Source organism: Thalassophryne amazonica, chromosome 1 (genome assembly GCF_902500255.1).
Source record: "Thalassophryne amazonica chromosome 1, fThaAma1.1, whole genome shotgun sequence".
Classification (NCBI taxonomy): domain Eukaryota; kingdom Metazoa; phylum Chordata; class Actinopteri; order Batrachoidiformes; family Batrachoididae; genus Thalassophryne; species Thalassophryne amazonica.
In genome coordinates, this window is record NC_047103.1 from 172,234,831 (window position 1) to 172,365,783 (window position 130,953).

At 42.1% G+C, this 130,953-nt stretch overlaps 1 long non-coding RNA gene across 1 annotated transcript; it reads left to right on the forward strand.

Moving 5' to 3' along the window:
* Positions 1-36,196: 36,196 nt before the first annotated feature.
* On the forward strand, positions 36,197-119,038 carry LOC117520919. The gene is made up of 5 exons (XR_004563816.1): positions 36,197-36,304; positions 114,791-114,844; positions 115,459-115,539; positions 116,407-116,484; positions 118,623-119,038. It is a non-coding gene; the product is annotated as an uncharacterized LOC117520919 (long non-coding RNA).
* Positions 119,039-130,953: the final 11,915 nt, after the last annotated feature.

The window sequence follows — 130,953 nt, forward strand, 5'->3', positions numbered from 1 at the left end:
TGTGATCTGTCTGTGTTTGTTACAAAACTTCAGAATTAGTGCATTATTCAACATTAAAAGATATATGTTATGTTTTAACTTTGTACAAATGACAGAACTGACAGTTATTCTATCAGTATTCATTTTATTTATACACCAAACCATAACTCAGCATTGCTTTATTTTCCAAGACCTCCTCCGCCTGAGAGCATCATTGTGATTGAGCAGAGAGGTGAGCTTCATAGCACTCCTTAGCTTGCGGCTCTGCTGGAAGCTATGTAGTAAACAGGAGCTCCCAGCAGGCGGCAGGATGCTCAAAGACAGAAGTGCTGACTCATTGTTTGGGGTCTGTTGTCCCTTTTAATGCTTCCAAAAGCGATTGTGGTGTTAAAACTCAAAATCAGCTTGTTAGTAGTTGCAAGTGTACTGGAGACAATACTAGAATTTATCGGTTATCTGTAACTTCCAATACATTTTTGGATGGTTTATCGGTTTATCTTTATCAAAGATAACTTTTCAGTTATCTGATTATCTGTTATTGAAGTTAAGTTTTTGGTTATCTGTGCCCACCACTGCTGCTGAAGATTATCGCCAAGCTGAGCGGTTGGTCCTCCAAAGGGCTCAGATGGATAGTTTCTCACAGAGTACAGCTTACTGAAAACTGGGAAGCCAGTCTCAAGAAGCAGCTGACTTCTCACTCTATCTCCTCAGCTGGATGAGACTGGAGAGGTCATCCGAGATGGAGGACGACTGTGTCGTGCAGAAGACCTAGACCCGACAGCTCTTCATCCAGTCATCCTAGATCCAAGCCATCCAGTGACTAAGCTTCTGATTCAGGACTTTGACAACCGGCTCTGACACCCAGGCCCAGAGCAGGTGTTTAGTAAGCTTCTGCGCTCTTTCTGGATCCTGCGAGGGCATGAGGCGGTTTGGCACCACCAGTATAGCTACACTGACTGTTGGCGCTGGAGGGCAAGACCAGATGTACCAAAGATGGCAGACCTTCCATCAGCCCGGTTGCACCTGTTCAAGCCTGCTTTTTATTCTACTGGGATGCACTGCTTTGGGCCCTGTGAACTCAAGGTGGGTGGCAACTGGAGAAGAGATGGGGGATGATTTTCAAGTGCCTTACTACCAGGGCAGTGCACTTGGATCTCCTGACTGCCATTGATACAGATGCCTTCTTGATGGCACTTTGTTGATTCATTGCCCACAGAGGAACATCTGCAGAGCTGATCTCCGATCAGGGGACAAACTTCAAGGGAGTGAGAAGGAACTCCGTGAGACCGTCGCAGTAATCTCTCCAGAATTGCAACAGCTCCTTTCAACACAGAAGATTGCCTTCCATTTTAACTCCCCAGCAACCTCCCACTGCAGAGGGGTGTGGGAGAGGTAGATATGCTCAGTCAAGAGTGCACTCTGTGCCACTGTGGGGGCTCAACCTGTCACAGAAGAAGTGGCTTTACACAGTGCTTATTGAGGTGGAAGGAATTCTTAACAGTAAGCCCCTGAGATATGTGTCTTCTGATGCCAGTGCCCCGGACCCAGTAACTCCCAATGTTCTTTTGATCAGTCACCGCCGTTGGAAGCACTCTCAAGTTCTGGCTGACCACATCAGGGCTTGTTTCATCCAGCTTTACATGCCAAGTCTTCAAGGACACCAGAAGTGGCAGGCTACAACCAGCTGATATCATCCAAGAATGTGTGGTGATGATTGCTGATCCCCACTTCCTCGAGCCCTATGGCCCATTGAGAAAGTGATCAAGTCTCATCCCAGCCCTGATGGGCATGTCAGGCCTGCTGACGTGGAAGGTGAAGGAGTGAGTTTACACACCCTGCTGATAGCCAGGCTGGTCGTCCTTCCCACACTTCCATCTGGAGAAGACGACGACAATTCGAGTCCTACGACTCCCAGGCCAGCCATAGAACTTTGGTGCCTTTATTGATGAGCAAATGTATTCTATACATTTGGAGGCGGGCTGTAGAAAAGGCTCCAAAGTTAGGACGTAGTATGTTATCATGTGATGTTTATAGATGTAGTGTTGGTTGGCTCATATAGGAGCGCCCTCTCTGCTGGTTATATAGTGTAACTGACGGCATTCTGTCAGATGGAAGCGTGCGCTCCGGTGACTCAGCAGAGTGAGTAATGAAGGAAGAGCAGCTAGTTACCGGCGTGGCAAGCGTGCGTGGATGAAACGTGAGTACACCTGTAAATATTGTTTATATAGTGTATTTATGTTGCTGCAGCTGTAGATTATTTCTGCTGCTCTGATGTGTAATTTACACTCACATGTGCTCACCGTTTAAGCTAGTTGTAGCGTTTAGCTCACCTGCCTCTGAACGGATGTATGTCATGTGTAGTTTTATTGTTATCACTCTGGCTCATTAAGGGCGTGTTTATAAGGAGTGTTATATTGCTGTTCTTATATGATTGTGTTATTTGTGTGTTAATATGCTAATACGTCAGGTGAAGTGTGTTTGGGGTTGAGATAAAGGTGATAACAAGCCAATGGAGATGCAGCAATTTCAGTATATCTTTAATTCTGTTTATTGGAGATTAATAGATTCATCCTTTATTCATTGATGTATTTTGTTCTACAACCCCAATTCTAATGAAGTTGGGATGTTGTGTGGAATGTAAATAAAAACAGAATACAATGATTTGCAAATCCTGTTCACCTGACATTATATGAGTATTTATAATGTCAAGATATTACTTGGTTTTGATTGATTTACATGTTTTACACTTGATGAATTGATATAAACCTTTAGTTTATTGTTGTGACATTTTTTTGTTTTTGTTGGGTTAGGGTCTTTGATAAGCTTCTACCTCTCCCCTGCACAGTATTCTCATATTGTATTTTTTCTTTTTATTCTTACTTTATGTATATATATGTATGTGTATGTATATGTGTATGTATGTATGTGTGTACATATGTTCATATATATACGTATGTATATATATAAATGTATGTAAATTTTTTATTTATTTATTTTTTGTAAATTTTGATTTTCATTGTGTGCGAAATAAATGAAATGAAATGAAATGAACCTATATAAAAGTGAATACACCACAAAGACAAGATATTTAATGTTCAAACTGATAAACTTTATTGTTGTTGTGCAAATATTTGTTTCATTTTGATATGGATGCCTGCAACGCGTTTCAGAAAAGCTGGGACAGTGGCAACAAAAGACTGGGAAAGTTGATGAATGCTCAAAGAACACCTGCTACAGACATAATTACAGAAACCTGTCCACAGGTGAACAGGTTAATTGGAAACTGGTGAGTGTTATGATTGGGTATAAAAGGAGGGCATCCCCAAAAAGCAAAGATGGGGTGAGGATCATCACTTTGTGAACAACTGTGTGAAAAAATAGTCCAACAGTTTAAGAACAATGTTTCTCAATGTTCATTACAAGGAATTTAGGGATTCCATCATCTACAGTCCATATATAATCAGAAAATACAGAGAATCTGAAGAACTTTCTATATATAGGGCGACAAGGGCTGAAAACCAACATTGAAATGCCCGTGACCTTTGATCCTTCAGGTGGCACTTCATTAAAAAACAGACATCATTGTGTGTGTGTGGCATGGACAACTTACACATCTGTGATGGCACCATCAATGCTGAAAGGTACATCCAGGTTTTGGAGCAACACATGCTGCCATCCAAGGAACGTCTTTTTCAGGGACGTCCCTGCTTATTTCAGCAAGACAATGCCAAGACACATTCTGCACGTGTTACAACAGCGTGGCTTCATAGTAAAAGAGTGCGGGTACTAGACTGGCCTGCCTGCAGTCCAGACCTGTCACCCATTGAAAATGTGTGGCACATTATGAAATGTAAAATACAACAACAGAGACCGCGGACTGTTGAACAACTGAAGTCGTACATCAAGCAAGAATGGGAAAGAATTCCACCTACAAAGCTTCAACAGTTAGTGTCCTCAGTTCCCAAACACTTATTGAGTGTTGTTTGAAGGAAAGGTGATGTAACACAGTGGGAAACATACCACTGTCCCAGCTTTTTAGAAACGTGTTGCAGACATCCATTTCAAAATGAGCAAATATTTGCACAAAAACAATAAAGTTTATCAGTTTGAACATTAAATATCTTGTCTTTGTGGTGTATTCAATTGAATATAGGTGGAAGAGGATTTGAAAATCATCGTATTCTATTTTTATTTACATTTTACACAACGTCCCAACTTCATTGGAATTGGGGTTGTACGTAAGATGAAAGCTTGTCACAATAAAAATTTGACCCAGGATAACCAGAAGACTGTCAGAATTTCTCAGTATGAGGGGCTTAAAAACACAATCAGTATCTTAGTGCAGCAGATAACAGAATATTTACAGAGGAATCCTTCAAATCTGGAAAGAAGAATGAAGCACCAACGTTGGCACAAATACTCCTTAGACATTACTCTTTTGAAAAAACTGAGTAGCCACTTGAATTTTCAGTAGGCGGCCAGGTAGGGATCAATTGAAGGATTACACAGGGGTCAAATTTTAAAATGTTTCAATCATATTGAAAGCTATACCACATTATTTGTCTGATCACTACGATACCTAAAAGGTATAGTTTGGACTATCTATGACTGAATGTTATGGAGTTATGGGGTAAAAACAGCAAGAATGGTAACAAAGGTCAGCATTAGTTTGTACAAGGATCAGATGTTAAAGTTGCTCTAAATATTGTAAAATGTGATGCAAATTATCGGTTGAGTTAATAGGGTTTAAAAAGGAATAGTTTGCACTATGTGTCATGCTTAGTTATCATGTTACAGGGTAACATATGTCACATGTCATAGAATCCAATGGATGTCGACATTGCTCTACCTTTACCTTGCAGACCAAACATTCAACACAGTCAAAACTATTTCATTTATTAATCCTATTAGTTCAACCAATAATTTGCACCACTTTTTACCAAAATTGGAGCAACTTTAACTTTTGACCCCTGTACAAACTGAAACTGACCTTTGTCACCATTCTTGCTGTTTTTACCCCAAAACTCCAGAATTCAGTCATAGATAGTCCAAACTATACCTTTTAGGTATTGTTGTGATCAGACAAATAATGTGGTATAGCTTTCAATATGATTGGAACATTTTTAAATTTTGACCCCTGTGTAATCCTTCAATTGACCCCTACCTGACCGTCTACTGAAAATTCAAGTAGCTACTCAGTTTTTTCAAGAGTAATGTCTGAGGAGTATTTGTGCCAACTGGTGGAAATGGGCTTCCTCAGGAGGGTGGCTGGTGTCTCCCTTAAGGTGAGAAGTTCAGTCATGCGTGGGGAGCTCGGAGTAGAGTCGCTGCTCCTTCATGTTGAAAGGGGCCCGCTGAGGTGGTTCAGTCATCTGGTAAGGATGCCCCCTGGGAGGAGACTCCGGGGAAGACCCAGGACTAGGTGGAGAGATTATATCTCCACACTGGCCTGGGAACGCCTCAGGATCCCCCATTCAGAGGTGGTCAGTGTGGCCTGGGAAAGGGAAGGCAAACTTATTTGTATAGCTCAGTTCATACACAGACAACTCAAAGTGCTTTACAGAAAAAAACTACGTCATTAAAATGACAGTAAAAATGCATTTAAAAGACAAAAATAAAATAAAAAAAATAAAACAAAAACTAATAAAAGTCAGAACAATCAGCCTTGACCTTTTCGCTCAGCTACATGTGCTTTTTCTGTATTTTATGTATTTTTCCTTTTTGTTTAATTTTATTTATTTTTCATTTGTTTTTCTGTTATTGCATGAGCATGCCGAGCGAAATAAATGAACCTCAAATCAAATCAACAGTGAAGAGATTACGGATAGTAATTTCTGTTTTTAGCCTTGATTTAAAGAACTGACAGTTTGAAGTGTTCAGGAGGTTCGTTCCACAGGTGGGAAGCATCACGACTCAATGCTGCCTGGGAAAGACAAGTCTGGGGCCCCCTGCTGGAGCTGTTGCCTCCGCGACCTGATCTTGAAGATATACGTATATAATATATATATATCATATTGTGACATGTTTTAATTTTTCCATTTTGTTGTTTGGAAACTAAACATCAAAGGTTGTAGCGATGCTGCTGGCGTTTGGGCGTATGAACAGTTATTGGTGGTTAATCCATCTGTGATGTCAGATACAGATCTGTCTCCAGGCGGTGGATTGGTCATGGGTGGCTGGCAGAGAAGACACCAGTCTGACTAACTGTTGCTGACAGCAAGATGTTGAAAAGACTTAAATTTAGCCTCCCAAAGAGCCACAAAGATAAAAACAGATCTGCAAATTCAAGCGAGTCCTTTGTACTGAAGTGGTTGGAAAGTCTGGAGAACATTAAAGATTGTGGGCAAATTCCTTTAGTGTTTCAGAAGGATTCGGAGGTTGTCATTTGGGTTGAGGACCGTCTCAGTCGTCCAGGTCGCGCTATCTGAGCACGTTGACTCGGATCTGCTGGACGTGTTTGTGTCCTTGAACACGTTTTGCTATTCATCAGTTCTAAGTTACAGGAGTCAGAGGATCTCATATCTGTCCTCTGTGGGGACACTGGTGTCTCTGTCGGCAGGTTTTCATCACTCTCCTAATTTTGCAAAGTGAAATAATTAATTAAAAATACATTTAACAGAAACGTGTGTTTTTTTTGGGGGGAACTTACAAATGTGACAAAAAAACATGTTTGCACTCACATGAGGTGGTTTTTCAGTTGATTTAAAAAATGGCAACGGAAATAGTTTTTCTGTTATTGCACGTCATGTGGCAAACACAAAACATCACGTGACACTTTGTGTTCGTCACGTGATCCACCTTAGATCTGCTGTGGCGACTCCTAATGAAAACAACGGAGCAGCTGAAGGGACTTACTTGCCTTTATTTAGTCCAAACCACAAACATTTTGTGAACGTTTGACCTACCATTCTGGAAACATCTGTGCTAACATTACTGTCAAACATTCTGGGAACCAAAAAGAAACTTTCCTTGAAAATGTTCAGAGAACATCACAGCTAACATTTTGATAACATCTGATAAATGTTCTTATACGAGTAAAACAGTGTGAAGCTCGCTCGTGGTACATTGTGTCCCAAACAGGAAGTGCCAGATTTTGAGTCCACGGTGAAACAGGAAATGTCAAACACTTTCTGGGTCGACACTTCCTGGATTGACAGAGGGAGATGGGAGATGTTCTGAGACATGCTTATGTCAATTGGAACGCGCGATGGAAATGGGCCCTGAAAGATGAAGGGCAAAAACATCATGCCGCAGCCAACAGATTGAAGGTCATTCTACTCTTGACCACCCTGTCTGCACACAATCTTATATTGATTAGTATGGTCTGAAGTACCGGAATCCGTTGAGAAAACCTTGACAGGAAAAAATGGCAGTTTTTACCAGGCTCGGACCTGTCTATTACTAGGATGCAGCAGCAGTTTTTCTAGTTTGGCAGATAGTTCTGGAAGAAATCACTGAAGAAATTAACAATTGAAAAATATGGTTTGACCAAAACAAATTGTCATTAAACAAATAAAACAGGGATAAGGGAGGTGTAAGAGGTCACTAGGTGTTCACAGGAAACATTTATTTATGTTCATTGTTAGATGGTTGTTATATTTCTGTTGTGTTTTGTTTTATCAGGTTCTTTTTTGTCTCTTTTGGTCTGAAAATTGTATTGTATTGTATTAGTTGTTGTGAGTTTTTATTACTATTGTTGTTGTTGCTGCTGCTATTATTATTCATATATGAATAAAAATAAATTAAAAAAAATTACAATTTCACTCTTTTACAACAACATTAATTATTATACAACACATGCAAAAAAAAACAAATGCACACAACTGTGCTGAGATGCGAACAGCTTAATGTTAACTTTAACACTGAAAATGCCATAGACATGCTAACACGTTTTAAGTTTATAAATACATCTATCAACTGTTTCAGAAGACCATAACAGGTCGCTTTAACATGAAAAGGTTAATATTACTTACAGACATATGCTCTTGGGGTTTTAGCGGGGAAAAATTAAGATAAAGTGAAATAAAACAATGAACCAACAAAGCAGCAGATCGAAGCACTGTTTCGATGCAAATCACTGCTTCGATTGGTTCAAGGTTCAAAGCAAAGCCGCGCCACAGAAAAGTTGATTACAGACCTGCTGCAGGGTCTGTAATCAATGTAGAGAAATGATCATTTTCCTGACAAACACCCTAAAAAACAACGGCCGCTCTGAAGGACCGATAAGGGAATCGTTAAGCAAAAAGGTTATTGATGTCGGTGGATCGAATCATTTCTTAACGATACCCGAAAGGAACCAGTTCTCGATACCCAACCCTACTGCTGACACACGCAAAACACGTGAGAGTACAATAAGTAGAGTAACGAACACTACATAGGTGAGACTAAGCAACCTTTACACAAAAGGCTATACCAGCACCGCAGAGAGGGCGCCAGTGGACCTCAGTCTGCAGTTCATCTCCACCTTAAAGACACTAACCACACGTTTGAGGACAAGGAAGTTAAAATCTTAGCCAGAGAGAAGAAATGGTTTGAGAGAGGGGTCAAGGAGGCATTCTTTGTGAAACGTTTGAAACCCAGCCTTAACAGGGGAGGGGGTCTGAGACACGCTTTATCCCCTGTTTACAATGGGGTACTCAGGTCAAAGCAGTTTCAGTCTTTTGTTCATGGTCATTCACGTCATCAGCAGAGTTGTCAAGGGAGCCATCAGGAGAGGCTTCCATCCCATCATTAAGAGGGACAGCAGCCCTGTCATTAGGAGGGTGCTAACTAGAGCACAATAGGTGCTAATTAGAGCTATTGTTTAGTCACTAGCCTATAGCAGTCTGCCTCTCGGTAGGAGGGGTCTGGTTAGGTTTAAAATTCCAGCTTTTGTGACTTCTTGATTATTCTTCTCTACAAGAGTCAGACAGAAGTCAGACCACGTGAGAATGAATTTTAGCTGAGGAAGCTTCTGCGATTTGAAGCGAAACGTCCTCGCGTCAAGCAACCCAGTCCAGTCGAAGATTCAAGCTTCTCTACTATGGAAACCACCTGGACAACTGAGAGCCTACACAGAAACGTGAGAGTACAAGAAGTAATCTAAAAATAAGCTTCATTATCATCATCTGTGAATACATTGAGGAGGGAAAACTAAACCATACAGAGACGTTCAGGGCACAGCTAACAGCTATGTTTCAGCCACAAAGTCCCGTTACTGTTACTCCGAACCAAGGAAGCATTGAGGAATGTTTTGGTTCCTGGTGTAACTCTCAGCTCTTGAGACGAGTTGAGGTGAACTTCAGGAGGTTTTGTCAGATGCTGCACATCGTGCTCTCGATGCATTTTCAGTGTTTTGGGAGAAATTTCCCATCCTCTTTGAAAGTGTTTTTTGAGTCCTCAATCACTCTGTGTTTTTACAGCGAATTTCCCAAAAAGACTTCATCATGCTGTCCCAAGAACAAATACAAGCTTTGTTCTTCAAAATACCAAGATGAATTAGCAGTTAACCATCCAAACACACTAATTTCCTTTCTAACATGGAGCATCAGCAGTGTGTTTGCCCTGGAGGACGGTCTAGTAATCATTGTCTTTGTTTTTGAGATTGCCGTTTAATTGCTAATGGAACGGCTGAGGTTTGAAACCAGGACAAGTCGAGCTGCCGGGCAGAACGTAGCTTATCGAACTGCCCGGCAGCTCAATAAGCTATAAATCATCTTCTGTGTCAGACACAAAGCACAATTACAGCAAAAGATTTACTGACGTCCCCAAGCAGAACTAAAACACCACAACCCTGTGCGACCTTTGACCTCATCTCTGTGGCTTTAGTTGGCGTCATAAATGTGTTGGAGATTTAGGCAGGATGATGGCAGGGTCACAAGTAGTCATAGTGTTTCTTCTTCCTTTCCTCATTTTTCTTCTTTCTCTCATTTCTTTTCAACATGAGGTCAAAGAGTACGCGAGTATGCACAGTGCCCACTTCCACCATGCACGAGTGGCGCACCAACCCTGTGTATTGTGTTGTACTGCAAAGTCACTGTAGGTATATTTCTAGACTGCAGAACTGAGACGCACCTTACAAAACCAGGTTTGCTACAGATGTGCACAGTGATGACCAAAGTATCTGCTGGTAGTCCACAGTTACAAAGCAGAGCAATCTGTGTGTTGGTCCAACACATTACACCCATGACACACTCCAGCCTTATAACAGACAAAGAATAATAATAATAATAATGAGTTGGATTCATAGAGCGCTTTTTCAAGACACCCAAAGTACTTTACAACTTGCATTATTCATTCACTCACACATTCACACACTGGTGGTGGTGAGCTACTGATGTAGCCACAGCTGGCCTGGAGCAAACTGATGGAAGCCTGACCGCGATTCTGCACCTACGTTCCCTCCAACCACCACCTCATTCAAACACAGGCAAGGTGAATTAAGTGTCTTGCCCAAGGACACAACGGCAATATGCAGGGAGCCGGATTCGAACTGCCGACCCTTCAGTCATAAGACAGCTCGCGCTACCAACTGAGCTATTGCCGGCCCTTTCTGAAGTCAGAACTTTGACTCCAGAGAGGAAATGAATCAGGATGCCAAGTGACATTAACACGGACCTAAAAGAAACTGGGAAAGAGAGACTGAACGGAGAGCGCTGAAGTTAAAGACGTGCTCTCCTACACGCACGAACTACAGGAGCAGCTCGGGACTCAACTCACAGATCTCGAGGTGAGTTCACTGAGAAACAACATCCGCATCCACGGGTCACTCCAACTGTGTCAGGGTGCACAGATAAAGACAGATGGACAGCTCTTAAGTTAACCTTCAAAAACTGCTGCAGGTCAACAAGTCTGTCTACATGTGTGAGGTCCATCTCAAACTCCAGCTGCAGCAGCCACACTGCACGCGTGCCTCGTGCACGGTGCTCAGAGGACATGTTTCACACAGTGGAGAAACAGGTGTTAAAGGTGGCCAAACCCCTCACATGACACTATCCCCAAAGCGGGACACACCCAGCGGGACCGGGGGCTTCACACCAGTAGCAAGAGCTGCTCAAATCACCTCCCCACCTCACCGGCTATAGTGACCCCCGCCAAAAAAAAAAAATAATTTTTGCGGTCATAGGGTTTGCGATCAAGATTTCCAGCAGTAATTGATCTGTAAACTGAAATCCATAAACTAATTAAACTGAAAATATATATATAACATGGCTCCAGCCCCCTGCAACCCTTAATTGGACTAAGCGGTTGAAGATGAGTGTTTGAGTGTGTGTGTGAATGATATTCATGTTTTGTGAGATATTTTTTCAGTATTCACATTTTGCAATTAACGGTTTGCAGATAATTCATGATTTGCAGCTGATTCGTGTTTTGGGTGTTAACAAAAAAACATATCGTTGTGCTCAAAAATTTTCTGCACTAATTTCCCCCTAAGCTAATGATTCCACACCCACATTTGTCATAAGCCTTGCAGGGTCTCTAATCACCAGCTCCGTGGCCTGCTGTAGATTTCCCTAATGTTACCCTCCCTGTAGAGCCTCTATCAATGTTTTCAGACAAGATGGCGATGCTCATTCCCCAGTAGGGTGGAGGTTGTCCGGCATCAGCAAGCCACGGCGGCCTCAGAACAAGGCCAGTTATCAATATAGCTAAAGCCGTGCTGTCTACAAAACTGCGCCAGCCACCTATTTAACGATGTCAGCCTGGTAAACGCCTCATCGGTACCCCGAGGGGAGGGGACCAGAGACTATTAATCGATGCCGACACATCTTTCTGGCAAGGTCACAAGTCCTCTCTATGTCCATTTTTTGTGACCTCTGAGTCCTTCATCCTGATATCATTGGTGCCAACGTGAATAACTATGGACTATATCTCATGTCATGTTCCTCGTCTGTCTTCCCTTCTGCAGTGTCAGCAAACTAAGATGAGATGCAATGTGGGAACTCTGGCTCCAGGAATACATTTAACGTCAGCAGGCGTCTGTAACCTGACTTGGCGGGTGATCAAATCCCCTATCACTAAAGTCCGGAGTTTTGGCCTGGAGACAGGAGTGGAAGTCACTTGTGGGCTCAGAGAATTCACATCAGGCAAATCCAAGGGGGAGAACCGATTCACAGTTCGCACTGGCGAGTGTGCTCGGGGTGCCACAAACCGGGCACCAAGCCCTACGGGGCTTCCTCCGCCTAGCCACAGTCCGAAAGCCATCCTCCACAGCCGGCGTTTCTAAGCTGATGGGCTTGCTAGCCAGCCCAACACTAACCTCATCTGGAGTGCCCGTAACATCTAACTCCACTGAGCTAAGAAGCTGCTCTTACCTACGGACACGGCTCTCTAAGAGAGCCACCCTATCTTCCAACATCACGCAGGATTTACGGAGGGTGTAAAGTAGAATTAGTAGTGTACTTTGTGCACTAAGAAATTCAAGAATGTAGCCAAGCAAACACAAGCTAACCAATAATGGATAAGCTAACCACTCCTAAGGCCTCACACAGATGCAAATAAATGAATTAAAATTCACAACAGTTACACTGAAAAACTAACAGAAGTATTAAACAGGTAAAAAAAAAAACAGCAGCTATAAAAATAACGATGGGGGAGGGGAGGAGTCAACTTAGCTAGCAAGAAAAAAAAACTACTAAATTAACACAAGAGTAAAGTACTAAGCTAAAATTCACAAGTTACTCTAAACAGTTTAATTAACCAAACAGAAGTATAAAAAAAAATGAAAAAATGATGCTAGCCGCTCCTAAGATTTTACACAGGAGTAAAATAATTATTTAAAATTCACAGCCAGTCGACTGAAAAAACTAACAGAAGTATTAAACGGGTAAAAAAGAAACAGCTATAAAAAGTAACGAAAGGGGGAGGGGAGGAGTTGACCTAGCTAGCGAAAGCTAACTGCTAGCGAACGCTAACTGCTAGTGAATTCACAACAGGACTGTTTTTAAATAGCGTTCAGAGTAGATACAATTAATAACCAGGAGAGTGCTAACAGAAATAAAAGAAGCGTATACAACCGTGTGAAGTTCAGAGTAGCGTCACAGCAACAAACAATCTGTCAGAAGCAAGTTGCCAGATTGCGCCTCCTGTGTTAAAACCACACTCCCCCAAAACACAGTCAGCTTGGTTCAGTGATTACTTGCGTGACCTCAAGCATAAGGCAAGAGGTCTAGAACGGAAATGGCGTAGTTCAAAATTTGAAGTATTCAGTGGTGAGCACAGATAACCAAAAGTTAGCTTTGATAACTGGTAATCAGCTAACTGAAAAGTTATCATTTTTAACACTAATGGAAGCTACAGATAACTTTTCATTTTGCCTCCCATATGCTTTCAGCGACTAAGAAGCTAATTTGAGTTTAAACACCACCAAAGCTTCTAACAGAACTAACAGCGATCACAAACCCAAACAGCCAATGAGCCAGCACTTCTGTCTTTGTGCGCTCTGCCCCCTGCTGTAGAAAAGCATCATTTACCCTGACAGGATACCAGTGGTCCGGTGACGAGGGCAGAGGTATTGAAATGGAAAGCAGGTTTGAATTATGGTTTTACTTTATAAATAACATTTTCCGGATAGAATAACTACATTAATGTAAACTCTTAAAATGTACAAAGTGATATATAACACATATCTGTTAATTTTAAAATAATGCACTAATTCTGAAGATTTGAAACATTAACCACACAGATCCCCAAAGGGATTATGAGTAACTAAGCCTCCGCTCATACTGATTGGTTGATTTATTCATTCTATGGAAAAAACCCAACACAAGTGAATCAATGTAACATGTTGTGTGTTTACAAATAAATGTGCTTTTGGTAAAATATGTCTTTTTTTTTCATTTGTATGAAAAAAGAAAGAAATTTTTCAAGATCCTGCTAGACAGCGCCTAAGCGCACACGTGATGACATCACAACTCTATCCGGTTAGGGAGACAGGTTTCCTTCAATAACAAGAACTGTCAAAAAACTTTCTCGTGTGTAGTTGGAGTTGTGTGGCGATAGGAATCGCCTTTTGAATGTTTGAATAATGATGTCAGTCGCACAAAGAAATTAAATAACAGTGAAAACATGATCATGCGGTGTCATAACGCATCAATCAGTTGCTCTGTGAGGTGTCATAACATCAAGCCTGTTTCACATGGCAAGATAATTAGGCCGATATTGGACCCGATCTTCCCCTTCGGACAATCTTAAGGACTATAACTATATGGATTTGAATGACATGCGATTACACCATCATGCTTGAACCCTCGTGCGCATGCGTGAGTTTTTTCACGCGTGTCGGTGACTCATTTCCCTGTGGGCAGCCTTGAGTGAGATGTGGTCCCGCCCTCTCGGCTGAATTCCTTTGTTTCACACGCTGCTCGAGACGGCGCGCGTTGCTTTATCAACTTTTTCTGGACCTGTGAGGAATATCCGAGTGGACACTATTCAAGAATTTAGCTGGTTTCGGTGAAAGGTTAACGGCTGATGAGAGATTATGGGGTGTTTCTGTCGCTGTATAAGGACTTCCACGGAGCGGATGTCGCGCAGCGCTTCCAGGCGCCGTCGTCGCCTGTTTGACCTGAAAACATCCTAATTTAAGGCTTAATTTCACCCAGGATGTCGTGAGGAACAGAGAAGATTCAGAAGAGGCCGGCATGAGGACTTTATGCGGACATTCCACTGTTTAAGGACATTTTGTAATGAAAGACGTGCGCGCAAATTCGCTGAGTCGTTTCCGTGACGACTCGGCGAATCTGTGTGTGCCGCGGACAGGAAAAACACCTCCGTGTTGAAAACCATTTGTAAAATTCAGGCGGCTTTTGATGGCTTTCAACAAGTGAGTAACTGAGAAATTGTTTAACAGCTTGGGCATGTTCCAACTTGCCCGTTAAGTTCAAAGTTCAAAGTTTCAAAAAGGTTTATTGTCATATGTACAGTAAGAAACGTATTTCCCTGTGCAATGAAATTCTCTTCTTTGCTCCTCTCACCGGGTGTCTATAATAATAGTCAAAATAGGCATTAAAAAAAAAAAAAGAAAAGAAAATAATGTGCAAATAGCAAGATTCAAGTGTTAACAGTTAACAGTAAGGTAACAGTAAGGTGCAGTAACAGTGTAAAGTGCTCAGTCCTTAGCAGCATTCAGCAGTCTGATGGCAGTGGGGTAGAAAGAGTTTTGAAGCGGGTGGTTTTGCATTTCACACTCCTGAACCTCCGTCCTGAAGGCAGCAGTGTGAACAGTCCGTGTTGGGGATGTGTAGGGTCTTTTATGATGGCGGCAGCTCTATTGTGGACTCTCCGATGGTAGATGCTCTGCAGAGATGGTAGTGGCGTCCTCGTGATCTTTAATGCGGTCTTCACTACTCTCTGCAGGCGTTTGCGGTCATTCACCGTTGAGCTGCCATACCACGCAGTAATCGAGGTGGTTGAGAATGGACTCAATAATGCAGCTGTAGAAGTTGCTGAGAATCTTGGGTGACATGCCAAATTTCCTCAGCATCCTCAGGAAGTACAGCCGCTGCTGAGCCTTCTTTACCACCTGTGTGGTGTTGAGTGTGCAAGTGAGGTCACTACTGATGTGGACCCCCAGATATTTAAAGCTGCTCACTCTCTCCACCTCGCGGCCTTGGATAGACAGTGGCTGATGAGGTTCCCTCTCCCTCCTCATGTCCCATATCATTTCCTTGGTTTTATCTGTGTTCAGGGTGAGGTTGTTGACTCCACACCATGTCACCAGGCCTTCCACCTCCCTCCTGTAAGCTGCTTCGTCTCCGCCGGTGATGCGTCCAATCACAGCAGTGTCGTCAGCAAACTTTATGATGGTGTTATCGGGGTGAGAGGCGGCACAGTCGTAGGTGAAGAGGGTGTAGAGAATAGGGCTGAGGACGCAGCCCTGCGGGGGTACCAATGTTGGTGTGATGCTGGCTGAGGTCCTATTCCCAATCTTGACAGACTGTGGTTTGCCAGTCAGAAAGTCCAGGAGCCAGTCACAGAGGGTGGGATGGAGTCCAAGGGCAGACCGTTTGTAGGTGAGTTTGTGAGGGATGACCGTGTGTGAAAGCAGAGCTGTAGTCAATGAAAAGTACTCTGATGTAAGAGTCTTTATTTTCCAGGGGGAGAGGGAGGCGTGCAGAGCAGGCGGCAATGGCATCCGAGGTTGACCTGTTGTGCCTGTAAGCGTACTGCAGGGGGTCTGTGATGTCCGGTATGCAGCCCTGAATGTATGACAGTACCACTCTCTCGAAACACTCATAATGATTGGAGTGAGTGCTACTGGCCTATAGTCATTCAGGCAAGATGGGGGTTCTTCTTGGGGAGGGGGATAATGGTGGTGGTCTTGTAGCAGGTGGGAACAGTGCATTGACTGAGGGAAAGGTTGAAGATGGAGGTAAGACGTCAGTCAGCTCGTTGGCACACGCTCTGAGGGCACGACCAGGTATGTTATCGGGCCAACAGCTTTCCGGAGCCGAATACTCCTCAGTGCTCTGTGTACCTGGGCTGGTGTGATAACGAGAGGGGAGGAGGGAGGTTGGGCAGCCGAGGTGTGTGTATGAATCTATGGATGTGGTTACAGGTGGAGGTGGAGCTCTCAAAGCGTGAGTAGAACACATTGAGGTCTTCCAGGAGGCTGTCTGAAGAGCTGATGGTGGTGGTCCTGGAACCGGTTCTGAAGTCTGAGATGTGGTTCAGACCTTGCCACATCCTCCTGGGGTCAGCATTGGAGTAGAAGTTCTCTGTCTTCTCTCTATGCTGCCTCTTGGCTGCTCTTATGGCCTTCTCAGTCTATATTGTGCGGCTTTGCGCTCAGCCTCGTTGCCAGATTTAAATGCAGCAGTGCGAGCACGCAGTAAGCGCAGTACCTCGGTATTAATCCAGGGCTTCTGGTTGGGGAACTTCTTGACTTGTATGGTGGGTATGATGTTCTCAACACAGGTGCTGATATACCCAGATACATACTCAGCATATTCTACTACGCTAACAGAAGAATCCTCCTGGATGGCCGCGGTTCTAAACACATCCCAGTCTGTTTTAGCAAAACAGTCCTGCAGAGTGCTCTCAACCTCTGGTGACCATAGCTGCACCTGTCTGGTGACAGGATTCGATTGTTTAAGTCTCTGTCTGTAAGCTGGGTACAGGAACAAAGAGATGTGGTCGGAGCTGCCAAATGAGGGCGTGGTGCTGCCCTCAGAGCGCCACAGATATTACTGTATGCGTGGTCCAATATATTTTTACCCCTGGTGGGAATGTCCACATGCTGGTAGTATTTGGGGAGTACAGTCTTTAGGTTGCCCTTGTTAAAATCTCAGACGATTATGCAAACGGCGTCTGGGTGAGCGGTCTCTGTCGCGCTGATGACGTCATGCAGTTTACTGAGTGCTGTTGTGTAGTTAGCGCCCGGGTGGATATAAACAGCGGCTAAAAATACACTGGTAAACTCCCTCAGTAGATAAAGGGGCGACATTCCAGTAATAGAAACTCCAGATCAGGTGAGCAGTATTTCTGTACAGTCCAAGCATTTCTACACCAAGAGTTATTTATATAAACACACACACCTCCTCCTGCGCTCTTACCGGAATCCGCTGTCCTGTCCCCTCGGAACAATGAATGTGTTTCCAGCTGAACGGCAGAGTCCGGGACGGTCTCTGTGAGCCAAGTCTCGGTGAAAATCAAAGCACAACACTGTCTAGTCTCTCTCTGTGCTGTAATCCTCGCCCGCAACTCGTCCAGTTTGTTTTCCAGCGACCGTACACAAGCCAGCAGCAGGCTGGGGAGCGGTGGCTTACTCGGACGTGCCTTTAGCCGAACATGAAGCCCGTCTCTCTTACCCCGCTTCCGACGCCGCCGGCGGAGGACTTTCCTCGGGTCTGCGCCCTCACTTGGGGTCGAGGCTTTGGGGCCTTCCTGGGTGTTACGATGCTGGCGTTCCTCACGGACAATGAGCTGCAGTTCCGGTGGAATATATCCAGTAAAGACAGAGCTATGCAGAGCAATGTCCAATAATGCCTGTCTGTCATAGGTCTGTAGTGCATGAGATTTGGAAACGAAAGAAAACAAGCAAGAAAAAAGTATAAAAAGACTCAAAACGTGACATCCAGTGACGGAGCTAGCAACGACGGCTGTAGCCACGGTGGGCGCCATCTTTCTTGAAGCGTGTGCTGTCCACAGCTCCAACGGTTCCCAACAGAGGTGTTTTTCCTGTCACAACCCCCCGCGGTCGGGTCCGGCCCGACATGCGACTCTGCCCGCACGTTCTTTCATTACAAAATGTCTGTTAACAATGGAATGTCCGAATAAACTCCTCATGCCGACTTCTTCTGAAAGTTCTCTGTTCTCTGACGACTTACTGGGTCAACAGAGCCTGAAATGTGGAAGTTTTCAACTTGAAACGGTGAGACGTTGCCGCCTCGAAGCGCAGATCGCCGTCAGGCACCGTGGGCCGTCCTTAAAGCGACACTACCAGACCAAAATCTCTCATCAGCCGTTACAATTTTTACCGAAAACCAGCTGAATTTATCGAATGGTGTCCACTCAGTTGTGCCTTACAGCTTTGAAAAAATTTTTGATCAAACAAAGCAGCAGTCTCTGAGCCATTCCTAAACAATGAAAAAACGACGAGAGGGTGGGCGACTCCTCACTCAAAGACTGCGCACAGGTGAATGACGTAACCGACAGGCGTGAAAAACTCTCGCATGCCCACGAGGGTTCAAGCATGTCTGATGTAATCACACGTGATTCAAATCCATATGGTTTTTGAAAAAAATAATAAGGTCAGATACTTTTCTAATAGACCTCGTATATCTGATATTTTCACTTTATAAAACTTCAGATGTGACATTAAATAACTTGTCCGAAATTAGTTTGGTTAAATTTGAACCATAAGTTAAAACTGTATGCCTCTGGATGACTTGGGTGCTATTGTCAGCATATTAGTATGGGCTCAAAAGAAATGATATTTTTTCTTTTTGATGGCCAGTTCTCATTTGTCTGCAGAGGATAGTGTGGTTTCTTCTGGAACCAGCTCTTCTCTGTTTGTAGAGGATAGAATTGTGCATCTACTACAAAAAGCTACATCTGCAAAAATGTTAGCAGGTCTAAAAAGTATGGACCAAACCTTATCGGAAGATAATTGGTGCGATGACGGTTTTCAAACTTATCTGAAAAGCTAATCTGATAATGAAAACATTATCTTTGATAATTAGCGGAACTGTGCCCACCACTGGTTAGTGAGGTCTTCTGAGAACATTTGTGGGGCTTCTAGTGTTGAGAAGGTATTGTAGTTTTAAGATTGTCTTGAGCACATTTAAGAAGTTCTTGGAAAATGTTTTAGAAGTTCTCAGAGAGGCTCCAGTTCAGAACATGGAGTGTTCTGATGCAGGCCCAGATCTGCACAACGTGGAGTAAATGGCCGTGAGAAAATATTGTTGGTGCTGCTTTGACCTGCATGAGCAAACAGCCTGAATAAATAAAGATTTAAAAGCATTTATTCTCATGCACAGGTAAAGTGTGCACGACACACATGGAAGCTGGCAGCGTACCAGCACACATTCCTGAGGAACACTGATCTTGATGTACAGTAACTGTGGACACACAAACACAATCTGATAGATCAAATAAGGGTGGAGCACATCATCACTCACAGGAGGCGTGGCCACAGTCTGAACTTTGACCATTTGGGCTGCTTCCCAATCCTGATGTCTTTGTACTGTTTTCTTCTGTTGCTGTGAGTTTCTGACTTTGAGTCTTCAGACAGTGTTGTCGCAGGCTGCTGTTTTATTTTTATTTATTTATTTATTTATTTATTTATTTATTTTTGAATATGTGCTGAAAGTTTGGTTGAAAATCTCCAACCGGTTTGGCCACAACAGCATTTTAATTTGGAAAGTGCAGTTTATGTGCCAGGGAGGGAAATTCATCAAGTTGAGACTGTGGTCTGTTTTTGTAGATGCTTTGCAAACTTAATATCCATTACTACATTGGATGATGTTGAAATTGAGGATGGCCCAGTGGTTGTTCCAACAATATCAAAGATTTTGTGTCTGCTACCTACAACTCACGTGGAATATCTCAAACCTAAACCTACTTCTAGGCATCTTATATATGCTACTCTGGAACCACCCCTAAACCCAAACAGTTCAACTGTCAACCCCACTGAGGTCCTTAGTCTGGGTCTCATTAACATAAGATCACTGTCCTCAAAATCACTGTTGATTAATGATCTAATTATTGATCATCACTTAGATATGATTGGGTTATGTGAAACCTGGCTTAAACCTACAGCTGTCCTCCCCTTAAATGAGGCCTGCCCACCAGTGTACACATTTAGTCACATCCCTCGTGATGCGAAGCAAGGCGGGGGTGTTCCTCATATTTATAAATCTAGGTTTAGCTTATTAGCTGTTGGGGGTCACAAATATAACTCATTTGGGCATCTGATTCTCTGCTCTGTCCACGATGCTACATATTGCCAAGGTCAGAAGAATAAAAATCAGCCGTATTACTTTGTCACTGTATATAAGCCTCCTGGCCCATATTCTGAATTCTTAGATGAATTTGGTGCATTCATCTCTAACTTATCAACTAGTGCAGATAACATTGTGATTATTGGTGACTTTAATGTTCATATAAATAAGCCTTCTGATCCCCTCTGCAATCATTTATGGTAATTCTGGATGCATTAGGATTTTGGCAATGCATTCAGGACTTGACGCACATTAGTGGAAATACCCAGGATTGGTTCTCGCACGTGGTATTGCTGTCATGAATATTGACATCATGCCTCTTACATCAGTGGTCTCTTATCACTCACTTATTAGGTTTACAATTTCACTGCCGTGTTTAGTGGAACAGCAACCTTATTTATCACCACAGCAATGCATCAACTCCTCAACTACGACTGAACTTGGCCTGCACCACCACCCATGTCCAGATCCAATGATAACAGGGCTGTTACCTGTTGACCTACCACCCCCACCACCAACACATAACAGTTGTAGGCAACAGTCAAGCCTCAATATGTTAAGGATGAGGCTGTCTCAACATCTATTACTCAAGCATTTAGAAGCCTGCCACAGGCTCAACGGTCAATATATGGTGTCACTTCTGTTACAAGACCATCTGATGACACTGCTCATTATCCACATCCCTGATTTAAGCCAGTTCATCCCCCAGTGCTATCTAGTTTGCCTATGGCTTTTTAAAATTTATTTTCATTTTCATTTATGTAGCGCCAAATCACAACAGAGTTGCCTCAAAGCGCTTCACACAGGTAAGGTCTAACTTTACCAACCCCCAGAGCAACATGGTAAGGAAAAACTCCCTCTGTGGAAGAAACCTCAAGCAGACCAGACTCAAAGAGGTGACCTCTGCTTGGGCCATGATACAGACATAAATTACAGAACAATTCACAGAACAATTCACAGAACAATTCACAGACGAATATACAAGAAATGCTATTGGCGCACAGGACAGGAGGATCAAATCAAATCAATTTTATTTATATAGCGCCAAATCACAACAAACAGTTGCCCCAAGGCGCTTTATATTGTAAGGCAAAAGCCATACAATAATTACAGAAAAACCCCAACGGTCAAACGACCCCCTATGAGCAAGCACTTGGCAACAGTGGGAAGGAAAAACTCCCTTTTAACAGGAAGGAACCTCCGGCAGAACCAGGCTCAGGGAGGGGCAGTCTTCTGCTGGGACTGGTCGCCAACAAGAATACAACTCCCATCTCTGGATGGAGCTGCACCTTAAACAGAGAGAAAAAACAGAATCAGGTATCAGAAAGACAAAAATACTGTATAATTTGCCAGCATTAAACAACAAGAAAAACAGAGAAGTACTAAGGTGATCGCCGGCCACTAGCCCTAAACGTCACTAAAAACCCAGAATTTAGGTCAAGTTCAGGCCGCAACCCGCTCCAATTACTAATAAATGAATTAAAAGAGTAAAAAGCATAAAACAAAACTGTACCAGTATGCTAGCCATATGGAAGCAAAAATAAGTGCGTCTTAAGTCTGGACTTGAAAATCTCCACAGAATCTGACTGTTTTATTGACGCAGGGAGATCATTCCACAGAACAGGGGCACGATAAGAGAAAGCTCTGTGACCCGCAGACTTCTTATTCACCTTAGGGACACAATGTAGTCCTGCACCATGAGAACGTAAAGCCCGGGCTGGTACGTAAGGTTTAATTAGGTCAGCTAGGTAGGGAGGTGCCAGTCCATGAATAATTTTCTAGGTTAGTAGCAGAACCTTAAAATCTGGTCTCACTGGGACAGGAAGCCAGTGAAGAGATGCCAAAATGGGTGTAATGTGGTCGAACGTTCTGCTTCGTGTCAAAAGTCTGGCTGCAGCATTTTGAACCAATTGGAGACCCCTAATGCTAGATTGCGGTAAACCAGAAAATAGAACATTGCAGTAGTCTAATCTAGAAGAGATAAATGCATGGATCAGGGTCTCAGCATCAGCTATAGACAGTAGGGGACAAATCTTCGCTATATTTCGCAGGTGGAAGAAAGCAGTCCTAGTAATATTTCTAATGTGGAGGCCAAAGGACAACGAAGGATCAAAAATTACCCCAAGGTTCCTCACTTTGTCAGTGTGATGTATGACACACGAGCCGAGGCTGAGCGTTAACTGCTCAAATTGATGCTGATGTTTCACTGGACCAAGAACCATCATTTCAGTCTTATCAGAGTTTAAAAGTAGGAAGTGTCGAGACACCCAACTTCTCACTGCTGCAAGGCAATCTTCTAAGGATTTTATGTGAACGAGATTACCAGCAGTTATCGGCATGTACAACTGAGTATCATCTGCATAGCAGTGAAAGGTAATCCCAAAATGCCACAATATGTGCCCAAGGGGTGCTATATAAAGGGAGAAAAGTAGGGGGCCTAAGACAGACCCCTGTGGAACCCCAAATTTCATGTCACTAAGGTTAGAGGTAGTGTTACTGTACAAAACACAGTGAGAACGACTGGTCAAGTATGACGTCAGCCATGCAAGGGCACTCCCAGTAATCCCAAAATGATTTTCCAGCCTATCAAGTAGAATATGATGATCCACGGTATCAAATGCAGCAATGAGATCTAACAGCAACAGAACAGTAGTACTGTCTGAATCCATTGTAAGCAGAAGATCATTCACCACTTTAGTGAGAGCCGTCTCTGTGGAATGATATTTTCTAAAAGCAGACTGCAGTGGCTCAAAGAGATTATTCTCAGTAAGATAGTCTACGAGCTGCCGTGACACCACTTTTTCCAGAATTTTAGAGAAAAATGATAGATTTGATATCGGCCGATAATTTGTCAATACACTAGGGTCAAGATTAGGTTTCTTAAGTAATGGTTTAATCACTGCAGATTTGAAACATTTAGGAACAGATCCAGAAATTAAAGAAAGATTAATAATTTCCAGCACAGTCGGCCCAAGAGTGGACCACAGGTCCTTAAACAGTTTTGTTGGTATAGGATCAAATAAACAGGTTGTGCTTTTTGTTGATGTTACGAGTTTCGTCAGCATGCCTAGTGAGATACTATCAAATTCTGTAAATCTAGGTAATACCTCAGTGGTGGCGCCCACCTCAATAGCAGGGTGTAGTGGCTGGGTTAAGGCATGCTGGGATATGTTTAACCTGATGTCTTCTATTTTCTTCCCAAAGTAATCCAGGAAATCTTGTGCTGTAAAAGGAGAGCGAACTACAGGTGGTTGTCCATGCAGAAGTGTTGCCACTGTGTTGAACAAGAACTTTGAGTTATGCTTGTGTTTGGTGATCAAATCAGAGTAGTAAGTCCGCTTTGTAGCCAGTAGTGCATGCTTATAGTCTAAGATAGCATCACACCACACAAGGTGAAATACTTCTAATTTTGAACGACGCCATTTCCGTTCTAGACCACTTGCTTTATGCTTGAGGTCACGCAGATAATCATTGAACCAAGGTGACTGTGATTTGGGGGAGCGTGGTTTTAACACAGGTAGTGCAATCATGTCGAGTGTAATTTTGAGCACTGAGTTTAAACTATCCACAAGTCTGTCTACTGACTGAGTATTTGTCAAATGTGAAGCTAAGACATCAGGCAGTCTAGCTTCGAGTTCAGTCTTAGTTGAGGAGTTGATGCATCGCCGTAATGATATATAAGGTTGTTGTTCCACTAAACACGGCAGCAAAACTGTAAAAATAAGTGAGTGATCAGACACCACTGATGTAAGAGGCATGATGTCAATATTCATGACAGCAATACCACGTGCGAGAACCAGATTCAGGGTATTTCCACTAATGTGCGTCGAATCCCGAATGCATTGCCAAATCCTAATGCATCCACAATTACCATAAATGATTTGCAAAGGGAGTCAGAAGACTTATTTATATGAATGTTAAAGTCACCAATGATCAAAATGTTATCTACACTAGTTGACAAGTTAGAGATGAATGCACCAAATTCATCTAAGAATTCAGAATATGGGCCAGGAGGCCTATATACAGTGACAAAGTAATACGACTGATTTTTATTCTTCTGACCTTGGCAATGTGTAATATCCTGAGCAGAGTGAAGAATCAGATGCTCAAACGAGTGATATTTGTAACCCCCAACAGCTAACAGGCTAAACCTAGATTTATAAATAAGAGCAACACCCCCACCTTGCTTCGCATCACGAGGGATGTGACTAAATGTATATGCTGGTGGGCAGGCCTCATTTAAGGGGAGGACAGCTGTAGGTTTTAAGCCAGGTTTCACATAGCCCAATCATATCTAAGTGATGATCAATAATTAGATCATTGATCAACAATGATTATGAGGACAGTGATCTTATGTTAATGAGAACCAGTCTAAGGACCTCAGTGGGGTTGACAGTTGAACTGTTTGGGTTTAGGGGTGGTTCCAGAGTAGCATATATAAGATGCCTAGAAATAGGTTTAAGTTTGAGACATTCCATGCGTGTTGTAGGTAGCAGACACAAAATCTTTGCTATCGCTGGAACAACCACTGGGCCATCCTCAATTTCAACATCATCCAATATAGTAATGGGTATTAAGTTTGGAAAGCATATCCCTCTATGATTTTTATGGACATGACTAGGGAAGCAGGCCACAGTCTCACTGGCAAATAAACTGCACTATCACCATAGTCGATTTTCTGCACTAAATTCCCCACTAAGCTAATGGATTCCACACCCACATTTGTCATAGGCCTTGCAGGGTCTCTAATCACCTGCTCATGGCCTGCTGTAGATTCCTAATGTTACCCTCCCTGTAGAGCTCTATCTATGTTTACAGACAAGCTGGCGGCGCCTTCCCCAGTAGGGTGGAGGCCATCCGGCATCAGCAAGCCACTGCGGCCCCAGAACGAAGGCCAGTTATCAATAAAGCTAAAGCCTTGCTGCCTACAAAACTGCGCCAGCCACCTATTTAACGATGTCAGCCTGCTAAATGCCTCATCAGTACCCCGGGAGGGGAGGGGACCAGAAACTATTAATCGATGCCGACACATCTTTCTGGCAAGGTCACAAGTCCTCTCTATGTCCATTTTTGTGATCTCTGAGTGCTTCATCCTGATATCATTGGTGCCAACGTGAATAACTATGTGACTATATCTCATGTCATGTTCCTTTGTCTGTCTTCCCTTCTGCAGCGTCAGCACCCTAAGATGATCCCAAGTCTTCTGCAGCATATGGTGGTCCAAAGAGTGAGCCAGGATGCAATTCCCAGCAGCCTCTTGTCACGTCATGGATGCAGCCAAAACCATCTCGACTGCTTCCGGACAGGAACTTCAATGTTGCTGAGTCAAGTTACTATGGACCACACCCAACCATCTGCAACTTCTCTCATCATGACCCAAGTGGGTTTCCTTGTCTTAAGCTGTCATTGGAGAACCTATTACCACCACACGTCCCAGAACTGTTTAAGTATCAAGTGTTGGTCAATCACCTGTAACTAGAAGAGGCCCGGTTGATAGCAGATGCTCTCCAACACCCTTCTCTGACATAATGGCCACCTTGAATGATAAGTTTGGTCAACCACATCAGATTGCATTGAGGCACATTACTGCTGTGCTGGAATCATCGGTTATCAGGTGGGGAGATGTTGCTGCGTTTGAGAAGTTTGCTCTCCAAGTACAGTCCCTGGTGGGAATGTTGTGGACATTACAGTTACAGTTACAATGTGGCTCACCGTGTTGCTCGTCTGCTGAGCAAGTTACCACTTGAACAGAGAGCAGAGTTCTGCCGCTGCATGTTCTATCGAGGCACAAGAACTCACACCTTACCTGATCTGTCAGAGTGGCTGAGATATGAGAGGGGCTAGGCAGAGGCCAGTGCCCTGACCTGATGGTCACCAGAGAAATCGGCCTGCTACCGTGCTCCGTGGTGGGATGCAGATAAGAGGCCAGAGGTTCGAACTTTGGGTATCTCTTTGAAGGGGAACAAGAGCAAGCCCTACTGTCCATTCTGCAATAATGAGGAGCATTATCTCAGTCAGTGTGCAGCAGTCTCCATGTTGACCAAGGAACAGCTGGCAGAATGGATAAGGTGCAACAAGAGATGCTGGCGCTGTGCACGGTCACACCTTCAGGTGCTGCATGAAGTCAATGTGAGGCCACTTAAAGCTCTGCCAACAACACCAGAGGTGAGCTATGACATGGCAGCTACAACAGAGGTGCTGTATCTAGACCGACCCACAGAAAGTAGCCGGGTCCTGCTGAAAGTCGTTAAAGTCTGCATTCACTATGGTGATCCAACACTCCACACTTACACTATATTGGATGACGGTTCAGAGAGAACTATGCTGCTGCCAGAGACAGCAGAGAAGTTGGGAGTGCAATGACCCTCAGAGGGTTTACCACTACACACCATCAGACAGGAAGTTCAGACACTCTGGTGTGCATCAGTGTCATTCTTCCTTTCTTCCTCTGCTAAGCCAAAGATCAGGTTCGAGATTACAGGTGCATTCACCGCTGCTCGCATTGGACTGGTTAGTCATACCTACCCCACAAAGCAGCTCAGGAAGAATTACAATCATCCCCACCTCATCACCCCCATTGAACCTGTTAGGTTGAAACCTCCAGGATGACCTGCTGCCATCCACACGAGGCTGGGTTGGACTCTGCAGGGCCCAGCTAGTGTAATATGTCACCTTGCTCAGCCGCAGCAATGCGCAGCTCTTGATGACAGTAGCACCCCAGGTGAGCGAGCTGATGAGGCATGTTGAGAGATTATGGCAGGTTGATATGGTCCTATTCAGGAGTGAAAAACTCACTCATTCAAAGCAAGACCAGGAGGCCATCAGTATCCTTGAGATGAAGACCACCAGAGTAGAGCTCAATGGCATACTCCATTATGTCACCCCACTGCTGCACCGGAGAGACATGCTGCTCCTCCAGGCTACCAAAGCAGCAGTTATGCCCACCTTGCGAGGTGTGGAACACTGATTGGCCAGAGACCCTGCACAGGCTGCAGCCTACAAAGTGCAGATGGAGAAACTGATCAAGGCAGGCTCTATCATAAAGTGTGGCCCTGAAGCACCAGCTAAGGATGTCCATGAGGCCTGGTACATCCCACACCATATGGTAAGACATAATGGTAAGAATAGACTGGTCTTCAACTGTGTCTACCAGTACAGAGGACAGAGCCTCAATGATTACTTGCTGCCTGGACCGACTTTAGGAGTATCACTTCTGGGAGTCCTGCTATACTTCCAAGAACATGCAGTGGCCATCAGTGGAGACATCATGGGCATGTTCAACCAGGTTCGCCTCCTCCCAAAAGATTGTGCCCTCCTCCACTTTGGTGTGATGTCAGTCAAGGGGAACTTCCTGCGGTGTATGAGTGGCAGGTATTACCATTCGGAACAACATGTAGTCCATGTTTTGCCACATTTGCCTTCTAGCACCACGTCAACTATAACAGTCAGTCAGATAAAGATGTGTGGATCTCAGTTAAATTGTGTTTTTATGTGGATGGGTTTTTTTTTTATGTTTATAGGCTTCTGGTTGACAAATTACAAGTCCTCCTAGTGTCTGCTGGCTTTGAGCTGCATCGGTGGGCCAGCAACCAACCAGAGGTTATCAACCACCTACCTGAAGAGAGCCGTTCTGCTAGTATAGAGCTATGGCTAGCTCAGAACAAGACAGATGCTCCGGAGTCCACACTAGGGCTGAGCTGGCTTTTCTACACTGACGTCCTTGGCTATAAACACCACCAAGTGGATTATGGTGTCAGGGAGTCAGGGACCCTCCTTTGTCTTGCAGAGCTCAGTTTTATGGCCAGAGGATCCTATTTTGGATCAAGCACAAGACGCATCAGAGCTGGACAAGTCTGTCTTTTGTGGGGTCACAGCGGTTGCATCAAGTCAGCCTACTCCAGACCTTAACCAGTGGAACTCCTGGAGGGAGCTGCTAGGAGTGACTGTGCGGGAGTTGCATGGGGCAGCTGATGCTAATAGTCACTCTACTGCTGAACAGTGGTGGACACAGTTCTGATAACTGATAATTATCAAAAATAATGTTTTCATTATCAGATTATCTTTTTAGATAACTTTAAAAACCATTATTGGACTAATTATCTTCCGATAAATTTTTGTCCGATAATTTTTAGACCATTAACGTAGTAAACAAAGCTGAACAGCTACAAACATTTTTAAAATTTAAAATCAGTTGAGCACCTACGTGTTAAACGTTTTATAGCAGATGTATAGTGCCGCCTTCTGCAAACAGAAAAGAGGTAGTTCTAGAAGAAACCACTCTATCCTCTGCAGGCCAAAAAAAAAAAAATCTTTATTTTAATCCCATACTGATATGCTGGCAATATCACCCAAGTCATCCAGAGGCATACATTTTTAACTTATGGTTCAAATTTTAACCAAGTTATTTAAAATTACTGTCACGTCTGAATTTTTATAAAGTGAAAATATCAGATATATGTTTTAGTTTTAAAGTAATGTGCTAATTTTTAAGGTTTTAGTGTGGACATGCTGTGCCCAGTGCATTATGGGTAGGATAGGGTAATCTCAGTACGTTCACAACAGGACAAATGCATTTAGACACTCTGTTCAGGCTCCATTATCTGGAATTTTGTTTTGGCAAGTTTTCACGGTCTCTACTGCCATCTACTGGCCAGTAGTGTTAATGGCAGTATTCAAACTGAAGCTGAGCTGATATTTTCAATCACTGTACTTGGTTCCAGCTCACCTGTACCACAGAACTGCACGGTGTAAAAGTTCAGAGTGCACGATTTATGTTCTCACACACATTGTACGCTCAAAAACCACATGTCGGACTCGTGTTTCCAGAAGCAAAACGTAAACAGAAGCTTTTTTTTCAAACTTAATTTACAAAAACTCTTGATGGGAGACATCAAAGTTTAAAAACAAAAACAAACAAACAAACAAAAAACATTACAACACAGCTCTGCGGTGTTTGCACAGGCACAGTGATAGAGGTTGGATGCTTGTAGCTCTTCAGCAGCAGGATACCCTCACGACGGCAGACCAGAATATGAAACAGGTTTGATTCTCATCTGACCATACGATTGTCAATCAGGAGGTGGTCGTGAGATGTTAAATGCAGCTCGTTATTCCATGTATACTAAACGATGCAGGAGGCACGATTAAACCTGAAACTCGGTGCGATCCAAAAAAATTCTCACACTCTCTGAACCGTCTCGCACAATCATCTGAAAAAAGGCCAAAACTCGCACAGTGTAAACCCAGCTTAAGCACTGAACGTCTGACACCAGTAGATCATAGCAGTGTTCTATTATTTATTTTTGACACACATTATATCAGACAGTTATCTAATTACAACTTGGCTTTTTTTTTTTTTTTTTTTTTTTTTAAATGCCTTTTTTTTTTACAAATAAAAAATGGAATGTTTTACAAAAGCACATTTATCTGTAAACACCAACACACCACACATGTCACATTAACGTGTTGGTTTACATAATGTATGAGTCAAACCAATCAGTGTTAGCCGAGGCACATTTTACCCAGAATCCTTTGTGATCTGTCTGTGTTTGTTACAAAACTTCAGAATTAGTGCATTATTCAACATTAAAAGATATATGTTATGTTTTAACTTTGTACAAATGACAGAACTGACAGTTATTCTATCAGTATTCATTTTATTTATACACCAAACCATAACTCAGCATTGCTTTATTTTCCAAGACCTCCTCCGCCTGAGAGCATCATTGTGATTGAGCAGAGAGGTGAGCTTCATAGCACTCCTTAGCTTGCGGCTCTGCTGGAAGCTATGTAGTAAACAGGAGCTCCCAGCAGGGGACAGGATGCTCAAAGACAGAAGTGCTGACTCATTGTTTGGGGTCTGTTGTCCCTTTTAATGCTTCCAAAAGCGATTGTGGTGTTAAAACTCAAAATCAGCTTGTTAGTAGTTGCAAGTGTACTGGAGACAATACTAGAATTTATCGGTTATCTGTAACTTCCAATACATTTTTGGATGGTTTATCGGTTTATCTTTATCAAAGATAACTTTTCAGTTATCTGATTATCTGTTATTGAAGTTAAGTTTTTGGTTATCTGTGCCCACCACTGCTGCTGAAGATTATCGCCAAGCTGAGCGGTTGGTCCTCCAAAGGGCTCAGATGGATAGTTTCTCACAAGAGTACAGCTTACTGAAAACTGGGAAGCCAGTCTCAAGAAGCAGCTGACTTCTCACTCTATCTCCTCAGCTGGATGAGACTGGAGAGGTCATCCGAGATGGAGGACGACTGTGTCGTGCAGAAGACCTAGACCCGACAGCTCTTCATCCAGTCATCCTAGATCCAAGCCATCCAGTGACTAAGCTTCTGATTCAGGACTTTGACAACCGGCTCTGACACCCAGGCCCAGAGCAGGTGTTTAGTAAGCTTCTGCGCTCTTTCTGGATCCTGCGAGGGCATGAGGCGGTTTGGCACCACCAGTATAGCTACACTGACTGTTGGCGCTGGAGGGCAAGACCAGATGTACCAAAGATGGCAGACCTTCCATCAGCCCGGTTGCACCTGTTCAAGCCTGCTTTTTATTCTACTGGGATGCACTGCTTTGGGCCCTGTGAACTCAAGGTGGGTGGCAATTGGAGAAGAGATGGGGGATGATTTTCAAGTGCCTTACTACCAGGGCAGTGCACTTGGATCTCCTGACTGCCATTGATACAGATGCCTTCTTGATGGCACTTTGTTGATTCATTGCCCACAGAGGAACATCTGCAGAGCTGATCTCCGATCAGGGGACAAACTTCAAGGGAGGTGAGAAGGAACTCCGTGAGACCGTCGCAGTAATCTCTCCAGAATTGCAACAGCTCCTTTCAACACAGAAGATTGCCTTCCATTTTAACTCCCCAGCAACCTCCCACTGCAGAGGGGTGTGGGAGAGGTAGATATGCTCAGTCAAGAGTGCACTCTGTGCCACTGTGGGGGCTCAACCTGTCACAGAAGAAGTGCTTTACACAGTGCTTATTGAGGTGGAAGGAATTCTTAACAGTAAGCCCCTGAGATATGTGTCTTCTGATGCCAGTGCCCCGGACCCAGTAACTCCCAATGTTCTTTTGATCAGTCACCGCCGTTGGAAGCACTCTCAAGTTCTGGCTGACCACATCAGGGCTTGTTTCATCCAGCTTTACATGCCAAGTCTTCAAGGACACCAGAAGTGGCAGGCTACACCAGCTGATATCATCCAAGAATGTGTGGTGATGATTGCTGATCCCCAACTTCCTCGAGCCCTATGGCCCATTGAGAAAGTGATCAAGTCTCATCCCAGCCCTGATGGGCATGTCAGGCCTGCTGACGTGAAGGTGAAGGAGTGAGTTTACACCCTGCTGATAGCCAGGCTGGTCGTCCTTCCCACACTTCCATCTGGAGAAGACGACGACAATTCGAGTCCTACGACTCCAGGCCAGCCATAGAACTTTGGTGCCTTTATTGATGAGCAAATGTATTCTATACATTTGGAGGCGGCTGTAGAAAAGGCTCCAAAGTTAGGACGTAGTATGTTTATCATGTGATGTTTATAGATGTAGTGTTGGTTGGCTCATATAGGAGCGCCCTCTCTGCTGGTTATATAGTGTAACTGACGGCATTCTGTCAGATGGAAGCGTGCGCTCCGGTGACTCAGCAGAGTGAGTAATGAAGGAAGAGCAGCTAGTTACCGGCGTGGCAAGCGTGCGTGGATGAAACGTGAGTACACCTGTAAATATTGTTTATATAGTGTATTTATGTTGCTGCAGCTGTAGATTATTTCTGCTGCTCTGATGTGTAATTTAACACTCACCATGTGCTCACCGTTTAAGCTAGTTGTAGCGTTTAGCTCACCTGCCTCTGAACGGATGTATGTCATGTGTAGTTTTATTGTTATCACTCTGGCTCATTAAGGGCGTGTTTATAAGGAGTGTTATATTGCTGTTCTTATATGATTGTGTTATTTGTGTGTTAATATGCTAATACGTCAGGTGAAGTGTGTTTTGGGGTTGAGATAAAGGTGATAACAAGCCAATGGAGATGCAGCAATTTCAGTATATCTTTAATTCTGTTTATTGGAGATTAATAGATTCATCCTTTATTCATTGATGTATTTTGTTCTACAACCCCAATTCTAATGAAGTTGGGATGTTGTGTGGAATGTAAATAAAAACAGAATACAATGATTTGCAAATCCTGTTCAACCTGACATTATATGAGTATTTATAATGTCAATATATTACTTGGTTTTGATTGATTTACATGTTTTACACTTGATGAATTGATATAAACCTTTAGTTTATTGTTGTGACATTTTTTTGTTTTTTGTTGGGTTAGGGTCTTTGATAAGCTTCTACCTCTCCCCTGCACAGTATTCTCATATTGTATTTTTTCTTTTTTATTCTTACTTTATGTATATATATGTATGTGTATGTATATGTGTATGTATGTATGTGTGTACATATGTTCATATATATACGTATGTATATATATAAATGTATGTAAATTTTTTATTTATTTATTTTTTTGTAAATTTTGATTTTCATTGTGTGCGAAATAAATGAAATGAAATGAAATGAACCTATATAAAATTGAATACACCACAAAGACAAGATATTTAATGTTCAAACTGATAAACTTTATTGTTGTTGTGCAAATATTTGTTCATTTTGATATGGATGCCTGCAACGCGTTTCAGAAAAGCTGGGACAGTGGCAACAAAAGACTGGGAAAGTTGATGAATGCTCAAAGAACACCTGCTACAGACATAAATTACAGAAACCTGTCCACAGGTGAACAGGTTAATTGGAAACTGGTGAGTGTTATGATTGGGTATAAAAGGAGCATCCCCAAAAAGCAAAGATGGGGTGAGGATCATCACTTTGTGAACAACTGTGTGAAAAAATAGTCCAACAGTTTAAGAACAATGTTTCTCAATGTTCAATTACAAGGAATTTAGGGATTCCATCATCTACAGTCCATAATATAATCAGAAAATACAGAGAATCTGAAGAACTTTCTATATATAGGGCGACAAGGCTGAAAACCAACATTGAATGCCCGTGACCTTTGATCCTTCAGGTGGCACTTCATTAAAAACAGACATCATTGTGTGTGTGTGGCATGGACAACTTACACATCTGTGATGGCACCATCAATGCTGAAAGGTACATCCAGGTTTTGGAGCAACACATGCTGCCATCCAAGGAACGTCTTTTTCAGGGACGTCCCTGCTTATTTCAGCAAGACAATGCCAAGACACATTCTGCACGTGTTACAACAGCGTGGCTTCATAGTAAAAGAGTGCGGGTACTAGACTGGCCTGCCTGCAGTCCAGACCTGTCACCCATTGAAAATGTGTGGCACATTATGAAATGTAAAATACAACAACAGAGACCGCGGACTGTTGAACAACTGAAGTCGTACATCAAGCAAGAATGGGAAAGAATTCCACCTACAAAGCTTCAACAATTAGTGTCCTCAGTTCCCAAACGCTTATTGAGTGTTGTTAGAAGGAAAGGTGATGTAACACAGTGGGAAACATACCACTGTCCCAGCTTTTTAGAAACGTGTTGCAGGCATCCATTTCAAAATGAGCAAATATTTGCACAAAAACAATAAAGTTTATCAGTTTGAACATTAAATATCTTGTCTTTGTGGTGTATTCAATTGAATATAGGTGGAAGAGGATTTGAAAATCATCGTATTCTATTTTTATTTACATTTTACACAACGTCCCAACTTCATTGGAATTGGGGTTGTACGTAAGATGAAAGCTTGTCACAATAAAAATTTGACCCAGGATAACCAGAAGACTGTCAGAATTTCTCAGTATGAGGGGCTTAAAAAACACAATCAGTATCTTAGTGCAGCAGATAACAGAATATTTACAGAGGAATCCTTCAAATCTGGAAAGAAGAATGAAGCACCAACGTTGGCACAAATACTCCTTAGACATTACTCTTTTGAAAAAACTGAGTAGCCACTTGAATTTTCAGTAGGCGGCCAGGTAGGGATCAATTGAAGGATTACACAGGGGTCAAATTTTAAAATGTTTCAATCATATTGAAAGCTATACCACATTATTTGTCTGATCACTACGATACCTAAAAGGTATAGTTTGGACTATCTATGACTGAATGTTATGGAGTTATGGGGTAAAAACAGCAAGAATGGTAACAAAGGTCAGCATTAGTTTGTACAAGGATCAGATGTTAAAGTTGCTCTAAATATTGTAAAATGTGATGCAAATTATCGGTTGAGTTAATAGGGTTTAAAAAGGAATAGTTTGCACTATGTGTCATGCTTAGTTATCATGTTACAGGGTAACATATGTCACATGTCATAGAATCCAATGGATGTCGACATTGCTCTACCTTTACCTTGCAGACCAAACATTCAACACAGTCAAAACTATTTCATTTATTAATCCTATTAGTTCAACCAATAATTTGCACCACTTTTTACCAAAATTGGAGCAACTTTAACTTTTGACCCCTGTACAAACTGAAACTGACCTTTGTCACCATTCTTGCTGTTTTTACCCCAAAACTCCAGAACATTCAGTCATAGATAGTCCAAACTATACCTTTTAGGTATTGTTGTGATCAGACAAATAATGTGGTATAGCTTTCAATATGATTGGAACATTTTTAAATTTTGACCCCTGTGTAATCCTTCAATTGACCCCTACCTGACCGTCTACTGAAAATTCAAGTAGCTACTCAGTTTTTTCAAGAGTAATGTCTGAGGAGTATTTGTGCCAACTTTGGTGCTTCTTTCCAGAAATGAACAATTGTTACAGTTATCTGCTCCACTATCTTTGGTAGGACACACACACACACACACACACACACACACACACACACACACACACACACACACACACACACACACACACACACACACACACACACACACACACACACTCTGCTTCCCTCCTGTTCATCTGTCGTCTTCTGTCGTCCAGTGTCCTTTGTTTTTCTCACTTCCGGTCTTCTGGTGTCTCAGATCTGTTTGATGAATTTCTGTTCTGAATATTTCTTTTCATCATAAACGCGCTAAAAATGTGTATTTTGAAAGTTTGTTGCTTTACGTTCGTTTCGTCATTGATTGTGATCAAATGGAATGTTTGAGATGAATTGATCAATAACCTTCATTGATTATTAACCGGCCACGTGGACAGCAGCAGCGGTTAATTACCAGGAAACCGGCGGGAACAGTCCGGTGTCCGGTAGGATGCGTTTTATTTTTCCGTCCACTAGAGGGAGCGCTGCAGCATCGCAGAGGGCGACAGCTCTGAGCTGTCACTCAAAAGTCAGCGCGCGTGTCTGACTGCAAGCGGACGACCGATTTGTGCGCGCGGAGACCGGAAACTCCGGAGGAGACGCAGGCGCGTGCAGTTTGACCGGGATGACGTGACCCGGGACGGGACCGTTAAAGTCCCGCAGCGCCGCCATCGGTCCGCAGAGCGGACACGGACACGGACGCGCACTGACACGCGGACCGGACAGTAAAAACACAGAACCGGACGAGAGGAAAGCAGACTTTAACCAGAACCGGAACAAATATTCATTTAAAACCCACAACTGCCTTCAAAAAAAAAAGTTTGAACGTAACTCAATAATTTTATTTTTTATTAACTCGTGTTAACACTGAAAAGTGGAAGTTTTGACTTTTCTCGTATTTTTTCCAGAAACGTTTAATGAATAGAAAGTTTTAAATTCTGTTCCTTTGACCTGTGAGGTGCACGCGCGCGTGCGATGCGGCGGCGCGTGCTGTCCGCGTTCCTCGTGCTGCTCGCTGCCGAGCTCACCGGTAGGCGCGCGGAGGGACACGGCGTCCTGCAGCCGGACGCATTGAACACGCTGAACGGACACCGAGGCTCGGCGACCGAGGAGCGGTTCCAGCGCGACCCCGGTGAGTACTCAGAGTACTACTGTGACTGTTTACTTCTACTGCTGTCAGTACTCAGAATACTACTGTGACTGTTTACTTCTACTGCTCTCTCAGTACTCAGAGTACTACTGTGGCTATTTACGTCTACTACTCTTAGTACTCAGAGTACTACTGTGACTGTTTACTTCTACTGCTGTCAGTACTGCTGTTGCTGTTTACTTCTACTGCTCTCAGTACTCAGAGTACTACTGTTGCTGTTTACTTCTACTGCTCTCAGTACTGCTGTTACTGTTTACTTCTACTGTTGTCAGTACTGCTGTTGCTGTTTACTTCTATTGCTGTCAGTACTCAGAGTACTACTGTGACTGTTTACTCCTACTGCTGTCAGTACTGCTGTTGCTGTTTACTTCTACTGCTTTCAGTACTCAGAATACTACTGTGACTGTTTACTTCTACTGCTCTCAGTACTCAGAGTACTACTGTTACTGTTTACTTCTACTGCTCTCAGTACTCAGAGTACTACTGTGACTGTTTACTTCTACTGCTGTCAGTACTGCTGTTGCTGTTTACTTCTACTGCTGTCAGTACTGCTGTTGCTGTTTACTTCTACTGCTCTCAGTACTCAGAGTACTACTGTTACTGTTTACTTCTACTGCTCTCAGTACTCAGAGTACTACTGTTACTGTTTACTTCTACTGCTCTCAGTACTCAGAGTACTACTGTGACTGTTTACTTCTACTGCTGTCAGTACTACTGTTACTGTTTACTTCTACTGCTGTCAGTACTGCTGTTGCTGTTTACTTCTACTGCTCTCAGTACTCAGAGTACTACTGTGACTGTTTACTTCTACTGCTCTCAGTACTCAGAGTACTACTGTGACTGTTTACTTCTACTGCTCTAAGTACTCAGAGTACTACTGTGACTGTTTACTTCTACTGCTGTCAGTACTGCTGTTGCTGTTTACTTCTACTGCTCTCAGTACTCAGAGTACTACTGTTGCTGTTTACTTCTACTGCTCTCAGTACTGCTGTTACTGTTTACTTCTACTGCTGTCAGTACTGCTGTTGCTGTTTACTTCTACTGCTCTCAGTGCTGCTGTTACTGTTTACTTCTACTGCTCTCAGTACTCAGAGTACTACTGTTACTGTTTACTTCTACTGCTGTCAGTACTGCTGTTGCTGTTTACTTCTACTGCTCTCAGTACTCAGAGTACTACTGTGACTGTTTACTTCTACTGCTCTCAGTACTCAGAGTACTACTGTTACTGTTTACTTCTACTGCTCTCAGTACTCAGAGTACTACTGTGACTGTTTACTTCTACTGCTGTCAGTACTACTGTTACTGTTTACTTCTACTGCTGTCAGTACTGCTGTTGCTGTTTACTTCTACTGCTCTCAGTACTCAGAGTACTACTGTGACTATTTACTTCTACTACTCTCAGTACTCAGAATACTACTGTGACTGTTTACTTCTACTGCTCTCAGTACTCAGAGTACTGCTGTAACTGTTTACTTCTACTGCTCTCAGTACTACTGTGACTGTTTACTTCTACTGCTGTCAGTACTCAGAGTACTACTGTGACTGTTTACTTCTACTGCTCTCAGTACTCAGAGTACTACTGTTACTGTTTACTTCTACTGCTCTCAGTACTGCTGTTGCTGTTTACTTCTACTGCTCTCAGTACTCAGAGTACTACTGTTACTGTTTACTTCTACTGCTCTCAGTACTCAGAGTACTACTGTGACTGTTTACTTCTACTGCTGTCAGTACTGCTGTTGCTGTTTACTTCTACTGCTCTCAGTACTCAGAGTACTACTGTTACTGTTTACTTCTACTGCTCTCAGTACTCAGAGTACTACTGTTACTGTTTACTTCTACTGCTCTCAGTACTCAGAGTACTACTGTGACTGTTTACTTCTACTGCTGTCAGTACTACTGTTACTGTTTACGTCTACTGCTGTCAGTACTGCTGTTGCTGTTTACTTCTACTGCTCTCAGTACTCAGAGTACTACTGTGACTGTTTACTTCTACTGCTCTCAGTACTCAGAGTACTACTGTGACTGTTTACTTCTACTGCTGTAAGTACTCAGAGTACTACTGTGACTGTTTACTTCTACTGCTGTCAGTACTGCTGTTGCTGTTTACTTCTACTGCTCTCAGTACTCAGAGTACTACTGTTGCTGTTTACTTCTACTGCTCTCAGTACTGCTGTTACTGTTTACTTCTACTGCTGTCAGTACTGCTGTTGCTGTTTACTTCTACTGCTCTCAGTGCTGCTGTTACTGTTTACTTCTACTGCTCTCAGTACTCAGAGTACTACTGTTACTGTTTACTTCTACTGCTCTCAGTACTCAGAGTACTACTGTGACTGTTTACTTCTACTGCTCTCAGTACTCAGAGTACTACTGTTACTGTTTACTTCTACTGCTCTCAGTACTCAGAGTACTACTGTGACTGTTTACTTCTACTGCTGTCAGTACTACTGTTACTGTTTACTTCTACTGCTGTCAGTACTGCTGTTGCTGTTTACTTCTACTGCTCTCAGTACTCAGAGTACTACTGTGACTGTTTACTTCTACTGCTCTCAGTACTCAGAGTACTACTGTGACTGTTTACTTCTACTGCTCTAAGTACTCAGAGTACTACTGTGACTGTTTACTTCTACTGCTGTCAGTACTGCTGTTGCTGTTTACTTCTACTGCTCTCAGTACTCAGAGTACTACTGTTGCTGTTTACTTCTACTGCTCTCAGTACTCAGAGTACTACTGTGACTATTTACTTCTACTACTCTCAGTACTCAGAATACTACTGTGACTGTTTACTTCTACTGCTCTCAGTACTCAGAGTACTGCTGTAACTGTTTACTTCTACTGCTCTCAGTACTACTGTGACTGTTTACTTCTACTGCTCTCAGTACTCAGAGTACTACTGTTACTGTTTACTTCTACTGCTCTCAGTACTCAGAGTACTACTGTGACTGTTTACTTCTACTGCTGTCAGTACTGCTGTTGCTGTTTACTTCTACTGCTCTCAGTACTCAGAGTACTACTGTTACTGTTTACTTCTACTGCTCTCAGTACTCAGAGTACTACTGTTACTGTTACTTCTACTGCTCTCAGTACTCAGAGTACTACTGTGACTGTTTACTTCTACTGCTGTCAGTACTACTGTTACTGTTTACGTCTACTGCTGTCAGTACTGCTGTTGCTGTTTACTTCTACTGCTCTCAGTACTCAGAGTACTACTGTGACTGTTTACTTCTACTGCTCTCAGTACTCAGAGTACTACTGTGACTGTTTACTTCTACTGCTCTAAGTACTCAGAGTACTACTGTGACTGTTTACTTCTACTGCTGTCAGTACTGCTGTTGCTGTTTACTTCTACTGCTCTCAGTACTCAGAGTACTACTGTTGCTGTTTACTTCTACTGCTCTCAGTACTGCTGTTACTGTTTACTTCTACTGCTGTCAGTACTGCTGTTGCTGTTTACTTCTACTGCTCTCAGTGCTGCTGTTACTGTTTACTTCTACTGCTCTCAGTACTCAGAGTACTACTGTTACTGTTTACTTCTACTGCTCTCAGTACTCAGAGTACTACTGTGACTGTTTACTTCTACTGCTCTCAGTACTCAGAGTACTACTGTTACTGTTTACTTCTACTGCTCTCAGTACTCAGAGTACTACTGTGACTGTTTACTTCTACTGCTGTCAGTACTACTGTTACTGTTTACTTCTACTGCTGTCAGTACTGCTGTTGCTGTTTACTTCTACTGCTCTCAGTACTCAGAGTACTACTGTGACTGTTTACTTCTACTGCTCTCAGTACTCAGAGTACTACTGTGACTGTTTACTTCTACTGCTCTAAGTACTCAGAGTACTACTGTGACTGTTTACTTCTACTGCTGTCAGTACTGCTGTTGCTGTTTACTTCTACTGCTCTCAGTACTCAGAGTACTACTGTTGCTGTTTACTTCTACTGCTCTCAGTACTGCTGTTACTGTTTACTTCTACTGCTGTCAGTACTGCTGTTGCTGTTTACTTCTACTGCTCTCAGTGCTGCTGTTACTGTTTACTTCTACTGCTCTCAGTACTCAGAGTACTACCGTTACTGTTTACTTCTACTGCTGTCAGTACTGCTGTTGCTGTTTACTTCTACTGCTCTCAGTACTCAGAGTACTACTGTGACTGTTTACTTCTACTGCTCTCAGTACTCAGAGTACTACTGTGACTATTTACTTCTACTACTCTCAGTACTCAGAATACTACTGTGACTGTTTACTTCTACTGCTCTCAGTACTCAGAGTACTGCTGTAACTGTTTACTTCTACTGCTGTCAGTACTGCTGTTACTGTTTACTTCTACTGCTGTCAGTACTGCTGTTGCTGTTTACTTCTACTGCTCTCTCAGTACTCAGAGTACTACTGTGACTATTTACTTCTACTGCTCTCAGTACTGCTGTTACTGTTTACTTCTACTGCTCTCTCAGTACTCAGAGTACTACTGTGACTATTTACTTCTACTGCTCTCAGTACTGCTGTTACTGTTTACTTCTACTGCTCTCTCAGTACTCAGAGTACTACTGTGACTATTTACTTCTACTGCTCTCAGTACTGCTGTTACTGTTTACTTCTACTGCTCTCTCAGTACTCAGAGTACTACTGTGACTATTTACTTCTACTACTCTCAGTACTCAGAATACTACTGTGACTGTTTACTTCTACTGCTCTCAGTACTCAGAGTACTGCTGTAACTGTTTACTTCTACTGCTCTCAGTACTACTGTGACTGTTTACTTCTACTGCTGTCAGTACTCAGAGTACTACTGTGACTGTTTACTTCTACTGCTCTCAGTACTCAGAGTACTACTGTGACTGTTTACTTCTACTGCTCTCAGTACTCAGAGTACTACTGTGACTGTTTACTTCTGCCGCTTTCAGTGCTGCTGTGACTGTTTACTTCTACTGCTGTCAGTACTCAGAATACTACTGTGACTGTTTACTTCTACTGCTCTCAGTACTCAGAGTACTACTGTGACAGTTTACTTCTACTGCTCTCAGTACTCAGAGTACTACTGTGACTGTTTACTTCTACTGCTCTCAGTACTCAGAGTACTACTGTGACTGTTTACTTCTACTGCTTTCAGTGCTGCTGTGACTGTTTACTTCTACTGCTGTCAGTACTCAGAATACTACTGTGACTGTTTACTTCTACTGCTCTCAGTACTCAGAGTACTACTGTGACTGTTTACTTCTACTGCTCTCAGTACTCAGAGTACTACTGTGACTGTTTACTTCTACTGCTTTCAGTGCTGCTGTTACTGTTTACTTCTACTGCTGTCAGTACTGCTGTTGCTGTTTACTTCTACTGCTCTCAGTGCTGCTGTTACTGTTTACTTCTACTGCTCTCAGTACTCAGAGTACTACTGTTACTGTTTACTTCTACTGCTCTCAGTACTCAGAGTACTACTGTGACTGTTTACTTCTACTGCTCTCAGTACTCAGAGTACTACTGTTACTGTTTACTTCTACTGCTCTCAGTACTCAGAGTACTACTGTGACTGTTTACTTCTACTGCTGTCAGTACTACTGTTACTGTTTACTTCTACTGCTGTCAGTACTGCTGTTGCTGTTTACTTCTACTGCTCTCAGTACTCAGAGTACTACTGTGACTGTTTACTTCTACTGCTCTCAGTACTCAGAGTACTACTGTGACTGTTTACTTCTACTGCTCTAAGTACTCAGAGTACTACTGTGACTGTTTACTTCTACTGCTGTCGGTACTGCTGTTGCTGTTTACTTCTACTGCTCTCAGTACTCAGAGTACTACTGTTGCTGTTTACTTCTACTGCTCTCAGTACTGCTGTTACTGTTTACTTCTACTGCTGTCAGTACTGCTGTTGCTGTTTACTTCTACTGCTCTCAGTGCTGCTGTTACTGTTTACTTCTACTGCTCTCAGTACTCAGAGTACTACTGTTACTGTTTACTTCTACTGCTGTCAGTACTGCTGTTGCTGTTTACTTCTACTGCTCTCAGTACTCAGAGTACTACTGTGACTGTTTACTTCTACTGCTCTCAGTACTCAGAGTACTACTGTGACTATTTACTTCTACTACTCTCAGTACTCAGAATACTACTGTGACTGTTTACTTCTACTGCTCTCAGTACTCAGAGTACTGCTGTAACTGTTTACTTCTACTGCTGTCAGTACTGCTGTTACTGTTTACTTCTACTGCTGTCAGTACTGCTGTTGCTGTTTACTTCTACTGCTCTCTCAGTACTCAGAGTACTACTGTGACTATTTACTTCTACTGCTCTCAGTACTGCTGTTACTGTTTACTTCTACTGCTCTCTCAGTACTCAGAGTACTACTGTGACTATTTACTTCTACTGCTCTCAGTACTGCTGTTACTGTTTACTTCTACTGCTCTCTCAGTACTCAGAGTACTACTGTGACTATTTACTTCTACTGCTCTCAGTACTGCTGTTACTGTTTACTTCTACTGCTCTCTCAGTACTCAGAGTACTACTGTGACTATTTACTTCTACTACTCTCAGTACTCAGAATACTACTGTGACTGTTTACTTCTACTGCTCTCAGTACTCAGAGTACTGCTGTAACTGTTTACTTCTACTGCTCTCAGTACTACTGTGACTGTTTACTTCTACTGCTGTCAGTACTCAGAGTACTACTGTGACTGTTTACTTCTACTGCTCTCAGTACTCAGAGTACTACTGTGACTGTTTACTTCTACTGCTCTCAGTACTCAGAGTACTACTGTGACTGTTTACTTCTGCTGCTTTCAGTGCTGCTGTGACTGTTTACTTCTACTGCTGTCAGTACTCAGAATACTACTGTGACTGTTTACTTCTACTGCTCTCAGTACTCAGAGTACTACTGTGACAGTTTACTTCTACTGCTCTCAGTACTCAGAGTACTACTGTGACTGTTTACTTCTACTGCTCTCAGTACTCAGAGTACTACTGTGACTGTTTACTTCTACTGCTTTCAGTGCTGCTGTGACTGTTTACTTCTACTGCTGTCAGTACTCAGAATACTACTGTGACTGTTTACTTCTACTGCTCTCAGTACTCAGAGTACTACTGTGACTGTTTACTTCTACTGCTCTCAGTACTCAGAGTACTACTGTGACTGTTTACTTCTACTGCTCTCAGTACTCAGAGTACTACTGTGACTGTTTACTTCTACTGCTTTCAGTGCTGCTGTGACTGTTTACTTCTACTGCTGTCAGTACTCAGAATACTACTGTGACTGTTTACTTCTACTGCTCTCAGTACTCAGAGTACTACTGTGACTGTTTACTTCTACTGCTCTAAGTACTCAGAGTACTACTGTGACTGTTTACTTCTACTGCTCTCAGTACTCAGAGTACTACTGTGACTGTTTACGTCTACTGCTCTCAGTACTCAGAGTACTGCTGTGACTGTTTACTTCTACTGCTTTCAGTGCTGCTGTGACTGTTTACTTCTACTGCTGTCAGTACTCAGAATATTACTGTGACTGTTTACTTCTACTGCTCTCAGTACTCAGAGTACTACTGTGACTGTTTACTTCTACTGCTCTCAGTACTCAGAGTACTACTGTGACTGTTTACGTCTACTGCTCTCAGTACTCAGAGTACTACTGTGACTGTTTACTTCTACTGCTCTCAGTACTCAGAGTACTACTGTGACTGTTTACTTCTACTGCTTTCAGTGCTGCTGTGACTGTTTACTTCTACTGCTGTCAGTACTCAGAATACTACTGTGACTGTTTACTTCTACTGCTCTCAGTACTCAGAGTACTACTGTGACTGTTTACTTCTACTGCTCTAAGTACTCAGAGTACTACTGTGACTGTTTACTTCTACTGCTCTCAGTACTCAGAGTACTACTGTGACTGTTTACGTCTACTGCTCTCAGTACTCAGAGTACTGCTGTGACTGTTTACTTCTACTGCTTTCAGTGCTGCTGTGACTGTTTACTTCTACTGCTGTCAGTACTCAGAATATTACTGTGACTGTTTACTTCTACTGCTCTCAGTACTCAGAGTACTACTGTGACCGTTTACTTCTACTGCTCTCAGTACTCAGAGTACTACTGTGACTGTTTACTTCTACTGCTGTCAGTACTCAGAGTACTACTGTGACTGTTTACGTCTACTGCTCTCAGTACTCAGAGTACTGCTGTGACTGTTTACTTCTACTGCTGTCAGTACTCAGAATACTACTGTGACTGTTTACTTCTACTGCTCTCAGTACTCAGAGTACTACTGTGACTGTTTACTTCTACTGCTCTAAGTACTCAGAGTACTACTGTGACTGTTTACTTCTACTGCTGTCAGTACTGCTGTTGCTGTTTACTTCTACTGCTGTCAGTACTCAGAATACTACTGTGACTGTTTACTTCTACTGCTCTCAGTACTCAGAGTACTACTGTGACTGTTTACTTCTACTGCTCTCAGTACTCAGAGTACTACTGTGACTGTTTACTTCTACTGCTCTCAGTACTCAGAGTACTACTGTGACTGTTTACGTCTACTGCTCTCAGTACTCAGAGTACTACTGTGACTGTTTACTTCTACTGCTCTCAGTACTCAGAGTACTACTGTGACTGTTTACTTCTACTGCTCTCAGTACTCAGAGTACTACTGTTACTGTTTACTTCTACTGCTGTCAGTACTACTGTTACTGTTTACTTCTACTGCTGTCAGTACTGCTGTTGCTGTTTACTTCTACTCATTAACTTCTGGATCTGTTCCTAAATGTTTCAGATCTGCAGTGATTAAACCATTATTTAAGAAACCTAATCTTGACCCTAGTTATTGACAAACTATCGGCCGATATCTAATCTATCATTTTGCTCTAAAATTCTGGAAAAAGTGGTGTCACGGCAGCTCGTGGACTGTCTTACTGAGAATAATCTCTTTGAGCCACTGCAGTCTGCTTTTAGAAAATATCATTCCACAGAGACGGCTCTCACTAAAGTGGTGAATGATCTTCTGCTTACAATGGATTCAGACACCACTACTGTTCTGTTGCTGTTAGATCTCAGTGCTGCATTTGATACAGTGGATCATCATATTCTACTTGATAGGCTGGAAAATCATTTTGGGATTACTGGGAGTGCCCTTGCATGGTTGTAATCTCATCCACATACAACCCCAGTTCCAATGAAGTTGGGACGTTGTGTAATATAAAAATAAATAAATAAATAAATATAAATAAATAAAACAGAATACAATGATTTTCAAATCCTCTTCAACCTATATTCAATTGAATACACCACAAAGACAAGATATTTAATGTTCAAACTGATAGACTTTTTAGTTTTTGTGCAAATATCTGCTTATTTTCAAATGGATGTCTGCAACACGTTTCAAAAAAGCTGGGACAGTGGCAACAAAAGACTGGGAAAGTTCATGAATGCTCAAAAAACACCTGTTTGGAACATTCCACAGGTGAACAGGTTAATTGGTGAGTGTCATTAATTTAGGGATTCCATCATCCACAGTCCGTAATATAATCAGAAGATTAAGAGAATCTAGACAACTTTATACATGTAAGCAGCAAGGCCAAAAACCAACACTAAATGCCCGTGACCTTTGATCCCTCAGGTGGAACTGCATTAAAAACCGACATCATTGTGTAAAGGATGTTACCACGTGGGCTCAGGAACACTTCAGAAAACCATTGCCAGTTAACACAGTTCGTCGCTACATCTACAAGTGCAAGTTAAAACTCTACCATGCAAAGTGAAAGCCAAACATCAACAACATCCACATTTCAAATTGTTTTTAGAAATCATGGATGTTGTGTCGTCCGGACAAAAGAGGAAAAAGACCATCCAGATTGTTACCAGCGCAAAGTTCAAAAGCCAGCATCTGTGATGTTATGGGGGTGTGTTAGTGCCCATGGCATGGGCACCTCTGTGATGGCACCATCAATGCTGAAAGGTACATCCAGGTTTTGGAGCAACACATGCTGCCATCCAAGCAACGTCTTTTTCAGGGACGTCCCTGCTTATTTCAGCAAGACAATGCCAAGACACATTCTGCACGTGTTACAACAGCGTGGCTTCGTAGTAAAAGAGTGCGGGTACTAGACTGGCCTGCCTGCAGTCCAGACCTGTTGCCCAGTGAAAATGTGTGGCGCATTATGAAGTGCAAAATACAACAACAGAGACCCCGGACTGTTGAACAACTGAAGTCGTACATCAAGCAAGAATGGGAAAGAATTCCACCTACAAAGCTTCAACAATTAGTGTCCTCAGTTCCCAAACGCTTATTGAGTGTTGTTAGAAGGAAAGGTGATGTAACACAGTGGGAAACATACCACTGTCCCAGCTTTTTAGAAACGTGTTGCAGGCATCCATTTCAAAATGAGCAAATATTTGCACAAAAACAATAAAGTTTATCAGTTTGAACATTAAATATCTTGTCTTTGTGGTGTATTCAATTGAATATAGGTGGAAGAGGATTTGAAAATCATTGTATTTTGTTTTTATTTACATTTTACACAACGTCCCAACTTCATTGGAATTGGGGTTGTAGAATCCTTATGCCGCGTTCACACCGGGTGTGATCAGATGCTACAAATTCGTGTGGGTCGCGTGGCGACAGACGCGCCTCCTTTGCCTGGTGTGTTGCTCTGCTTTTGCTGCGAAAATTCGCCCCGGTGCGTCATCAAATAGGAGAAGCTTCGATTCCGCTCGCCGGCTCCGGTTGTCAGTCAAGTTAACATGACGGACCTTGATCACATGGAGTGAGCTGTTGTGGAAAGCTCCCAATACAGGGAGTATCATTATTTGCTGCAGGAGCTGTGTCTGGATGATGGCTGCTTTCAGCGGTCCTTCCGCCTCTGCGGCACTCAGTTTGAGGATCAACTGTCCCATTCAGGCGCACACATGTAAACAATTAAAAAAAAAGAAAAGAAACCTCACTGCTTGCTGCAGCTCGCCCTTCCCCCCAAAAAACTCTGTCATAATCGTGTTTAGAAACAAGTCATCATTTGTTTTATTATACATCTGTGTAGTTAACAAGTAAAATAATCTCCACGGACGATTCCCTCGCGTGCACGTAAAATAAAAATAAAAAGAAACTCCACTCCCCGCTGCTGTGGGGCTGCTGCTTGCTCCAAAAACTCTGTCATAATTGTGAAATAAAGGACAAAAGAGACATAAGTTCTGCTCACAGGCTGCTACCAGAGACAAGACATGTTCACATCTTCAGTCAAACTCCAGACATCTCCACATCACTACATATTCAGTCCCTGATTGGTCATCGCGGAGCGACGAGACAAAAAAGTTCAGATTTTTCAACTTGGGGAGGAGGGCAATGCGACGTGACGCGACGCAATATCGCACCACAAATGCACCAATCGCTCAAAATTGCTTCACTTGCGTCGCTTCACTCGCGCCCATCGCGTCGCACTGCATGACTTGGCGCCAAAACGCGTCGTTCCATAGGGATTACATGGCAACCTGTCGCTGCTGTCACTCGCATCACGCCCAGTGTGAACGCAGCATAACAACTTCCTAGTTTTAAACTATGATAAGACTGAAATGATGGTTCTTGGTCCAGTGAGACATTAGCATCAATTTGACCAGTTAACGCTCAGCCTCGGCTCGTGTGTCATACATCACACTGACAAAGTGAGGAACTTTGGGGTAATTTTTGATCCTACGTTGTCCTTTGACCTCCACATTAGAAATATTACTAGGACTGCTTTCTTCCACCTGTAAAATATAGTGAAGATTCGTCCCATCCTGTCTATGGCTGATGCTGAGACCCTGATCCATGTGTTTGTTTCTTCTAGATTGGACTACTGCAATGTTCTATTTTCTGGTTTACCGCAGTCCAGCATTAGGGGTCTCCAATTGGTTCAAAATGCTGCTGCCAGACTTTTGACACGAAGCACAAAGTTCGACCACATTACACCCATTTTGGCGTCTCTTCACTGGCTTCCTGTCCCAGTGAGATCAGCTTTTATGGTTCTGCTACTAGTCTATAAAATTGTTCACAGACTGGCACCTCCCTACCTAGCTGACCTAATTAAACCTTATGTGCCAGGCTCAGGGTGCAGGACTACTTTGTGTCCCTTTGTGCATCAATAAAACAGTCAGATTCTGTGGAGACTTTCAAGTCCAGACTTAAGACGCACTTATTTTCCCTTTCGTATGGCTAGCATACTGGCAAAGTATAGTTCTATTCTTTTTATGCTTTTAATTCATTTATTAGTAAACGGAGTGTGCCACAGCCTCAACTTTATCTAAATTCTGGGTCTGTTAGTGAAGCTTAGGGCTGGTGGCCGGCGATCACCTTAGTATTTCTTTTGTTTTTCTTGTTTTTTAATGCTGACAATTTATACTGAATTTTTGTCTTTCTGATGCCTGATTCTGCTTTTTTCTTTTCTCTCTATTTGAGGTGCAGCTCCATCCAGAGATGGGTCTGGTATCTGTTCCAGAAATCGTTGTGATTTGGTGCTATATAAATGAAAATAAATTGAAAACAATGAATTGAATTGAGTGAGGGAGTGAATGAGTGCGCAAGGGAATGAGCAAGTCAGCAAGGGAGTGAGTGTGTGAGCAAGGGTGCGAGCGAGTGAGTGAGAAAGTGAATGAGTGAACAAGTGAGTGAGCGAGTGTGCGAGAAAGTGAGTGAGTGAACAAGCAAACAAATGAGTGAGTGAATGAACAAATGAATGAGTGAGTGTGCGAGGAAGTGAGTGAGTGTGCGAGGAAGTGAGTGAGTGAGTGAGTGAGTGAGTGAGTGAGTGAGTGAGTGAGTGAGTGAGTGAGTGAGTGAGTGAGTGAGTGAACAAATGAGTGAGTGAGTGAGTGTGCGGGAAAGTGTGTGATTGAACGAGTGACTGTGAGAAAGTGAGTGAGTGAACAAGTGAACAAATGAGTGAATGTGCAAGAAAGTGAGTGAATGAGTGAGTGTGTGAGAAAGTGAGTGAGTGAACAAGCGAACAAATGAGTGAGTGAATGAACAAATGAATGAGTGAGTATGCGAGGAAGTGAGTGAGTGAGTGAGTGAGTGAGTGAGTGAGTGAGTGAGTGAGTGAGTGAGTGAGTGAGTGAACAAATGAGTGAGTGAGTGAGTGAGTGAGTGAGTGAGTGAGTGAGTGAGTGAGTGCGGGAAAGTGTGTGATTGAACGAGTGACTATGTGAGAAAGTGAGTGAGTGAACAAGTGAACAAATTAGTGAATGTGCAAGAAAGTGAGTGAGTGAATGAGTGAGTGTGTGAGAAAGTGAGTGTTTGAGTGAACAAGTGGACAAATGAGGGAGTGAGTGAGGTCTTTATTGGTGATGTTGTGTAATGTTCTGTCCCGTCCAGCGAGCCTTTGAAGAGTCACTTAAACTTTTTCTTTTTAATTTCAGAGCGATTGTTTGGACCCGTGACGTTCAGAACCACTTAACCCATCAGAACATTTACACTTCAGTCCATTAGTGCGTCTGTTACTGTCGAGCCATCAGAGCTCGTTTTTCTCTCGGCGTGCTTTGTGTAGCAGATGATGTTCTTAATGACATACGGAGATGTTTAAAAATCGCAACATCTGCTGCAGACATTCACGACCCCGAGGATGGTTCCTGCTGACCTGCAGAACCTCCAGCAGCTTCACAACAGACTCAACATGTTCACCTTCTGCACAGTTCAGTTCTGTCGTTGCTGTCCAAGGTCCTGATCCTGGGACCACCAAAATAAAGAAAGCGTGTTCACTCATCATAGTTCTGTCCTCAGCAAACCTCTGGACTGTTTTTTTTTTTTTTTTTTTGGGGGGGGGGGGTCTCTGATTCCAGTTGCCTGCTCCAGCAGTCTGACAGGAGCACAGGAAGTCCAGTCTAGTGTGTTTTTCTCACGTCCCTTTAGTACAATTGCACTATTTGGCAGCACGGTGCCTTAGTGGTTTGCACTGTTGCCTCACAGCAAGAAGGTCATGGGTTCGATTCCCACCCGTGGCCTTTCTGTGTTCTGTTTGCATGTTCTCCCTGTGTTTGTGTGGGTTTCCTCTGGGTGTTTTGGTTTCTTCCCACATTTAAAGACATGCAGGTTAGATGGACTGGAAACTTTATAATTGTCCATGTCTCCCTTGTAAAAGAGGTCTCAAACTCAACGGGACTAATCTGGTTAAATAAATAAATTTCACACCTCCATTAGCTTAATGCTTCCATGAAATGAGGAGGTTAAAGGGGAACAGAAAGGCTTTTTGAGAATTTGTTTGTGCATTTCTTGGTAATAATAAAGTGTTATTCATACACTTGTAGTGTAAATAATATTATTTGAATCTAATTTGCCGCTAAATTGACATGTAAATGTCCATTGGCTGAGGTCATTGGAGGACACTTCTGGTTGGCGTCACTGGTTGGGGTTGTCATCTGCAGTTTACTGAGCTCGCTCATTGAAGTTCTATTAGTCTGGCCAAGAAACAGGTGGAATATGCCGGAAAGCTGCACATGTTGGCAAAGCCACAAACGGAGGAAGAAGGGAGACAGTATAAGCAAGTGGTTTTGGTTCTTCTTGTTACTTTGTCCGTGACATTTGGTTGATAAACAGGTGTATGTTTCCTGCCCGTACCGACTTCATGAATGAAACTCGGTCAATAAAGGATAATTGTGTAAAAAAAAAAAATATATATATATATATGTATATGTTTGGTGATGGTTTAGGAGCCGCTGCGCTGAACACAGCCTGGCAGCTTAACAGATCAGATCCATGTAACTTTCAACACTAATATTTGGGAATGTGTGTGTCAGAGTGAGTTTAATACTTTCCTGACAGAGTTTAATGTTAATTAATTTTACTGGCTCAATATCCAGGTCAGAATGACATTTTAACACATATTTTGTGAGTGTTTTTCTGAGTGTGTTTAGTTGTGAAAATGCATTAACATCTGGGAACTTAATATTTTGTGCAGTTAGGAGGCGTCATGTCGCGGACGTTGGCGTTTAGTGGGCATCATTGGGAGTGTGGACTCTAGTTCTCATATATAACCTCTTTGTTGGTGCCTCTGGCAGAGAATCTCAGAAGGAGGCTCATCTTCCCCCCAACCGGTGACGTCACCCGCCTGACCTGCATAAATGGCGGCATCCGGTCGATGTCAAAGCCTCTCAGACCATGACTGAAATAAGGTTTTCTGTAGATGTTTGATGGTCTTTAGTGTTTCTTGAAGTATCAAAAGAACACTTTTCAAGCTATAAATAATCCGTGTGCGTTTCTGTTCCCCTTTAAATCGAGCAGCCACAGCGTTCGACTTCAGCGGCTGTTGAAGTGCCGTCAGAAGAGGAACTGGAACAAATAAACAAATAATGAATGTTTATGAGTGCAGTGAGAGGAATATTTTCCTTCATTCAAAGAGGGAACGTACCACTGATTGTTTAATCCACACTCACCCAGATCAGGTCAGACAGGTTTGTTACGGGACGGGTAGATGTCCACCATGTCTCACGGTCGGACATGTGGACTTTAACCTTTAACCTGATGACCGCGATCCACAAACTCCTGTGTTTGTCAGCTGGTTTTTTTTTATGTTGGTGAAACGTGTTATCACATTCTGGACTTTACAAAGGTTGATTTCAGTCTGGTTTTGTTTGAATTGAGCAGGTTTGGAGCTGTCCCAGGTCCTGGTGGTCTGTGAGCAGCAGCCATTAAAAACATGTTTTTGTCCTGATTTCTTTTTATTAACTGTAGTTATGCTGCATTCAAGACGACGTGGACCTCAACCATTCTGGTATCTAAAAAGTCTTTTGGAACGACACTTGAAATCAGAGTCGGGCTTAAGAAACTGGGTCTAAATCCAGTACTCCTCTGAAAGTTGGAGAATCTGGTTTACTCACAGGTTCAATTCTCTGATCAGACAGGAAGAATGACGAAGGTCCCCTTGAGCAAGGATCTTAAACTTTGGTCCCAGTATCCAGGTGAGCATCTCCTCTCAAAATGTACGAGGTCTGTGAGAAAAGTAACAGACCTTTTTATTTTTTTCAAAAACTATATGGATTTGATTCATATGTTTTTATGTCAGCCAAGCTTGAACCTTCGTGCGCATGCGTGAGTTTTTCCACGCCTGTCGGTTGCGTCATTCACCTGTGGGCAAGCTTTGAGTGAGCACTGGTCCACCCCTCTCGTCGTTGTTTCATTGCGAGGAAATGGCGGAATGATTTGGGCTTTTTTTCCATCAGAATTTTTTCAGAAACTGTTACAGACAGGCAGCTGGAAACCATTCGAAAAATGTATCTGGCTTTCAGTGAAAATTTTACGGGCTTCACAGAGAATAAGGAGTGTTACTACAGCTTTAAGGACGGCCCACAATGGCGCACGGCGCGCCGCGCTCCGAGCCGCCATCGAGAGGCAGAAACCACCACATCATTTCTAAACGGATGGCTGTGTGGAGCCGGGACCGTCGTGTGCAATTTCTCTGGTTATCACAAGAGCTGGACATCAGTCATTTTCCAGCAGATTTCACTTTTAACAAGAGATTTTGTCATGGAAAGCCGCACGGAGGCTTCGCGCGTCACGACCGATTCGCCGATGAAGCTAGACAAAGGAACACGTCCGTTTCGGAGTGCCAGAGGACAAGTTGGGACATGCCTCTCTCGGCTTTCAGTGCTTACCAGTCGAGTGAGTATAAGAGAAGTTGTGGAGAGCTGGGCTTGTCCTCTGACACTCCGAAACGGAGGTGTTCCTTTGTCTCGCTTCATCAGCTAATCGGTCGTGACGCGCGAAGCCTCCGCGCGGCTTTCCATGACAAAATCTCTTGTTAAAAGTGAAATCTGCCGGAAAATAGCTGATGTCCAGCTCTTGTGATAACCAGAGAAATTGCACACGACGGTCCCGGCTCCACACTCAAAGCCTGCCCACAGGCGAATGACACAACCGACAGGCGTGGAAAAACTCACGTATGTGCACGAAGGTTCAAGCTTGTCTGACGTAAAAACATATGAATCAAATCCATATAGTTTTTGAAAAAAATAAAAAGGTCCGTTACTTTTCTCACAGACTTTGTATTTTGTTTACTTTTAATGTAAAAATCATCAAAAAACCAAATTAAGCTGTTTTTACACCAGAGATTGAAATGAAAATGACTGTAAATGATTAAAAAACACACACATTATGTGTGCAGACTGATAATGAAACATGTCAGTAATGTTTGAACACATGGGGAGGTGATGGTCTAGTGGTTAAGTGTTGGGCTTGAGACCAGAAGATCCTCAGTTTAAATCCCAGCCTGACTGGAAAATCACTAAGGGCCCTTGGGCAAGGTCCTTAATCCCCTAGTTGCTCCCGGTGTGTAGTGAGCACCTTGTATGGCAGAACACTCACATCGGGGTGAATGTGAAGCATTATTGTAAAGCACTTTCAGCGTCTGATGCAGATGGAAAAGCTCATTATAAATGCATTCCATTTACCATTTACCATGTTCAGAGTTCGTGTAAATTACTTCAGAACATTCACTTCATGGGGAGCTTGGAGTAGAGTCGCTGCTCCTTTGTCTTGAAAGGAGCCAGCTGAGGTGGTTCGGGCATCTGGTAAGGATGCCTCCTGGGCGCCTCCCTAGCGAGGTGTTCCAGGCACATCCATCTGGGAGGAGACCCCGGGGAAGACCCAGGACTAGGTGGAGAGATTATATCTCCACACAGGCCTGGGAACAACTCTGACAAGGCTGAGCAGAGGTGAGGCACAGACAGAGGCTGGACACAAATGCAGGCTCACAACAGGACGTATGATTAAAGGATGGTTTAATTCAGGCCAGAGTTTGGTAACAGGAAGACAGTCCGCGGAGCAAAAGTACCAGGCAGGGACAAGACAGAGGACGTGGTCAAAAACAAGCAGGGTCAGTACACGAGTGAACAGAGTTATCAGGGCTGAGGCAAACAGCAGGATCCGGTACACAGAGCAGAGTCAAAAACATGGCTTGGCAAAAACAGGATGAGACAAAGTGCTGGTAAGTGAATGAAATCAACAAACAAGCAGGGAGGAAGTGAACTGGAGCAGTTTAAATAAGAACAGGTGGTAATAGGATAATGAGGTGCACATGGTGGAGAAGGGCCTGGAAGGGGGCGTGGTCAGGTGAAAACTATGAGGGAAAAGAGACGCAAAAAGGCAGTGACAAATGGGCAAGTAAACGACAGATGAATGGGGCGTGGCCAACAGTGATGAGGAAGTGCAGGTGCAGGACACCAGAGTGCAGTGATAACAACGAAGCTGGGTGTGAACAGGTGAGAACTGAGAAGAGTGCAGACACAGAGCAGACGAGGACAGGATGAGACAGACAGGTGCAAGAGAAGAGAACACAGACTACAGATCAAACTCAAACAGAACAGCAAGGCAAAGCAAAAGATAAACTACATAAAAACAGATCAGTTTAAATACTAAGACAAAACTAAACTGAACTGACTGAGACATGAAACAATAAGCAAAACAGAGACTGAAAGACAACCAGACATCAAGGTATTACAGAAAACAGAAATGATAACAGCAAAAACAGGCAGATGACAACCACATGTAAAACAATGAAAACCCAGACTGATAGAACAAAACTAGAACGGAACTGGAACATGGCTGAAGAATAAAAGTAACAAAGAAAGAACGTGAGAAAGCAAAAATAGAACATAGAATAAACACATGTTGAAAATAACAATTAATAAAACAAAGCTGAGGCAGACGGAGATGCACTAATGGAGGCTAGAACAGGGCGGGGCCTGACAGCCTCAGGATCCCCCAGTCAGAGGTGGTCAATGTGGCCCAGGAAAGGGAAGTCTGGGGTCCCCTACTGGAGCTGTTGCCCCCATGACCCGAACACAGAAAAGTGGTTGAAGATGAGTGAGTGAATTATTAAAGGTTAATTATTAAGAGTTCACTCTTCAGTATGATTTTTCTTGCATGAAGTTTTTCAACGGATTTTGGGTAATTTGGGGCACTGAATCTGAATCTAGTGTTAAATTTTGCCAATCACATCATGTTTTTGAGATATGAAAACCACATTTTTTATATATTTTTTGCTGAAAGTAAAAAAAAAATGACCTAGATATGGAATAATGTTTGCAATGGAAGGCGGCTACTCTCTTAAGAATGCATTTACAAAACTACTTTTATGTCTGCACCCTCTTGGAGCATTATTGACCACAGTATACAAATACTAAATAAGTGAAATATATTGAAAAAATACAATCGGGAGCATTATGCTCATCACAGGTAAGGCACCACTGAGCAGCTCATTTTTTTCTTAGTTTTGTGTCTCTCACAGAATTAAATTTGCAGCTATACACTTAAAGCATGCAGAAAATACAGGAAAAGGTAAAACTGTCACTTTAAAACGATCAGTAGTGTTGCATAAATCCAAAACGTATCACTTACATCACCAAGGTTCTCTGGAAACTCGCTCAGGTGGCTGTGCGCGTAGTGCACTTTATCCTGCTCCCTCGTTCTTGCAGGCTGAGGAGAAGCTGCTCCTCCTCATCTCTCTATAATTGTCAGCTTTCTTATTGCCAATGACGTTACACACCACATGAGCAAACACATTCCAAGCTCAAGCCTCAGCAGCGGTCATTGTTGTCACAAAGTGATGGTCCTTGAGCAATGTTCTGATCTGAGGTCCATCAAATACCCCTGCTTTTTTCTTCTCATAGCTAAGGCCAGGAAAGGTTGAGCAGATGTAGCCAAAACAGTCTCCAGAACGATCAAGTGCTTCATTAGTCACTTCATTAGTGCTTCATTCATCACTGCCTCATTAGTCCAAGATGTGCAGTGGTGGTAGAGTGATGTCTTTCCGATCAACCAGGGGGTTATTCCTGATATTCTTTTCTCCAGGTTTCATTGTGTTTCTTTGTGGCCGTTCTTTTCTTACCCAGCGCCCTTCGTTGGCGTGTCCTATAGCTGGCTTGCCCAACCAGTCGATCGATTGACACTAGTTCTATAACAGACAGTGCTGCTATAACAGACTGATGAGATGAGATGATGAGATATACTTTATTGATCTCACAGTGGAGAAATAATGTTTACACTCCAGTTACCTCAGACAGCAAGGTGGTGATGCAGAAGGTGGCAGCAATGCACCAATAAGGAAACCGGCTGCCGTTAAACACCACAGAAGAAGAAAACGTCTTCTGTGGTGGAGGATGCAGAGAAGAAAAAAACAGTTAATTACTGTTATATAATGGCTGAGTGGATCCTTGTCATTTGATTGGTGCTTTGTATGTCACATGGATTATTCACCTCATTTGTGTTGCATTGCATTTAGAGTGCAAATTTGGTTCCATACGTTTGATACCATTGCGCTCTACACACACTTACGCGCACAGGCATGCACACACACACACACAAAACAAATCCACTGTGCTGTAAGCTGAATGAAAAGTTGGACTAATTTCGGATGTGATATTTTTCGCTGCAGTGAGGAAGTACACAGTCTTTTTTTTTTTTTTTTGGTAGTACATGTGCACACAAATGCTGTCCCGGTTGAGTGGGACAACGACCCAAGCAGGATGACAATTTGATTGAGCTAATTGACAGTGCTGGTTCTTGTAACACACACAAAAATCCACTCCGCTGTAAGCCGTCTGGATGTATGAAGAGCTGTTTGGATGAAAAGCTGAAAAGCTGAGGCGATTTTTGGCTGGAGTGAGGAACTACACAAAGTCTCGTTTTTTTTGTTTTTTTTTTGTTATGGAAATACAAAGTCAGTGCACAGCATCACCGGACGACACGTCACAATTTAGACTCCTATTTAATGTTTGTGTTGAACTTTAACAGCAGTGGAACACCAACATGTAAGTCCCTTTTCTGTTGTTTATAAATTAATGGATCTATTTTAGCTGTTATATTAACAAATAATGAATTTTTTACATTCTTTCAGTGGAACGAATATTTATTTTGGTGAAAACTGGAACAAACCATTCAACAAGGCGAAGCTGAGCTGAATGGTTTGTTCCAGCTTTCACCTCATGAAACATTAATACCATTGAACTCATAAACATTCATTATTTGTATAAAGGTTAATGACAAAAAGTTAATGACTGAATATTAATGACTAAAGGTTATTGACTATAGGTTAATGACTAAAGTTTTATGACTAAAGGTCAATGACTAAAGGTTAATGACTAAAGGTTATTGACTAAAGGTTTATGACTGAATGTTAATAACTGAAGGTCAATGACTAAAGGTCAATGACTAAAGGTTATTGACTAAAGTTTTATGACTAAAGATCAATGACTAAAGGTTATTGACTAAAGGTTTATGACTGAATGTTAATAACTGAAGGTTAATGACTAAAGGTTATTGACTAAAGTTTTATGACTAAAGATCAATGACTAAAGGTTATTGACTAAAGGTTTATGACTGAATGTTAATAACTGAAGGTTAATGACTAAAGGTCAATGACTAAAGGTTAATGACTAAAGGTCAATGACTAAAGGTTAATGACTAAAGGTCAATGACTAAAGGTTATTGACTAAAGGTTTATGACTGAATGTTAATGACTAAAGGTTAATGACTAAAGGTTATTGACTAAAGGTTAATAGTAGAGAAGGTTGAATCTTCGACTGGACTGGGTTGCTTGACGCGAGGACGTTTCGCTTCAAATTGCAGAAGCATCCTCAGCTAAAATTGTTGCGCTGGTAGTCTGACTTCTGTCTTGACCCTTGTAGAGAAGATATCAGGCTGGATGGTTTCGAAATGCAGGACACAAATGCACAGCTCAGACAAACAGCTCTGGTTTTTAGAAGGTTTTACTATTGAGGTGGTCGGTACACGAGTAAGCAGTCCAGAAAAAGCAGCAGTACAAAAAACATCAGGCAAACAGGCGTGGTCGAAGCAACAGGCTGGAGATCAGGTACACACAATGAGGCAGGCAGGACTATGGAACACAGGAACAGAGCTGGAATGAGGGCACAAGGCACGACAAACTGGCGAGGAACAAACATACCCAGTGAGCTTAAATAACTGCAGGTGGTAATCAGCAAATCAGGAACAGGTGTGCATGGAAAGCACCAGAACTAGGGCATGGCCAGAGAGAGAGAGAAATGCCCATCACCAAGATCCAAGGGAGAGAGACAAGAGAAAGAAAGACAGGCAGACAAGCACAAAAACCCCAGCAAGAGAAGAAACCAACCAAACCTAACAAAATGGAAAAATAACAAACAGAACAAAAGAAAACAGAACACCTAGCAAAACTCAAACCTTGACAGTACCCCCCTCTACGGCCGGCTCCAGACGGCCCAGGCACAGCAGGACAAGAGTCACGAAACTCATGGATCAGCGCAGGATCAAGGATGAAGCGGGAGGGAACCCATGACCGCTCCTCGGGCCATAGATCTCCCAGTCCACCAAATGTTGAACCCCACGACCACGGCGGTGAGAGTCCAAGAGCCGCCGCATGGCAAAAATAGGGCCCCCACCCACAAACCGGGCAGCAGGCGGGGGAATGGCCGGGGGACACAATGGGCTGGAACAAACAGGCTTGATGTGGCTAATATGAAAGGTTGGGTGGATACGCATAGTCCTCGGGAGGCGGAGGTGAACAGAAACTGGATTAATAACTTTGGAAACCGGGAATGGGCCAACAAACCTGGGAGCCAGTTTTCTGGGGAGTCCTTTAAGAGGAAGATGACGTGTCGAGAGCCAAACTTTCTGTCCAGGTTCATATGCAGGCGTGGAAGATCTTTATCGATCAGCCTCCATCTTACAGGCCGCTGAGGACCGTAGGAGGGCCCTGTGTGCCCGCTCTCAGGTTTGTTGGCAGCAGAGGATGAGTCCTAGGGCAGAGGGAACAGAAGAATCAAGTGCTGTGGATGGAAACAATGGAGGTTGATGACCGTACACTACTTGAAATTGCAAAAAACCAGAGGATTCAGAAGGGAGACTATTGTGTGCCAATTCAATCCAGGACAGTTGCGCAGACCATGAGGCAGGATGCTGGGAGACAGAATCCGGAGTCCCTTTTCTAAGTCCTGATTGACACGTTCTGTCTGCCCGTTGGCCTGAGGGTGGTAACCTGAGGTTAAGCTGGCATTGACCCCGAGGAGATGGCAGAATTCCCTCCAAAAATTAGATACAAACTGCGGTCCTCTATCTGATACAATATCCTGTGGAAATCCCTGCAACTTGAACATGTGTGAGCATTATCTCGGCAGTTTCTTTTGCTGAGGGAAGTTTAGGTATAGGGATGAAGTGAGCCATCTTGGATAGTCTATCCACCACGGTTAAAACAGGGGTATTTCCTCTTGAAGGCGGCAGACCAGTTACAAAGTCCAATGTGATATGTGACCAGGGACGAGTAGGGACAGGCAGTGGCTTTAAAGAGCCCGCAGGTGGGTGGTTAGAGGACTTGTGTATTGCACACTTTGAGCAAGCATTAACATAATCTGTAATATTGTTTAACATCCCGGGCCACCAAAACCTCTGCTGAATAACAAACTCTGTCTTTTTGATTCCCGGATGACAGGAGAACCAACTGTCGTGTCCCCACCTGATCACATCCCCCTGAGAACAGCCAGAACGAATAGTCTACCCTGGGGACAACCTGGAGGAACTGGAGTATTGCCTAAGGCAGACTGGACCCTAGATTCTATGTCCCACGTTAATGCTCACAAAAAGCAAGATGCTGGTAAGATAGTCCCCGGATCTTTCGGCGCATTGACTGGGTCGCCCTGCCGCGATAACACGTCAGGCTTGCCATTCTTGGAGCCAGGTAGGTAAGAGGTCACAAAGTTAAAACGGCTAAAGAAAATGGCCCACTTTGCCTGGCGAGCATTAAGCCACTTAGCGATTCGTAGGTAGGCTAGGTTCTTATGATCGGTATAAACCAAAAAGGGAATCGGTGCCCCCTCCAACCAGTGGCGCCACTCCTCCAATGCCACTTTAACTGCCAACAGCTCACGTCACCGATGCAGTAGTTTCGTTCTGCCGCAGTCAACTTCTTCGACAAAAAGGCACACGGGTGCAACCTGTTGTCTGAAGTTTTAATTTGCGAGAGAACAGCTCCAACACCAGTGTCAGATGCATCTACCTCAACCACGAACTGTCGAGCAGGGTCAGGGAGGAGTAGCATGGGGGCCATGGTGAAGCGATGCTCCAGAACCCTAAAAGCCTTGTCGCACCCAGGTGTCCATACGAACGGCCGAGGGACGATGTGACCTCGTGAAGTGGAGCTGTGACTGTGATGAAATTACGGATGAACTTGCGGTAGAAATTGGTGAAACCCAGGAACCTTTGGAATTCCTTACGGGTGGTAGGAACCGGCCAATCCCGCACGGCCGCAACCTTCTCAGGGTCCATCTTAATCTCTCCCTCTGCATTAACAAATCCAAGGAATGATACAGTGGGTTTGTGGAGCTCACATTTTTCGGCTTTAACAGAGATTGTTTTCCAACAAAGTTTGCAGAACGGTGCAGACGTGGTGTGTGTGGGTTTCCATATCAGTGGAGAAAATCAGAATATCGTCTAGATAAACGAAAACAAACGTATTTAGGTACTCGCACAGCACATCATTAACCAGGTCCTGGAAGACCGCTGGAAGGCATGACTAGGTATTCATAGTGTCCTGAGGCCATATTAAAAGGGGTCTTCCATTCATCGCCTTGCTTTATACGAACCAAATGATATGCATTGCGGAGGTCGAGTTTTGTGAATATTTTAGCTCCTTCTAAGAGCCCAAAAGCAGACGCGATGAGTGGCAGCGGATATCGGTTCTTTACTGTAATGTCGTTGAGCCCCCAGTACACGGGCGGAGGGATTTGTCCTTCTTTTCTACAAAAAAGAACCCCGATCCTGCAGGTGACAATGACGGTCTAATCAAACCAGCGGCAAGAGATTCTTGAATGTATTCATTCATGGTGTCACGTTCAGGGGCCGACAGAGAAAAGAGCTTCCCTTGGAATGGGTGAGCCACGGGGAGGAGGTCTATAGCACAATCGTATTCCTGGTGAGGTGGTAACGATTTAGCTTTGCTTTTAATAAATACTGGTGCCAGGTCATGGTAGCACAATGGCACCCCCACCAGGTCCGGGTTGGAAGTGGACTGAAAACATACAGGTTTAAACAGACATGAATTGTTACAAGCAGGCCCCCAGGAAATAATCTCTCCCTTAGCCCAGTCAAAATTGGGACCATGTTTTTGTAACCAGGGATGCCCCAATAGCCGGGTGAGTCATCTTAACAAAAACATGGAAACTGATTGATTCAGAGTGGTTTTCAGAAATTATCATCTGAACTGACTGAGTGCGATGGGTAATGCACCCCACTTTATGGCCATCCACGGCACGCACCACAAGAGGGCGTGAGAGCTCATACAATTTAAGGTGTAGAGATTTGGCCAGAGAGGACAAAGTCAAGTTCGCATCAGAACCAGAATCAACAAATGCAGGCAAAAAACGGATGACTGATCAGATATTAATTTAGCCAAAATCACATTTTGTGCTGAGGAAGGAAAAATTGTGTTTTGACTCACCCGAATCTCAGCTTGTGGCCACATGGTGGCACCCCTGGCTTGACAATAAGTTATCATGTGACCGGAACACCCACAGTAAAAACAAAGTGTGCCTTCAAGGCGTCGCCGCCTCTCGGCGGAGGAGAGTCGAGTGCGACCCAAATGCATTGGCTTCTCAGTGCTGCGGAGTGAAGATTCTGTGCTGACATGACTGGAGGAGGACGAGTGGGCAGGAGATCTTGTGGCGCATCGAGCAGGAAGCTGGACATCACGGTGAGGAAGGTCCTGCAGACGTCGGTCAGTCAGTATGGCGAGTGCGACAAGCTGGTCAAGGTCCTCAGGCAATTCGACGGCCACCAACTGGTCCTGAATGTTTTCAGCAAGCCCCTGAAGAAAAACATCATGGAGTTCCGCGGGATTCCAATCGCTCTTGGCTGCCAGAATGCGGAAGTCCACGGCATAGTCGGCGACTCAGTGTCCACCCTACCTCAGCCTCATGAGGGCACGGGCTGCTTCTCGCCCCGGAGAGGTGTGCTGGAAAACTGATCGCAGTGCCACTGCCTCCTTCACCCCTCTCTCAAACCATTTATTCTGGCTAAGATTTTAACTTCGTTGTCCTCAAACGTGTTGTTAATGTCTTTAAGGTGGAGATGAACTACAGACTGAGGTCCACTGGCACCCTCTCTGTTGTGCTGGTATAGCCTTTTGTGTAACGGCTGCTTAGCAGTCATCTCCACCTTAAAGACACTGACCACACGTTTGAGGACAAGGAAGTTAAAATCTTAGCCAGAGAGAAGAAATGGTTTGAGAGAGGGGTGAAGGAGGCATTGTATGTGAAACAGTTGGAACCCAGCCTTAACCGGGGAGGGGGGCTGAGAAACGCTTTGTCCCCTGTTTACAATGGGGCACTCAGGTCAAAGCAGTTTCAGTCTTTTGTCCATGGTAATGAGTCATTCACATCGTCAGGAGACACATCAGGAGAGCCATCAGGAGAGGCGTCAGTCCCATCGTTAGGAGAGACAGCTACCCTGTCATTAGGAGGGTGCTAACTTGAGCACAATAGGTGCTAATTAAAGCAATTGTTTAGTCACTAGCCAATAGCAGTCTGCCTCTCGGTAGGAGGGGTCTGGTTAGGTTTAAAACTCCAGCATTTGTGGCTTCTGTTTGTTCTTCTCTACAAGGGTCAAGACAGAAGTCAGACTACCAGAACAAGAATTTTAGCTGAGGAAGCTTCTGCAATTTGAAGCAAAACGTCCTCACGTCAAGCAACCCAGTCCACTCGAAGATTCAAGCTTCTCTACTATGGAAACCACCTGAACAACTGAGAGCCTTCACAGAAAGACTGAATGTTAATGACTAAATGTTATTGACTAAAGGTTTATGACTAAAGGTTAATGACTAAAAGTCAATGACTAAAGGTTATTGACTAAAGGTTTATGACTAAAGGTTATTGACGAAAGGTTTATGACTAAAGGTCAATGACTATAGGTTAATGACAAGGTTTATGACTGAAGGTTTATGACTGAAGGTTAATGATTGAAGGCTATTGACTAAAGGTTTATGACCAAAGATCAATGACTATAGGTTATTGACTAAAAGTTAATGACTAAAGGTTATTGACTAAAGGTTTATGACTAAAGGTTAATGACTAAAGGTCAATGACTGAAGGTTATTGACTAAAGGTTAATGACTGAAGGTTAATGATTGAAGGTTATTGACTAAAGGTTTATAACTAAAGGTCAGTGACTAAAGGTTAATGACTAAAGGTTAATGACTAAAGGTCAATGGCTAAAGGTTAATGACTAAAGGTCAGTGACTAAAGGTTAATGACTAAAGCTCAATGGCTAAAGGTTAATGACTAAAGGTTTATGACTGAAGGTCAATGACTAAAGGTTTATGACTGAAGGATAATAACTGAAGGTTATTGAGTAAAGGTTTATGACTAAAGGTCAATGACTAGAGGTTAATGACTGAAGGTTTATGACTGAAGGTCAATGACAAAGTTATTGACTAAAGTTTTATGACTAAAGGTCAATGACTAAAGGTTTATGACTAAAGGTCAGTGACTATAGGTTATTGACTAAAGGTTAATGACTGAATGTTAATGACTAAAGGTTTATGACTGAAGGTTAATGACTAAAGGTTTATGACTGAAGGTTATTGACTAAAGGTTTATGACTAAAGGTCAATGACTAAAGGTTAATGACTAGAGGTCAATGACTAAAGGTTTATGACTGAAGGTTTATGACTAAAGGTCTGTGACTAAAGGTTAATGACTAGAGGTCAATGACTAAAGGTTTATGACTGAAGGTTTATGACTAAAGGTCAATGACTAAAGGTTAATGACTAGAGGTCAATGACTAAAGGTTTATGACTGAAAGTTATTGACTAAAGGTTAATGACTAAAGGTTTATGACTAAAGGTCAGTGACTAAAGGTTAATGACTAAAGGTTTATGACTAAAGGTCAGTGACTAAAGGTTAATGACTAAAGGATTATGACTAAAGGTCAATGACAAAAGTTTTATGACTAAAGGTCATTGACTATAGGTTAATGACTAAAGGTTTATGACTGAAGGTTAATGATTGAAGGTTATTGACTAAAGGTTTATGACTAAAGGACAATGACTATAGGTTAATGACTAAAGGTTAATGACTAAAGGTTTATGACTGAAGGTTATTGACTAAAGGTTAATGACTAAAGGTTTTTGACTAAAGGTCAGTGACTAAAGGTTAATGACTAAAGGTTTATGACTAAAGGTCAATGACAAAAGTTTTATGACTGAAGGTTTATGAATGAAGGTTATTGACTAAAGTTGTATGAATGAATGTTAATAACTAAAGGTTTTTGACTAAAGGTCAATGACTAAAGATTAATGACAAGGTTTATGACTGAAGGTTTATGACTGAAGGTTAATGATTGAAGGCTATTGACTAAAGGTTTATGACTAAAGATCGGTGACTATAGGTTATTGACTAAAAGTTAATGAGTGAATGTTAATGATCATAGGTTATTGACTAAAAGTTAATGACTGAATGTTAATGACTAAAGGTGTTGGGAAAGTGTAGGTACACGGACCCACAACGGGGCGCAAATGAACGGACAATGGAGGAAGTCAAATACAACACTTTACTGTTGTGAAAGGGCACAACAAACACAACAGATTACAACAATAGACAAAAGGTCAAATCACAAAAGGTGTCGTGTGGGCAGGCTCGAAGATAGAAGACGTCTGTCCGAAGTAGAACCAGAACCACACGATTTCCTCCGCCACCAGACCCCGGGAATACTGGAGCCGCCAAGTCCCGAACTCCCAGGTGGCCACTGCCTCCGCGTGTCGGATCTGGTACTGCTGGCGAGGAACAAAAAAACAATTAAATGTGGGCGCGTATGCACCCAGCAATTCACACGGCAGGAAAACCAACTCCACCTCTTGTTGGAAAAAGAGTCTGTTATACGATACACAAAAAGTCACAAGAGGTTACTGTCGAATAAATCTCACAGCCAGCTGAGAACGTTACCTTCCTGGTAAAGCGATATCTCGGCAAAGAGGTGGAGATGACGTCTTGCTGATATACTGATGCTGATCAGATGAGTGGTGACAGCTGTCATAGGTGATGAGTGTCAGCTGTCACCCCGGCTACTCTTGTTAGGCGGCAGCGCCCTCTGGTGCCTGGAGCCCGCACTCCAAGCAGGGTGCCCTCTGGTGGTGGTGGGCCAGCAGTACCTCCTCTTCAGCGGCCCACACAACAAAAGGTTTATGTTTAAAGGTCAATGACTAAAGGTTTATGACTAAAGGTTAATGACTAAAGGTCAATGACTAAAGGTTAATGACTGAAGGTTAATGACTGAAGGTTATTGACTAAAGCTTAATGACTGAATGTTAATGACTAAAGGTTTATGACTAAAGGTCAATTACTACAGGTTAATGACTAAAGGTTTATGACTGAAGGTTAATGATTGAAGGTTACTGACTAAAGGTTTATGACTAAAGGTCAGTTACTACAGGTTAATGACTAAAGGTTTATGACTGAAGGTTAATGATTGAAGGTTATTGACTAAAGGTTTATGACTAAAGGTCAATGACTAAAAGTTAATGACTGAATGTTAATGACTAAAGGTTTATGTTTAAAGGTCAATGACTAAAGGTTAATGACTGAAGGTTATTGACTAAAGCTTAATGACTGAATGTTAATGACTAACGGTTTATGACTGAAGGTTACTGACTAAAGGTTTATGACTAAAGGTCAATTACTACAGGTTAATGACTAAAGGTTTATGACTGAAGGTTAATGATTGAAGGTTATTGACTAAAGGTCAATGACTAAAGGTTAATGACTAAAGGTCAATGGCTAAAGGTTAATGACTAAAGGTTTATGACTGAAGGTTAATAACTGAAGGTTATTGACTAAAGGTTTATGACTAAAGGTTAATGACTAAAGGTCAATGACTAAAGGTTAATGACTGAAGGTTATTGACTAAAGGTTAATGACTGAATGTTAATGACTAAAGGTTTATGACTGAAGGTTAATGATTGAAGTTATTGACTAAAGGTTTATGACTAAAGGTTATTGACTGAAGGTTATTGACTAAAGGTCTATGACTAAAGGTTAATGACTAAAGGTTAATAACTAAAGGTTATTGACTGAAGGTTATTGACTAAAGGTTTATGACTGAAGGTTAATGACTGAAGGTTATTGACTAAAGGTTAATGACTAAAGGTTTATGACTGAAGGTTAATGACTAAAGGTTAATAACTAAAGGTTATTGACTGAAGGTTATTGACTAAAGGTCTATGACTAAAGGTTAATGACTAAAGGTTAATAACTAAAGGTTATTGACTGAAGGTTATTGACTAAAGGTTTATGACTAAAGGTCTGTGACTAAAGGTTAATGACTAAAGGTCAATGACTAAAGGTTTATGACTGAAGGTTAATGACTGAAGGTTATTGACTAAAGGTCAGTGACTAAAGGTTAATGACTAAAGGTTTATGACTTGTCAGATCCTGCTTTTAGATACACGGCACACGCTCACCCTCCGATGAGTGTGTTTGTGTAAAACCAGCTCTCCGTCTCTGGGGTCCGACCTTCGTGTCTCCACGGGTATTACCCGGCAGGGCTGCACAAAGGTTGTTCAAGCTGGTGGAGAGGAGATTCGTCTAGCTGCTCACTGCCTCCATCTGGACGTCCACCCCACTGAAGCTGATCTCGCACCCCGGTCGAATAGCCTTCTCAGGAACCAGGATATGAACCGGCCATGCCCGTTAACGGCAGCTCTTCTCTTGTGGATCAGGGCTGTTGGAATGTTGCTAGATTTTAAATTTAGTGACTCGTACAGCGAGTCCCCAGGATGTGTTATTTTCATTAAAAAACCAGACTAACCTTTTAGAGCGTTTTGATGTTGTACACCTAATAAACTTAACTTTTACACCTTAAGAAGCATCAATAATCCAATGTCTGAGCCTTAACACTTTAACTGCATGCTTGGAATTTTATTGCAGGTTTTGCAAGTGCCGATAACATAATCAACATAGATTATATGGTGATAATTTTACAATAGTAATTCAAATATAATTAGAATAATGATTGGCAGAGATTTTTGTTTTTAATTCAATAATTCTGACTGATCTTACTTTGGCTGGGACTGGATTGATTTCTTAACAAATTTTTTCTAGGAGTGATGGAAGAAGGTTTTCGAGGTTAAGGTCCCCAGCTCGATGAACTTGATTTCCTCTTCATCAGCTATTAGTCGTTAGCTGACCACGATCCTTGTGTGATATTGTAATCCTTCAAGAAGTTAATCCACATAAGAATTTATTCCGTCTTCAATCAACCAAAAGTTGATCTAATCCATTCTGGTATGCTGTGATATTCCTTGAGAGAGAAATCGTTGAACATTCCCCACTCAGACTTAAGGCCAGTGGTTATCCTCCTTCGTTCTGCTGACTGGACGGCCTGAGTGGGAGTTGAAATCTCTCTCAAATGATCTTTTATGGCTCCAATCCTCTCACTCCACGATTCCAATTGATGCTCACAAGATGGTCAAGTCCTGTGATCTCCTCGTAGCAGGGGAGTAGTGCCAACAGCACCTCTCCCTGGAAGAATAACCCCGTTTTCTGGTGTTTCAACAAGTTATATATGTTCCTGACTCCAGTCGTCCTCAGATGATCTTGCTTACCATGGGGACACTGTTGACTCAAAACCTCCTCCCTTCTCCTTCTGCTTTACTGGAAATCTCTGCAGCCCCTACCAGTAACTTATTTCTCAAGTTCCTCTTTTCTGTTAACACTTCAGCTTTTCTAAGAATTCATTCTTTTAAATCATTTCTTCAAAATCACATCAATCATATTCAATTATTTCATTACAACTCTCTTTCACATAAAAACAATTCATATGATCATATACAAACATTCTCATTCCTTGTTATTCATTTCATATTTTACCAACATCTTAATCATTTGGTCAATTGTTTCACATCAGTTTTTCTTGCCCCACTTGCAACATCTTCTTGACTTCCTCTTTTTCTCTGACTCTGCACTCTTTATGAAAAACAACTCATATAATCATTCATTTCACTTATTCGTAACATACTTTTTCTAATCAACTCTTAATTTTAACACATTAATACTTCATTTGATCATACTTGTCATGTTAGAATCAGTCTTAGACATATTCCCTTGTCTTCACCACCGAGTTCATTCCGTGGGCCTCCCCATTTGCAATGGAAAAGTCCGGTATGACCTCACTTACTCCCGGAAGGTACCAAAAACTGTTCAGTTTAATCCAACAGCATGTATATTAATTCCATGGCACGTATTATATTCCAGGATGAAAACAAGCTGAATGCAAGCTTAAAGTCATCTTTCCTGACACCCCCTCCATGACTTGAAGCTCAGCCGATCTCTCTATATCTCCATAAAAACATCCTCGTCGTCGTCGACAGGATGAAAGGTGAGCACTTCTTTTTCATCCACCATTGGAGACAGAACAGGAGGAGCTGGAGTTGAACGACACTCATCCAGCACCACGTACTCCTCTCTGCCCACCTATAGATTGCTGTCGCCGTCAGACGGCTGCTCTTCCAGTAGTGGTGATTGTGATGGTAATCCCAATGGAGGCGGATGTGCCTCATATTCCTGAGATGATAATCCATCAGGGAACGATGGTGCGCATGGTGAAGTGGGGGTGACGGGTGTATAACACGATGTAACTGGTGTAGATGGCTGTGGTGATGTATCCTTCGTTCGAGGTGAAGCCTCAGCGAGAATATCCTCAGGCTCGGGCTGTTGAAGGTGTTCATCCAGGAACACCTGCGTGAGGGCCTCCAAACACCAGTTCATTTCCTCGGTTTGCACCCCAACGTCTGCAGTGCGCTGTGGAGGTGAATGTGGAACTGGTGGTAATGAAGGACCAATGGCCACGATCCGGCCATCGGCGAGATGAGCTGTGGAGAATCTTATTCCCGTAGGATACATCCACAGTTTGGTAAACACAGGGCAGTACATATATCCCTCTGGAGACACTATGGTGTCAGCTCGTAATTGATCAATCAAGAGAGAATGCCAAATCACGTCTGCCTCGACCTCAATTTTTAAGTATGCTTCCGATGGTACCTGGGGCAGAAAAGAAGTATCCTTCCGTCCCACTATTCCCCGCGCCACTTGAACAGGGAAGTTGTTGCCGTAGCACGTCTGGCACCACAGAGTCGGTGTTATCTCCCAGAAGTAGAGCGCTTGCTCCAGGGTGGCTTGACAATGAATACATCTTATATCCCCCTATAGTGTAAGAGGAAACATTAGTCTTTTAACTATTATATTGCAAGCAAGCAGAAGTGTTCGCCGGGATTATTCAGATGTACGCCAGAGACGCCTCATGATCACCATAGGAGAGCGGGACTGTGGTGTCGTTGTCATTCCCGCTGTAGCTGAAAGAGCCGTACGCGGGAAGCAAGCATCATAGGTCGTAAACCATAACAGCAGGTGTAACTGACTAACCATGGACAGCCAGTATAAAACTGATAATATTCCCCATCCTAAGCCCCAAATTATGATAAATCCAAGTTTGTAGAGCCAGGGCTTCTTGCGTTGTACGGCTCCAGTTAACGTAGCTATGTACGCTAACAGGGTCAAGGCCATCACAGCTTCGCACACAATGTCAGCTATCACTGCCGGGGCGTAAAAGATTGCTGTCATATCATATCACCATCCAAATTGTAATTGATGTGTACTGCCATATTCCCTGACAGTCAAACTGGAGAGTAAAGCGACCGAGGACATGAGTGACGAATAGAGACAACCCTAAGTCACTCTGACCATAGTACAGATTGATGATCACCAATCTGACACATCCATGTAGTAGCGTTACTATTCGCAGTGGTTGACGTAAGTCCCAACGGCCGACACAGCAGTATAGCAGCCATATTAACAGTAGTGCAATAAACTCCACTCTACTCACTTTGAAGATGGTGTCATTTACGTCGCCAGTATTGTTGGACATTGTGCTCTCTTATTCTTTTTACTTATCTCCTTAAGTCTGTACGCTGTTATGTAGATGCTTCTTCTTTCTTCACTCCCCCAAGTCAAAATGAACAGGGCGTGTCTCGGCGTCGGGCTTTGTAGGCTTTATCGCTCCTCCCCTAACGAAGGAGGGGCTCCATCTCACTGCGTTGTGTGCTACTCCCACACAAGCGCAGGGCGGCTGCGAAACTTCCTTTTAATAAAACATATCCAATCACTGCAGCAATAATAAGTCCTATTATGATTAACAGATAGGGCCAAAGATATCCAAACAAATGTCCAATCCAACCAGTCACCACTTCGAGACCTTCTTTAATGACTTCTCCGGTTTCTGCAGCGAAAGTGGTGATGATTCCTCCAGCTATTATTTGCGTTCTTTCCCACCAAGAACATTCATGCCGACCTCTTCCTTTTCCACAGCTCAACCAATGTTCTGCAGGAGATTCACATGTACCATTATTGTAAATCCGATTGGGTCCCAACCATTCGTAACCGACAATTTCTCGTCCTTCGCATAGACTTTTCTTGAAGGCGTATCCTTCCTCAAGCATTATCAAAGCATCACCAACAAATGGCACTATGCGGCCTAGGACCTGCTTCCTTTTCGACATTCCATGTCCCAGGACAGCCTTGGCACATCCAACGTTGGGTGGAAAAGCTCTTATCCATGCGCCAGCTCCGTTCTTCTCCCAAACTGTTTGATGGCCGTAAGTGTCATACTCACCGTCATAGTAAGCGTCACAATATTCTTCCCAGCCGGGAACATTCCTACAATTTTGGCGGGCAAGGCGTATTGTGCATGTGGTATTAAGTCTGTTACAAATCATTTTCCAGGGCCGTGGCGTAACATAAGGGTTTGGTCTCCAGAGTACGCTGGACCAAGTAGCTCTGTCTCTGGAGTAGACCGTGGCGATATATTGATATTTAACCCAATAATTATTACTTTGATCCAAACAGGGGAATACCCAATCTTCAACTTCATATTTCTCCATTCCCCACCAGGTGACGTCCTTACTATGTCTAACTTCTTCCTGCCATGCTTGAAGGGTCCCCTTAATGGTTGGAATCTGTAACAACTGTGTACAGTTATATACCCATCTTAGCCAATTCCCTGTCTTAATTTGGTCTATGGGACATCGGGGGGATTTACCAGAACCTTCGGCCAAATTACTATGGTATTCTGTCTCATGTAAGTTTTCATAAATTCTATTTGCGACACATTGATCAATCTTTCTAAAATCCTCCTGAGGTACTGACCTTAGCTCATCAGGCTTTGGTAGTTTTTGTACATAGAAGTTTGCTATATGTGGACCCCGCAAACTATGCCCAGTCCACGTATATCCCTTCGGAAAATTCCCCTCAGAATGTATCAGTGGAAGGCTCCAGACACACGGAAAGGTGTCGTTAAGCCATTCATCATGTTTTGCCTCCTGTTTCTGTTTCCAAGTAATCCTGTCTATCAAATCAATGACTGGTGCAAGCACCATGTAGTTTTGAGATTTACATCCAATAGGTCGATTCCAATAACATCTATCTAATTTTGCTACTTTCTCTTTTACACAATAATCGTGAATCTTCTTGCATCTTTTTTTTAGCCGCATTACCAATACTTTTAACTTTTGGTTCTAATACTTGCTGGGTATCTTGTGTTGGCGATGTAGGGAGTGGTTTGGTTTTTCCCTGTGTTGGTGATATTTTTGTGGATCCCACCGATGCTGCTGGTGGGATGGCAGTTGGTTCGGAATATAATATCCCTGCTCCCATGTCGGTAGCGTTGTTCAACAGAGGGACTGTTGTAGATATTGTATCCACTTTTGGCACTCTGCTGCGGGTGTTATCACAGGTAAGGTTATAATTACCCCAATGTTTCCAGGTAGGCATTATCCTTCTGCAAACATCATGTCTTGGTAATGCTGGAAAAACAGCTTCTCTTTCCCAATATCCTGCTCGATAGCCCAGCAGTACTCTGCATCCCCATGAGCAATACCAGGCTGGCTCGCCAGGTTCAGGTCTTATCCAGGTGCAGCCTACTTCTCTTCACTCTCTTTGTTTTAACCGTAAGATGGTTGCCACGATAATCTCTTGATCCCTCACTTGTAGGTTTTGAAGGATGTCTGCTCCGGTGGTCAGGTTGTAATTGGTAAGGATGGTTGGAAATTCCCCACTGTCATTCAAGTATTGCAGCCACTTATTTTTTTAGCATCTGCTGGGTTAGGTTCTTCATCTTTGCCCATTTCTCTGTAGAATTCTGGTCCCATATCATGTAGATGTTTCTTGATTCAACTCCCCAACATGTCTGTTGGAAAGTTTTAGTTGTTGCGTACTGGACCCTGATATGGGTTAAGGTCCAGGGCGTACTACCATAGTAGTACAGGATAGCTAGAAGTACAGCAACGCTGACTAATAATGCTGTAACTCTAGCCATCCAACTCCAACATTGGAGGCACTTTTTCTTTCGCGGCTGGCTTTGTTGCTGCTACTTTCTTCCATCATTTTGGTAGTAGAATTCACTTGGTACTGGTGGCAGCGGCTCTAGCTTTTGGGGTTGTTGCAGTAGTGGCATTTCTATGCCAAACTCCTCATGGTCTTTCGTTGGTTCTTTGAGGTTGCGTGGTGATCACGCTGTCTTCCCGTGGTCCTTCCATCTCGGAGATAGATGATCTTAGGTGCTGTTGTTTGTCTCGTGCTCCCAACAGAACTGCTTGATGCTCATTGCTGAAAAAGGGTGACTAACAAGGGACATGGCCATGGCAGTCTAATATCTAGTCCTCGCCACGCCCATTTCCAAGTGACGACTGTCACCTCCTTCATTTCAGGTGGTGGTCCCTTTGGTGTGTAGAAACACTGTGAAGATGCAGGATTCAATTCTCTACGTAGGTGCAAGATATCCTCATAGGCGTCCCAATATGCCGTTCCACTGTAGACATACTGCACCATCACAAAGTACAGAGGAGTCAATCTCCGGAATAGTCCTCTTCCCGACTTTATGCTAAGTCGTATCAGTATAGCCCTTGGGGGTTGCCAAAGCCCCACTAGTACTCTGGTTCGCCATCCACTTCTAATAGGTGGGAGACTTCCGCCTTTCTCGATGTCAAGGTACTGTACCGTCGTGCATATTGGCAAAGTTTGGTTCTCAATCAAATAAAAAGTTGAACGTGCCTCTTGTAGTTGAAGTCTTTTAAACATATAGGGACTACTGGTCCAGATCTGGAAAGATCCAAGCCAAATATCCACATACACTCCCTGTAATGGATCAACATAATTAGGTCCCCACCTTATTTTAAACCTGTAGCCCCTTTTCTGTACATGCACTACGTTCAAGATGCAGGGATATGAGTCTGGACACCGGGGAATTGGGTAAAACTTCCATCCGACCCCAGGGCAATACCAGTGTTGTCCAACTTTGTCCACGATAGCTTCCAGAGGAGTGTATAATCCAGGCTCTGCAAGGTTAGCAGTCCTTTTATACGAATCATTATCTACAAATTATCCTCCTGTTCCCAGCACCCATCCTTTCTCTTTGTAATCCTTTTGTGGCAAGTTTAAACATATTTTCTTGTAGGGTAATTCCAAGTATGGTGTAAGTCCTCCATGCCCGGATCGTAGACTATTTACATTATTTTCATCCAGTTTGAAGGTCTGCAGCATAATTCAGAGTGAGTTGTCACTCCGCCATCGGTCTCCTTCTCTTTCTCCCAAGATGCACCACTATAGGAGTAGTTGTTGTCTCTTAAAGAGATGAGTGTAGATGGGAGATGGGTGCTTAAGTTCTGAATCCATTCCTTTCCACGCCCACTTCCACATCGTAACAATTATCCTGTCAGGTTTAGGGAGGGGTCCTTCAGGGATCCTCTGTACCTGATGTGGGGGTACATAGTTCCATAGATCTTGCCAATGCTGCCAAAACAGTTTTCCAGAATACCTGGTCGGTGATAAGGCTAGATAAAGGGGAACTATAGGCTTCTCTTCTTGATCCTTAGGCTCAATTTGAAGCTGAATCTTCCTTGCTTGACAACAGTTCCAGACTCCTTTTTTGTACAGATAGAAGAAGTCTTGATTTACAAAAATTGTTGGTATGGTTGGGGGTAGGCAGCTCATACAGGCCCGAGGTTGATCGATTACTCTCAAATTTAATGTCTGGTTATCTAAAATGTGATATCTTGGGTCTTGCAGTCGTCTGTACATTTGACGTCGCATGTTGGGGCTTGTCGTCCAGATCAAGCACTGGTTAAGGTATATTTCAACATAGACTCCTTGGAGTGGCTCAACATAATTAATCCCCCATCTCAATGTGAATCTCTTTGAGTTGTAGGTAAACCACATTTAATATCCAGGGATATGTGTTCGGACATCTTGGAACCGATTGGGGTAGTTTTCGGCGTCCTATTATGTACCAATGCCGCAGACTTTCCTCACTAAGCACTCGTTCAGCAAGTAATTTTTGTCCTGTTGTCTCTGTTAAGTCGGCATCTCTTTTATATTCATAATTTGAGACATAATATCCGTTAGATGCTAGTTTCCAATCCTCTTCCTCAAAATCTTTTTCTGGCCAATTTAAGTATAGTTTCTCAGCACCAATGCCACATTGTATATAGGGTCCAAATCTTCCTCGATTATTGATAATGGGTGCTCTATTTACATCTGGTCCTTGTGACATTTTGCAAACAGCTGCTCTTTTTACTTCTTCCTTATCCCGTGGAAAATGGAGGGAAACATCCAGGGACACTGAGGCTTTCCTGATTTTTCCTCACCTTGAGTCGGTTGAGGTAACGACTGCTGCTGTTCCTCCAGGAGGTCAACATGTGCCCCGACATAGGGGACCAACACCATCAGCACTGTGAGCCGCACCTTAAGTGTTTGGTCCGGCCTACTAGGAGTGTCCGCTCTACTAGCCACTCCCCCCATAGATTGTATCCTCCTCTTTCTCACCCATTCTTCAGGTGTCACGTGGTACTCGGCTGACTTCTTTGGTTTTGCCGCTTTATTGACCCAGGCGTCTAGTCCAGTGGTAAAATGGTACATGAGGGTTTCTCTGCCCCCTTTTTCTTGTGGCACCTCTTCTGCATCTTCCAGTGGAATGTCTGGGTTTTTTAGAACTTCTTCTATCAATTTGGCCCAAACTGTCAGTTCCCAAGGGCCAATCCATCCTTCTTCTTGGGCTTTTTGCTGTTGATCATCGGCCAGTCCTCCCATTATGTCTGTATATCCGGGTCGCTCCGGATCTCTATACACTCTGAACACCAGTGGAATTTGCACTGTGTCTATTGGAGGGTCATAAGTTTGCCCATACTCTGGACCATGGGACCAACTTTGATGTATAGCTTTATGCAACAAAGACGGCTTTCGCTCACCACCTCCTGCAGCTTGGTCACTTCCTCCTGCCCTAGTTGTTTCCAACATCAAATAGACACTTGATGCCGTTGGACTCACGTCACCGCTGCCTTGATTCCATTCAGCTTGATCAAGTGCAACTGTTGCTGCAGGATTAGCCGACCCCCTCAGGGGGTCCAAAAACCTTCTCACTTGCCATCCTTCTGCTCTTACCACATGCAGAAGTCTTCCCAGGCAATACACAGGCAATACTAACACCAGGCAATACTCGATCGCATGTCCATTTCAATAGCATGAGCACACCTGCATATCCACATCGTCTCCACGTATCTCCCACTGGGTGTAAAAGACCATTCTTGGCAACTGGGCTAGTCGGCATAACCCACATACAAGTGCATCCAAAACCTTCACCGGCTTGTGAAGTATTTGCTTGAACTCATGTTTTGCCCCACTTGGAATTGGGGTTTTTCTAACCCCAGGTCCCGACCATTGGACCGTCAGCGGTACTTCTTCGCGGCAAATCACACAGTGATTCTCAGCTTTTTTCCATTGTAATATCTCCTTTTCATAAGATAAAAATCCTTTCTTTGCATGATATAGTTTTCTCAGGGCTCTGCCTGCCCAGAGGTCAGTTTTTGTTCTTCTTAAGGCAACCACCCCATTGACAGTGGCCACTCTGACGAAGGGTGGAAGATCTTGGGTGTTTTTGGCCATGTTTAGCTCCTGGTTTCATCTAGTTAGGAGTTGGTTTCAGCTGGTCTACTCCTTGGATTCCCTTCTTCTTCAATTCTACTGTGTTACTGTCCAGTATCTTCACTACTGTATCTGTGGTCTCATACTTAGGTTTAACAGCAGTGTTGGTTAGGTGATCTCGAGCTCTCACCCACACCTTCTGCCCAACCTTAAATGGGATCTTTGGTTCTGGTTCTCTGTCCCTTTTAGTCTGACTCCGCCCCACTTCCGGTGTCAAAAATGGGCGTTGGTTCAGTTCTTGCGAAGGGGACGGCCTGCCGGCACGATGGCGGTCATTCAGGGCCTGTCCAATTTCCAGAGCCTTAGTACTCCATTCCCTCGTGTTAGCATTTTTCCCAATCCAGTTTTTCACCAGTCCAATAGCCCTTTCCACAACTCCATTTGCTTGAGGGGTGTATGGGGGCGAGTAAATTCTCATTACTCCATTTTCCTGGCACCACTGGTCAACCTGAGCATTACGGAAATGTGTCCCATTGTCCGTTCTCAGCTCCCTAGGTATCCCCAGATTTGAGCACACTTGATCAAACATGCTGATTACACTGCTGCCGTTGGCTTTTCTCACAGGCTTAACAGTCACATAGCCCAACATAGAGTCCACAAGCACCAACAGATACTTTTCTCCTTTCTTACCGGTCGCCCCCATGGGCCCGGCAACATCCATGCATACTGATCCCCATGGAACAGTACTCTTTATGGTGAAACCATCCACCCTTTACAGTCTTACTTCACAGTCTTTGAGGACTCGGCAGACTTGGTTTCTCGGAATCCAAAGTTGCAGCTTCTCCAGCTCCTTCCGTGTGGGAATGGTGCCTGCATGGCCAAGCGCTTCATGTACGGCCAGCACCACCTCTTTCACAGACTCTTTTGGAAGTACCCTTCCCTTGGGTGTCTGTTCCCACTTCTCGATCCCGACAACGAAGACTTTTCTCAGCTGCACATAGCGGTCCACTTCTTCGTTCCCGCTCCAATGTGCTCCTTCTTTTACATGGGCCTTCTGATGTACCACATCTAAGTCCATTGTTAGCCTCAACTCGGCTATTTTCCTCCACAAATCCATATGAGCTACAGGCTTCCCCTTAGCTCCCTCGAATCCATTTTCTTCCCAAATGGATAAGTCCTCTTTCAGGGCTTGTGCGCAGTAATGACTGTCTGTAACCACTTTAGCCCTTTTTACTCTCCTCTTGTTTAACTCCAAGAGTCCTTCCAGTATTGCTGTTACTTCTCCGGCTTGGGTACTCCCTGGCGTTTGACCTCTTTGACGATATTTCTCCTTATCTTGATACTTCAGAATATAGCCCCAATAAGCTATATTGTCTGTACCCTTCTTCGACCCATCGGTGTACATAGTCCAGTCGTATGGCTCCATAGGGAGTTGCCTCTCCTTCAGCAACTTCTCTGATAGTGGAACGTGATCTCTCACATAGTTCCACAATCCCAATATTTTCTGTAGGTCATTCTCAGATTGTGCGGTGGTTTATCTGACTCAATTTTTCTCGGTATACTTCTGAGAGTCCCAGGTCTGATGATACCTGGAATCCAAAATAGTTAACCTTGAATGTCCAAACTGACATTTCTAGGTTGAGTTTTAATCCGCTTCTGGAGCTCTGTATCACTTTTGCAGGTGTTCATTTTCATCATCATCTGTGATAAACACATCATCGATGTAGACTGTTACTCCCAGATCTTTTAATATTTCCATTACTGCTGCTTGGAACACATTTGGTGAATTTCGTATCCTGCGGGAGTCGTTGCCACAATAACTTTTCCTTTATGTGTGAATGCTTTTTTCCCTTGTGACTGTTTGCTAATCGCAGGGAAAAGAATCCATTTGCCAGAATCAATGCAGATTTGTATCTTAATTGGAGCGTTTTCAGTGCTCCTTGGGGATTTATCAAACTCGCTCTATTGGCTATTGTTCGTCGATTGAGAGCCTTGAAGTTGATTACTGGTCTCCAGCCTCCTCCTGCCGACTCTGGCTTCTTAACTGCTTGGATGGGGGCTGTTAGTGATCGGATTCATTTCACTCGAATGATCCCCAAAGCTTCCAATTCTTTAATATTTTATCCATTTCCTCAACCGCTCCAGGGTTCAAGGGATATTGTCGCACCGGTGGATGTACTCCTCCTCGATGACATGATGTATTTAGCCCCCAAATCTCCACAATCATTTTTAAATCGTGCTACTTTAGCTTTGGAGATAATTTCCTTCAATTTTCTTCCCGCTTCAGAGAAATCACTTTCTCCAATCTTTTCTTCCGTGAAGCTGGTACATCCTTTTTGTACCAGCTTACCGGACCTTTCCAATTGGAGTCATATCCATTCTACGATTTGCCTGTAATTTTTCACTCGGTCGTTTATTAGATTTCGAAGCCTTTTGGGCCGATGCAATTCTCTCAAATCCTTGACCATTATCAAAATTAAAGGGGCCTTTTATCCAAACTACCCTTTCCATATTCCACATGGTCTTTCTCCGTTGCCGCATTGCATACTGGACTCAGTAGGTGTCCTTGGTCTCGAGGGTTCTGCGGGTCATGGACACCTCTGCTCCCGTTCCACCAGGTACGGTTCTCCATCCACATCAGTGTAGATATTGTCCCCCTCCCAGTAGCACGGTCTAGCTGACCCGCGCCTCCGAAGCTTTCTTCTTCTGCCTCAGTGCCGCTGAGGGCTTGGCGGACTCCTGGGGGCTTCCTTGTTCTGGAGTTAATTGTCGTACTCCTCTTTAGGGAGTAGCCACCACTACGAGGTGCAGGTGTAGGTCGGATTGTGGTGTGGAGGGTGGAACTCTCGGCCGAGAACTCCATTGTCCAGCTGGGGCTTTGATTATCCTCTGTGGTGTTTGATGCGGCTGAGGAGGTGGTGGTTAGCCACTGAATTTTTTTTCTCCACTCCCACCGGTTTTTGTCCTGATCTCGGTGTGCTCTCCTTCTTTCTCTTTTCTGATAGAACTGCTGCTCCAGATCCAGCTCTTCACCACCGCGTCCATTTGGGGACTGTAGTGCGTCTATGGGCTTTTCACAAAGGTTATCTCCCTCTTCTTCCCTAGTGACCTCTCCAGGGCCCTAACATAGCGTTGTGGCAAAATCGTCTGTTTTAGCCCATGCCACACTTGAACTAATGTTTGACCTTTGTCTAGTCCAGCTTTAGCTCGAGCAATATGGGAATCTTCATCATTGGGATCTTCCAACACTAACCTGGCATAATGGTTTCGTGCTGGTTCACCCCGACTGATGGGTTGACTGGTAACTTGGGCCAGCCACATAGATTTACCCTCTTCGCTGTTAGAAGCTCTGTCAATAAGGGGCCACACTTCTTTCAAATAGTCCTTTAGGTCCTCATTTGATTCTTTCTCTCTCACCAGCATCTTTAATTTCTTGAATTCCCGGAATTCCCTGCCGTCTGCTTGAATTTCAGCTTGAATTGCTGGCAGCCTTTGCTCTCTAGATCCAGCAGGAAAGTCCTGATTTGGGAGGCTCGCTTGTAATCCTGACGATGGTGGAATTGTTTCTCCTTCATCATCCAGATTTTCTTCATTAATTTCTCTCAACACTTGCCGTGACCAGCGTAAAGCTGCTGTTTTTAGTTTTCTCAACATCACATCATGGGCAACGCCTAAATAGGCGACTCTGAAGTTATTTGTTAACTCTTTACAGGCAGTCAGTGTAGGATAGAAGGGCCACATTAGCATATTAGCCCACTGTCCAACAGTTGCTGTTACCTCGAGAGTTTTCTTTTCATCTTGTTGCTCAATTCACTCTTCTGGGATGTCATACCCAGTTTGCCCAACTTCTGGAGCATAGGTTTGTCGCTTATCTCGGGTCTCCACTGGGTTAACCCTGATATCGCTTGCAATTCTTTCTGATGCTACACGCACATTATACACCCCAACTTCTTTCTTTCGTCCTCTGTAGCGTCCAGTTCATAGTTCTGGGCGTGAGACTTCTCTTTCCCCTACCACAGATAGCGGTTCATCCTCTTCCGAGTCTTGTGGATTGATCTCCTCTTCAGGCTCTCTTTCCTGGTCGTCATCCATATCAGATTCATGGGAAGGACGTGGGTCTCGTGGTTGAAGCTCCCTGTTTTGTTCCGACTTTCGGGGTGACCCGGATGCTTCGGCATTTCCGACAGGTAGAGGAATGAATATAGGATCCTCTTCTCCATTATCCGGTGGAGGAGCCTGGAAAGGCTCTCTCATCCGAGGTTGGGAGCTTGTGGGGTGTATGATAGTCTAGAGCCCACTTGCAACTCGTTTTAATGCTGGTCGTGGGGTTTTAATCCTTAATTGCAGCACTCCCACAGCATGAACTGATCTTTTCTCACTCGTCGCCGTGGGGATGGACTGCATCACTAGCGGGGGACTAGTTGCCACTCCACTAGCTCCAACTGCACCCTTCCTTGGACCTGCTCTACTCGGTCCTAGGTTCACCGCTTCAAGTGCCCTTCTCACTCGATCTTGCTCCTGTTCATTGCTCGTGACCACCACTATTTCTCTCATTGATCCCCATGCTCCTGGGGTGCGCATGTGTAGGTTCACGGCTGCCATGGCAACCTTTTCTGCCTCTTCCCATGTCATATGTCCAGATCGTAATCCGTCCACACATATCACCACCCGCCGATGCTGGCGTTCTTTGGCCAAATCAATAGCTGTTCCCAGAGTCTTCAGCATTTCCTCCATGTATTCGATCGAATTTTCTCTCCCTGGGTAGCTTTCAAAGGGCACATGTATGAGTGCATGATAAGCCATTCGTGGTGCGCTTCTTATCACCATCGATCTTCCGTCCAGATCTCTCCCCTTTATATTCTTAAGCTCTTCTTGGTATTCTCTGCCTGCCCGCTCCTTGAGTTTTGCTCTGAATTTTCGGTTGGCAATTTTCAGTCTGGGATTTGTGAAGACAATGAGACTATCTCCATCTATATCCCAAGGACTGCCAAAATAATGATATGCCTGTCTTCCGTCTTGGGTCACCATTTTTTTGGTTCCTTCGGGCATAGGGTCCAGTTTCTCCATGTAGTCAGATTCAGCGTATACATGGTGGGTTTTTGCTTTAGATTTTCTAAAGATCTCCTGCAAACGCCCTTCCTCTTTAATATGGTAACTCGGTCCGGCAACACGTGCTTCAGCTTTAAGCTGTCCCAAGCTTCTGGGCCCACATTCCGGCGACTGATGGAATATCTGTCCAGACACTCCCTGAAGGCTTCTTTGTCTTTTATCCTGCTCAACCAGGCGTTCTGTCTGTTTTCTAACTGTTGAGGTTGTTCCTCTCACACTTCCTAGGGGCAGTTTTGGCCACTCTGGGTCAAAGCTTGTGTGGAGCTGGTCCGGGCTTTTATATTCTTGACCATTTCCCACAGGATTAGGACCTCCCAGGGATATCGATTCATCTCCACTTACCTCTGGGTTGTGTTCCTCATCACTTTGTTCAGATTCGACCTGGGAGTCTATCTTGCCTTCGTCTTCATTATCGAGGATCTGACTTCCACTCATATCTTCCATTATAGAATATTGTTCCTTAAGCATTCTTCCTAACCCTTTTAGCCGTTCTGCCGTGGACTTAAACTCAGCATATACGGACGCTGATTTTGCTTTAACATCAACCAGGACCGTCTCTACTTCCAACAACCCAGCTGTCATTTTTACTACGGAGTCATAACTTTTCTCGGGGCTTATTAAGGTGGTGATTTGTCCTCTTTTCCACTCTTCTCCGAGAAGTTTACACCACCATACAAGCCACTCTCTGGTCCCCATCTTGTCCTTTGGGACTGGTGGGCTCTTCAAAACGGCCAGGATCTGCCCTTCCTTATGCTTACCTGGATAGTATACCCCTAATGTGTGTATAATTTCTGCCATGTCTTCTTTGAAACGTTCTTCATCAGTTTCCACACTTTGATCTATGACATATTTCTGAACTGTTTCTGCCCAAGTATCATATCCTCATCCATACAATACCACTCTGTGTGGCCGGAAATCCACTTCTTTTTTCCCTTCATGTTCGGATTCAGGGTTTGCTACGGGTTCTGGCTCTCCTTCGGCCATATTTTCACTGCTTGTTCTTAATACTAAACTTACTGTTTCGTAATGATTGTCCTCTCTTTATTCTCTCGGTTGCTGAGATTGTCGATTCCCTCACTGTCGTCTCCTTGACTTCAGCTATGGTCTTTGTCGTCTCGAGTCGTCTGCCTCTCAAAGCCTCTCTTGGCGCCTTGAGTCAGGGATGAGTGACAGACTACTTGGCTATTCAGCACTGATCTCAGGATTCAACTTAACTGCTCCTCTTCAGTCACTCCTTTCCCCGCTTCTCCCCTCGGGAACCTCACAGGGCGATGATCCTATTCTCTCTTGTAGATCACCATTTTGCACAGTATACTCTCATACCTGCTTTCTTGACGATCCGATCCAGCAGGCTCCCTTGCCTGCTTCCCTTTCTCGTCGTTTAATGACGATCCAGCAGGCTATCCCCGTCTGCTTCTCGTCCCAGTCCAGACGATCCAGCAGTGACACGTCTGCTTCTTGTCCTTGATCCCAGCTCCCTGGGCTACTTACTCCTGTTTCCTTTACTTCGTCTTTCTGGTGGTCGCCTCCAAATTTTCACACCTCTGGAGGACAGATATGTTTCAAGCCGTTCCTGGACCTATACAGGCCATCAGCCGACACTCTCCACAACACTGTCTCCTTTGGTGATCTACTCAGGGGCTTTCCACCTGTCCAATGGCAAAGACTCTCTTTTGGCCAGGATTCTTCCTCGGACCCGACTACACTTTGTCAGGTCCCTGTTCGGGCGCCACGTGTCAGATCCTGCTTTTAGATACACGGCACACGCTCACCCTCCGATGAGTGTGTTTGTGTAAAACCAGCTCTCCGTCTCTGGGGTCTGACCTTCGTGTCTCCACGGGTGTTACCCGGCAGGGCTGCACAAAGGTTGTTCAAGCTGGTGGCAAGGAGATTCGTCTAGCTGCTCACTGCCTCCATCCGGACGTCCACCCCGCTGAAGCTGATCTCGCACCCCGGTCGAATAGCCTTCTCAGGGTCCAGGATACGAACCGTGGATCAGGGCTCTTGGAATATTGCTAGATTTTAAATTTAGTGACTCGTACAGTGAGTCCCCAGGATGTGTTATTTTCATTAAAAAACCAGACTAACCTTTTAGAGCCTTTTGATGTTGTACACCTAATAAACTTAACTTTTACACCTTAAGAAGCATCAATAATCCAGTGTCCGAGCCTTAACACTTTAACTGCATGCTTGGAATTTTATTGCAGGTTTTGCAAGTGCCGATAACATAATCAACATAGATTATATGGTGATAATTTTACAATAGTAATTCAAATATAATTAGAATAATGATTGGCAGAGATTTTTGTTTTTAATTCAATAATTCTGACTGATCTTACTTTGGCTGGGACTGGATTGATTTCTTAACAAATTTTTTCTAGGAGTGAGGGAAGAAGGTTTTCGAGGTTAAGGTCCCCAGCTCGATGAACTTGATTTCCTCTTCATCAGCTATTAGTCGTTAGCTGACCACGATCCTTGTGTGATATTGTAATCCTTCAGGAAGTTAATCCACATAAGAATTTATTCCGTCTTCAATCAACCAAAAGTTGATCTAATCCATTCTGGTATGCTGTGATATTCCTTGAGAGAGAAATCGTTGAACATTCCCCACTGAGACTTAAGGCCAGTGGTTATCCTCCTTCGTTCTGCTACTCCGTGACTGGACGGCCTGAGTGGGAGTTGAAATCTCTCTCAAATGATCTTTTATGGCTCCAATCCTCTCACTCCACGATTCCAATTGATGCTCACAAGATGGTCAAGTCCTGTGATCTCCTCGTAGCAGGGGAGTAGTGCCAACAGCACCTCTCCCTGGAAGAATAACCCCGTTTTCTGGTGTTTCAACAAGTTATATATGTTCCTGACTCCAGTCGTCCTCAGATGATCTTGCTTACCATGGGGACACTGTTGACTCAAAACCTCCTCCCTTCTCCTTCTGCTTTACTGGAAATCTCCACAGCCCCTACCAGTAACTTATTTCTCAAGTTCCTCTTTTCTGTTAACACTTCAGCTTTTCTAAGAATTCATTCTTTTAAATCACTTCTTCAAAATCACATCAATCATATTTCATTACAACTCTCTTTCACATAAAAACAATTCATATGATCATATACAAACATTCTCATTCCTTATTATTCATTTCATATTTTTGTGACAAAGTGACAAAGTTTTTTAATTCGGCACACAAAATATTCAAATAGAAAAAAATGAACAATTCCACAAACAAACACAGACAAAACAAGTGAGTCCGAAAGGGTGTGGGCTGAAGCAAAGCTTATTAGCGCCCACCCCTGCTAGTACAAGTCCAACAATTCTAATCAGTCATATTTACATAAATATAAATTCACTACTACATGTCGACACACAGACATACACATCAATATACTATTCACTTATAATTATATTTATATAGTACCAGATCATAAGAAAGTCGAATCAAGGCACTTTACGCTAGTAAGGACTAACCTTACCAACCCCCAGAGCAAGCACTAGGCAACTGTGGTGAGGAAAAACTCCCTATAAGGAAGAAACCTCAAGCAGACCAGGCTCTTGGGGGTGACCCTCTGCTTGGGCTGTGCCACATATACCTATATACATACGTATATACTTTACAAACATAAATATATACATACATATACACAGTCACTTATATACATATACACCTACCCATATCTATATATCTACATACGCATATACATACCCACATATTCAAATATACAATAAGTCCCACTTATAAATTGAACATTCCATATAAATCAAATTATATTTGCTTCTTTATGATACTTAGACATAATGTTCTTTTTGAGTAGTTTCTTAAATCTCACTAAGGTACTACTCATTCTAACCTCTGTTGAACATTTGTTCCATTTCCTCACCTCAACCACAGACACACAAAAACCCTTTACATTTGTTCTTACTGGTGGTTTCATAAAAATTGCACAACCTCTTAAACTATATCTGGATTCCCTCAATCGGAACAGACTCTGGACATGTCTCGGTAAGGCTTGGTTTTTCGCTCGAAATAAAGTTTGAATTGTAATGTAATCGACCAAATCAATGAATTTTAATAAATTTAAAGACACAAATAGAGAATGAGTTGGTTCACGATATTGTTTATTGCAGATGATTCGTATGGCTCGTTTTTGCAAAAGGAATATTGGATTGGTATTTGATTTGTAAGTGTTTCCCCATGACTCAACACAATATGTCATATATGGTACCATCAGAGAATGATATAAAGTAAGTAACCCTTCTTGCGGCAGTAGGTCTTTGGCTTTATACAAAATGGCTATAGTTTTTGACAATTTTGATTTCACATAATTTATATGTGGTTTCCAGCTAAGTTTATTATCAATTATAACACCTAAAAATGTATTCTCTGTTACTAACTCAATTTCCTTATTGTTTATAGTTAAATTTTTACATTTGGGTGCCTGTTTATTTCCAAATATAATACATTTAGTTTTCCCAAGGTTGAGTGACAACTTATTAGCGTCAAACCAAACCTTAAATTTTTCCAGTTCTTTCTCCACTATGTCCAGAAGCTGTTCAAGATTTTCACCGCTACAGAACACAGTTGTATCATCCGCAAAAAGGACACATCTCAGTGAACTCGACACCCAACTTATATCATTTATATAGATTATAAACAACAAAGGACCCAGCACTGAGCCCTGCGGCACCCCACATGTGACATCCCTGAGTTCAGAATTTGTATTATTGAATTGAACATACTGAAATCTGCCTTGTAAATAACTAGCTATCCATTCATATGCCAGACCTCTGATTCCATATTTCTGCAGTTTACTTAATAGTATTCCATGGTTAATTGTGTCAAACGCTTTCTGTAAATAAAAAAAAAACACCTATTGTGTATTGTTTATTATCAATTGCAGTTGCTATACTTTCCACAAAGTCCATCAAAGCATGTGATGTAGTTCGAGACCTTCTGAATCCATATTGTTCTTCACAAATGATGTTATGCTTCAGTAAATAATCATTTAATCTTTTAGCAAATATTTTTTCCAAAATTTTGGAAAATTGTGGCAGGAGTGATATAGGTCTATAATTAGAAAATGTGTGTTTGTCACCAGTTTTAAACAGAGGAATTACTTTGGCTATTTTCATTTGAGAAGGAAATTTACCAGTACTTAGTGACATATTGCAAATATAACTGAACGGTTTTACTATACAATCAATAATTTTTTTTAATAAAGTCATATCCAAATTATTAAAATCAGTCGATTTCTTACTTTTTGAAGCATGAACCAGATCAAGTATTTCCCTTTCATGAGTACCACCAATGAACATTGAAACAGATTTGTTAAACGTTGAATTATTTACCCAGAAGTTATTAGTTGATGAGTCAATCTCACTGGCAAGATTTTTACCCACATTAACGAAGTATTCATTAAAGTGTTCAGCAATAGACTCGTCGTTATCAATCGTGATGTAGTTGTTACTCTGAAAAAATGAAGGATAATCTCTAGTTACTCTATTCTTTTTTACAATTTAATTTAATATGTTCCATGTGTTTTTGATGTTATTTCTATTTTTGACAAGTAACTCATTATAATATCGTTTTTTACTGAGTCTCATGATATTGATTAACTTATTCTTATATGTTTTATACTTACTTTCAGCTTCCTTAGTTCGTAGTTTTATGAATTGTTTATATAGTACGTTTTTCTTTTTACATGCCCTCTGAAGTCCCTTAGTTATCCATGGTTTGTTGCTATATTGATTTCTATATATTTTGTCAACAAATGGACAGTGTTTATTATACAAACTGGAAAAAATGGAGATGAAAGCATCATATGACCTGTCAACATCATCAACAAAAACATCTGACCAATTCTGACTTGATAAATCCTCCCTTAAATTATCAGTTGTTTCAGGTGTTACTTTTCTACTCATGAATTTGATATTGCTTCGATACTTACAACAACCCTCCAATGCAAAGACTGAGAAAACTGGCAAGTGATCACTGATATCACTGACCAGTAGTCCCCCACTAAGATTACCGGATATAACGTTAGTTAAAATATTGTCAATGAGAGTTGTTGAGTCCATAGTTATTCTGCTAGGATGAATGATGGTTGGAAACAGTCCTAAACAGTACAAGGTGTTTATAAATGAGGTAATTTGTGGATGATTGTGAGGGTTTAAAAATCTATATTGAAATCTCCACAGACAAATAAATGCTTATTTCTGTTGATTTTGTTGTACATTCCTAAGATAATGTCTTCAAAGGTGTCAATATTTGTCCCAGGAGCTCTGTAAATGCAACTAACAACTATGTTTTTGGAGTTTATAGATGTCATTTCTATGGTATTCTATGGTATATTTTACCAACATCTTAATCATTTGGTCAATTGTTTCACATCAGTTTTTCTCGCCCCACTTGCAACATCTTCTTCACTTCCTCTTTTTCTCTGACTCTGCACTCTTTATGAAAAACAACTCATATAATCATTCATTTCACTTATTCGTAACATACTTTTTCTAATCAACTCTTAATTTTAACACATTACTACTTCATTTGATCATGCTTGTCATGTTAGAATCATTTTTAGACATATTCCCTTGTCTTCACCACCGAGTTCATTCCGTGGGCCTCCCCATTTGCAATGGAAAAGTCCGGTATGACCTCACTTACTCCTGGAAGGTACCAAAAACTGTGCAGTTTAATCCAACAGCATGTATATTAATTCCATGGCACGTATTGTATTCCAAGATGAAAACAAGCTGAAAGCAAGCTTAAAGTCATCTTTCCTGACAGACTAAAGGTCAATGACAAAAGTTTTATGACTGAAGGTTAATAACTAAAGGTTATTGACCGAAGGTTATTGACTAAAGGTTAATGACTAAAGGTTTATCACTGAAGGTTAATGACTAAAGGTGAATAACTAAAGGTTTATGACTAAAGGTCAATGACAAAAGTTTTATGACTGAAGGTTAATAACTAAAGGTTATTGACCGAAGGTTATTGACTAAAGGTTAATGACTAAAGGTTTATCACTGAAGGTTAATGACTAAAGGTGAATAACTAAAGGTTTATGACTAAAGGTTAATGAACAAAGGTTAATGACTAAAGGTTTATGACTGAAGGTTAATGACTGAAGGTTATTGACTGAAGGTTATTGACTAAAGGTCAGTGACTAAAGGTTAATGACTAAAGGTTTATTACTGAAGGTTAATGACTGAAGGTTATTGACTAAAGGTCAGTGACTAAAGGTTAATGACTAAAGGTTTATTACTGAAGGTTAATGACTGAAGGTTAATGACTAAAGGTGAATAACTAAAGGTTTATGACTAAAGGTTAATGAACAAAGGTTAATGACTAAAGGTTTATGACTGAAGGTTAATGACTGAAGGTTATTGACTGAAGGTTTATGACTGAAGGTTATTGACTAAAGGTCAGTGACTAAAGGTTAATGACTAAAGGTTTATCACTGAAGGTTAATGACTAAAGGTGAATAACTAAAGGTCTGTGACTAAAGGTTAATGACTAAAGGTTTATGACTAAAGGTCAGTGACTAAAGGTTAATGACTAAAGGTCAGTGACTAAAGGTCAATGACAAAAGTTTTATGACTGAAGGTTCATGACTAAAGGTTTATGACTTAAGGTTAATGATTGAAGGTTATTGACTAAAGGTTTATGACTAAAGGTCAATGACTATAGGTTAATGACTAAAGGTTTATGACTGAAGGTTAATGATTGAAGGTTATTGACTAAAGGTTTATGACTAAAGGTTAATGACTAAATGTTAATGACTAAAGGTTAATGACTAAAGGTCAATGACTAAACGTTCATGACTGAAGGTTTATGACTAAAGGTCTATGACTAAAGGTCAGTGACTAAAGGTTTATGACTAAAGGTCAATGACAAAAGTTTTATGACTGAAGGTTCATGACTAAAGGTCTATGACTAAAGGTTAATGACTAAAGATTTATGACTGAAGGTTTATGACTAAAGGTCTATGACTAAAGGTTAATGACTAAAGGTTTTTGACTAAAGGTCAGTGACTAAAGGTTAATGACTAAAGGTTTATGACTAAAGGTCAATGACAAAAGTTTTATGACTGAAGGTTCATGACTAAAGGTCTATGACTAAAGGTTAATGACTAAAGGTTTATGACTGAAGGTTTATGACTAAAGGTCTATGACTAAAGGTTAATGACTAAAGGTTTATGACTAAAGGTTTATGACTGAAGGTTTATGAATGAAGGTCATTGACTAAAGTTCTATGACTGAATGTTAATAACTAAAGGTTTATGACTAAAGGTTAATGACTAATGGTCAATGACTAAAGGTTAATGACTAAAGGTTTCTGACTAAAGGTCAGTGACAAAAGTTTTATGACTAAAGGTTAATAACTAAAGGTTTCTGACTAAAGGTCAATGACTAAAGGTTTATGACTGAAGGTTAATGACTGAAGGTTATTGACTGAAGGTTTATGACTGAAGGTTATTGACTAAAGGTCAGTGACTAAAGGTTAATGACTAAAGGTTTATCACTGAAGGTTAATGACTAAAGGTGAATAACTAAAGGTTTATGACTAAAGGTTAATGAACAAAGGTTATTGACTGAAGGTTTATGACTGAAGGTTATTGACTAAAGGTCAGTGACTAAAGGTTAATGACTAAAGGTTTATTACTGAAGGTTATTGACTAAAGGTCAGTGACTAAAGGTTAATGACTAAAGGTTAATGACTAAAGGTTTATGACTAAAGGTCAATGACAAAAGTTTTATGACTGAAGGTTAATAACTAAAGGTTATTGACTAAAGGTGAATAACTAAAGGTTTATGACTAAAGGTTAATGAACAAAGGTTAATAACTAAAGGTTTATGACTAAAGGTTAATGACTGAATGTTAATGACTAAAGGTTTATGACTGAAGGTTATTGACTAAAGGTCAATGACTAAAGGTTAATGACTGAATGTTAATGACTAAAGGTTTATGACTAAAGTACAATGACTAAAGGTTAATGACTAAAGGTCAATGACTAAAGGTTTATGACTGAAGGTTTATGACTGAAGGTTATTGACTAAAGGTTTATGACTAAAGTACAATGACTAAAGGTTAATGACTAAAGGTCAATGACTAAAGGTTTATGACTGAAGGTTTATGACTAAAGGTCAGTGACTAAAGGTTAATGACTAAAGGTTAATGACTAAAGGTCTGTGACTAAAGGTTAATGACTAAAGGTTTATGACTAAAGGTCAGTGACTAAAGGTTAATGACTAAAGGTCAGTGACTAAAGGTCAATGACAAAAGTTTTATGACTGAAGGTTCATGACTAAAGGTTTATGACTTAAGGTTAATGATTGAAGGTTATTGACTAAAGGTTTATGACTAAAGGTCAATGACTATAGGTTAATGACTAAAGGTTTATGACTGAAGGTTAATGATTGAAGGTTATTGACTAAAGGTTTATGACTAAAGGTTAATGACTAAATGTTAATGACTAAAGGTTAATGACTAAAGGTCAATGACTAAACGTTCATGACTGAAGGTTTATGACTAAAGGTCTATGACTAAAGGTCAGTGACTAAAGGTTAATGACTAAAGGTTTATGACTAAAGGTCAATGACAAAAGTTTTATGACTGAAGGTTCATGACTAAAGGTCTATGACTAAAGGTTAATGACTAAAGGTCTATGACTAAAGGTTAATGACTAAAGATTTATGACTGAAGGTTTATGACTAAAGGTCTATGACTAAAGGTTAATGACTAAAGGTTTTTGACTAAAGGTCAGTGACTAAAGGTTAATGACTAAAGGTTTATGACTAAAGGTCAATGACAAAAGTTTTATGACTGAAGGTTCATGACTAAAGGTCTATGACTAAAGGTTAATGACTAAAGGTTTATGACTGAAGGTTTATGACTAAAGGTCTATGACTAAAGGTTAATGACTAAAGGTTTATGACTGAAGGTTTATGAATGAAGGTCATTGACTAAAGTTCTATGACTGAATGTTAATAACTAAAGGTTTATGACTAAAGGTTAATGACTAATGGTCAATGACTAAAGGTTAATGACTAAAGGTTTCTGACTAAAGGTCAGTGACAAAAGTTTTATGACTAAAGGTTAATAACTAAAGGTTTCTGACTAAAGGTCAATGACTAAAGGTTTATGACTGAAGGTTTATGAATGAAGGTTATTGACTAAAGTTCTATGACTGAATGTTAATAACTAAAGGTTTATGACTAAAGGTTAATGACTAATGGTCAATGACTAAAGGTTAATGACTAAAGGTTTCTGACTAAAGGTCAATGACAAAAGTTTTATGACTAAAGGTTAATAACTAAAGGTTTATGACTAAAGGTTAATGACTGAAGGCTAATGACTGATGGTTAATGACTGATGGTTACTGACTGAAGGTTAATGACTGAAGGTTTATCACTTAAGGTTAATGACTAAAGGTGAATAACTTAAAGGTTAATGACTAAAGGTTAATAACTTAAAGGTGAATAACTAAAGGTTAATAACTAAAGGTTAATGAATAAAGGTTAATAACTAAAGGTTTATGACTAAAGGTTATTGACTAAATGTTTATGACTAAAGGTCAATGACTATAGGTTAATGACAAGGTTTATGACTAAAGGTTTATGACTAAAGATCGGTGACTATAGGTTATTGACTAAAAGTTAATGACTGAATGTTAATGACTAAAGGTTTATGTTTAAAGGTCAATTACTAAAGGTTATTGACTAAAGGTTTATGACTAAAGGTCAACGACTAAAGGTTAATGACTGAAGGTTATTGACTAAAGGTTAATGACTGAATGTTAATGACTAAAGGTTTATGACTGAAGGTTAATGATTGAAGGTTATTGACTAAAGGTCAATGACTAAAGGTTTATGACTAAAGGTCAATGACTAAAGGTTTATGACTGAAGGTTAATGACTGAAGGTTATTGACTAAAGGTCAGTGACTAAAGGTTTATGACTAAAGGTCAATGACAAAAGTTTTATGACTGAAGGTTAATAACTAAAGGTTATTGACTGAAGGTCAATGACTAAAGGTTAATGACTGAAGGTTAATGAACAAAGGTGAATAACTAAAGGTTTATGACTAAAGGTTAATGAACAAAGGTGAATAACTAAAGGTTTATGACTAAAGGTTAATGAACAAAGGTTAATGACTGAAGGTTTATGACTGAATGTTAATGACTAAAGGTTTATGTTTAAAGGTCAATGACTAAAGGTTATTGACTAAAGGTTTATGACTAAAGGTTAATGACTGAAGGTTACTGACTAAAGGTTAATGACTGAATGTTAATGACTAAAGGTTTATGACTAAAGGTTAATGATTGAAGGTTATTGACTAAAGATTTATGACTAAAGGTCAATGACTATAGGTTAATGACTGAAGGTTATTGACTAAAGGTTTATGACTAAAGGTCAATGACTAAAGGTTTATGACTAAAGGTCAATGACTAAAGGTTTATGACTGAAGGTTAATGACTGAAGGTTATTGACTAAAGGTCAGTGACTAAAGGTTTATGACTAAAGGTCAATGACAAAAGTTTTATGACTGAAGGTTAATAACTAAAGGTTATTGACTGAAGGTCAATGACTAAAGGTTAATGACTGAAGGTTAATGAACAAAGGTGAATAACTAAAGGTTTATGACTAAAGGTTAATGAACAAAGGTGAATAACTAAAGGTTTATGACTAAAGGTTAATGAACAAAGGTTAATGACTGAAGGTTTATGACTGAAGGCTAATGACTGATGGTTATTGACTAAAGGTTAATGACTGAATGTTATTGACTAAAGGTTTATGACTGAATGTTATTGACTAAAGGTTTATGACTGAAGGTTACTGACTAAAGGTTAATGACTAAAGGTCAATGGCTAAAGGTTAATCACTAAAGGTTTATGACTGAAGGTTAATGACTGAATGTTATTGACTAAAGGTTTATGACTGAAGGTTACTGACTGAATGTTATTGACTAAAGGTTAATGACTAAAGGTCATTGACTAAAGGTTTATGACTGAAGGTTAATAACTGAATGTCAATGACTAAAGGTTTATGACTGAAGGTTAATGACTGAATGTTATTGACTAAAGGTTTATGACTGAAGGTTACTGACTGAATGTTATTGACTAAAGGTTAATGACTGAATCAATCAATCAATCAATCAATTTTTTTATATAGCGCCAAATCACAACAAACAGTTGCCCCAAGGCGCTTTATATTGTAAGGCAAGGCCATACAATAATTATGTAAAACCCCAACGGTCAAAACGACCCCCTGTGAGCAAGCACTTGGCGACAGTGGGAAGGAAAAATTACCTTTAAACAGGAAGAAACCTCCAGCAGAACCAGGCTCAGGGAGGGGCAGTCTTCTGCTGGGACTGGTTGGGGCTGAGGGAGAGAACCAGGAAAAAGACATGCTGTGGAGGGGAGCAGAGATCGATCACTAATGATTAAATGCAGAGTGGTGCATACAGAGCAAAAAGAGAAAGAAACAGTGCATCATGGGAACCCCCCAGCAGTCTAAGTCTATAGCAGCATAACTAAGGGATGGTTCAGGGTCACCTGATCCAGCCCTAACTATAAGCTTTAGCAAAAAGGAAAGTTTTAAGCCTAATCTTAAAAGTAGAGAGGGTGTCTGTCTCCCTGATCTGAATTGGGAGCTGGTTCCAGAGGAGAGGAACCTGAAAGCTGAAGGCTCTGCCTCCCATTCTACTCTTACAAACCCTAGGAACTACAAGTAAGCCTGCAGTCTGAGAGCGAAGCGCTCTATTGGGGTGATATGGTACTATGAGGTCCCTAAGATAAGATGGGACCTGATTATTCAAAACCTTATAAGTAAGAAGAAGAATTTTAAATTCTATTCTAGAATTAACAGGAAGCCAATGAAGAGAGGCCAATATGGGTGAGATATGCTCTCTCCTTCTAGTCTAATGTTGATGACTAAAGGTTTATGACTGAAGGTCATTGACTAAAGGTTTATGACTGAAGGTTAATAACTGAAGGTTATTGACTAAAGGTTAATGACTAAAGGTTATTGACTAAAGGTCAATTACTACAGGTTAATGACTAAAGGTTTATGACTAAAGGTTTATGACTAAAGGTCAATTACTACAGGTTATTGACTAAAGGTTTATGACTAAAGGTCAATGACTATAGGTTATTGGCTAAAGGTTTATGACTAAAGGTCAATTACTACAGGTTATTGACTAAAGGTTTATGACTAAAGGTCAATGACTATAGGTTATTGGCTAAAGGTTTATGACTAAAGGTCAATGGCTAAAGGTTAATGACTAAAGGTTAGTGACTGAAGGTTAATGACTGAAGGTTATTGACTAAAGGTTAATGACTGAATGTTAATGACTAAAGGTTTATGACTGAAGGTTTATGACTGAAGGTTACTGACTAAAGGTTAATGACTAAAGGTCAATGGCTAAAGGTTAATGACTAAAGGTTTATGACTAAAGGTCATTGACTAAAGGTTTATGACTGAAGGTCATTGACTAAAGGTTTATGACTAAAGGTTAATTACTACAGGTTAATGACTAAAGGTTTATGACTGAAGGTCAGTGACTAGAGGTTAATGACTGAAGGTTTATGACTGAAGGTCAATGACTAAAGGTTTACGACTGAAGGTTAATGACAAAGTTATTGACTAAAGTTTTATGACTAAAGGTCAATGACTAAAGGTTAATGACTATAGGTTATTGACTAAAGGTTAATGACTGAATGTTAATGACTAAAGGTTAATGACTATAGGTTATTGACTAAAGGTTTATGACTGAAGGTTATTGACTAAAGGTTTATGACTAAAGGTCGATGACTAAAGGTTTATGACTAAAGGTCAGTGACTAAAGGTTTATGACTAAAGGTCAATGACTAAAGGTTTATGACTGAATGTCAATGACTTAAGGTTTATGACTGAAGGTTATTGACTAAAGGTTTATGACTGAAGGTCAATGGCTAAAGGTTAATGACTGAAGGTTAATAACTGAAGGTTATTGACTAAAGGTTTATGACTAAAGGTCAGTGACTAGAGGTTTATGACTGAAGGTTAATAACTGAAGGTTATTGACTAAAGGTTTATGACTAAAGGTCAATGACTAAAGGTTTATGACTGAAGGTTAATAACTGAAGGTTATTGACTAAAGGTTTATGACTAAAGGTCAGTGACTATAGGTTATTGACTAAAGTTTAATAACTGAATGTTAATGACTAAAGGTTTATGACTGAAGGTTAATGACAAAGTTATTGACTAAAGTTTTATGGCTAAAGGTCAATGACTAAAGGTTTATGACTAAAGATCAATGACTATAGGTTATTGACTAAAGTTTAATAACTGAATGTTAATGGCTAAAGGTTAATGACTAAAGGTTTATGACTAAAGGTCATTGACTAAAGGTTTATGACTGAAGGTTATTGACTAAAGGTTTATGACTAAAGGTCAATGGCTAAAGGTTATTGACTAAAGTTTAATAACTGAATTTTAATGACTAAAGGTTTATGACTGAAGGTTATTGACTAAAGGTTAATAACTGAATGTTAATGACTAAAGGTTTATGACTGAAGGTTATTGACTAAAGGTTAATGACTAAAGGTTTATGACTGAAGGTTATTGGCTAAAGGTTTATGACTGAAGGTTATTGGCTAAAGGTTTATGACTAAAGGTCATTGACTAAAGGTTTATGACTAAAGGTTAATTACTACAGGTTAATGACTAAAGGTTTATGACTGAAGGTCAGTGACTAGAGGTTAATGACTGAAGGTTTATGACTGAAGGTCAATGACTAAAGGTTTACGACTGAAGGTTAATGACAAAGTTATTGACTAAAGTTTTATGACTAAAGGTCAATGACTAAAGGTTTATGACTAAAGGTTAATGACTATAGGTTATTGACTAAAGGTTAATGACTGAATGTTAATGACTAAAGGTTTATGACTGAAGGTTATTGACTAAAGGTTTATGACTAAAGGTCGATGACTAAAGGTTTATGACTAAAGGTCAGTGACTAAAGGTCAATGACTAAAGGTTTATGACTAAAGGTCAATGACTAAAGGTTTATGACTGAATGTCAATGACTTAAGGTTTATGACTGAAGGTTATTGACTAAAGGTTTATGACTAAAGGTTTATGACTAAAGGTCAGTGACTAGAGGTTTATGACTGAAGGTTAATAACTGAAGGTTATTGACTAAAGGTTTATGACTAAAGGTCAGTGACTAAAGGTTTATGACTGAATGTCAATGACTTAAGGTTTATGACTGAAGGTTAATGACTAAAGGTTAATGACTGAAGGTTAATAACTGACGGTTATTGACTAAAGGTTTATGACTAAAGGTCAGTGACTAGAGGTTTATGACTGAAGGTTAATAACTGAAGGTTATTGACTAAAGGTTTATGACTAAAGGTCAATGACTAAAGGTTTATGACTGAAGGTTAATGACTAAAGGTCAATGACTAAAGGTTTATGACTGAATGTCAATGACTTAAGGTTTATGACTAAAGGTCAATGACTAAAGGTTTATGACTGAAGGTTAATAACTGAAGGTTATTGACTAAAGGTTTATGACTAAAGGTCAGTGACTAGAGGTTAATGACTAAAGGTTTATGACTGAAGGTTAATGACAAAGTTATTGACTAAAGTTTTATGGCTAAAGGTCAATGACTAAAGGTTTATGACTAAAGATCAATGACTATAGGTTATTGACTAAAGGTTAATGACTGAAGGTTTATGACTAAAGGTTTCAGTCAATCAATCAATCAATTTTATTTATATAGCGCCAAATCACAACAAACAGTTGCCCCAAGGCGCTTTATATTGTAAGGCAAAGCCATACAATAATTACGTAAAAACCCCAACGGTCAAAACGACCCCCTGTGAGCAAGTACTTGGCAACAGTGGGAAGGAAAAACTCCCTTTTAACAGGAAGAAACCTCCAGCAGAACCAGGCTCAGGGAGGGGCAGTCTTCTGCTGGGACTGGTTGGGGCTGAGGGAGAGAACCAGGAAAAAGACATGCTGTGGAGGGGAGCAGAGATCGATCACTAATGATTAAATGCAGAGTGGTGCATACAGAGCAAAAAGAGAAAGAAACAGTGCATCATGGGAACCCCCCAGCAGTCTAAGTCTATAGCAGCATAACTAAGGGATGGTTCAGGGTCACCTGATCCAGCCCTAACTATAAGCTTTAGCAAAAAGGAAAGTTTTAAGCCTAATCTTAAAAGTAGAGAGGGTGTCTGTCTCCCTGATCTGAATTTGGAGCTGGTTCCACAGGAGAGGAGCCTGAAAGCTGAAGGCTCTGCCTCCCATTCTACTCTTACAAACCCTAGGAACTACAAGTAAGCCTGCAGTCTGAGAGCGAAGCGCTCTATTGGGGTGATATGGTACTATGAGGTCCCTAAGATAAGATGGGACCTGATTATTCAAAACCTTATAAGTAAGAAGAAGAATTTTAAATTCTGTTCTAGAATTAACAGGAAGCCAATGAGGAGAGGCCAACATGGATGAAATATGCTCTCTCCTTCTAGTCCCCGTTAGTACTCTAGCTGCAGCATTTTGAATTAACTGAAGGCTTTTCAGGGAACTTTTAGGACAACCTGATAATAATGAATTACAATAGTCCAGCCTAGAGGAAATAAATGCATGATTTAGTTTTTCAGCATCACTCTGAGACAAGACCTTTCTAATTTTAGAGATATTGCGTAAATGCAAAAAAGCAGTCCTACATATTTGTTTAATATGCGCTTTGAGTGACATATCCTGATCAAAAATGACTCCAAGATTTCTCACAGTATTACTAGAGGTCAGGGTAATGCCATCCAGAGTAAGGATCTGGTTAGACACCATGTTTCTAAGATTTGTGGGGCCAAGTACAATAACTTCAGTTTTATCTGAGTTTAAAAGCAGAAAATTAGAGGTCATCCATGTCTTTATGTCTGTAAGACAATCCTGCAGTTTAGCTAATTGGTGTGTGTCCTCTGGCTTCATGGATAGATAAAGCTGGGTATCATCTGCGTAACAATGAAAATTTAAGCAATACCGTCTAATAATACTGCCTAAGGGAAACATGTATAAAGTGAATAAAATTGGTCCTAGCACAGAACCTTGTGGAACTCCATAATTAACCTTAGTCTGTGAAGAAGATTCCCCATTTACATGAACAAATTGTAATCTATTAGATAAATATGATTCAAACCACCACAGCGCAGTGTCTTTAATACCTATGGCATGCTCTAATCTCTGTAATAAAATTTTATGGTCAACAGTATCAAAAGCAGCACTGAGGTCTAACAGAACAAGCACAGATATGAATCCACTGTCTGAGGCCATAAGAAGATCATTTGTAACCTTCACTAATGCTGTTTCTGTACTATGATGAATTCTAAAACCTGACTGAAACTCTTCAAATAGACCATTCCTGCTTTTTGTTGACATTATGAGTTTTGTCAGCATGCCTAGTGAGATACTATCAAATTCTGTAAATCTAGGTAATACCTCAGTAGTGGCGCCCACCTCAATATCAGGGTGTAGTGGCTGGGTTAAGGCATGCTGGGATATGTTCAACCTGATGTCTTCTATTTTCTTCTCAAAGTAATCAAGGAAATCTTGTGCTGTAAAAGGAGAGCGAACTACAGGTGGTTGTCCATGAATAAGTGTTGCCACCATGTTGAAAAAGAACTTTGAGTTATGCTTGTTTTTGTTGATCAAATCAGAGTAATAGGTCCACTTTGTAGCCAGTAGTGCATGCTTATAGTCTAAGATAGCATCACGCCACGCAAGGTGGAATACTTCTAATTTTGAACTACGCTATTTCCATTCTAGACCTCTTGCCTTATGCTTGAGGTCACGCAGGTAATCATTGAACCAAGGTGACTGTGTTTTGGGGGAGCGTGGTTTTAACACAGGTGGTGCAATCATATCGAGTGTAGTTTTGAGCACTGAGTTTAAACTATCCACAAGACTGTCTACTGATTGGGCAATTTCCAGACATGAAGATAAGACATCAGACAGTCTAGCTTTGAGTTCAGTCATAGTTGAGCAGTTGATGCATCACCGTAGTGATAAATAAGGTTGTTGTTCCACAAAACACGGCAGCGAAACTGTAAACTTAATAAGTGAGTGATCAGACACCACTGATGTAAGAGGCATGATGTCAGTATTCGTGACAGCAATACCACGTGCGAGAACCAAATCCAGGGTATTTCCACTAATGTGCGTTGAGTCCTGAATGCATTGCTGAAATCCCAGTGCATCCACAATTTCCATAAATGATTTGCAGAGTGGATCAGAAGGCTTATTTATATGAACGTTAAAGTCACCAATGATCAGAATGTTATCTGCACTCATTGACGAGTTAGAGATGAATGCACCAAATTCATCTAAGAATTCAGAGGCCTACAGTGACAAAGTAATACGGCTGATTTTTATTCTTCTGACCTTGGCAATACGTAGCATCGGGCAGAGTAGAGAATCAGATGCCCAAATGAGTTATATATGTGACCCCAACAGCTAATAAGCTAAACCTAGATTTATAAATAAGAGCAACACCCCCGCTTTGCTTCGCATCATGAGGGGTGTGACTAAATGTATATGCCGGTGGGCAGGCCTCATTTAAGGGGAGGACAGCTGCAGGTTTCAGCCAGGTTTCACATAACCCAATCATAGCTAAGTGACGATCAATAATTAGATCATTAATCAACAATGATTTTCAGGACAGTGATCTTATGTTAATGAGACCCAGACTAAGGACCTCAGTGGGGTTGACAGTTGAACTGTTTGGGTTTAGGGGTGGTTCCAGAGTAGCATATATAAGATGCCTAGAAGTAGGTTTAGGTTTGAGACATTCCACGTGAGTTGTAGGTAGCAGACACGAAGTCATTGATGTTGCTGGAACAACCACTGGGCCATCCTCAATTTCAACATCATCCAATGTAGTAATGGGTATTAAGTTTGCAAAGCATATCCCTCTATGATTTTTATGGACACCTCTACGGAAGCAGGCCACAGTCTCAACTTGTTTAATTTCCCTCCCTGCACTAATTTCCCCACTAAGCTAAAGGATTCTACACCCACATTTGTCATGATCACCTGCTCCATGGCCTGCTGTAAATCTTAATGTTACCATCCCTGTAGAGCTTTATCTATGTTTACAGGCAAGATGGTGGTGCCTTCCCCAGTAGAGTGAAGGCCATCCGGCATCAGCAAGCCACGGCAGCCCCAGAACGAAGGCTAGTTATCAATAAAACTAAAGCCTTGCTGTCTACAAAATTGCACCAGCCACCTATTTAACGATGTCAGCCTGCTAAATGCCTCATCATTACCCCAAGTTTTACTTATGTTTTTAATTATTTATTTGAATTTTTTAATTTTTACTTATTTATTTTAAATTTTATATTGAACTGTTCTGTGTGAGGTGCCATGAGGCAGCTTTTGTTGTGATTTGGCACTTTATAAGCTGATTAAATTGAAATTACTAAAGGTTTATGACTAAAGGTTAATGACTGAAGGTTAATTATTAGAGGTTGATGACTAAAGCTTAATGATTAAAGGTTAATGACTAAGCGCTCGTTGGGGTGTTGGTCTTGTTGATGTTCTGAGGTCTTTGATGTCAGATGTGTCAACTGTCGTCGGGGAGGTTCTGAATTCCTGTGTGGTCTTGAAGGCAGCATCTCGCCTCATTTTTTTGCTGCATGAAACTTGAATTTGCATATGAAGTGTGACAGATTGATCATCTCAGATTTATGTTGTGGTCTGGCCTGGTGCATGATGGGACATCATGTGGACATTCTGCCTGAACCTCAGCAGGCAGGAGAATTTAGCCTTTACCATAAAGCGTCATAATAAGAACTCAAAGCTTACAGGGAGATCTTACAGTGGGTCTCGAGACCAGCTCATGTCAGTCAGTCCCACAAGACCCTGGTGGGATGAAAACCTGAAGTCTCTCTGCTGAATGTCTCTCATCATCTGGTTATTAATATCACAATGAGTGTTTCACCTGCTGAGTCACATCACCAGCTGACTGCACAGTTACATCCTGTCGTAATCAAATGCAAAGTGATTAAAACGCTTCCTGGCTTCACTGCTTCAGACCAGGATCCATGGGTCCAGTTTGTCAGTGGACTATCCTGAACCTCCTGACCCTGCACCTCTTCAGCTCATCCACGCACCGCGGCTCTTCAAAGAGAGCATCCGTAGTCTTTGTTGATTTTTAACTCCATTTAAAACAGCATGTCCGTATTCACAAAGCGCCCTCTGGCTAAAAGTCGCATTTCCTGACATTAATAAAGGTTAAAAACCTTAGAAGTCCTCAAATTCTAAGGTTTTTTCTTAGAATTTTCACTTGGTAAGATAAAAAGTTATTCACAAAGCATCTTAGGCTTTAAGAGAGCTCTTAAGGTGCCAAACTGTTAAGAGGAGGGAGGAGGACTTTTAAGAAGCCTACGAGTGTCTTAAACAGAGGAGACGGCAGAAAGACGTATGTTGGATGGCAGTGATTCAGTAACACGCTGCCAGCCTGATGGTTCAGGGATAAACCTCATCAGGAATAAGCTCACTTTTCCCACCCAGCATAGTAACATAATAATGCCTGAGATGAAGGTCATCACAACACTGTGACACCTGGCAACAGGAAAAATGACTATTGCATGTAAATTCTAAAACATTCAGACAATTATTTATTTCAAAGTACATCAACAGCCTTCAATTGCTTATCCATGACCACATCATGTGGCCGACGGCTCCAGCAGGGGACTCCAGACTTCCCTTTCCTTTGAACATTGGCCACCTTTGACTGGGGGATCCCGAGGCATTCCCAGGTCAGTGTGGAGATATAATCTCTCCACCTAGTCCTGGGTCTTCCCCAGGGTCTCGTCCGAGATGGACGTGCCTGGAACACCTCCCTAGGGACGTGCCCAGGAGGCATCCTTACCAGATGCCCGAACCACCTCAGCTGGCTCCTTTCAACACAAAGGAGCAGTGGCTCTACTCCGAGCTTCCCATGGATGACTGAACTTCTCACCCTATCTCTAAGGGAGACACCAGCCACTGTCCTGAGGAAAACCATTTTGGCCGCTTGTACCTGCGATCTAGTTCTTTCAGTCATGTCCCAACCCTCATGGCCATAGGTGAGAGTAGAAATGAAGACTGACCAGTAGATCAAGAGCTTCACCTTTTGGCTCAGCTCCCTTTTCCTCACAATAGTACGTTAGAGCAAATGCAACACCGCCCCTGCTGCGCAGATTCTCTGGCCAATCTCACGCTCCATTGTCCCCTCACTTGTGAACAAGACCCCGAGGTACCTGAACTCCTTCACTTGGGGCAAGACTTCATTCCCTACCCGAATTAGGCAATCCATCGGTTTCCTGCTGAGAACCATGACCTCAGATTTTGAGGTGCTGATCCTCATCCCACATTTTGACACTTCTCTGCTTTAAAAACAGTTTACTCTCCACAGTTGCTGCTGAACCTGTTGGACCTGGGAAATGTGCTCTGAATGGGCCTCATATATCAAAGTTGCGCACTTGTGGCGTAAATTTACAGTGTAAATTTGAAGTACACCAATGTTGCCGTGACATGTATCAAGCAGTGCGCACCTGCCCATTTCCAGAGTACGCCTGACGTGATCTTGATAAATGCGGCGGGTGAAAACAATCGTAATTATAATAAACACGCCCATAAATATTCAGACTCCGCTTCAGACACACCCTCATTTTACGACATGGAAGCCAGGAAGACGGCAAAGAAAAAGAACTCCACCAATCACGACGCGTGCCAATCTTCTGGGCGAGAAGATTCTTATAAACAGATACGCAGAACACAGAACACTGTAAAAAAAAAAAAGGCATGCAAAATTGGACTAAAAACTCCGTGAAACGGCGAGGCAGCGAAAGGTGAACGGCGTTATAGCGAGGGACCACTGTATTCTCTTTTCACATGTCAATAATTCTTGACATGTGGATATTTGCTCGCTCAATTAATAAGACACGCCTAATCTGTCAGATTTCTTTATTTTTTAAATGTATTTCTGTATTTATTTTATTGTGACAAACGAATGGAGATGACAAAACCTGGTTGCAGCACAGGCGAATGACAACACTACAGTTGTTATTATCAATTTCATTGTATAAAACGATCACACCACATAAAGTTAAGCTCAGCGCTGCTCTGGCTCCAGGCTCTGGAGAAAAAGGCGAGCAGCGCTTTCTTTGCAGTCAGCGCTGTGACCACGGATCGTGCTCGAGACCAACAATCCCGCAAAAGCGGGATTTGTATTGATTATTATGTAGTATAATCAGGAAAGTGTTATTTATGTAACATATGCATTGATTTGTATAATGGCACTGTTTATCATGTTGATCATATTCATTTTTATGTGGATTCCAGCGCTGGTTCATTTTGGTGTATAATTTACACCACCTCTCGACCTGGTGTATATTTTCAGCGCAGCGTACGCCAACGACCACATTGATAAATGCCAAGTGGTGCAGCCGTTTTGGCGTACACCCCATATACGCTCAAATATCACCGTACGCACGTTGATACATGAAGCCCAATGAGTCTTGGAAGACTCAGAATGTCATCGGGATAGACGAAGACAAAACAATTAAGAAAATCTCTCAACACCTCATTCACCAAACCCTGGAAAACAGTAGGCGTATTTCTCAGACCAAATGGCATCACCAAAAATTCAAAATGACTGAGCGGCGAGTTGAAGGCAGTCTTCCATTAGTGTCCTTCTTTTATGTGAGCCAGATGGTAGGCATTCCTTAGATCCAGCTTTGTGTACATGGTTGCATCTTGTACAGGTTCGAAAGCAGAAGTGAGTAACAGCTGGGGTACTTATTCTTTACTGTGATATTGTTCAACCCTCAAAAGTCAATGCAGGGGCGTAGCGTCTTGTCCTCCTTAGACACAAAGAAGAAACTGGCACCAAGAGGGGTGGAGGAAAGGCAGATTAGGCCAGCTGCCAGGGACTCCATGATATACAGTGGGGCAAATAAGTATTTGATCCATTGTCGATTTTGCAAGTTTTCCCACCTACAAAGAATGTGGAGGTCTGTAATTTTTATCGTAGGTTCACTTCAAATGTGAAAGACAGAATCTAAAAAAAAATTCTGAAAAATTACATTGTTTGATTTTTAAATAATGAATTTGTATTTTATTGCATGAAATAAGTATTTGATCACCTACCAACCAGCAAGAATTCTGTCTCTCACAGACCTGTTAATTTTTCTTTAAGAAGCCCTCTTATTCTGCACTCTTTACCTGTATTAATGGCACTTGTTTGAACTTGTTTCCTGTATAAAAGACACCTGTTCACACACAATCAATCGCACTCTAACCTGTCCACCATAGCCAAGACCAAAGGGCTGTCTAATGCTGCGTTTACTCATAGGCAGGACGTGTTACGAATGTCATATTTGCATCATTCTTGGCACATTCCTGACATTCTTAACGTGACTTAACACATCTGAATAGGTTTCTTAATAGTGCGTGTTGGTGCATGATATTCGTGATTTTCATGGAGCATGTTTTTGGTTGTCAAAAAATTCCACGAATGTCATGCACCCCCCTCATTTCACCTCATGTCGTGGAGGTCGCAACTGATCGTGTTGATCCATCTTGATTAGTGTTGATCCTTAATAGAGCGTGACAGCATTCTTCTCTGACATGCACACAATTAAACCCTGCTGCACTGCATTCAGTTTCATTGCTGCAGTCTGCTGAAGAAGGACAGTGATGCTAAGTCAGCTAAAAGTCTTGATCCAGTGCTCCTCAGCGCGCTCCTGCAGGTGTTCCACCTGCTGTTGCTGTGCCTGATGTTTGGGAAAACGCACAAGACAAGAGCCGCATGGAGCCACACATCTGGGTCTCTCTGTCTCCTCCTCTCTGCATCACTCCATGGTACAGAGCCCAACTAAGCATGTTCTTCTGCTGTGGATTTTGAGGAGCAAACTGGAGCGATCTGAATTGTTCAGCAGCTGATGGTTGGATGAATATGGGTGTGTGTTGAGACAATTCGCCTCATTCACAACGTGACAGAATGTAACCGTGTGCTGTTACGCGCGATAGCGCACAACAACACGGAACATTATTCTTCACCATGCGTAATGGTTCCTGATAATTTACCAGCAACACGTGCCATTAATCATAAAAGGTTGCAGCAGTTCCTGAGGACACCTGACACCTCTGCCTCAAATCATCACATTCGTGATCGGCGGCCAAGAATGTATACTTTGTGGCATTCGTGACGTGTCAACATTATGTGTAAACACAGCATAAGGACACGAGGGACAAAACTGTAGACCGATAGACTGATTCTGAGAAAGCCCAGAACTACACAGGAGGACCTGGCCAATGACCTAAAGAGAGCTGGGACCACAGTCACAAAGATTATATTAGTAACACATGATGCCGTCACGGTTTAAAATCCTGCAGGGCAGCAAGGTCCCCCTGCTCATGCCAGCACATGTCCAGGCCTGTTTGAAGTTCACCAGTGGCCATCTGGATGATCCAGAGGAGGCATGGGAGAAGGTCATGTGGTCAGATGAGACAAAAATAGAGCTTTTTGGAATCAACTCCACTGCCGAGTTTGGAGGATGAGAACGACCCAAGAACACTGTCCCAGCTGTGAAGCATGGAGGTGGAAACATCATTTTTGGGGGTGCTTTTCTGCAAAGGGGACAGGACGAGTGCACTGTATTGAAGGGAGGATGGATGGGGTCATGTATGGTGAGATTTTGGTAAACAACCTCCTTCCCTCAGTAAGAGCATTGAAGATGGGTCGTGGCTGGGTCTTCAGCATGACAATGACCCCAAACACACAGCCAGGGCAACTAAGGAGGGGCTCCGTAAGAAGCAATTCAAGGTCCTGGAGTGGCCTGGCCAGTCTCCAGACCTGAACGCAATAGAAAATCTTTGGAGGGAGCTGAAACTCCAAACTTTAAAGATCTGGAGAAGATCTGTATGGAGGAGTGGACCAAAATCCCTGCTGCAGTGTGCAAACTTGGTCAAGAACTACGGGAAATGTTTGACCTCTGTAATGGCAGACAAATGTTTCTGTACCAAATATTAAGGTCTGACTGCACTGTCCCAGCTTTTTTGAAATGGGTGCCTGCAACACGTTTCAAAAAGCTGGGACAGTGGTATGTTTACCACTGTGTTACATCACCTTTCCTTCTAACAACACTCAATAAGCATTTGGAAACTGAGGACACTAATTGTTGAAGCTTTGTAGGTGGAATTCTTTCCCATTCTTGCTTGATGTATAACTTCAGTTGTTCAATAGTCTCCGTTGTCGTATTTTGTTCTTCATAATGCACCACACATTTTCAATGGGCGACAGGTCTGGACTGCAGGCAGCTCAGTCTAGTACCCGCACTCTTTTACTACGAAGCCACGCTGTTGTAACATGTGCAGAATGTGTCTTGTCATTGTCTTGCTGAAATAAGCAGGGACGTCCCTGAAAAAGACGTTGCTTGGATGGCAGCATGTGTTGCTCCAAAACCTGGATATACCTTTCAGCATTGATGGTGCCATCACAAATGTGTAAGTTGCCCATGTCATGGGCACTAACACATCCCCATACCATCACAGATGTGTAAGTTGCCCATGTCATGGGCACTAACACATCCCCATACCATCACAGATGCTGGCTTTTGAACTTTGCGCTGGTAACAATCTGGATGGTCTTTTTCCTCTTTTGTCCAGAGGACACGACGTCCATGATTTCCAAAAACAATTTGAAATGTGGACTCATCAGACCACAGCACACTTTTCCACTTTGCGTCTGTCCATTTCAAATGAGCTCGGGCCCAGAGAAGGCGGCGGTGTTTCTGGATGTTGTTGATGTTTGGCTTTCACTTTGCATGGTAGAGTTTTAACTTGCACTTGTAGATGTAGTGACGAACTGTGTTAACTGACAATGGTTTTCTGAAGTGTTCCTGAGCCCACGTGGTAAGATCCTTTACACATGATGTCAGTTTTTAATGCAGTGCCACCTGAGGGATCAAAGGTCACGGGCATTCAATGTTGGTTTTTGGCCTTGCCGCTTACGCGTAGAAAGTTCTCCAGATTCTCTGAAACTTCTGATTATATTATGGACTGTAGATGATGGAATCCCTAAATTCCTTGCAATTGAACATTGAGAAACATTGTTCTTAAACTGTTGGACTATTTTTTCATGTAGTTGTTCACAAAGTGGTGATCCTCACCCCATCTTTGCTTGTGAATGGCTGAGCCTTTTGGGGATGCTCCTTTTATACCAAATCATGACACTCAACTGTTTCCAATTAACCTGTTCACCTGTGGAATGTTCCAAACAGATGTTCTTTGAGCATTCATCAACTTTCCCAGTCTTTTGTTACCACTGTCCCAGCTTTTTTGAAATGTGTTGCAGGCATCCATTTCAAAATGATCAAATATTTGTGCAAAAACAATAAAGTTTATCAGTTTGAACATTAAATATCTTGTCTTTGTGGTGTATTCAACTGAATATAGGTTGAAGAGGATTTGAAAATCATTGTATTCTGTTTTTATTTACATTTTACACAACGTCCCAACTTCATTGGAATTGGGGTTGTAAGCAGTGCTTAATTTGTAAAGTGGGAGGTCCCGGAGCACAGAGGATGGGTGGCTCCGGTTCAGAAAAAAAAGGGGGGGGCTTGTGAACAACGCTGTGCGCCACACCGAAAATAAACTGGGCATGTATTGTAGGCCTACGCGTTTTGGCGCCAAACCGCGCAGCGCGACGCGATGGAGACGAGTGAAGCGATGTGAGTGAAGCGATTTTGAGCGTTTTGCGTGTTTGTGGCGCGATATTGTGTCACGTCGCGTTGCCCTCCTCCCCAAGTTCAAAAATCTGAACTTTTTCGTCTCGTCGCGCCGCGATGACCAATCAGTGACGTGGAGATGTCTGGAGTTTGACTGAAGATGTGAATATGTCCTGTCTCTGGTAGCAGCCTGTGAGCAGGACTTATGTCTCTTTTGTCCTTTATTTCACAATTATGACAGAGTTTTTGGAGCAAGCAGCAGCCCCACAGCAGCGGGGAGCAGAGTTTATTTTTATTTTTATTTTACGTGCGTGCGAATCGTCCTGGAGATTATTTTACTTATTAACTACACAGCTGTATAATAAAGCAAATGGTGACTGGTTTCTAAACACAATTATGACAGAGTTTTTTGGGGGAGGAGTGAGCTGCAGCAAGCAGCGGAGTTTCTTTTTTTTTTTTTTTATTGTTTACATGTGCGCGCGCGAATGGGACAGTTGATCCTCAAACTGGGTCCCGCAGTGGCGGAAGGACCGCTGAAAGCGGCCATCACCCAGACACAGCTCCTGCAGCAAATAATGATACTCCCTGTATTGGGAGCTTTTCACAACAACTCGCTGCGTGTGATCAGGTCCGTCATGTTAACTTGACTGACAACTGGAGCCGGCGAGCGGAATGGAAGCTCCTCCTATTTGATGACGCACCAGGGCGAATTTTCGCAGCGAAAGTCCACCCAAGCAGAGCGACACACCGGGCGAAGGAGGCACGTCCGTCGCCTGGCGACCCACGCGAATTTGTAGCGTCTGATCGCGCCCGGTGTGAACGCGGCTTTACACTTATAGCACTGTTTTAAGGCTGTAAAACCCCTCACTACACACTTTTCTCAAACAGGCATTAACATTTTCTCACTTTTCTCTCTTGTGTAAACACTCTCTTTTTTCTTCTGTGCGAGAATATTATAAACAGACACACGCAGAACACAATGCGCGGCTTCTCCCTTCACTCACTGCCTCCGGGGGTACGGATGCGGGACCCACAAAGAATCCAAGTCCTCTCTCGGTGGCCACGGAGCTCTGCGGTCAACATCCGGATCAAAACAGCGGGCGTAGCCTCTGGACCTGTTGCCAGATTTGGCGCAATTCCGCACAGTAGACAGCAGGGCGGCGGTATGAGTGGCAGTGAGAGCAATCGTGGTGATTTTTTTTTTTATATTTTAGAGAGGTGGTGGATCACGGATCCAGTATAAATAGCTGGCGGAGCCAACGTCCAAGGTTCCGGAGCGCGCTTCGGCTTGCTCCCTCTCAAATGAAGCCCTGGTTGTAAGTAAAAATCATACAATGTTATTTTCTGATTTATATATATATATATATATATATATATATATATATATATATATATTCTGTCTCTCACAGTTGAAGTTTACCTATGTTAAAAATTACAGACCTCTACATTCATTGTAGGTGGGAAAAGTTCCAAAATCGGCAGTGGATCAGATCCACTGTACTTCTCCGTGGCCTCTCTTTCAGGTCCAGTCAGTTCATACCAGTGAATAGAAGGCAACAGGGCACCAGGGAGGAGATCAATGGCACAGTCGTACAGTCTGTGGGGAGGCAGAGAAAGAGCCAGATCTTTACTAAAAACTTCACCCATGGTAATCAATGGTACAGAAGACAAATCTAGCGGCACAGGACTGGGTAAGCCAACAGCACCCTCTGTGGAAAACAAAGCAGACTGCAAACAAGAGGAGTGGCAAAATGAACTCCAACTCACAACAGACCAATCAGTGTGGGAGTTATGACGCCTTAACCATCGGATATCCCAACAGCAATGGTGTCTTGGGAGCAGAAATGACATTGAACCTGATGTTGTCGTGTGTGAGTCACAGACAGCTCAGACCATCAAGAATATTTTCAATTTTTAATATGTAAGCATCACTTTTTGTCCCCTTTGTTTTACATCAACAGCCACCATTAAACAGTGATGGTGCTCATCAATACTGTGATTGTGACAACAGCAAAGAAACTGACAGGGACACAAGAGACACGGGACAGAGACCAACATCAGACTGTGCTTGATAGAGCAGGAGGTCAGGCTGCTCATAGCAATATCGTGTGTGAAGGTGTGAGTTACGTCTCCACGCAGAGTGTAAAAAGTCAAAAGAAAAACAGATGTGTCATAACATGAATGACCATAGAGCGCCACACCAAAGCCATATACCTTTAACACCCAAACATGCCCCCCCACCCTCACCCCTCTGGCTACGCACCTGCACAGTCTCTGTGAGCAGGAAGGAAACAGATGCATAAAAGTCATTTGCTTACGTGCAAAGCGTTACAGTAAGAAGTTTAAATCACATGTGTCATCCACCAGAAATACAGCTAGTGCGTATTTGAATTTTAGAATATTAATTATTAATAATTAATTAATTATTTATTTAATTTATATATATATATGTGTGTGTGTGTGTGTGTGTGTGTGTGTGTGTGTGTGTGTGTGTGTGTGTGTGTGTGTGTGTGTGTGTGTGTGTGTGTGTGTGTGTGTGTGTACAGCGGTGGACACAGTTCCGCTAATCTGCTAACCGCTAATTATCGAAGCTAATGTTTTTGTTAGCAGATTAGTGTCATGTTTTAGCCCTGGACCATGTTTTAGCCCAGAATCTGCTTTAGTCCCCCAGTCTTTGTTTCTGTCCCTCTCTTTGTCCTTCTGTCTGACTCTGAGTGTTTATTTTCTGTTTCTTCCACTTTAGTCTTGGTTTTATTATCTGTGATGCTTCTGCCATGTTAAGTTCTGTTCTGGTTTAGTCTCCTGCTTTTTATTTGTCATTCTGTGTGATCACGTTAGGTTTTGAGCGTTATCTGTTACACTTCAGCCACTTGTTGAGTTCTGTTCTGGTTTAGTCTTCATCCTTTATTTTCTGGTTAGTCCCTTAGACGTTAGTCCCTCAGCTTTTTCTGGTACACTTCAGCCACTTGTTGAGGTTGAGTTTAGATTTTGTTGAGTTTAGATCCATCCTTTAACTTTCTGTTGTTCTATTTCTGCTTTTTTCATTTATTGTTTCTTGTGTGTATTTTAAGTATCATTAGTTCCTTATTGTTTCACGTTTGTTCTGTCACTCACTTTCCTGTCTTGCTCTGACACGCCCACCTGTCACTCCTCTGTCTCGTCCAGCCACGCCTTCTTCCCTGCACCTGTTTCTCATCACGCCCTGATTATCCTCTGCTTTTAAACCCCTTGTCTTCAACAGCTCACTGCTAGTTTGTTGTGCGTCTTGCCTCGTTCCAAGCCTCTTGTTGTTGTGCCATAGTCTGTTTTTCTTGTCATGTATGACCTTTGCCTGTTTTGACCTTGCCTTTTGCCTGAGCCAGTTAACCTGCTTCTCTGTGCCTGAACCCTGCTTGTTTTTTTGACTCTTTTTGACTATTTTTGCCTCCTCCGATACACCTGTTTGCCCGTGCTGGAACTCTGCTTGTTACTGACCACGCCGCCGCCTCATGACTGTCTGTACCGCCACCTGCCTGCTTGTGACCCAGTGTATCAACCGGAGCCTGTTTTTGATTAAACCTTTTTCTAAACCTCACCTCTGAGCGATGAGTCTGCTTTTGTGTCCACCTGCCTGTTGTGCCACGTCCTCACAGTTCCTGACAATTAGCTTTTCAGATAACTTTGAAAACCATCAGCGGAGCAATTAGCTTCCGATATTTATGTCTGATAACTTTGAATCCGTGGACATATTTTGCTTGGAAGAGGAGAAAAAGGAAGAGGAGAAAAAGTTATAATTTATCTTCACACCGTACAGACTTGCAGGCTATCACTGGAGTCATGCACAGGCAGACAGCTTTGACTTATGGTTAAAATTTTAAACAATCTAATTTTGGACGTTATTGAAATAACGTCACTTCTGTCGTTTTACAAAATGAAATCTGTATGTTTTATTTTTAAAGTAATGCACTAATTTCAAGTGTTTCAGCATTTACAGACACGCATGCCACAATACATTATGGGAAAATTAGTTTCCTGTCATTGGTGTTTGGACTCGGTATAACACACATAACTGAAACGTGTGTGTGTTGGTTACAAATAAATCTGTATTTGTAAATATGTATTTTTTTTTTTCATTTGTACAAAAAAGGCAAGTTGAAAACTGAAAATTCTATTTGTGAAATGAGTCAGCAGCACTTTTAGTGAATGTGGGGCAATTCACCCTTTTGAGATATCCCATAATCGCTTGCGCACCAGAGAGTCTCTGTAGTCAAAACAGCACAGAGAATCCACATGACAACAATTACAAATGAACATTATACTACTAAAATGTACATTTTTTTTACACTTTTCATCATGTTAATAAGAGACTGCATCCATGAGACCCTGAAAACTTGCTAAAACAAATATTCCAAATAATCCGTGTCTGCTATGTTTAACCTGCGTGGAATTTAATAAACGCAATCTGAATTTCAGACTATTTATATATATATATATATATATATATATATATATATATATATATATATATATATATATATATATATATATATATAACTCTGGAACAAACATCGTCTCAAAACCCAGAGAATATATTCACCAGAGTTTTAGTGCTGATATACAAAGATTTTCATGTTGCTATGTTAATGGTGTTGTCCGTGTGCAGCCTGATCAGAGTGTCTCACTGCAGTTCTCAGTGTTACTGACATCTGGCAGAGCGGTGAACTCTACAAAACTTTACAAGATTTTGTGGGATTTGAAACCTCAATGGAGTGAGTACTGTAAGGACTCGCGATGGCGTTACGCGCTGGGCGGGGCCGCACCGGTAGGAAGACAACTGTTGTGCAGCCAGACTGTGTGAACTCCACTGACAACATCAGCGCTGTGCTTAAAAAAACACATCACGTCCAGACGGATGACAATCTGTTTGAAAGATTTTTTGCAGCATTTAGTCTCAAGGAGCAGATGTAGTTTGGCTCAGAACTGTGTCCAGTACAGGAGGTCGATGGATCACATGAGCTCAGCCTGTGTTCAGACTCATCACATTAAAAACAAACCTCCCCTTCTGTATTTTTTTTTCCTTTGGTTTTCTCTGTGCAGTTCCACATTTAGGCGATAAGCTGTGACTGACGTTATTATGAGGGCTGCAAACGAACAATAATCTGATTTTTGATTCATTCCTTTGAAATCAAACACAGTTTAACACGTGTAAAAGAGTGATTTTGCAGACAAACGGATGAACAAAAAGTGTAAAGTTGGACTCAGTGACGTCAAAATGACTGTAAGCCGCCGAAGAAATAAAACCAGCAAGAAGAAACACAGAGGAACTGTCCAGGAACCCAGGGTTTGGTTCTAACTGGTTTGGTGGCTTTCAGGTTGTTAAAATGTATAAATGTATGATATATATATTCCTCTGCAGACAGTTCTTGGGCTGCGCGGTATGACGTCATTAGTTTACGCACAGCGGGCAGCTGCGGGCGGGTATAGCCAGGTAGCGTAAATGTAAATCTGCGCTACACCCAGCAACACCTCAGTAAGTGATAATAATGAAAGTTATCAGTTTAGCTTTTATCTGTAACTTCCAGAAACTTTTTTAGGGGTTTATCAGTTTAGCTTTATAAAAGTTACGTTTTCAGTTATGGAAGCTAACTTTTCTTTAGCTGTGCTAACCAAATATATATGAAACTGAAAAAGAAGTTACTTCCTTCTGTCAGCACTGCATTATCAATCAACATGAATAAAATAGACTTGTTGCATATAATGCAAAGGAGTGTGTTAGTGTAGGTTTTAAACGTGCTCTGTGCTGAATGCAGTCACGGTCATGTGAAATGAAGGGAAACACACACACAGGTTTAGTGAATCAGCTTTCATTTATCCAGAAGCGCTGCCTCTGCAGCCACAAAAACATCACTGAAATATGATTGTGTTGAAGACCCTAGCAGCTGGAGGTCGAGGACACGCCCACGTTTCACCTGGACAACGCCCTTATTTCACCTGACTGCAGCAGACAGATGGTTACTTTGAAGAGTTGGGGATTGACAGGTTGTGTGTCTGGGTGGTTGCCATCCAGGCTCCAAGGCGGTTCCGTGGTGTGGTGGATCTGTTGATTTCCAACACCAGTGCAAACTCACAGAGCTGACCAGAGTTTATGACGTGGTGAGTTATGATGTTCACCACTCTGGTAGAAGTTAATATGTCCCACACTGCTGTCATAAACTATACATTTGTCCATATTTATTCTCTCTGTATCATGTCTATTCTGCATTACAAAGGATAAAAAGAACTGCGCTGAGTGCGCGGCACGGTGGATTAGTGGTTTGCACTAATGATGGAAGGTCCCAGGTTTGTGTTCATCTGGGTCCTTCCTGTTTGCATGTTCTTGCCATGTTGGCATGGGTTCCTTCTGGCTCCTCCCACTTCCAAAGACAGGCAGCTTTGGTGAACTGGTGACTCCAAAGTTACCGTAGGTGTGAATGTGTTTATCCTGTCGGGGTGAACTCCGCCTCTCGCCCAGTGACCACTGGGTTAAGCTCCACCCCTGTGACCTTTAATTGGAATTAGTGGGTTTAAAAAATGAATGAATTCCACTTTTTTATTATCGTAAGTTGGGTGTTATGACTCAGTGTTTGTCAACTTTTTCATCATTAAAACTTTGTACCGTTATGATTCTGTCACTTCTTGGTGTCAAATGTTCAGTATTCTTGTTTTTATTTCAGACGTTTATCCCAGAGATCCACGTCACAAAGAGAAGTTCATCAAATACCTGGCAGGTACGAACACGGCCAGAACACGTGGAACGCTCATTGTTATCTGTCACAGTTGTTTTTATGATGTCGCCACTTTGTCTGTGAAAAGTTTGGATCAACATCTTATTTGAAACTGAAAATGTTTGATTTGATTTGTTTGTGGTCACTTTCGGCAGAACAGATGCTGAAGAGAATCCAGCTGTGACTAAATAGTTTATCTGCAGTTATTCTCGTTGACGTGTTGGCAGACAGGAAACACACACGTCACATGTTTATGTCCATGAGTCATTTGATTCTTTGCTTATTTAAAAATCGCCATCAGAGACGAGCTGAGGATTTCTGTGAGCTGAATCTGACTGATGCTCAATTAGAGGTGCTGATGTAGGAGAGGATTCACTCTCAGATAAAGCAGTGTATCATCAGCAAAGAGGTGGAGCCCTAGGTGCTTTAATGGCGTGCACTCTGGGTTTGGATGGAGGCAGCTGTCATCACAGACGTGTCACTCATGGAGACACAGAGAGATTCAACTACTCTCCATTCTTTGAGCCTCTGCTGCCTTGTCGAAATAATGTTGCGACGGGTCAACACACATTAATGCTAATTATCTGTCATTAAGTAAATGATTTGTGTGTGTTCAGGGCCACTTTATGTCAAACCAAAGTGCAGAAAACACTTCTTCAGACTCTATCATAGCTCCAGGGACTGCAGCGTACCAGCCTGTGAGTACGCACACACACACACACACACACACACACACACACAGGAAATCTGTCCAAGATCAACACACGGGATCAGGTCACGAGAGCTGCTGGTGCTCTGACACGATCGTACTAATAGCGAGTGTTTGTGCGACTGCAGCAGCTTGTTAGTGAAGACCAACAAGGACACTCGTTCTGTTCAACTAAAGTCAGGTTAATAAAGTCAGGTTACCCGGCTGGTGCCCGGGTGTGACATTTCATCAACACTTATGATTATACTTTGCCTCTGATAATCCAGGTTTGGAGTTAACAGGTTCCTGGATTCAATGATGTAAAGGTTTGAAGATCAGTTAATTAAATTTAATTTTCTCCTACTGTCATCTTAGAAGTGTCTACTGGTGGAGATTGCAATTACACAGGTCCATATTGGGACATTGTGGACAGACACAGAGTCTGTCACTCAGGCACATAAGTATTTGGACTGTGGACAGGTGGACACACATACAGGTGTATTTTATAGTCTACAAGATTGTCATTGTTATGAACAGCTTTTGGACATTTACTCTCACAGAGTACGAGTTTACCCTCTTTGCGGTCTTTCCTAATCCAGGTTAGTGTTTTGGTTTCCTCTGTCTTGGACCCATTCAGATGAATCTGAGATGTCCATCTTCTGACAGGAGTCTGGGATAGACAGAGACACGGTGGATCCAGTAAACATTTCCTTTGTCCACAGTGAGGTTTTTCTGTGTGAATGTTGGACACCTGCAGATGTCCTGAACTGAAAGTCGAGTTTAGTAAACTTTGACCTCTGATTTTGCTTAAAAAGTTGAAAGCTGGTTTTCCTGAACATGTCAGCTTGTGAGTGACCAAAGGTTTTACTCTCTGCAGATTATAAAAGATGTGTCCGTCTGCTGACCCGCCTGACCTCCAGTCCACCCTGCACAGACAGATGATTTCACCAACACGGTGCGACCCCGACACGGTGCGACACCGTCTGTATGTCATGTATCTTAACGAGACAAAACCATCACATCCTCAGAAAACTCTGTCCTTTCAGCGTCTCCATTTTTTCTGAGATGTTCTTCCTGAACTGACATGGAGAACACGCACACATAGGTCTTAAACTGGGAACCTTCTGTTTTAGAAATAACTGCACTATCCAACTGTCCGCCAGCGATCTGTGACCAAGTGATCTGCCAAACCCAGACTGAGCCTGACTTTAAGGATTTGAGCTCAGGATTTATTTTATTTAACTGAATCTTGTTGCTTTCCAACTGGAACAGAGCTTCTGAGGACCATATCAGTCCCTGCTCGAGGACTCGACTGCATACCAGGACCAACTGGGGGATTCTGTTTCGTGTTGGAGCAGGTTGTGGAAACCAGCAGCTTCATGTCTTTGTCAGACAGAAACATTTTACTGACTTTGACTTTGTGGACGATGATGTGATCTTTGTGGAATCAGTTTGAGGAGCTGAGTGAGGAACCTGAGTCTGTGGGTTTGTGATGGTCCTTAAGCCAGACTAGCGTCCAGACTTCCTGGACTCATCCATCAGAAGTGTCTCTGTTTGTGGTCAAAGTGTTGAACTTGCAGAGATGTTCACTGATCTCAGCAGGGACCTTCATGTCTCTGGGTCCTCGACCTTTGAGATCCAGAGACGTCTGGGAAGATCGTATGGAGTCATGGGTTCAAAGGTCAGAGGTGTTTGATGATGGTGATATCTTTCCAGGAGAATGAAGCTCCAAGTCCTTATGGTCCTGGTGCTTCCTGTCTTACTGTCTGGTTGTCGGACTTGGACTCTAACCAGTGACTTCAGGTGAGGACTGGATGTCTTTGGTAGCAGGTCTCTGTGGACTTTGTGTCCAATGAATGGTAACTTAGTGAGATTCAGATTCACCTGGTCAAGAACACACCCACCTTTCACCTGGTTAGGGACACGCCCACATTTCACCTGGCTGCAGCAGATCAATCATGTTTAGTTCTAAGAAGTGACAAGGGACCAGATGTTGCCTGCGTGGTTGCCATGTGATGTGGTGGTGCGGTCACGTGATGCGGTGGTGCGGTCACGTGATGCGGTGGTGCGGTCACGTGATGTGGTGGTGCGGTCACGTGATGCGGTGGTGCGGTCACGTGATGCGGTCACGTGATGCGGTGGTGCGGTCACATGATGGTGGTGCGGTCACGTGATGCGGTCACGTGATGCGGTGGTGCGGTCACATGATGGTGGTGCGGTCACGTGATGCGGTCACGTGATGCGCTGGTGCGGTCACGTGATGCGGTGGTGCGGTCACGAGATGCGGTCACGTGATGCGGTGGTGCGGTCACATGATGGTGGTGCGGTCACGACATGCAGTCACGTGATGCGGTGGTGCGGTCACGAGATGCGGTCACGTGATGCGGTGGTGCGGTCACATGATGGTGGTGCGGTCACGTGATGCGGTGGTGCGGTCACGAGATGCGGTCACGTGATGCGGTGGTGCGGTCACATGATGGTGGTGCGGTCACGAGATGCAGTCACGTGATGCGGTGGTGCGGTCACATGATGGTGGTGCGGTCACGACATGCAGTCACGTGATGCGGTGGTGCGGTCACGAGATGCGGTGGATGTACTCATGGGCAGCGTCATCTTGAAACTGATTCATAGATTTGTAGTTTTAGATTAAAACAAATAAACTACAACACAGTAATTAACACGTGTGGATACGACCTGTTAAAGTCGAGGGTCAAGTCCCATTTGTTTATTTTTAATGATCAAAATGAATGCAAACATTAATAACAAAAAAAGAGACTCAGTGTCTTTGATACATTTATGCAAAATGATTAACTTTTAAAATAAATGTGTTTGTTTCAACATTAAAAATCATTAAAAATGTTTGTTTTTTGCAGAATTATTAACGGGCAATCTATTTGCTCTGAAATGAGCAGTAAATTGACTTTCAAATGAACACATGAATTTGAACAATAAACTTTACTTTACTATAACAACATTAAATTGAGGGAAAACAACAGTATTTTCTTTTTACAATAAATGTAAGTTTATTCATTACTAGATAAATATTCTTCTAAAGATGCTGTCTTATTTTGTCCATCTGTGCTTCCTTTACAGCCTGTGGACTTGATCTGTTGCCATAGCAACAGGACACTGAGGAAAAGATGTTTGAGGTTCTGAGGTCCAGCATAGGTTTCACAGAGACCTTTGACCCGTCACATCCACAGACCTGCCCCTCCTGTCCTTTGTGTCCCCGTCCCTCCCCGTTTGAATGATGTCAGGGACTTTTTGTGGACGTCTCTGTCAGTGTTGACATGGATCGCTGCACCGAAATCAACAAAAACCGTGGAAAATATGCAGATTGAACAAGATGTTTCTGTCCCGAGGCTGAACGTCTTTTCGTAGCAGACAGCAGTGTTTGTGTTTGTATTGATGACAGAAGATGAGCCAATAAGCAACATTTGATTTTCCACATGATCAGAGGAGGTAGAACTAAAAGAACAAATCTGCTTCTTGGACCTCTTTTTTTTATTGTTGTCTTCTTGTAGCACTGCAGTACAGTAAAGTTGTTAGATTCATAAGTATTTGGACAGTATCGCCGTGTGTGTGTGTGTGTTTCTATGACAGTGGTGTTAAACTGAAACAGTCCAAAGCTTCAACATCAACTTTTACCTTTAATTTAACACTAGTGTGTTGTCCGTGGGGATCCATGGGCTCTAGATTGGGGTGTTTTTACAAAATAGGTAGCTGACATTTTTCAAGGGTGTTAATAAATTATGCAAAGTTCCTATAATGAGTTTGAATAGTGTGTGAGTCCAGAATGTTTTTAGAGCCTTAGACCTCAACAGTTTTTAGAAGAAGAACTCAACCCTTTTATTCCGTGTTAATTACAGAACTTTTTAAATGTTAATTTACTGTCTTATTGTATTTATAAATTGTTTAGGTTCTTGTTATCATATACACACTGTTATAATAATAATAATTATTATTATTATTATTATCAGTATTATTACTGTTTTATTTTATTTCTACTTCTATTTTGTCATTTGATTTTTAAATGGACCACAATGGAAATAAGTGTTTTCACTTTCTTGTGTTATCCATGTATTTTTAATATATTTACAATTATATTATGTACTTACATTGAACTTACTAAATAAAATCATGCACGTACTCATGCTTTTAATATAAAGATGATTTACTGCCCCCTGCTGGTTTGGCATGTGAATGTAAATGTCAACGTCCATTGTTCAGTGTTGTTTGATAATATCCCTCATTTCCCCCAAAATAGTAGTCCTATCAGCATTCCGTTTTTGGCGCTGTTCATCCTCGACCCACTACATAAACATACCAAATGCCAAATGTTAGCTCTCCACAGTTTGTCTATGATCGAAGACACACACACACACACAGAGGCCACTTGTCTTTTAATATATAGCTTTCACATTAAACATTTCAGAATCAAAAACGTTCCAACACAGCCCGCACACACATGGATGCACATTCCCAGCTTCTCGTGCACGTGACATTCTGCCAAAGTGCACACTGCGTTTCTAGAAAGTTCCACAAATCTACAGATGAGGACAAAATCATTAGTCCCCCTATGAAATTTAATTTTTTCTTCAGAATGCTTTTTTTTTTTTCTTTTAACAGAGTAAATAATATTTAACACAATATTTCTAAGCATCCTGCTTTTATTTTGGACGCTTACATTATTTTGTTTTGCACAGAGAAACTCAAATGATTTCACAAAAACAAAAATGCGTCCTGCAGACTGAACCACAGTGTTCATATTTCTTCATGAGTGATGGATGTGAAGTCCAAGAAGATGTTTGTGTTCTTCTCCTGACTACGCTACAAAAAATTCTGTAAAGATGATGATTACATTAAAACAGTAACACCAAGTTATTTATGGGCTCTAAAAATTGAGGCTGTGTGTACAAAAATGTCTGCAAGTATTTTTGAATTAAGATGAAAATTGACACAACAACAACATCTGGACTGTTTCATTTTAACTCCAGTGTGGCTGGAAAGAGAACTGCAACAATATGAAATTAATGGACAACAATTTAAAAAAAAATTGATCAATCATGTAGAATATTTTTTTTAATTTGTAATTTTTTAAGTATCTAAATTCTTTGAGCTTCTTATGTTCATTATTTGCTTTCAAGTTTTCCTGCTGCTGCAGGAAATTTTCTTTCTTCAGTTTATTGTTACGTCAGTGACAGTTCAAAGTTATGTGGCTGCTAAAAGGCTAACTTGGGGGTGGGGGGGGGGAATAGCACATGCGTTAGCGTGCTAGCATGTTAGCTAACTGACAGGCCACATGATGTGGTTATGAAAGTGTATGTATTTACTCACGGATTGTAGTACATTGTAGTATTTTTGTGAGTATTGTTTGTAAGTTTGGGGTCTTAGTCATTTCATGTGGGAGAATTATTTCCATTTTAAAGAAAGTTTTATATCGGTGTGATGGATGTTGTTTGATATCAAAATGTGCAACAACTTTGCCTTAAAATTTAAAATAAGCTTTAATAACCCAAAACAAAGTGTAGTGTGTTTGTAAACATACGTGACGCCATCTTGAGTTTGGGCTGTGGAATATTGGGGTCACATCGTTGACCCGCCGCAAGAGTCACTGGCACAAATGGAACCTCTGGTGCTTCTGTGGGCGTGTCAGTCTAAAAGAGAGGTGTGGTCAAGTGGTTCATCAGTATCATCTGTGACCAAAACACGTTTGCACCATAAACCAACAAAAACCAGCGTGATTCACTTGAGTCTGTTTTTAATTGTTATTGTTCAGTGATGCTCCATGGTGTTTGTAACCAATGATGGGGAGGTGGGTATAACACCTGTGGAGGAGGCCTTAATGATGGGCGGGCAGGTATAACACCTGTGGAGGAGGCCTTAATGATGGGCGGGCAGGTATAACACCTGTGGAGGAGGCCTTAATGATGGGCGGGCAGGTATAACACCTGTGGAGGAGGTCTTAATGATGGGCGGGCAGGTATAACACCTGTGGAGGAGGCCTTAATGATGGGCGGGCAGGTATAACACCTGTGGAGGAGGCCTTAATGATGGGCGGGCAGGTATAACACCTGTGGAGGAGGCCTTAATGATGGGCGGGCAGGTATAACACCTGTGGAGGAGGTCTTAATGATGGGGGGCCGGTCTAACACCTGTGGAGGAGGCCTTAATGATGGGGGGGCAGGTATAACACCTGTGGAGGAGGCCTTAATGATGGGCGGGCAGGTATAACACCTGTGGAGGAGGTCTTAATGATGGGGGGGCGGGTATAACACCTGTGGAGGAGGTCTTAATGATGGGGGGGCAGGTATAACACCTGTGGAGGAGGCCTTAATGATGGGGGAGCGGGTATAACACCTGTGGAGGAGGTCTTAATGATGGGGGGCCGGTATAACACCTGTGGAGGAGGTCTTAATGATGGTGGGGCGGGTCTAACACCTGTGGAGGAGGCCTTAATGATGGGGGGCAGGTATAACACCTGTGGAGGAGGTCTTAATGATGGTGGGGCGGGTATAACACCTGTGGAGGAGGCCTTAATGATGGGGGAGCGGGTATAACACCTGTGGAGGAGGCCTTAATGATGGGGGGCAGGTATAACACCTGTGGAGGAGGTCTTAATGATGGTGGGGCGGGTCTAACACCTGTGGAGGAGGCCTTAATGATGGGGGGCCGGTCTAACACCTGTGGAGGAGGTCTTAATGATGGGGGGGCGGGTCTAACACCTGTGGAGGAGGTCTTAATGATGGGGAGGCGGGTATAACACCTGTGGAGGAGGCCTTAATGATGGGGAGGCGGGTATAACACCTGTAGAGGAGGCCTTAATGATGGGGCGGGGCTAACACCTGTAGCTCTGGTGATTATGGTTGCTGCACACTTCCATGTTTCACGTTTAAAGCAAATGTTCCCTTTTTGGAAGGCGGTCAACCTCACTAAGAGAAGCAATGCTTCAGCTGATGTTCCTGGTGATGCCCCCCGTGATGTTCCCGATGATGTTCCCAGTGATGTTCCTGGTGAGGTTTCAGTTGATGTTCCAGGTGATGTTCCTGGTGATGCCCCCCATGATGTTCCCGATGATGTTCCCAGTGATGTTCCTGGTGAGGTTTCAGTTGATGTTCCAGGTGATGTTCCTGGTTATGCCCCCCGTGATGTTCCTGGTGAGGTTTCAGTTGATGTTCGCAGTGATGTTCCTGGTGATGCCCCCCGTGATGTTCCCGGTGATGTTCCCAGTGTTGTGCCTGGTGAGGTTTCAGTTGATGTTTGCAGTGATGTTCCTGGTGAGGTTTCAGTTGATGTTCGCAGTGATGTTCGCAGTGATGTTCCTGGTTATGCCCCCCGTGTTGTGCCTGGTGAGGTTTCAGTTGATGTTCGCAGTGATGTTCCTGGTGATGTCCCCCGTGATGTTCTCGGTGATGTTCCCAGTGATGTTCCTGGTGAGGTTTCAGTTGATGTTCGCAGTGATGTTCCTGGTGATGTTCCTGTTGAGGTTTCAGTTGATGTTCGCAGTGATGTTCCTGGTGATGTTCCTGTTGAGGTTTCAGTTGATGTTCGCAGTGATGTTCCTGGTGATGTTCCTGTTGAGGTTTCAGTTGATGTTTGCAGTGATGTTCCTGGTGATGCCCCCCGTGATGTTCCTGGTGATGTTCCTGTTGAGGTTTCAGTTGATGTTCGCAGTGAGGTTCCTGGTGATGTTCCTGTTGAGGTTTCAGTTGATGTTCGCAGTGATGTTCCTGGTGATGTTCCTGTTGAGGTTTCAGTTGATGTTCGCAGTGATGTTCCTGGTGATGTCCCCCGTGATGCTCTCAGTGATGTTCCCAGTGATGTTCCTGGTGAGGTTTCAGTTGATGTTCCCGGTGATGTTCCAGGTGATGTTCCCGGTGATGCACCCTGTGATGTTGCTCGTGAGGTTCCAGGTGCTGACCTGCATCAGATTTATGACCTTTGGTCCATGTGGTGTGTTTGTCTGGTACTGAACCAACATGCAGGTGCCTCAGTGCTGAGGATGTCAAGGACACACACACGTTTCACCTGACAGTTGGTTACTTTGCATAGGTGGGGATGGACTGGTTGTTTGCCGGGATGGTTACTATCCAGGACTTGGGCTGTTCCAGAACCTGACCCTGGATTAGATTCGCGCTCACTCTGTCCATCTGTGTTACTCGTCAGCAGTCACTGTGTTTATTTTGAACCATTCCTTTGAAGATTTGGGTTCAGGTTTTCTGCTGATGTGGAAACACAAATATGACATGTTTGGTTGAACATGTTTATAAAATCAGGAACTTTATCCAGTCAGCGCATTAACATGACTAAACTACTTGCACACACTCAGGTTTGACAGGCTGCTTCCTCAGCTGGATACCTGCTAGCTAGTGGAGTTAGATATTTAAGATCCTGTCCCCGCGAGTCGTTGCTAGTCTAAATGCCGGAGCGTTACGTGAAGGTCTTTGAAGTGATTTTAGTTGAGGGTAGAATTTTACCAGATTCGTTATTTGTTGGCAAACTGATAGAATGAATGGACATTTATGTTACTCTGGCACTGACAAGGGGCTTTACAGTGATGCCTCACATTCACATACACACTGATATCAGTGTGCCACCAATGCAAGGGGCTGCCCACTGGGAGCAACTTGGGGGATTAAGGGCCCTTAGTGATATCCAGCCTGAAGGGGATTTGGAGGATCCTCTGGTCTCAAACCCAAAACTTTACCCACTTGACCATGTTGTTGTTGTTATTGCTGTTATTGTTGTTGCTGTTGTTATTATTGTTGCTGTTGTTATTGTTGTTGCAGTTGCTGTTGTTGTTGCAGTTGCTGTTATTGTTGCTGTTGCTTTTGTTATTGCTGTTGCTTTTGGTGTTGCTGTTGCTTTTGTTATTGCTGTTGCTTTTGGTATTGTTGTTGCTTTTGGTGTTGTTGTTGCTTTTGTTGTCATTGTTGCCGTTGTTATTGTTGTTACTTTTGTTATTGTTGTTGCTGTTGCTATTGCTGTTGCTGTTGTCGTGGGTGTTGCTGTTGTTGTTGTTGTTGCTGTTGCTATTGGTGTTGCTGTTGCTGTGGTTGTTGCTGCTCTTGTCGTTATTGCTTTTGTTATTGTTATTGTTATAGTTGATGCTGTTGATATTGTTATTGCCGTTGTTATTATTATTGCTGCTGCTTTTGTTATTGTTATTGCTGTTGCTTTTGTTATTGTTATAGTTGATACTGTTGTTATTGTTATTGCGTTGCTTTTGTTATTGTTATAGTTGATGCTGTTGTTATTGTTGTTGTTGTTGCCATTGGTGTTGCTGTTGTCGTGGTTGTTGCTGTTGTTATTGTTGCTGTGGCTTTTGTTATTGTTATTGCTGTTATTGTTGTTGTTATTGTTGTTGCTGTTGCTTTTGTTATTGCTGTTGTTGTTGCTTTTGTTATTGTTATAGTTGATGCTGTTATAGTTGATGCTGTTGTTATTGTTATGTTGTTGCTTTTGTTATTGTTATAGTTGATGCTGTTGTTATTGTGTTGCTTTTGTTATTGTTATAGTTGATGCTGTTGTTATTGTGTTGCTTTTGTTATTGTTATAGTTGATGCTGTTGTTATTGCATTGCTTTTGTTATTGTTATAGTTGATGCTGTTGTTATTGTTATTGCATTGCTTTTGTTATTGTTATAGTTGATGCTGTTGTTATTGTTATGTTGTTGCTTTTGTTATTGTTATAGTTGATGCTGTTATTATGTTGTTGCTTTTGTTTTTGTTATTGTTATAGTTGATGCTGTTGTTATTGTTATTGCATTGCTTTTGTTATTGTTATAGTTGATGCTGTTGTTATTGTTATGTTGTTGCTTTTGTTATTGTTATAGTTGATGCTGTTGTTATTGTTATTGCATTGCTTTTGTTATTGTTATAGTTGATGCTGTTGTTATTGTTATGTTGTTGCTTTTGTTATTGTTATAGTTGATGCTGTTGTTATTGTTATTGCGTTGCTTTTGTTATTGTTATAGTTGATGCTTTTGTTATTGTTATGTTGTTGCTTTTATTATTGTTATAGTTGATGCTGTTGTTATTGTTATGTTGTTGCTTTTGTTATTGTTATAGTTGATGTTATTGTTATTGTTATGTTGTTGCTTTTGTTATTGTTATAGTTGATGTTATTGTTATTGCGTTGCTTTTGGTATTGTTATAGTTGATGCTGTTATTGTTATTGTGTTGCTTTTGTTATTGTTATAGTTGATGTTATTGTTATTGCGTTGCTTTTGTTATTGTTATAGTTGATGCTGTTATTGTTATTGTGTTGCTTTTATTATTGTTATAGTTGATGCTGTTGTTATTGTTATGTTGTTGCTTTTGTTATTGTTATAGTTGATGCTGTTGTTATTGTTATGTTGTTGCTTTTGTTATTGTTATAGTTGATGTTATTGTTATTGCGTTGCTTTTGTTATTGTTATAGTTGATGCTGTTATTGTTATTGTGTTGCTTTTATTATTGTTATAGTTGATGCTGTTGTTATTGTTATGTTGTTGCTTTTGTTATTGTTATAGTTGATGCTGTTGTTATTGTTATTGCATTGCTTTTGTTATTGCTATAGTTGATGCTGTTGTTATTGTTATTGCGTTGCTTTTGTTATTGTTATAGTTGATGCTGTTGTTATTGTTATGTTGTTGCTTTTGTTATTGCTATAGTTGATGCTGTTGTTATTGTTATGTTGTTGCTTTTGTTATTGCTATAGTTGATGCTGTTGTTATTGTTATGTTATTGCTTTTGTTATTGTTGCTGTTGATGCTGTTGTTATTGTTATTGCCGTTGGTGTTGTTTTTGCTGTTGTTATTGCGTTGCTTTTGTTATTGTTGCTGTTGATGCTGTTGTTATTGCGTTGCTTTTATTATTGTTATAGTTGATGCTGTTGTTATTGTTATTGCCGTTGGTGTTGTTTTTGCTGTTGTTATTAGGGCCCGAGTAGGCAACGTCCTATGAGGACCCTATTGTAATTGCGCTGTTTATTATTATTATTATTATTATTTATTATTATTATTATTATTATTATTATTATTATTATTGTTATTATTATCACTTTTGAAATCAAAATTTCGGCCTCTTCCCATGCTCAAAAACTCACCAAACTTTCCAAAGTCGTCTGGCCGGATCCGAAATTCGATATTTTGGGTGCGTTGCATATGGTCGCAGAAAAATCGCGAAATAGCGCCCCCTAGATATTTTCAAAAACCCCTCCTCATTGGGCTTTTTTCATCGTAGCCTCACGAAATTCAGTACACATATTTACCATGCCAGGACGCACGAAAAAGTCTCTTACTGTCATGGTGAAATATCGACAGGAAGTCAGCCATTTTGATTTTAAGTTTCGATTTTGAGCAAATTTTTGCCATTTTTGGCCATTTCCACTACTTACATTTGAACGAACTCGTCCTAGGAATTTCATCCGATTGTCTTCAAATTTGGTCAAAATCATCACAACACAATGGTGATCAAAAGTTATCAAAAGATTCTAATTAAGTCAAAAGGCGTGGCTGCTAGGGGTCGTCAAACTTTGGCGAGCTTTTCGGAGCATGCCATTTCACTTCGAACGGCTGTCACGCCCACATACTTCATCGTAGATCCTGTTTGTTGCTGTTGTCTGTGTTTCTCAGAACAGGAATGTCAGGCGTGTGTTTCAGCAGTTTGAACGGTTCCAGGGTCTCGTGTGATCATCGATTAGAAAAAAAAGAGAGAATGAACAAAAGGATGATTGTGGCGGCGCCGTGACATGTGAGGACCAATCAGTGATGGATTAGGTGCTGAAGCTCGGCCGTGTTTGTCCTGCTGCTGTTTCCGTCCGGGTCACACGTCCTCCTTCACACACTTTGGAACAAGTCGTCCTCACTGTTCACTGGACGAGGTTCAGTCATATTTACATACAACCTGTCTGCATAAGTGGGCGGGGCCAGCTGGAGCCAGGGTTTCTGTCTGAACGTTCTGTCACTAGCGGCAGCAGTTTGCTCTACATGAAGACGCCATGTTGGAGTGTCTCACTTCCTGTTCCGCTAAACAAAGCTTTAATTATGATCACCTCAGAAAGAATAAAAACATCAGTACTGTCAGACAGTCTATCTATCTATCTATCTATCTATCTATCTATCTATCTATCTATCTATCTATCTATCTATCTATCTATCTATCTATCTATCTATCTATCTATCTATCTATCTATCTATCTATCTATCTATCTATCTATCTATCTATCTATCTATCTATCTATCTATCCCCAATAAAAAGCTAAATTAATTCTAGTTTTAGCGATTTTGCAGTAAAAATGTTGGTTTTCATATTTCACAAAAAACTATGATTGATGCAAAAAATAGTAAAATTTTATTAAATTAAATAAAAACCCTCACCAGAAGCTGCTATTAGCTCTCTGAAATGTTAAATGTTATGAGATTATGTGCTGATGTAGCATCCTGTTAACTTTTAAGTTGGATTATTTTGTTTATTTGTTTGTTTTGTGCGGGGGGGGGGGGGGGGGGGGGGGGGTTGGGACTATAGATGTACAACCCCAATTCCAATGAAGTTGGGACGTTGTGTAAAATGTAAATAAAAACAGAATCCAATGATTTTCAAATCCTCTTCAACCTATATTCAATTGAATACACCACAAAGACAAGATATTTAATGTTCAAACTGATAAACTTTATTGTTTTTGTGCTCATTTTGAAATGGATGTCTGCAACACGTTTCTAAAAAGCTGGGACAGTGGTATGTTTCCCACTGTGTTACATCACCTTTCCTTCTAACAACACTCAATAAGTGTTTGGGAACTGAGGACACTAATTGTTGAAGCTTTGTAGGTGGAATTCTTTCCCATTCTTGCTTGATGTACGACTTCAGTTGTTCAACAGTCCGGGGTCTCCGTTGTCGTATTTTGTTCTTCATAATGCGCCACACATTTTCAATGGGCGACAGGTCTGGACTGCAGGCAGGCCAGTCTAGTACCTGCACTCTTTTACTATGAAGCCACGCTGTTGTAACACGTGCAGAATGTGGCTTGGCATTGTCTTGCTGAAATAATCAGGGACGTCCCTGAAAAAGACGTTGCTTGGATGGAAGCATGTGTTGCTCCAAAACCTGGATGTACCTTTCAGCATTGATGGTGCCATCACAGATGTGTAAGTTGTCCGTGTCATGGGCACTAACACACCCCCATACCATCACAGATGTGTAAGTTGTCCATGCCATGGGCACTAACACACCCCCATACCATCACAGATGTGTAAGTTGTCCGTGTCATGGGCACTAACACACCCCCATACCATCACAGATGTGTAAGTTGTCCATGCCATGGGCACTAACACACCCCCATACCATCACAGATGTGTAAGTTGTCCATGCCATGGGCACTAACACACCCCCATACCATCACAGATGTGTAAGTTGTCCGTGTCATGGGCACTAACACACCCCCATACCGTCACAGATGTGTAAGTTGTCCGTGTCATGGGCACTAACACACCCCCATACCATCACAGATGTGTAAGTTGTCCATGCCATGGGCACTAACACACCCCCATACCGTCACAGATGTGTAAGTTGTCCGTGTCATGGGCACTAACACACCCCCATACCGTCACAGATGTGTAAGTTGTCCGTGTCATGGGCACTAACACACCCCCATACCGTCACAGATGTGTAAGTTGTCCATGCCATGGGCACTAACACACCCCCATACCATCACAGATGTGTAAGTTGTCTGTGTCATGGGCACTAACACACCCCCATACCGTCACAGATGTGTAAGTTGTCCATGCCATGGGCACTAACACACCCCCATACCATCACAGATGTGTAAGTTGTCCATGCCATGGGCACTAACACACCCCCATACCGTCACAGATGTGTAAGTTGTCCGTGTCATGGGCACTAACACACCCCCATACCATCACATATGTGTAAGTTGTCCATGCCATGGGCACTAACACACCCCCATACCGTCACAGATGTGTAAGTTGTGCGTGTCATGGGCACTAACACACCCCCATACCATCACATATGTGTAAGTTGTCCATGCCATGGGCACTAACACACCCCCATACCGTCACAGATGTGTAAGTTGTCCGTGTCATGGGCACTAACACACCCCCATACCGTCACAGATGTGTAAGTTGTCCATGCCATGGGCACTAACACACCCCCATACCATCACATATGTGTAAGTTGTCCATGCCATGGGCACTAACACACCCCCATACCGTCACAGATGTGTAAGTTGTCCGTGTCATGGGCACTAACACACCCCCATACCGTCACAGATGTGTAAGTTGTCCATGCCATGGGCACTAACACACCCCCATACCATCACAGATGTGTAAGTTGTCCATGCCATTCTATTTTCTTTGTACATTTTCTATTTTCTTTGTACATTCTGCCATTGGGGTCAATTATAACCCAGCACAACCTGTCCTTTCATTGTTATGCAGATGATCTACAAATCTATCTGCCTGTGAGGACTAATGGGAGTGATGCTTTGTCATCATTATTTAATTGTATTCGTGATGTAAAGCAGTGGCTGTCCCAAAACTTCCTTTACCTGAATAATGGTAAAACTGAGATCATGGTGTTTGAGCGCTCTGGCAAACCAAATGTGGTAACACCAAATTTTGGTGCTTTGGCTAACTATGTAAAACCAGCTGTCAAGAATTTGGGAGTGATATTTGACAGCTGTTTGAGGTTTGATCAACAGATAAATTCTGTTGTCAAAGCTAGTTTTTTCCAACTTTGCCTTTTGGCTAAAATAAAGCACTTTCTCAGTAGACGTGATCTTGAGACGCCATTCATGCTTTCATCAGCTCCGGACTTGATTATTGTAATGCACTTTATTCAGGCATTAATCAGTCGTCTCTTGCACGTCTCCAGTTGGTGCAGAATGCTGCTGCTCGTCTTTTGACAAACACTTTTAGACGTGAGCATATTACGCCCGTCCTGTACTCACTCCACTGGCTTCCAGTTTGTTTTAGAATTGATTTTAAAATTTTAATGTTTGTTTTTAAATCTATTTATGGCCTTGCACCTCCCTACTTGTCTGAAATTTTAAGTAGGACATTAAGGGCGTCTGGCCAGCTTTACTTAGATGTTCCAAGGTCAAGATATAAACGCTGGGGTGATCATGCTTTCGCGGTAGCTGGCCCCAGACTGTGGAACGAGCTACCTCTTGAGTTACGTACTATTCCTGACCGAGCACTTTTTAAATCTAAGTTAAAGACTTATTTATTTAAACTGGCTTTTAACACTTAGTGGGGAGGTGACATGTTCTGTTATTTTTATGTTCTTTTTTATGTTGTTTTAAAATTTTATTTTATATGTGTTTTATTTTTGTAAATTTGTGTTTTTAATGTTAAGCAATATGGACACCAGTTGGTGCTGTACAGCGCTTTATAAATAAATGTTGATTGATTAATTGATTGATG